Source organism: Enhydra lutris, unplaced genomic scaffold (assembly GCF_002288905.1).
Source record: "Enhydra lutris kenyoni isolate GAN:26980312 unplaced genomic scaffold, ASM228890v2 scaffoldscaffold3, whole genome shotgun sequence".
In the NCBI taxonomy this organism is placed as follows: Eukaryota; Metazoa; Chordata; class Mammalia; order Carnivora; family Mustelidae; genus Enhydra; species Enhydra lutris.
This window is the reverse complement of record NW_019154087.1, coordinates 31,924,469-32,068,647: the sequence shown is the minus strand read 5'-3', so window position 1 is coordinate 32,068,647 and position 144,179 is coordinate 31,924,469. Positions and strand designations below refer to the sequence as shown.

General features: G+C 36.4%; 1 protein-coding gene across 1 annotated transcript; it reads right to left on the bottom strand.

The window, feature by feature from the left end:
• Positions 1–29,040: 29,040 nt before the first annotated feature.
• LOC111152751 (protein Asterix-like) lies at positions 29,041–129,727 on the bottom strand. Its single transcript, XM_022511354.1, has 2 exons — positions 129,695–129,727; positions 29,041–29,609 (listed from the first exon to the last, which is right to left on the bottom strand). Exons 1-2 carry the CDS (start codon positions 129,725–129,727, stop codon positions 29,340–29,342), a joined length of 303 nt encoding a protein of 100 aa, XP_022367062.1. The 3' UTR covers positions 29,041–29,339.
• Between the last annotated feature and the right edge of the window lie 14,452 nt (positions 129,728–144,179).

The following is a 144,179-nucleotide window of genomic DNA, read 5'->3' as shown; positions in this document are numbered from 1 at the left end:
TCACACTATCAATGATGTCACCCTAATTCTTCAATTTTTAATCCCATTTTTTATTCCTAACCCTATTTCTTATTTTCATTATTTAAAAAATGCTGAGGATAGTCATAGGTACAGTTTTAGACCTTAACTTTAAATACCCGTTTGTGTGTCAAAATAACTTCTATTTTCTAAAAGAGTGTCATTAAATTAAATATCTGTAGCAAAATAATAACAAAAAAAAAAAAAAAAAAAGAGCTTTCATCCTACATTTTGAGGAACTTTCTGACTAGACCTGGTCAGAAAAATATTTCCCCCTAGGCTTATGCATACTGCCTCTAGGATTATGCAATATACTTATATTTTTAAAAATGAAAATGTTATTAACAAATTAATATGAGCCATATTTTACTATTATTGCATATATTGTCTATATAAATAAGCCTCTCTTCAGAGTTTTTTCTAGTCATCAAATTTCAGATGTCTTTCTGTTTTCAGTCAGCATACTCATGCCTGAAAGTACTTCAAAAGACATGAAGTTTAACAGAAGTGAATAAATTATTAACATAAGATGCTCAAGGAAAAGGATACTGTATGTGTGCTGGGCACACTCCATCCAGTCTGGTCTTCATCGAGTCAGTCCCAGGAATATACAATTAACTTTCTACTTGACATCACAGGAAACAATTTTTCTGAGTTCTCTCACTCCTATTAATTAGATCTTGGATGAGGTCAGATTTTTAACTTTTTGTTAAGATTATGTACTGGAATGATAAGAGGAAATTAATAGTGTGGATGTGGATTCTCTGACAGATAATGTGCTTTGTATTTTTGTTTGTTTCTACCCCAGGCAACATCTCATTAATCCTTCTCAATAATCTGGCATATACAGTATGTTAGGTCATGTTTGAATATAAGGAAATTGAGTCTCAGGAAGCTTAAAAACTTAAGAAACTTTCTCATGGCTACATAACTAGAAAATAGTAGTGCTTGGGATTTATATCCATGGCCAGCAATTCTAAGAACAATACCCTTTCCATGATACTCTCCTGTTATGATTTAAGTCAATAAGACATACTACACATCATTTTCTGTTTAAAAGGAGTAAGAAGAAAGAGGGTTTTAAAATCTCTAAATTGGGCACCTGAGTAGCTCAGTTGGTTAAATGTCTGCCTTTAGCTCTGGTCATGATCCCAGGTTCCTGAAATAGAGCCCTGCATCAGGCTCCTTGCTCACTGGGGAGTCTGCTTCTCCCTCTCCCTTTGCCTGTGCCCGTGCTTCTGCTCTCTTTCTCTCAAATAAATAAATAAATTGTTTTTTAAAAATGGTTTTTAAATAAAATAAAATGCTCTGAATTAGAGGTCAAACAATACATATCAATTCTGCAAAACATATGATCTAAAATTTCCGAACTATATTTAGTGTAAAAATATATTCACCAAGTTGCCCTTTTAATAAGTAAAATATATTTTATTATATTTATACTTAATCAGATTTTCTCCTACTTTTGTTTATTTTTTTTTAATTTATTTATTTATTTGACACAGAAAGAGAGAGAGTACAAACAGGGGGAGCAGCAGGCAGAGGGAGAGGGAGAAGCAGACTCCCTGCAGAGCAGAGAGCTGGATGTGGGACTCCATCCCAGGACGCTGGGATCATGACCTGAGCCAAAGGCAAACACTTAACTGATTGAGCCAGCCAGGCACCCCTTCTTCTACTTTTAATGTACTCTGAATAAATACCCCATAATTTTCATAATGTTTAGAACATTAGAAGTTGAAAATCCTTTAAATATACTTATAATTCTTAATCGTTAAACTTACATAAAACTACCTTTTTCACAGAAAATTTTTTGTAAATAGAATAACTCTTTTGATTTTAAATCATCCAACCAAAGTAGAGGAAAGAATTATTTTCTTAGAAGAGTTTATCCAATTCTCTTTTGTACCATTTCTCCCTGTGAATGTGTTAGTCTTCAGTCATTATTTTGTTGCTTAACATTGTTACGTCAGCCAGTTCACTGATTTTCCCATTAGGCTCATCCAAATGATAAATTCTTTCCCGATTGATTGAGCTCTCTTCTTACCAAATCTTTTAATTGATATTTTATGTCTTTTTTAGTCATTCTTAAAGAAATGTTTTATCACTTCTATGTTCCATGTTTATGGGCCCAGACCACAAGAGGTTTCCTCTGTATGATTTACCCAAAACAAAAATAAACACAATTGTCTGTCATTTGAAGCAAGAGGTTTAGGGGCTCCTGGGGGTACTGTCAGTCAAGCCTCCAACTCTTGGTTTCTGCTCAGGTCGTGATCTCAGGTTGTGAGATCAAAGCCCGTGTTTGGCTCCACACACAGTGTGGAGTCTGCTTGAGATTCTCTCTCCCTCTCCCTTTGCCAGTCCCACTCGTGCTCTCTTTCTCTAAAATAAATAAATAAATAATTTTTAAAAATAGGCGATTTATTACTTTTAATTAGAATGAACCTGGCACGGCAGAAATAGCATATACATATAACAGAATTGGTTCTAAGTTTAGGGCTGTCCTGGCGGAGTTATCAAGGAATTGCTTAACAGTCTCTTTTGCTGGGCTTCACTGTACAGTCGCTGATGATGCAGCATCCAGGCTCTAAAATAAAGTATTAAAAAATGTGAGGTGAGACACAGGTCTCTATCTCCCTTGACCTTGGGAAGGTGTGGTTAGTATTTTTATACTAACTGTTCTGTTCATATCGGGTTCAGAGCTCTTCAGAACTGAAAGTGTGCCTCTCAGAATGGCCTCCGACCACCTGTTCACTAACATTTGGGAGAGATTGAGTCAGTGACTGGGTAGATTTCCTGTAATAGGGCAACAGGAGATTGAACTGTGCACCAGAAGGCATACAAGAGAAGAGTTAAGATGGCCTCCTGACAAAGGCCTCAATGGAAACATCTTTTAAGTCCTGTTTCAGAGACTGTTCCCTCCCTTTTTCCAGCTACCAGAGTTTGGTCCATTCTGAAGGCATAGCTCCAGGTATACTTCCCAAACCTCAAATCCTTCTTTACTAACATGATTGTTGTCACCCTCCTCTGTACTTTCTTGTCCCACATTTGCCGTTTATCAGAGAAACCTGCCGCAGCATTGTTTTAGTTGTTTCTGTGTCTGATCTACTCATTGATCACTAAGGGACTCTTCTCCTGCAGTGCATGTGCAGAGAAACAACTCCATAAACCGATCTGAGGTATCAGAGCTGATGTTTGAATACAGCCAAATTCAAGGGCTGAGAGTATAATTGGATCTTGATCCATAACATCGAAGGTGTTTCCGTCTGAACTCTGAACTCTGCCTCTTCATGGGGGCTTCTGCAGTTTCTAGGGAACACCTGTGTATGTGAGTGCATTTCTTTAAGAATTATTTGACTTCAATTTTAACGATTAAACAGGTTCTCTATAAACCTTTTTTTTTTTAGTAAATTTTAGAGATGACATACCAAATGAGTGTGCTACTTCAAAGAAGTCCCCTGAGGGGATGAAATTTATTCAAATTCACTGTCTTTGCTCAGAGCATTTCTAGAATGAAACTCCTCTTAGGAATTTGCCTTCAGAATTTACTGTGGAAGAAATATGTCAACCTCATTACTTTATAGTCACAAGACATGCTTCTCTGGCCTTGAACCTCTTTTGTCTCTTCTCCTTTTTTGTATCTTGATTTTTTATGTTACATTTTATCAATTTTGTCTTATTCTCAACTGATTTTAAAAAAACAACCATTTAGAGAAGGGGTAAAGATGGTAAGCTTAGGAAAACCTCTCTAAAACATATAAAGCATAAGAGTGTTAATATTTGTGAGCCATATATAATGCATAGAACACCTTGATAAGTGCTCTACATGAATTAACTTGTTTGTTTTTCTCCTCCAAGTCACATTATGTGCATTCCATCTCCATTCCCATTTTACACAGTGAAATAAGTGAGAAGTTAAGCTAATTAAGTCTTAAGACTTAAGTCTTATAGCTAATTACGTGGTTAAACAGGGATTCAGACACTGTCAGTTTGAACTCAGGTCCTTAGCTCTGAGTAACGAGTCTGTCTAGTTTAGATGATTTCAGGACTGGGAGACTAGTCAGCTTTTCTCTTCCTTTTCATTTGTGCTCAGCCCTGTTGAGAGTACTCCAGCTTGAAGTTCCTTATCTTCTATCCTCAGACCATGCTATTCAGGAACATTTTCCACATCCGTTGTTATCAGTGATTTTCACCTTTCCCTTGGGTCATAAATTATGCAGATTCTATGCTATGCATACATGATCATTTTAGGCAGGATAGAAAGAGACAGTATATAAAATATAAAAGATAAATATACAAAATATAAAATATAAAACACAGTGTTGGCATAAAGATTGCTGGTACATAAGATTAAGTGTGTGTATGTGAGGGAGTTATAATTTTGGGTAAGTTGTCCTCTTTGGAAAAGTAACATGATATGAACTTTAAATATTTGATAAATAGAAATAAATCTTGACTGAGTACATTTATGCAACATGTAAGGAGAATATTGTATGAAATCATTTAAGTATAAAGGCAGGTCAAACCTGGAAAGACTTTATCATAAATTTCAAGAAATTTAATGTATGTATAGTGGAAGTCATTGGAGAGTCTCAAGCAGGGGATATATATAATTTGACCCATTATTAAAAAGAAAAAAAAAAAGTCAAGATACCAAGAAGATAATAGACCTTGGTGGGACATGAAAATGAAACCAGGAAGAAAGATCACTTGGAATCAATTACAAATATTAGGAAAGAGATGATAGACACTTAGAGTAATAATAGTGAAGAAGAAAAAAAATAGATAAATTCAAGATATATTTGCAAGTAGAGCCAACAGGAATTGAAGATGAATTGTGAGTGAGGGGGAAAACAAGGAGAAGAATAAAAATGACTTCTGAAATTTTGACCTGACCAGTTTTGGGGGAGAGAGTGTGACCATGGCATTTACATTCAGAATGAGAGGACATTCAGAAACAGGGTGTGGTATATTGCATCATTATGATGTACACTTGAAACTAATAAAAAATAATATGTCAATTGTACTTCAATAATTTAAAGAAAGAAGAAGAAATTGGGTGTGGAAGAAGGAGGCATCAAAAGTTCTCTCTGGAACAAGTTTGAGAAATTTACTAGACATCCAATGGAGATAACCTAGTAGGCAGGTAGATCATAAGAGATGGGACTAATACTGTGAAACTGGGAGTCAGAAACATGTCAGGTGCTCATGAAGTCATAAGACCAAAATAGAACATCAAGAAGGCAATGTATAGACAGAAATGGGCCCATGGCAAAAAAAAAAAAAAAAAAAAAAAAATGACTGGGGACTTCCAAGATTTAGAGGACAACCACAGGAAGAGAAAGAAGCCAAGAGGACAGATCGAGCAGCAAATGAGACAGGAGGAATCATGATTGTGTTACAAAAACCAAGGGAAGAGAGTATATGAAGCAGGATGTCAACCTTGCTGAATCTTTCTGACAAGTCAAATAAAATGAGAACAAAGTAGTGAATAAAATATTTGACAAAATGAAGATCACTGGTGTTCATAAGAAGACTTTTATATGAAGTCATGGAAGAAATGTCGGATACCAATGAGTAGAAGAGAGAATGCAAGGTGATGTATCAGTAATACCTCTTTTTAAGGAACTGTCACTTCCATGAAGTTGTACTATCAAAGAAGGCAGAAACATATAAAGTAGCTTGGTTGGAACATAGAATCACAGAAGCTGTCATTTGTTTTAGTGGTAAGTTTCAAACATAAAATGATCAATAGGAAGGGGAAAACATGATGATAGAGGGAAAGGGAAACATAACGGCTGGAACAAAGTTGCTGAGAACACTAGTGTTATGTAGAGTTGGAAGCAATAGAAAATTTGGCCTTAAGAGCAGGGTCAACTTTCTCACTGTAGTAGAAATGTTCTTATCATCATTATCAATGTTTTTGACATTTTCTCAGTATCATAAAGTATTTCCATTATTTTGCTAAATATTAAGCAAAGTACATACATATATAAAAAATTTAAATATAATCATAGATTTGTAAAGCATGGTCTAGTTTTAAGATGATCTCTTATGTATCTATTTAAAGGTTTTTACAATCGCTCTAAGTTTTCAAGGCTAAACAATTAAAAAATTATTCATCTTGGACAGATTTTAATAGGTAGAAATTATTATTGAAAATTGTCTGAGAAGTAGAGTTTAGAGTTACCATTGATATTTGGCGTTGGCTATTTTTTTTCCCAAAATCGAGACAATTCAAAGAAATATTTTGTAGATTCCCCTCCTTTTTTTTTTTTTTAAGAATACACATGAAGGTAGTTTCTTGAATAGGCATTTGATGGTCAGTTAATGCATTCTCTTTCTACTTAATCCAAATTTATTTACTCATTTTATTACTATGCAATCAGGAAAAAATTTTTTTGTTCAATTGCTTCCTGTAGTTGACAACATTCAAAGATGAAACACTAACATTTATATGGCATTTATACTGGCATTTATATTTATCAATGTACACTGGTCAGGTCATTGCCTAACATAGATCCTAGTATGGACTAAAAGTAAACATTTATGAATGTAAAGAACAGAGAGTAAACACACCTAAGGATTAGAGCTCTGGCCATGACTTAACACCAAGGTCAGACAATGCTTTTGATCTTAATTTATAGTTGCTACAGTGATTTTTTATAGGAAGAATAAGGAAATGCCACACAGAAAATGTTTTTGAGACAGAGTAGTTTTATATGACCTCTTTCCAAAGGTTATTCTTTTCTCATATTAAACATCTGAGGTCAGCAAGTATAGCCTCCCACATAGAAACTACAACTTTATCAAATGATTTATAGAAAAATTATGATTTTGCACAGAGAAAGAAAGGAGAAGAAAGAGAGAAGGATTAGTGTAAGGAAACAGAAAAAAATAAAAATAAAAAAGAAACACAAGGACAAGGCCAAAGTTTTTTCTATGCACTCATGGTAGACAATTTCAAATTTTATTTCAAAGAAAAAATGAGACAAAACAGAGGGAGTTAAAGACATAGCCTTATGCAAATGATCCATAAGCATAACGGGATTAATATATATATATATATATATATATAATAGATATAGATAGAGTTATATAATAAATTTCAAGACATCACATCACAAATTAAAGCAAAAATACATATAGTTCCAGGATCACTGAAAGCATGTCCTAGTCAGCCAATGGAAGGGTCAGTACTAGTTCCCAGTAAGAACAGTTTGTAAGCTGGTTAACAGAAAAACTTATAGAAGTTTCTTGAAGTTGACTCTGCATATTCCTCACTTTTATATGAATCACTTGGGAACATTTAAGTTGGAAATTATGGAGATTAGCACAACTGACACCTAAATAAGAAGAATCATATTTCTCTTACACATTCACAGGGATTGATTACAAGTATAAAGGATTAAATACTTAAATATGAGCACACTTATAAAATGCTTTGTATGCAATCCATTCATATGTTTAATTATTTATATGAAAAATTTTATACCAAGATTTAAACATTCTCAAGTTATTAATATAGACATCTATTAGAATTAGATGACAACTACAGAAACTGTGATTAATTATTCTTCCTTTTATCTTTATGATTCCCAACATGCAGCTTCAAATAGTCAAAATAACTACTGGACATCCGATAAGTCACAAATTATAGGACACCAGTAAATCAAATTTGCTGTCAAAGAAAGGTGCAGTCTCTTAATTAAGCACTCTAACTAGAAGTTAATGAAATGATTCTACATATATTCTAATAATATGGCTCTGTTGTCACAACTTGTGTATTTGGGCAACTGGGAAATATAGCTTTTATTGTAGATTTCCATGTACTTCCATGAAGCTCTGAAGAAAGTAGGAGACAAGGGATAGTGGGGTACAACCAGCAGTTTCTGCTACAAAGCCACTTACATGTTTCTATTTATGTATGACATATAGAAAAATACATAGTCAAATAGATATTACTCAGAAATAAAAGTAACATGCATATAGGCAGACAACTCACATTTGCAGCTACAAAACCATATGCATTATATGTGTTTATATGTGTGTATATATATATTTATATGTGTGTGTGTGTGTGTGTGTGTGTAATTATTGATCCCTCACTAATGTTTCCCATACTAAGTTTTTTAAAAATTTAATCCTAAAATCTATTCATGTTCCAGATGAGGAAACTGATGATTTGAAAATTTTAAGAACTTGCTAAAATCTTGCAGTTTGGCTTTGACTGACTTTAAAATTTGTGTTCTTTATTAGGATGGGTGGATGGATGATTAGATGGATGGATGGATGGATGGATGGATGGATGGATGGATGGATGGAATTTCAGTAGACTGATGATGACTGGTGATGAGGGATGCATAGATAGATAGATAGATAGATAGATGCTTAAATATATATATATATATTTTTATTTCCCAGGGTTACTTTAACAAAGTACTACAAACTATGTGGCATTAAATAACAGAAATTTATTCTCTCATAGTTCTGGAGGCTAGAAGTCCAAAATCAAAGTGTTGGTAGGGTTGGTTCCGTCTGGAGTGCTCTAAGGAAGATTTTCTTCCATGCTTTCTCTCCTGGCTTCTAGTGATTTCTGGCCATCCTTCTTGTGATTTTTGGCATTCCTGGGCTTCTAGATGCATCACTTCATCTTTGCCTTCATTGTCACAGGGAGTTGTTCCAGTGTTTCTGTCTACTCTGTGTTCAAGTTTCCCTCTTCTTATAAAGACACAACTCATTGGTTTAGGGTCCCTTCTAATCCAATATGATCTCACTTAACTTGACTAAATCTACAAAGACCCTATTTCCAAATAAGATCATATTTACAAATGCTGGGAGTTAGGACTTCAATATATCTTTTGGTGAACACAAGTAAATTTAAAATAGAAATCTATTTCAATATGCTTAGGTTGACTTTCAACAAAAATCAACACTGATTATTCATAGTGACATTCTGATCTCAATTAGTTGAGTTTCTTTCTCAAAATTCCAAAGGAAGAATAGCCTCAAGATTTGTTTACTAGAAAAATCTGAACTCAAATTTATTCGATTAAACATCCAGATTTCCCCTATTCCAGGATCCAAGAAACTGAAACTTAATCCTGTCTTATGTGGAATCACCTATAAAAGGAAGAATACTGTAACATTTGGGTAGTTGAGGAAAAAAAATCCCTTTCTATATAGATCTATTTGTAACTACTTAGCCATCTCTAATTTCAATATAAATTAATTTATACCTTTATTTTGAAAAATACTGAGTGATAAATAGATAAATAATAAACTATTAGATTGCTTAACTGTAGATCATAATTGTAAGAACAATCAATGCGGGCATTATATGACTTAAGAAAAGATCAACTTGAAAAAGTCTGGAAACAATTAGAAAATTCATTTTCTAACAATGGTATTATTATCTCAGTCTTTACATTTCAATTCAAAGCAAATTCAAACAAGTACCAATAGATTTCAAAACCCTGAAATGTAGAGGCTGGTATAATTTAAGCTAAAGTTATATTTGAGGTATCATAAGGTATGTGGTTGTTTGGACAGAGAAAGAGAAACATTACAGAATGTACTGTTGATATTCATTGTGAGGGATGAGTAGATAATGATATAATTTCTTTAAAGAAGATTTAAGCAAGATTCCTCTGTCATTTCTATGTAGGATGGAGCAGATGGAGAAGACAAGTTAGAACATGTAGGAAGCTCTTTGATTCATCTCCTAGTGAGGTGATGAAAGTGTGGATTAGGATGTTGACAATGAAAATAAAGTGAAAAGAACTTGGATAAAAGGTATATTGAAAGAAAACTCCATAGAATTTGGTGACTAACTGGATCTTAAAAAGAAGGGTTGGGATGAGTCACATATCACTTAAACTTTGGAGACTAAATGACTAGCTTGAATCAAGACTAAGAAGTGAGAGTTTTTCATTAAGTACAGTTAACTAGTCACAAGCTAGGAAGAAAAATAATTTACAATATGTTGACTTCCTATCCACTAGTACTTGGAAGAAATCAGGTGAATGTCAACTCAATGTTTTTCTTCCATCTTCAAGTATCTAAAAAAGTATCTATACAGCACACTACTATGCTCCTTCTATCACTCCTTTCAATTTTTCCTTGGTCTATACTATCCTTTGTAATGGAATTTTGGGACAAATATGATATGCCAATTGCCTCTAATAGACATTTGTGTCACAGATCCCACTGCACGTTTAAATCATATTTTTCCCAAGTTCAATGTTTTAAACTATCTAAAAGATCAATGAAGAAAGGTACCTGCAAAAGAAATTATATAACAGACAGTGATATGACATATCAAAGAAAATATACACAAAATCTGCTTTGCCTCCTGGAGCTTAATCACCAATAGAGGCTTTATGAATTTCACAATTAATTTCTCTTCATACTGCTATAATTTTTTTTTTACTTAGATAAACTGAATTTAAAAGGATGCAATGATTATGTTAATATGCCAAAGACATTGTTTTAAAAAGTCATAGATCTTATTTCAAGGGCTTTTTAATTTGTTTTCTTCTCACTGAGACATATTTGAGAATCACATGGACAATTACTAGGAAAAGTTTGGCTAGTAAATTCCTATAGTTTGCACAAAAATTGCATTTCAAACTTGATACATGAAGTAGATGCTTATTCTAAGATCATCTTAACAGGTGATGGGAAATAAAATTCATATAAAATAGATATTTTTTGGGTTATTCCATAGTTCAGGGTTCATGGTTTCAATGAGCTCTTGTAGCTCTTTGGAATTATTTTTAAAAGCTTAGGACACCTTGTTAAATTCAGTAAATGTTACAATTATCATTTATAGTTTTATAAAAATGCTGACAATAAAAATAAACAAGACTATTTTCTATAAAAGTATTATCAAATACTTATTTAGTATTTAGTATAAATTTAGTATTTTGATCAAGACTTACTTAGTTTTGGAGACCAGAGATAGATTTAAAGTAATCAAATATTAGATAGTCTTTGAGATATAGTAAAGAGATTAAATAATTATATTTACTTAGAACTTGTGCTAACCTGTGCAAACAGGTTTCATTGTGTGAAGGAAAGTTTTAGATTAAAATCTCTTCACACCACACACAATGGACCAGCACTCATAAGGTTTCATAGCACCTCAGGTTTGTCCATATTTTAAAGTAAATATTATGTAGAGTTCATTTATTTTCAATTATAAAACAGTAAGACTATTTTGTAGGGCTTTCTTATTTGGTGTCCTCTTGTATTTATCTGAATCATGGTATACACTAGCTAATTTATATACTGCTATATTTTAATACTGATAACCCAACAAAATGAACTGGAAGGAATTTAGGACTGATTATTCTTGACTTTGACAACACATCAAATGCAAGAATGCTTTCTAAGTCAATGAAGAATTGCTTGAAGCAAAAATTTAAAAAAAAAAAACTGTTAACACCTGCTTGATTATCTTGCCTAGATCCATGAATGTTTTGAAAAACAACTTACTTTTTAGTGATAACATAAATACAGTATATCAAACAAACATATAGTCATCTGGTACTATTTGATGGAAAATGATAAAGCAATCAACATATACAAATGGGGTTTGTTCACAAATAATTTTTTTCCTGATACCTATATAGTCTTTTTTGTTTTAAGATTTTCTTTACCAGATACCTATATATTCTTATTATCCAAAATCCATGTGAGTATTATAGGTATAAAAACTCTGTGTGTGTGTGTGTGTGTGTGTGTGTGTGTGTGTATGTATATATATATATATATATATATATATATATATATATATATATAATTTCTGCATATATATGTATCTATCTGTCTAGAAAGCTGCCTTGAAAGTTTAAGACCTTACCTGAAGAATGGCTTTAAGCACATTGTGAATTTCTAATGATAAAGAACAGATGGGATTGATTGCTAACTCAGTGTGAAACAGGAGGAATATGCCTGCAGATATTCAGGCCTGGTATGGAACAGCTATCCCAGCCCCAGTATCCAGGGCTTATCAGGGTGAAAGAGCCAGGCTGATGAACACAAGGCAAAGTTTATGCAAAGAAGTGAAATCAGCCTAGTAATTACTTGATTACTGAAAGGAAAATATCACTTCTGAAGGGAGATGTTTTAAATGAACTGAAAAATAGAGACATACTGGTCTCAGTAGGCTTCAATTAAAAAGTTACAGGATTTCTTTTAAAAACACTAGGAGATGCCCAGTAGTAATTTATGTTCTGGGAGGCCCTTCATACACAAAGTCAGCATCTCTTTTATTTTTAGACCCCCTAAGACTCCTAAGAAAAGAAATATGCCAGTCAAATGGCAATTCAGAATCAAACATCCACATAATTCACAGTGGGGAAAATTATTTAAATACCTAAGAATATGTCAAATAGGCTATTTGGAAATCTTACTCTGTTATACTGACTATCTGAGGAAGATAAAAGAAGAAACATGATTATGGTAAAATAATGAGGGACAGAAAGATCTTAATTATCAACTGAGGATGGATAGAAGAATGGACTCTTGACTCATTTGGTGTAACACTTTTATAACACTTCAGGTGCTTAGAAATGCATGGTGTGTATAAGCCATTATTCAGTTAATGAGATGCTAAACCACAATTTGCGTTGAAATTGTCCAGTGTTCCTTTTCATTAAAGAGATAATGACTCAGAAGATATTTAGGTGTTGCTACAAGCTGCTGTTTTCATTCCGTTTTTATTTGGCAAATTGGGTCACTTTGTATTACAAGAAGATAATCTAACTTATAATATACCCATGTTACCTGATTTTGCAACACAGAAATGATGAAATGTGATAGCCCTTTTTGCACCTGGCGTGCGATCTCAGCATAATGCCATGCTGAAGCGAGTCAGCAGACCTTTATGCAATAACCCAAATTTTGCTTTAAGGCACTTTTGTGTATATTAAACTGTGCTCTTGAAGGGAAAACATCTGCAGCAGTTCAGTATGCTAAAGTAGACAATATCACAAAGTCTGGTGGGTTAGAGCTCTTCTATTTCTCTTCTATTTGTTGGCACTGCAAACTAGCTGAGGGTGTGCTCTCTGTAGAACTCATTAGCTAGAGAGAGGAAGCACCTGGCGGTCACTGATGTGCTAGTACTAACTCCAGGAGTAATCAACTTTCTTTGGAAGCATATATCACCAAGGCTTCAGGGCAATTTTCTAAGCTGCCAGACCCCTTAATACAGGGTCTAGATCTCTCAGTCTTCTTTTCAGAACAAAGTGTGAGACTGTAATGGAGAAAAGGCAATTCATAAATGTTTTACTGGTATCGTAATTCTCATCACAGATGAAGGTATGGTGAAATCAGTCAACTCCTTGTAGGTACTGAAAACTGCTTCTCAGAAGTAAGGCAGAGGTTGGCCAATTTTTCTGGAAACAGCCAGAGAGTAAATATTTTCAGCTTTATGGGCTTAACTATTCCACTTTGCCTTTGGAGTATGAAAGCAGCCATAGACAATATCTAAATGAGTGAGTGTAACTGTGTTGCAGTAAAACTTTATTTACAAAAACAGATAGTGGGCCAGACTTGACCCAAAGGTTATGGTTTGTTGATCCCTTTTCTAAAGCCGTGTACATGCTCATGACTTGACCCAGTAACCTTATTGCTAGGTATGTATTTTTTTAAAATATTTTATTTATTTATTTGACAGAGAGAGAGATCACAAGTAGACACAGAGGCAGGAAGAGAGAGGGGGAAAGCAGGTTCCCCGCTGAGTAGGGAGCCCGATGGGGGGCTCGGTCCCAGGACCCTGAGACCATGACCTGAGCTGAAGGCAGAGGCTTAACCCACTGAGCCACCCAGGTGCCCCACTAGGTATGTATCTTAAGGAAGATATTTACAAGAATGATATTTTAGGGTAGAGTCTTTTGGGTTTTCCACAAAGAATATCATGTTATCTGCAAAGAGTGAGAATTTGACTTCTTTGCCAATTCGGATAACTTTTTATTTCTTTTTGTTGTCTGATTGTTGAGGCTAGAACTTCTAGTATTATATTGAACAACAGTGGTGAGAACAGACATCTCTGTCCTGTTCCTGACCTTAGGGAAAAAGCTCTCAGTGTTTCCCCATTGAGAATGATATTCACTGTGGGCTTTTCGCATTTAGATTTCATGATATTGAGGTATGTTCCCTATATCCCTACACTGTGGGGAGTTTTAATCAAGAGAGGATGCTGTACTTTGTCAAATGCTTTTTCAGCATCTACTGAGAGGATCATATAGTTCTTGTCCTTTCTTTTATTGATGTAGTGTATCACACTGATTGATTTATGAATTTTGAAACACTCTTGCAGCCCAGGTATAAATCCCACTTGGTCATGATGAATAATCCTTTTAATGTATTGTTGGATCCTATTGGCTAGTATTTTGGTGAGAATTTTGGCATCCATGTTCATCAGGGATATTGGTCTGTAATTTTCCTTTTTGATGGAGTCTTTGTCTGGTTTTGAGATCAAGGTAATGCTGGCTTTGTAGAAAGAGTTTGGAAGTTTTCCTTCCATTTCTATTTTTTGAAACAGTTTCAGGAGACTAGGTATTAATTCTTTCTTAAAAACGCTTGGTAGAATTCCTCTGGAAAACCAACCAGCCCTGGACTCTCGTTTATTGGGAGATTTTTGATTACTGCTTCAATTTCTTTTCTTGTTATGGATCTGCTCAGGTTTTGTATTTCTTCCTGGTTCAGTATTGGTAGTTTATATGTCTCTAGGAATGCATCCATTTCTTCCAGATTGCCTAATTTGTTGGCATATAATTCCTCATAATATGTTCTTATAATTGTTTGTATTTCTTCAGTATTGGTTGTGTTCTCTCCTCTTTCATTCATTGCTTTATTAATTTGGGTCCTTTCTCTTTTTCTGATATGTCTGGCTAGGGGTTTATCAATCTTATTAATTTTTTTAATTGATCTGTTCTTCTGTTCTTTTGGTTTCTATTTCATGGATTTCTATTCTAATTTTTATTAATTCTCTTCTTCTGGGTTTAGGCTTTATTTGCTGTTCTTTCTCCAGTTCCTTTTGGTGTAAGGTTAGGTTGGGTATTTTAGAGTTTTCTTATTTCTTGAGAAAGGCTTGCATTGTTATATAATTCCCTCTTAAGGGAATTTGCTGCATCCCAAAGGCTTTGAACAACTATGTTTTCATCTTCACTTGTTTCCAGGAATTTTTAAAATTCTTCTTTAATTTCCTGGTTGACCTATTCATTCTTTAGTAGAGTGCTCTCTAATTTCCATGTATTTGTGTCCCTTCCAATGTTTATAGCAACAATGTCCACAAAACCAAACTATGGAAAGAGGCCATATGTCCACCAAAAGATGAACAGATAAAGAATATGTGATTTTATATATATATATATGTGTGTGTGTGTGTGTGTGTGTGTGTGTGTGTGTGTGTATCCCAAAGGAATAATATGTAATTATATTATATACATAATAATAAAAATATATATTATATATAAGTGTGTGTATATATATATATATATATATATATATATATAAATATATAGTTGAACCTCAAGTTGGGCTCCCCACTGCACATGGAGTCTGTTTGGGTTTTCTGTCTCTCTCCCTCTGCCCCTAACTGACCCCCCCTCAAAAAAAAAGAAGGAAAATAAATTTTATAAAATAATTAGCACTATTCATTTTTTTAAGGATTTTTTATTATTTTTAAGTAATCTCTGTACCTAAAGTGGGGCTTCAATCCACAACCCCAAGATCAAGAGCTGCACGCTTCACCAACTGAGCCAGCTAGGTGCACCTCTGCCAACTGATTTTTTTTTTAAAGTTTCCTCCATCCTGTAGATTTCACTGCGTCACGTTGGAAGGTTGGAGTGCACCACACTTGAGTACAGGCTTTAGGGTCCAGAAGACCCGGTTTTGAATCTTGGCTCTGTCTCTGACCAACTGCAGGATCTAAGATCATTCTCAGCTTCAGTCTCCTTATCAGTAGGGTGTGGGTAATAGAAGCCCCCTTGAAGGTTCCTGTGAGGATTAAATAAGATATTGTGTAGAAAACATTGTCATGATTTTTTTTTATTTCTTTTCAAGGTACCAGAATTCATTGTTTATGTACCACACCCAGCATTCCATGTAATACATGCCCTCCTTAATACCCCCACTAGGCTCACCCAACCTCCCAACTCCTGTCCCTTCAAAACCCTTCAGGTTGTTTTTCAGGGTCCATAGTCTCTCATGGTTCATCTCCCCCTCCAATTTCCCACAACTCCCTTCTCCTCTCCATCTCCCATGTCCTCTGTGTTATTTCTTATGCTCCACAAATAAGTGAAATCTTATGATAATTGACTCTCTCTGCTTGACTTATTTCACTCAGCATAATCTCTTCCAATCCTGTCCATGTTGATACAAAAGTTGGGTATTCATCCTTTCTGATGGAAGCATAATACTCCATAGTATATATGGATCACATCTTCCTTATCCATTTGTCCATTGAAGGGCATCTTGATTCTTTCCACAGTTTGGCAAATGTGGCCATTGCTGCTATGAACATTGGGGTACAGATGGCCCTTCTTCTCACTACATCTGTATCTTTGGGGTAAATACCCAGTAGTGCAATGGCAGGGTCATAGGGAAGCTCTATTTTTAATTTCTTAAGGAATCTCCACACTGTTTCCCAAAGTGGCTCTACCAACTTGCATTCCCACCAACAGTGTAAGAGGGTTCCCCTTTCTCCACATTCTCTCCAACACACGTTGCCTGATTTCAAGCTTTACTACAAAGCTGTGATCTCCAAGACATCATGGTACTGACATAAAAACAGACACATAGACCAGTGAAACAGAGTAGAGAGCCCAGATATGGACCCTCAACTCTATGGCCAAATAATCTTTGACAAAGCAGGAAAAAATATACAGTGGAAAAAAGACAGTCTCTTCAATAAATGGTGCTGGAAAATTGGACAGCTACATGCAGAAGAATGAAACTCGACCATTCTCTTACACCATACACAAAAATAAACTCAAAATGGGTAAAAGACCTCAATGTGAGACAAGAATCCATCGGAATCATAGAGGAGAACATAGGCAGTAACCTCCTCAATATCAGCCACAGCAACTTCTTTTAAGATATGTCTCCAAAGGCAAAGGAAACTAAAGTGAAAATGAATTTTTGGGACTTCATCAAGATCAAAAGCTTCTGCACAGCAAAGGAAACAGTCAACAGAACAAAGAGGCAACCCATGGAATGGGAGAAGATATTCACAAATGACAGTACAGACAAAAGGCTGACATCCAGGATCATAAAGAACTCCTCAAACTCAACACACACAAAACAGATAATCACGTCAAAAAATGGGCAGAAGACAAGAACAGACACTTCTCCAATGAAGACATACAAATGGCTAACAGACACATGAAAAATTGTTCATCATCACTAGCCATCAGGGAGATTCAAATTAAAACCACATTGAGATACCACCTTACACCAGCTAGAATGGCCAAAATTAACAAGAGAGCACTATTCATTTTTAAAGAATAAACATGTAATTGAAAAATGTTATTACAAATTATAAAAATATAGGTTAGAAATATTAGAGTTTGAATAAAAAACTGAATAAAATCAGTTTGAGAATAGTGAAGAAAATGTATAGATATATTAGGGAAGCCCCTGGAAAAGGGGACATCAAAATTAACCTTCTGGAGAATTAATCTGATTTGGAATCATATGAAATGGAGCCAATTTTGGAGATAGATACTTGAGACTTTAGCTTACCTTGGAAAATTATTTAAAATATTTGAGATATAAAAATATTGGAGTCTGACACAGTATTGATGTGCAAATATGAAAAAATATGACTCCATTTAGATGAATGTGTTATAACAGAATATCATCCTGGGCTGGGTTTACAGGTGTAAATAAACATAATGTGAAAAAGAAAGAGGAGAAAACATATCTAAATATATAACTGAAGGAGTACAGTGAAGATCTGATTTGTCATTGTTTTTTATGTGTCCTTTGGATAGAATTTTCTAATTATCCATCTGTGTGTAAGATGGCATGAAAAATATAGTTATTGAGGATGAAAAACTCCTTAATATTTTCTAAGGAATTCAAAGCCAGAGGAAAACCAAGGAAATAAATTTCTAATAATAGGCCTAATTTGATCCTAATTTATTTGAATCAATACTACTGATTGACAATGCTAGTTTCATCCCAGCTTTCAATTCTTTTCCTGTTAGCAGATGTCGCTTTGAGCAGAGATGGCATGTAGGCACAGCTGTAGCCCTCTCTTTCTATTTTCTTCCTTCCTTCTATGTAATCTGGAACGCCTATCAGTGTTCTTCACCATTGTGTACTTTTTTTCCTTTCGATGCATAATTTCTCCATAAATAACTTGCTAATTTCATGTTCTTGTCTATGATATGGTGGCATGTCAAAGAGGCTTTTTAATCTGTAAACAAATTATGTCTATTGCTTTACCCCTGTCAAGAACTCATTGACTCTCTTGCTTGATGAAAGTTAATTGGTTTGTTAAGCCTGACACTCATCTTTCTTTTTATCAATCCATACTAAATTTTTTACATACCATTCTATACTCGCTTAAGTGTTCTTATGTTGTTTTTCACAATCATTTAATGCAATATATTTCTCCTCACTACAGTTACTGTTCTCCTTTCAGGGCCTTAATGTCTACTGAGTTCTGTCCATTAGAAGAAAATACTTGGCTGAATTTTGCTCAATTTAATATTTATATTGTATTTTAACAAATGAATTTGTGTATGTTCTGAGTTTGTTAACTTAAAATTTGTTAAGTGGAGCACACAGTTTCACAGTTCAACAAGACAGCACAAGAGAAATTGAAATAGAATCTATCACTCATAGATCCTGGTGAAGGTACATGGCATACCTCAAGGGGCCACATGGAGAGGTCAAGGCAGAATGCAGACAGAAAGTCATAGGATCTAGGACACATTCCTTTGAGTCCATGGGTACAGGACTTTGGGGTTCTTGGCTAAAGCCAGATTGGTCAATTCAATTTAAAGAAGCAGGACTTTGATAAGTTCCCTGAGGGTCTTATCTAAGCACAAGGGGAAGACCTTACGGGTGACAAGACTGTCAATCACAGCTGGGGAAATAATATCAAGAACCTACATATCCTTGTGACTCTGGTGGCTGTTATCTAGGGTATATGCTGCCTGAAGGACTAGAGTTATTTTAAGGTCCAGGCTGGCCAGTTGGCCAAACAAAATGGATGTTAGGGAGCAATACCATGGAGTATCTTAGTTAAACTCTTGACAGCCCCAGTAGAAAAAATGTGACTCAAGACAGTGGTCTCTGTCAATATCTAATCACAAATAAATAAAGTTCACTTGAAATTAAAAGTACAATAAGTATTTATACCTCTCTGTGATGAAAGAAAAATAAGACAGGAAGTTTCGAGAAAAGCCAATTTTAAATTTTATCTCCCCATAAGTCACATAATATCATATTAAATCATGCTCTTTGACAGTGGCATCCATTCAACAACAGCTCTGTGAGCATGTTCCTGCAGTGATCAATTAAAGGGAAGATGTGACTTCTAGCTATATATTCTCTTAGATATTTTAAATACTAAAATTATACTTTCCAGACACTATAATTGTTATTAGACTCTCTTTTAACTTAGTGAAATAGGATGCAATATACCATTAATTCAAAAACATGACATTATTAAGTGATCAAATGTTGAGAAGCTGTATTAAGCTTTCTATCTAGTGTGAATTATATCTATAAAATGATATTGTGGTCATTTAGAACCAGCAAGCAGACATAAATAGCATAGAACAAGCAATAAATTATGGCTGAAATGGGTAATTCTGAACAATGAAGTAAAGTGGAACAATAAAATATGTACTTAATGATTGACAGGAAATCAATGAAGAATAGACTTGGCCATTTGGCAGTATACTGAAGAATTATAAATTTTAGTCGAAATAGTACAATGTTAATTTTATTCATTCCACACATCATCTGCAATTTATTTAATCAAATTGATTCAGCATCTATTTCATACAAAACACTGTGGTAGTTATTGGGCAGGAGAAATAACATTTTCTCCACTTTTAGGGAAAGCCAGGAATGTACACACATAATACGCAGGTATTGACAAAGAGCGCTGAATATGATCTAAGAATATATTTGAAACATGCCTGTGGGAGGCTCCTGGGTGACTCATTCGGTTAAACATCTGACTGCTGATTTGGGCTCCGGTCATGATATCAGGGTTGTGCAATCGAGCCCCACGTTTCCATGCTGGTTGTGGAGCCTGCTTAAGATTTGTCTCTCTCTCCCTCTGCACCTTCTCTCTCTAAAGAAAAAAAGGGTATGTTTAGTCTCAAGATATCAAAATAGAGCAAAGACATTGTAATTTGAAGGATTTTTTAAATTTTAAGTACAGTATACTTAACATACAGAATTATATTAATTTTGAGTGTACAATATAGTAATTCAACAATTCTATATGTTACCCAGTGCTCATCTCAGTATGTACGCTCCTAATCCCATTCATCTATATCACCCATTCCCCACCAACCTCCACTCCAGCAACCATTAGTTTGTTCTCTATAGTTAAAAAACTGTTTTAGGGTTTGTCTGTCTTCTTTTTTTTCCTTTGTGGGTTTTATTTCTTAAATTACACATATGAGTGAAATCATATGGTATTTGCTTTTAAAATCTATTCCAGCAAGAGAATTTCAGGCAGAGTATCTTCCCAAATCTGGAGCCAAAACACTATCAGATTTGTATTAGTAACTTTTTTTGAATTAGTAGCTTTTTAGTAATTACTGAATGTTAAACTATTGGTTAGAGCCCCAAATTCTGTCATGGATATTTCAAATGACATTTTAACACAAAAACTAACAAAACAAGCAAACAATATCCATAAAAATTAATCCAGAGAAAATAGGTGATGTTTTCAAATGAGAAAGCAAAAGAAAACAACATATACACATATGGTCTTAGTATTTCCTTATTTTAAGAACGCAGTCATAGACACAAGAATAAGGAAATAATGACAAACATCATGCATAACACATTTTAGTATTCTGGTATGCATTGTCATAAATTATATTGAGAAAAATCAAAGAGAATAAAGCAGTGTTTGTACTTTTGATGCCAGAACATTATCAATATTTTAATAAGCCTTAGAATAATTTTGTTAGAATAGTATATGATACTCACATGATAATCTGAGAATGACTGCTATCCATACAGTTCTCATTTATTCACACAAAAAAACATTTTTAGCGTATATTATATACCAGAAACTTTGCTGGGTATTGGGGGTACATTGGTCTGTAGTATTATTAATTTCATGGGAGAATAACAGAAGATGACGAAAATAAATGATGGAATTTGGAACCAGAATGGTGGCTTGGAATGAAAAGAAATTGGAGGGGCTCCTGGGTGGCTCATTGGGTTAAGCTCTGCCTTCAGCTCAGGTCATGAACTCAGGGTCCTGGGATTGAGCCCTGCATTGGGCTCTCTGCTCAGCAGGGAGCCTGCTTCCCCCGCTCTCGTATATATATATCAAAGTAGGCATACAAATAGCCTGATGAAGTTCTGGAATCTTTCCCATCCCAAAGTGAGCCAACCATAGTTCTGAAAAAAATATTTATTCTAACTAAAAGTAAACTTGTGAGAGTAGTGCAGCTCTTTAGAGAACAAACATACCCCAAACTGAGGAAATTAGGATTGGTCTGATTCTGACAGATATTGGGGAGGGGTGGACAACAGTTATTTTGTTGATTTATCTCCCAAATCCCCTTACAAATTCTAAAAACGTTTGTAACAGCATTGTTTCAACAGGTCTTCTAGTGATGTCTTTTAGACCCACCCATGAGCAGTTTGGTGGGAGAGGTTTGGCCTGAGGAGCTACTGAATTGCCTGAATTGATACCATTTAAGGAGTATTACTGAGTATGGATGTACTGATCAAAGTAAGGACTTCTGTTAGAGCATCATAAAGGTGTAAAAACATTATCCAGTCTTTCCTCCTGAAGTTAGTCTATACTGTTGGCAAACCCCCTTTGTGCATCTACCATCTACCTGTTTAAATGTGAAAGACAAAGAGGAAATACAAGAGAAATGACTGATTACTTAACGTAAGATATACACCAGTGAAAACACACTATTGTAAAAGCAACAATAAAAATCTATCCAGATAAAACTGGAGTCAGGTTAAGTGCTCTTCCTAAATTGAATATTACCTGTTCTCAATGACAAGTCTGGAGGTCAGTGGTGACAATGTATCTAAAAGGGAAATTACCCAATATTGACATCCTACGCCAGAAACCATAAAACTTACGGTCAACAGTCTGGTCAGTTTTCACTCTCAGCGGGGCAATTATTGAGAGTAAAAGATAAACCACTGGGATGTAATCCTGTGTGTGGAATTAGTCTGTGGGTTAGTTTCCTCCCACCCTCACCCCTGGACTGACCATGTAGTGCTGAAAGTCTCTGGGTCATATGTACACTCAGACCATCCCACCATCTCAAAATCAGTGCACACACTGTGGCATACTTTTCTGTCTTCTGGTCCTACAACTGCTTCTTGTGGGTGACAGCAAGTAAGTAACAGGACAAGCTGCCTAGAACACTTTAGTTCTCAAAGTCTACAAACTGGCAAGAGGTGGGTAAGGGTTAGGGCTTCCTCCAAGTTGCAGTAAAGGATTACTAGCACAGATGAATCAATGTGAATATGCCTATATGTTTTAATAACCATGTTGTTCTAACCAAAATCAGCAAGAACAACTCTTTAATTCGTAAATAGCATCCCAGAAATTCTCAAATAAGCATATTCAAATTTACATATTAATGAAACATCAAAAAAGTATTCTTTCTTTAGCCTTATTTATTTGTTTATTTATCCCATTCCTGAGCTTATTCTAGAATGATTTGTTGCCACATCTTAAGGTGGTCTCTATCACTTCTCTATCTCTGCCTCTGTCTCTCTCTCAATGTAGTCCATACCAGTTCTTTCATAGTCTCAAAGTGTTACCTAATTCTGTGTCAAAATTATGCTTGCATAGTTTGCATGTCTTTATATAATAATATAATAACTGCACGTTTTTAGGATATGGAGAATGCTGTAGACTGCCTTTCTCTTGCCTACATGCTGTATCCTTGGTGAAACTCTCGTACAGTTTGGTGTACAACTTTGGTACTAGTGTGTACAAAATGTTCTGCAATCAAAAATCACACACACAGAAACTGTTGATTACTTTCCAGTATATCTCACACTCAACAGTTGGTGTTAAACTAATCTCTGTTTTTCCAGTGTCAATGTATTATGTCCTGGTTTTAGTTTCAAAGTTTTCCTCAGATTACTAAATGTACATTTTCTAGTATACTAATATATTTTCTTGTGAATTTTACTCTTTATTTTGTCTAACCAAACAGCAGCTAACTCCAGCCATGGTCCTTCTCTTAAAAAAAAAAAAAAAGAAAGAAAAAAGAACAAATCTTAAAATTTTTTAATTTTCCCCAAAATAATGTTACAAATTTATTTTCTTGGAAGGAGTTTGGACATATTTGAAGATTTCTGAGGCTCTTATAAGTAGTAGTTTCTAAGATGTTATCATTATTTGGATTCATTAAATACATATGAGTACATTCAAAATCAAGTTACTTTCATAACAATTTTAACTAGCTGTATTGGGAAACTTTTCAACCAGTTGCACTGGTGTCTCACAGAAATCCTATGTGATGGGGCGCCTGGGTGGCTCAGTTGGTTAAGCAACTGCCTTCGGCTCAGGTCATGATCCTGGGGTCCTGGAATCGAGCCCCATGTAGGGCTCCTTACTCAGCAGGGAGCCCGCTTCTCCCTCTCCCTCTGTTTGCTGCTCTGCCTGCTTGTGCTCTCTCTCTCTCTCTCTCTCTCTCTCTGTCAAATAAATAAATAAAATTTAAAAAAAAAATCCTAGTGATGAAAATGAGGTTCTAAATAAACAAATAAATAAATAATAAAAATAAAGCCCTAAATAAAACATAATCAGTTCTTTCAAGTGAACATCCATTTTTTAAAAAATAAACTTTTTGTCATAGAACAGTTTTAGATTTATAGAAAAATCGCAATGATAATACAGAGTTTCCATATACCCCACACTGCTTCTAGTATTATTAATATATTACAGTAGTATGCTATATTTGTTACAATTAATGAACCCATACTGTGACATTATTAATAAAAATCCATACTCTGGATATCTAATTTTTACCTAATATCTGTTTTTTGGTTCCAGAATCCCATTTACTTCTCAAGTGTCCTCGGGCTTTTCTTGGCTATGACAGATCATCTTTATTTTTTACTAACATCCAAATGTACAGGTGTATTTAGTCACAGCTAACATTAAACCCTTTCAAAAACTGAATAGCTCGTGAACAATATTTCGTCGATTGTAGCCCGACAATATAAACTGACAACTTCAGGGAAGATCAGAGGATGCTTTTCTTAGGAACCTGAGGTATAAAGAAGGTATGCAATTTGCCCAAGGCACACCCTGAGTGACAGAGAGGAGATTTGCGTTTATGTAAGTCTGAATCCAAACACATGCTTTTCCTCTATATTAATCAGCTTTTACAGTGACGATAAAATGATCTCACTATAACTTGTAATACTTCAGTTCAAAGTTGTAAATGCGTGGATAGCTTCTGTCGATCATTCCCTCTTCCCAGAGGTCGTCTATTCCTTCACATGCTTTGTAGGACACCACTCCTCGGTTTTCCTCTTGGCTCACTAGCAACTCTTTCTGTCTTCCAAACTTTTTGTTCTCGGAAGGTCCCAGGCTTTAGTACCTTGACTTATTCATATTAAACACTCATTCCTTTGGGGGACTGCCTGCCATCTTTTGGCTTTAAAATGATTTGTGGACTAATGGCAACACATTTATATATACATTTTGGAGCTCTGCCCTGAACTCCGGACTTCTAGACTCAAGTGCATACTTAGTATCTCTAGTTGGATGTCCCATAGACAGCTCACATTCAACATGTCTCAAGTTGAACTCCTAACTCTGTCCCCAGCCTCGACAAAATTACTCCATTTTAGTCTTCGTCATATTAATGGCAATTCTGTCTCACAGTTGTTTAGACTCAGGTGCTTAGAATCCTCTTATTTTTCTCTGTACCTCACATCTAAATTATTAGAAAATTGGTTTGGCTCTACCTTCAGACATTTCCAGAATTAGGCCATACCTAAGCATCTCTGCTGCTACAGCTCGCTCCACGGCTAAATGGCTAAAAAACTGGTGACCTAGGGCTATATTTATAATATGACCTAACTTGCAATTTGAAAATGAGAAGAGTTTTGTAACTGACAGGCCCAGGATACATGAATTGAGATTCTTAGCAATGGAGACAACCATGAACACAGCAAACAGGAAGAGGGGTAATTTAGGAGACAGAAACTATTTAAAATTAATGTTTTAATTGTTTGAAGTTGATTATGACATACTTTTTTTTTTTTTTACAGGAAAATTTATTTATTGAACAAGACATTAAAAACTGGCATCATGGAGAGGATGTTGGAATGTTTTTATGCCAGCTCAGATTTCAAAAATGAATAGAGGTGGAGGCCTAGTCAATAAGGTTTTTTTCTCAGTTATCTCAGTGGGCATCCTTCTGTCTACATCCCACAGTAGCTACCACAAGCCATCATTGAGAGATACTTCTTGATGTTTCTCTTCAGGGTCTCATGCAGTGATCACCTTCTCTTCTTCTGGAGGCTTGAAGCTTTGTGATATATGGTCAGTTATCACTTGAATGCCTTCATCTGGATTAAAACCCTGATGATACTGATTACCGGGTAACCTCAAGGTTATGTCAAGCTCAAGGATTCTAACTCTGACTATCCAACTATACCCCAACTTTAAATGGAAAATTATAAAATGTTTTAGTAGAAGGGAATGCAGAATGTTATTGAGCAGAGGATTAATCATTAGAAAGGCAGTGCTCAAAAGGAAGTTAAAGAGGGAGAAGAATTATGGGCAAGGCAAGTTTTAAAAACCCAGGCCTTAAAGGTTTCTGTCACTTAAGCTTAGTGCCTATAAAGTTAGAGATAATTTCTTAGGGAGACAAACCATAAGTGACTCTTAATCTCACAAAACAAACTGAGGGTTAATGGGGGGAGGGGGGTTGGGGGGGTGATTATTACATACTTTTAGATTATCAGCTAGGATTTCGTTTACATGTCCATATAAAATATTACAACTCACATGTTTTCCTTAAACTCAGCAAAATGTAGAAGGTGTCCTGACTTAGAGCAAGTCCGCACCATTCAGGGGTTTAAATAAGTGATTTTTCTAATGTAGAAATGACCCCCTTTAACCCTAGCTAGTGATAACATAGATTTGGGGTCAGAGGAATAAATGTCTTACAGAGAGAAGGGTGATACCTGTCAAGCAGAAATTGTAACAACAAGTAGTTTAACATGGCACTGGTAGCAAAACAGAAATATCTTGGCCCAAGTCAATGGTTATCATTTCGTTCAGCACGGGAAGCCACTAGAATGGTGGCTGAGGTTACTGAAGTTGTGAGGCCTCATCTGGTTAGTTCTGCAAGAGAACATTAATAGGACCCAAGGAGATTAGTCAGCCATAATTGGTCCCTGCTTAAAAGAAGGACTTAAAGATGCTGGAGCCTCTATGATTCCACTGATGCGTGCTCATGTTTAATTGTTCTTTTAATGCTTCTGAAGAGGGGTGTTGGGAAAACCCATGTTATGTTAGTACTGACATTTGTATCAGCATCTCACTTTTTCTGTTGTGTCTTTGAAGAAATCACAAAAACTGTAAAGCCAATTATGTGTTTCCCTATCTCTAAACAAGACCAGCTGAATCATTTCAGACAGAATGTAAATATATTCTAAAAAGAATCCTAAGTAAGCGATTCCATCCTGGACAACCATGACATCATATAATAGAAACTTAATAAATATTGAATGATTCATAACCAACAAACTTCAACATCAGGAAATGTTTCCTCATTGCTATCTTAGTCTCTCCTATGTTATTTTCTCATATTATGATCTCAGTAAATGTAGAGAATAGCTAGCCATCAATCTCTGCATAATATCTGTTCTGTACATGAAGACTATTATTAAATTTCCTTCATGATCCTCAAACCTTCTTAGCCTTCTCTTCTGTAAGCTAAATAATTCATTTCCCTTTTTATTTTAGTCTTGTCTGAGTTTCTTGCATCAGTCAGGAGGAGGAGTCACAGGGGATTTTAAACCCAATATTCCTTAAGTATGTTAAGAGTAATGAGAAAACGGCATGATAACCAACAGAAATTTTCAAAGAAATTGCCAACATCTGAATAAAAATGTTATAATTCAAGTTTTCTGCAAGACACGGAAGGAAAGAGGCTCAATGAGGGAGAATAAATGGTTTGTGCTTAGTCTATATTCTTTAAATACATATGCCCCAGTTCCACAGTTCCTCAGCACTCCTAAAATCTTAGGTTCCTCTTTAATACTTGCTAATGGGTACACTCTATAAAATGACAAATGCTTTGGAATCTTCTTTGTATAAACAATTCTTCCCTGAAGACTAGAGAGAAGAAAAAATAGTTCATAAATTCCTGATGGCCTCAGAGAAGAGAAATCTTGAATTCCATTCAGAGAAGTTAAATATAAAGAATGCAAGCTCTTTATCAGTCTGACATTCACATTCAAAGGAGCAAGACATGTAAATTATTTACTTATGAAAAAAAGTTCTGCTACTGAATTTTGCCCAACATTCCAGTCTCTTATAATACAAGAGAAGGACATCCTGAGCTGGTTTGTGTCATGATGCAATGGTTTCAAGGGAAGTTAATTGTCTTTTCCTCCAAGGGACTGAGAAGAAACCGCTGACATGGCTGAGCTAGTTCCAGAGTGGATACGGAAGCCTGGACAGCTACAACTTCATCTCTGTTTTCATGAAAGAGTAGTACCATCACATGAGAATATCACTAATCAGTCCTCAGATGCTAAGGCGTTCACCTGTCATGGGATTACTCCTAAATATGTTATTTGGATCAAATGTAATAGAGATAGCAATCTCATATCCCTTTCAGACAAAAAGATAAAACTTGGAAAGTTTACCCAGGAGACCTGTCATCATTACAATGAAATACAAATAATAAAACTCAGTCATTTGCCTTAACTGAAATCCACTGTTAGCCTTTATTTACCATGGCGACTAAAAACAAGGCATTGCCACAAACAAAGTGGCCGTTTAAAAAATGAGAAATACACGTTGAAGTCAACAGTTTCTTAAAATCTGGAGAGGACCTTTCCCTGTGTTGGGTAGGAGGGCCTGTGTCTGCTTGGGCAGGCATATGAAAACAGCAGAGCCATCCTGTGGGAGTCTGTATATGGGACGACCTGTTATCATTCTACATCATCTTATTCATATATTTGGATAGTGGATAGTATCACAGTTCCTTGAGGCATGCGAGTAGCATGAAAGCACGTCCAGGTGGCCGACTTGGAGGTGCTGGACTGCTGGAAGGACACATGGAAGCTGTGCGGACCCGGATAGTCGGTGTTGGAGGGGATAGTCGGTGTTGGAGGGGATGGCCGGGGACGGAGAGAGGGCATCGAAGGTGGAGCTGGGCTGCGCGTACAGCGATGGCGCCGTGACGCTGTTCTGCGCGTGGTCTGTGTTGTAGGGGCTGGTGGACGAGGAGCTGTTCTGGATCTGCTGGTCCATGCTGTTCAGGAGCCCCAGGTTCGTGTACTGTGGCCACATGGGGTCACTGAGGTCTGAGTCCTGCATGCGGATACAGTCCATGCTAATCTCAATCTTGTTTCTTGTACCACTTTCTGATGGCTCATCCACAAAGTTCAAGTCAATGGGCTGAACAGAACATATGGGCTGTTCCAGAAAATCCCAGATATGCTGGAAGACCTCTGGACTGAGGAATTCATTTGTCTGTGTGCTCTGTGACATAGTGGATCGGTAATAACTTTCTTTCCAAGAGAAATGAGCTGGGGTTTCTACAAAAAAAAGTTTCTACTTTTTTTTTTTTTTTTCAGAATGCAAAACTTTATTATTAACTGGTTTCAACAAAAGAAACGAGTGGATACACGTAGAAACATGGACAGCATCTCCCCCAACAGCAGGCAGGATGGGGAAGCAGGCAGGTGGGGGAGGCCTAGGGAATTCTCCTCTGCCCAGCAGAAGTGGAATCCCAGGGAAAGGGTCAGGTTCCCTCCATCCAGCCTCATTCAGAGAAGCCCAGGACAGCAGCTGAGGGCAGGGGCGGAACAGCCAGGGGCCAGGCCTGGGGGAAGGTGTACAGAGTAGTCCTTGGCTGACATCACCAGGGGGGCGTCATGGGCTGAGGGTTCTGCAGATATGACATCACCACGGCAGAGATGGACAGCATGAAGCTACTCATCATCTGTTTAGTGTCCTCAGAGCTCCGGGAGTTGGCAAAGCTGATGAAGGAGCAGTAGACAGCGACCCAAGCGCACCACTTCAGCTTGAGCATGAGGCCGCACATGCTGAAGATCATGCCGATCAGGTTCATGTAGTCCGGCGTCGGGTCGTCCAAGGCCGGGTTACACTCGCTCGGCGGAGTGTATCTCTTTGGAGATAGAGCCAAACAAAACCCATTGACTCAAATGGTCTGTATGCATCTCAATTTTAATTTTTGTCTTTGTTTGCAGTCTGACTTCAAGAGTGATACTCAATCAAGGTTTTGAGGAAATTTTGCAATATTGTTATTAGAGAGACACTGAATGGATAACTGGTTTTCTGCAAAGCATGTTTTCCCTAAGGACTACACTCACGCTAGTTAATCAACTGGCAAACAAGACACCTAGGGTTATCTCTTTACCGCCCTATTTGCCCCATCAATAATGTACAGACTGTCATTAAGAAGTCATTTCTCCCTTCTGGGCTGAATTTTGAGAGGTGCATCATGTGGGAAAAAAATAGGAGTTATTAGTGTGAAAACTATGGGTCACAATGTAATCTCAGATACATGCTGTGCTATTCCGCAGACAGTCCATCAAGATATGTTCCAAGGCATGCACCAGCGCATATAAAAATATATAGGCTGAGACCACCAAACTCATTTCATTAGGACCTTCCAAGGTTAACATTATAATCATGCTTCAGGGCATAAACCAATCACCAGCTGAGCTCCGAAAGACATTTTTACTTCTGTGGGAAGACTGTCCCCAGTGGGTTAGTTGCAGTACAAGAACATTTTACCTTTTGCAAATATTTCTGTAGCCATACCAAAATGTCTCTCTTATCTTTTTTTTTTAATCTTACAAATTAAAGCTCAAATCATCAAGCAATACTGGCTTTAAATAATTCCAACCTGAGGGGCACCTGGGTGGCTCAGTGGGTTAAAGCCTCTGCCTTCGGCTCAGGTCATGGTCCCAGTGTCCTGGGATCAAGCCCCACATCGGGCTCTGTGCTCTGCGGGGAGCCTGCTTCCACCTCTCTCTCTATCTGTCTGTCTCTCTGCCTACTTGTGATCTCTGTCTGTCAAATAAATAAATAAAATCTTAAAAATAAATAAATAAATAAAAAATAAAAAAATAATTCCAACCTGAGGCTTTTTTCTTTTTCTTTTTTTTTGGTTATTGTTTCCTACATTTCCAGTTAGTAATGTATATTTTGTTGGTGTATTTGTTTTATTTGCTAATAAATTTACATGAGAACTATGTTATAGGATTCATTATAAGCATCTCATATTGGAAAGTTTCTTTACGAACACCACAAGTACTATCAGTAGTTATATTAGAATGTGACAGATAAAATAAGATTTTATTTATTTATTTGAGAGAGAGAGAGCATGAGTAGAGGTTGGGGAGAGGAAGAAGGAGAGGCAGACTCCCCGCTGATCAGGGAGCTCAACCTGAGGCTCAATCCTAGGACCCTAGGATCATGATCTGAGTCTAAGGCAGATGCTTAACCGACTAAGCCACACAGGTGTCCCTAGAATGTAATGGTTTCTATTGCCCAGAATGGTGTCTGATGTTTAGCACCAAAGGCTGGATACTGCTTTAGGGTGGTAGATCTCTGATGATTCTGGTCACTCACCTGTTCAACAGCGTAAAAGACACACGTGTGATCCCCATCATTAGTTCCTGCTTATGGCACCTTGCACAGCGGTGTGTGCATTGAAGTCCTTCTTGTAGTAATACCCTCCAAATATTCAGCTCCCATTCATTACAGAAGTATTCCCAAGAAGGGAGGTGAGGGAACAAGAGTTTTGGCTCCACATACAGTAAGACAGTAGAGAGAAGGGATTTGAACATTAGCATGCCCTGCTGGTGCTCTTTTAATAGGATTTGCCTAGAATTTCCTGCTCATCACTTGTTCCTGTTGATAGGTGTCTTCTTTCTTCTCAGTCTAGAACATAGAAATTATTAGATACATTCAGAAAAAGTTAATGACTCTTCACCAGTGATTTCTGATCTGCCAGTAATGCTATCACTGAGAAGTCATAGCCCTTACATTTGCTTTTTAACTATGTAGGAGATGTTATATACCTCCACAGAACCTGCTTTTGTGTTTCACCAGCTTGAAAAATCACCTAGAGCCCTGTAGTTAATGACATCAGCAGAGTCTATCTGCTGAGGCAGTAAAGCTTTGACCCAGATCGCCTGGATTCAAAACCCACCTTCACCACTTAATTAGACAATTAGTTAACTTTTCTTTGCTTCAGTTCCCATCCCCCCACCTGCCACATTTGGGGGTCAAGCATGAGATCAGTGTAAGGATTACATGAGTTCATTCAGAACCGTTCCTGGCATATACTAGATACTCAATAAGAATTTATTGAATAAATCCATGTAAAGTGCCTATAGTAAATAGCTCATTTATTTTTCTACCTTTTTTTTATCATTATATTAGTAATCTTGGCCTTATTTGGAGATAGAGCCGAACAAAAGTTACCACTCTGATTGACAAATCCTGTCTTGGGCAGTACACATCAGGCATCCTAGAATTTCAGAGCAGGAAGGTTCCTTTAGGGGGAGAATGTCAAATTGCCTAAAACTAATTTACTTAAAATCAATTGGTATAATAATCAATTTGCCTAAGGACACATTCATCTAAAATGTTCATTTATCAAATATACAACTTTTCATTTGTTCTAAAATATTGTTCTCTTAGAGGCATTTCCATAAACTCTCATAGTAACTATTTTGCCTACTATTGAGGGTTTCCAAGACATTTCACCTAAGACAAAGTTTTAAAATAGGTTAAAAAAAATACACAAGACCTCAAAAGTGCTTAGAGTAGCATCTTTGTATATATGAAATGCTAATCTATGACGGATTTTTATTAGGAATATGATTATTAGGCTAATGGGTGCTTTGGAGGCTTAGACATTAGAAGAATTGGTTTTAGGTGAACAGACCACAGATCCCTTAAAGGGTCGGGGTGTGAGAGCAGCAGCCGCAGTTTGTGCTCCTGTCATTTTGGTGACTTCTCTCTGTGACTCGACTCAGCTCTGTCTTGACCTGCTGCCAGATCTAGCCTGACAGTTTTCAACTTTAGATCCATGACAAATTTCCAGATCTAGAGCCTGCTTGCCCACCTTGGTTGACCCTATGACAAAGTAGCAAATCTATATCCACACAGACTTGACATGGCTACAGAAATCCATTTTGCCCTTCTATGAACTCACAATGGTATACATAATTTAATAGAACAGCTTTTCATTTTACTTGTTTTGATAATATATATGTTACAGTACCTATCTCCTCTGATAATAGGTATTTTTATCATCTGTTCTCCTTAAAAATAGGAAAAGGTAGTTAGAAGGCAGAGGTATGCAGAGCATGCCTAAGAAAGGCGTGTATGAAAGACTATTCCAAAAGTATGGGGGATACATATAGTTTCCACAAAAAGGAATCCTGAGATGTGTGTGAACTCACGGTACCTCTTCTAGTGTGTTGGTTAACACACTAACCCCTACTTTGAAATCAGTTTTACTTTCATTGATTCCAGCTCTTATGGGGAAAACTCAGTTCTCTGCCATTGCTACTTCATAAAATTCTTCTCCAACTGTACAAGTACTACAAAAAGCAAGGAATTGATGCTTTAATGAGAATTAATACATTTTTTTCTGAACTCCACATGTAAAGTAGAACATGCAAGGTGCCCAGAGCTTGTTGAAAGTTCTGTCTGCCTGTTTCATGATGTGAGTGTGTCCGTCATGTCATGTAGTCACGAGTAGTGTGGAAAGTGACATCTGCCAGCCAGTAATGGTGGTCATACCTCACTGCTGCTCCAACTGCTCACAGTCCGGTTCAGCCTGCCACCCTGAGCTCCAGCCAGCTGTCAGGACTGTCACAGCTGCCATCTTATTTACTGCCATAAGCTTTCTTGGCATGGTAGACCTAGACACTGCTGAGATGGCGCCTGTCATTGGCTGTAAAAGGCACAGAGACGAAAGACTCCAAGGAACCCCGGGAAGGTGCAACATGTTCAAACCACCTGACAGTGGAACCAGTCAGCACTGAGGTCTCGGAGGTTGTTCTTTGTTGACTGATAAGATAGGACAAGGCAGTAGGCCTTCCAGAACTCCTATTCAGAGCTGTTTTAATTGAATGTGTCACTGACAAGGGACAATCACTTGGGCTGTGGCATCTATTCCAAATGAAACAATTGTTTTAAAGTAATTGGTTGACAGGAAGCCTGGCAGCCACTGAAGTTAAGGGACATGCATTGCTACACGAGGAGACAGAAAACGTGCTCCCTATAATGGCCACACATAAGATTTTAAACCTTTCCCTTTCCCTCTTATGGAAGAGTCCTTTCAAGACTCTGTTTGAAGAAATGTGGAACAATTTTAGGGACGGCACTTTGCTTCCCATGTTTTTTACACACGTAAGAGACTCATTCTCAGCTTGTTTTAATTATGTATCTAGTCACAACAATTTGTAGTGGATTTAATTGGAAAAAAAGTGCAGAGGGTTAGTTTGTCTCTGAATTTCTTTGCAGATCTTATTGTTAGCACCTCCTGATATAAGACTGCAATTTGCAGATTAGGACAGAAGGTCGATTACACCAGCCAGTTAGCATAGATTGAGCCACATTTCCCCAGTAGATACACCGTTTCTTAGGAGAACAGCTCAGTCAGCAAGAGCCAAAAGCATCTAAGCTAGTGCTGTCTATCCATTTAACACATGTATGCAACCACAGAATATATAGCACATTAGAAAGAGAAGAGATTAGGAGCATCTGCCTTTGGCTCAAATGATGATCCGAGGGCCCTGGTATCGAGTCCCACATCGGGCTTTCTGTGCAGTGGGGAATCTGCTTCTCCCTCTTCCTATGCCCTCCCATCCTGCTCATGCTTGCTTCTTCTCGTGCTCTCTCTCTCAAATAAATAAATAAATTCTTAAAAAAAAGAAAGAGAAGAAATTATATACTCTAACCCACAATCATATTATATACTCACAATCATACCATACACTCTGGACAAGATTGTGCCCCATTATAATGATAAAGAGAGCCAACATTATTATATTGTACAAAATATTTCACATATCTCATTTGACCCTTACACTATCTGAAGTAGGAATTATTTTTAGCTATTTTATATATAGGGGGACGAAGCCCATTTATATGGCCATGTATGAGGGATTAATACGAGGCAGTGTTTTTTATTCCAAACTCCACTTATATGACCATGTAGGTGGGATTAATATGAAAGCAATATTTTTTACTCAGTCATAATTTTTCTAACAATACAATGGATGACTCCATCTCTAACCCTCTTCTATTTTTCTATATTCAGTATGTTCTCCCTGTGAAATCATATGTAGCCTAAAATTTTAAGTAAAATATGAAAATAAGGAAAAAGAGGGAATCACCCTTTCTCTAATACCTTCTTTTGTGAACTGGAGTTTCCACAATGAGTCGCCAACCACATAAAGCCACTAGGGTGGTGAAGCATGCATGTTCTCAGTGATATTCCACAGACTTGAACCACAGCTCTTGACACCTATAGCTATATGAACTTGGGAAATTTACCTGCTTCTTTATGTCTCAGTTTCTTCATCTCAAAAAGAGGATTCATTCCTTCATTCATTCTTATATTCATTCCGCAGGTTTTATGCACTTATAGTATGTGGCACACTGTCCCCAGGCCCCAGGAATATACCAGGGAACAGGCCAGGGAAGATAGTTAACAAATAAATAATAGATATATTCATTTGGTAGCAATGGCTATAATGAAGAAGGAGAAAGTAGATTAGAGGACAGAAAGTGATGGTAGAACAGGGAAAAGGGTGCTATTTTACATAGAACAATCAGGGAAGGCATCTTTGTTCAAAGAACTGTCTGTGGGAGGGAATCCTGTGAAGAGAACTCCAGGCGGAGGTAAGAACAAGTCTACAAGCCTAAAGCAGAAGCATGTATATGTGTATTCATGGAAGAGCAAAGAGGTATGTCAAAAGCAGAAGGAGACAAGTGGAGGAAATGGGTAGGTTAAGGAGGTAACCAGTGGTCACTCAGGTAAGGTATGATGGCCTTTATAAAGACTTCTGATTTCATGATTTAGGTCTAAGTGTGATGGGAATCAGTGGGTGCCTCTGAGGCATGGGGAATGTCATTCTGACAGCTGTAGGAAGAATAGACTGTAGGGAAACAAGGGAAGAAAAAAAAAACAGGAAGTAGTTTCAAGTAATCCTGGAGAGAGAAGATCACACCTGGAACAAGGGCTATTGCCAGGGAGGTGGTGAGGAGAGATTGGATTCCTCACTGATGGTGGAAGGGAAAGATTAAACCAGTGTGATGGCAGTGTGATGGCATCTGGCCTGAGCTATTGGGGAATAGGTGGCCCCAGTCACTCAGCTGCGACACATTAGGGGCAAACAAGTTTTAGGGGAATTAAGAGTACCTACCTCATTGTGAAAATGAAAGCATTCAGTATAAAGCCTGTCCATAATAAAGCTTCAGTGAATATCAGGTATTGTTGTGATTATTACCATCATCATCATTATTATTACTAATTAACCAAGTCCTATTAATATTTCCTAAATAGCTCTCAGATACATACTTTCCTGTCTGTGCTCACTGTTTTACCTTGGTTTAAGCCCTCATTTTCTGGTAGTTAGATTCTTGTAAGAGCCACCTGAGTTTCCTGCCTCTACACTGGACTATGTACTATATTTAATCTGTTTTCTTTGTGTCAGGCAGAATGGTCTTTGGAATATGTAAATCTGACCATATTTCTTCCTAGCTTAAACACATCAGTGGCTCTCTATGGCAAAAGAAAGAAGCTGTGACTCCTTAATGATCTGGTCCCTGATTACTTCTTAGCACTGTCCTGTTTTTTTTCAATATCTGGTGATATCAAAATGTTTGTGGTTCCCGAACATTATAAGTGTTGGGTACCTTTGGCCATGTCATTTATCTTGCCTGGAACACCCTTTTAGTCTCAACGTATCTTGCAAAAATTCTTCTTTTTAAAGCATTTTGAAGCATTTTATAAATGCTTCCCAAGAGAGGTTCCTTCACACTGTCCCATGTCGTTAAATAGTTCTGTCATGACAGATAACATACATACAGACAGAGGACTTTAACAGGTATGTGTATGTTTATCCCTCCTACACAGTTGTAAAATCCTTGATGGTAAGGATAGGTCTTCTCTACCTTTGAGTGAATATATATGTACAGTACTGACAAATATATATCCACCCAGATTTTTGTAACCTAGTCCAAATGGTTTGTGAAAATAGGGTTTCTCTTTATCACTCCTGGGTTTTAGATGCCAGAGATCGAGAGTGGAGCATAACTGTACCTTCTGTGCTCTATGGCCTTAAGACAGGTTTTAGGGTTTTACCAGATTTCTTCAGTCTATTATGAATTTTCCAATAACATGGTGGCTATTAACATTAGTGATTTGTGCTAAATTTGAAAACAACTATATAAGTGACTGTGAAAATAAGACATTTTCCTTTGCCTCAGTTACCATTGCATTTTATCATGCCTTTTTGATACCTAATGTATTTGTCCTTCTATCTCATTACTCTTTCAAACTATTCATAGCAAACTAGACTCTTTGTAGAGATTTCAAGATCATTTTTGCCTTGGATCTTTTACATTTCTGCTATTTTGAATATTCTTTCCTGTTTTCTGAGACTATAGGACTACCATATGCAATTTATGAGTCACCTCTGAGGTCTGTTCATTCACTCTGATTTGAATTGATAACTCCTTTCCCTGAGGTTATAACATTATCTGTACAATTTCTACTGGATTCTAAATTTGCATGGTTTCATGTTATTTTTATAAATTTCATTTATGCATTTTTTTCTTTAAATAGCTTTTAATATCCTCATTTGAAAATACTGTCACATATCCCTTTTGTGTCTCTCAAAGCCCATGGTACAGTTCTGACCTCAGTACAGGTGTTCAATAATAGATGTTCGAGTGAAAAGAAAAACGTTTAAATGTGATGATCAAACCCATAATTACAATCACTCCAAGCTTACATTAGTGGACTAGTGCATGATTTCAAGTGGAATGTCTTTTCAAGGCTCTCAAGGCAAAAGGTAATAAATACTTTATTTGCTTTCACCTACAACCATATCTAGGAAAATGAACTAAATTAAAACTTGATCATCAGTAGTCTTTATTTTAGAGTCAAAATAGGGGATTCTACTTGGAAAAGAAAAGCAAAACTCATTTCTTCTTCAATTTTATAAGAATAATAAACTATAGGTGATGTGTATTACCGTGAGGGAATGAGGAAGCAGTTTTATTAGATATTCCAATTTACTCTTTCAAGAAACATGGACCCCACCTGAAAAGAGTTGGCTAAAATTTTATTTAAGTAGTACAAGTGCCAACATCTTGATGGCCAAACCAAGTGGACCTGAAGGCTAGGGACCTTAGCACAAACTATACCACCTTTGTTCTCTGGGAATTACCAGAGAAACAAATAATTAGGGTTAAGAACTTTCAAGGATCCAGTGAAATCAATTTTGTCATCATAAATCCAGTATATTATTTAACTGTGTTCCATCTTTGTTTTCCACTATTGAAACAAATTTTCAGAGGGAGATTTGAAAGTATTTCCAGTTGACACATATTAAAACATGAAATAAGGGAACATACCCCTTTTATAGTACACAGTGTAAGAACAGTTTCCACTGCCCATGTAATAGCTAGTGTACAGGTTTCTCATTAGACAGTTTCACCCTGGCTGAACAGACCCACCCTCCATTACTTCTTTGTCAAAGAAATTTTAAAAATGAAAGCCCAGGACAGAGGTCATTTTAAATGGATTAAAACAGTCACAGTTGTTCCAAGCAACTAGGGAAGACATGTAGCAAATTTTATTCCCCTTCATGTTATTTTTTCTTGAGATAACTATTGCAAGTGGTCAGCCTGTCATGACAGAGTCCAATTAAAATTATATATCATTGTAAGTTTTCTTCTTTCTGATGTCAATAATGGAGATCCTTCAGATAGCCCTTTGATATCCACTCCTGGGCATTTTAATTTCCTGACAAATCTATCATCTGAAATTTGCCACCAGGAGTAGTCAATCTCTGAGCAGTGATAAAACAACACAAATCCTGGTACTTCTCATAGCACTGGAACAAAGAGACAATCTGTACAGATATTACTGTGGCACTGACTTCTTATAACCTTACCTATGTCTGTGTATCAGAGGACTATAGGAATGAAATTCAGCCATGGATTTGATAAACTTATGAAGGAATGTATGAATATATGATATCTAGACCAATATTTCCATATCTTCAGGATCTCCCTGATCTCTCAAATTCTCATTATGTTGTTATAAATCTCTTATACATATTTTGACTATGTAAATAATAAAATGTTTATTCACTGACACAGAAAAGCATAATTTCCTACAGATTATATTGAGAATGAGTGGAGAGATTTTGAAGTGGAAAAATTACTAACAGAGGTCAAAATCACAAATTTTGAGAGTTAAGAATTTACTGTCTTTGCAATAAGTATGTATCCAATTAAACAAAATTTAATATTTTCCCTTGGAATAAATAGAAATACTTGGGATCCGATGGTAACAGCAGTTTTGTTCATTTTGTTTTGTTTTGTTTGAACTGTTAACAACTTGCTACTTAACAAATCAAAATGGAGGTCAGCATATTAATCTAATTTATTAGAAAAATTAAACCGGATTAGTAGCAGTAGTGACTTCAAAATATTTGGGGCAACTATTTAGTTTGTTTCTCAATAGTGATAAGCTGCCGTGGAACATATTATTTGGTATAAGGGATGGCTTGAATGTGGGAACTGCTAGGACGTTGGCAACACGGAGTATTGTGCATGGTATATGTTATGGGTAGAATTATGTCACCTCAATCTTTCACCTCAAGATTCATATGTTGAAGTCCTAACACCCAAGACCTCAAAATGTGACTATATTTGGAGAAAGGGCCTTTAAAAGGTAATTAAGTCAAAATGAAATCTTTGAAGTAGCCCTAAACCAACCTGAGTGGTGTCCTAATATAGAATTAGGATACAAAGAGACACCAGTGATATGCACACAAAGAAAAGACCATGTGAGGATGCAGTGAGAAGGTGGCCATCTACAAGCCAAGGAGAGAGGACTTAGAATAAACCAAACCCGCCAACATCTTGATCTTGGATTTCTAGACTTCAGAACTATAAGAAAATAAATATTGTTTAAACTACTCATTCTGCAGTATTTCTTTATGGCACCCGGAGTAAACTAATACACTAGGGAAGGCCAAGACTCATCAGAAATCAATGCAATGGCATCCAGAATGGAACTGAAAAAGTAATGCTTTCTGTAGAAGTTTCCCCTACCCCATGTATTTCCCAAGTAAGAGCACAAGAGAGCAAGTTCTCATTTGGAGCCCTATGTCCAAGAAACATAGCTTCCACAATGGTACATACCAAGAATTCCAAACCATGTAGCAATAAATGTGGATTAGGAAATAAATCAATTCTGAAATAAGGCCAGGTGGTATTCTGTCAGGCAATTTGTACATACAGACAAGAACTTCTGATATGGGCAAAAGGTAAACTAAGCAGGATTTAGATCTAGAGTAGGAGGATTGACAGAAATTAGTGAAGTACCAGGGGCCTTTGGCACTGGTTGAAGGTTAGAGCAAGGCACCATCCTTGATTACCAGAGAGAGTAGAATGGAGAACAGCAGGCCCCAGTCTTATATGAAGATAGAAAATGCTGGGGGGCTTTGGGGGGACTCAGGTGTTAAGAGTCTGCCTTCGGCTCAGGTCATGATCTCAAGGTCCTGGGATGGAGCTCTGCGTCGGGCTCCCCGCTTGGCAAGAAGCCTGCTTCTCCCTTTCCCACTCCCCCTGCTTGTGTTCCCTCTCTTGCTGTGTCTCTCTCTGTCAAATAAATAAATAAAATCTTTTAAAAAATAGAAAATGCTATAAACTAGAAGCTGAATGAACATTAGCTTCTTCCACTTTACTGTCTATTCTCCTTGTTAGTACAGCAGATTTTTTTTTTTTTTTAAGCTGGGGACGTTAACTAGGTCACTATGTGACTGACTTTTCCACTTTTTTTTTCTTTTTTAAATTATGTTCTATTAGCCAGCATATAGTACATCATTAGTTTTTGATGTAGCGTTCAACGATTCATGGATTGCGTATAAGACCCATTGGTCATCACAATACATCCCTCCTTAATACCTATCACCTAGGTTGCCCTATCCTTCCATCCCCTTCCTCTATGTAACCCTCAGTTTGTTTCTCAGAGTCCAGAGTCTCTCGTGATTTGTCTCCCTCTCTGATTTCTTCCCGTTCAGTTTTCCCTCCCTTCCCCTATGGTCCTTGTGCTATTCCTTATATTCCACATACGAGTGCAGCAGGGCAGATCTTTTATCTAGATGTCTATAGACCAGACATGGAGACATTGAAGCATTGATAGTGGGGTAAAGTGGGCTCATGAAGGTGTATAGATTTATGTGAGAATCTGTTAAACAGGGCTCAGTCAGAAGATTCAAAATGTAGGGAAACGACTTAATCAGTTTAATCATTTATTCTTTCAGACACTCATCTAAATGCCAACATGTATGGAGAAACCACAATGCTGAGGCTTTTTTCTGCCACAACTGATTGAATAATTGATGTTGAAGATGGAGGTAGTGGGAGGATAGTTTAGAAAGGGAAGCTATTCCTAAAGGTAGAATTCAAATGTAGTGAGCTATACAAGAAGATGAAAAGGAAAGTTGTGGATTACATTCATTTAGGTAATCTACAAATCAACAAATACTTGTTGCTCTTTTATAATGTACCTAGTTTTACACAGGTTTCAACAGAGAATTTACAAAAAAAACAAAAAAAAACAAAACAAAAAAAACTAATGCATAATCTCAAATTTTAAGGAAAGATTATCTTAGCAGAAAAACACATTTACATGAAAGTATAAACTATGTGGTTTAATGGAAATGAGGAGTATGAACAGTCTTATAGATGACCAGGGCACAGAAATGCTCATGTGGATTGGGATTTTAATTGTGCTTTGTAAACAAGGTATGTAAATGGGAATTGGCACCAAAGAAAAATAAAGCATTGAAGCCAGACATTCTGAGCAAAGGTTTTGAATTAAGAGATTAGTGCAGCATATTTTTTTAAAAAAACAGAAAACAGACCTTATCAGAGGGAGATGATTAGTTGAAGAGCAAAGAGAATTTGTACCTATTGGTTTTTCCAGGAAGGAGATTCTGAAAGGGAGAGTGGGAAGAAAATGTATTTGGGAGTGCTCTCAGGATCTACAGGTGTGGCCGGAAAGAGAAACAAATAGGACTGAACAAAGAGACAAATTGGGCTCTGAGGCTATCTCAGCAAAGGTCTCAAATGACCCAAGGGGAGATTCGGAAACTGAGATAACCCTTCAAAGTTGCAGCAAGGGAACTGAGGCTTTATACTCTTATACTGACCTGTCAATTGAATACATACTCCCCCCAGGAAGGGATGTGATGTTGGACAAACCAGAGCTCTCCAGCTGAGCACAACTGCCAGAGGGGAGGGTAATCAGCTGGCAGGTGGGAGATTCCATCTTTGAGTCCTGGAAGGAGCCATGGGCAACATCTCAGTGTCTGCTCCGGTCCTCATGCCTCTCAGATTTGGTTCTTTGTATATGTTCTAAGAGCAGATCTTCTAGGACTCCAGTTTTATTGGGACAACTGCCCTAAACTCCTGATCGTCCTTGATTGCTTTTGATTATTTAGCTTGAGCCATACTCTTATTGGCTACCATCTGTCTTGCTCCTAAGGGAGACATATTCTTTCAGTCATCTCCATAATTCTGTGTCATGCCATTCATTTACTCCCTTCTATGCTATGACCTTGCCACTAATTACAATAACTGCATCTACCTAGTTTCTGTTGGTTAAGTCTCCCCATCTATCTTTTATTGCTTTGGGCTCCTAATATCTCCATTGCTCTCAGAGAATGCAGTTCTGTAACACCATATCCTACCATTTACTTTGGCTTAACAGAGAACAGGCATAACTGAACTTCTTTGTGATACTGATTCCCTTATCACCAACATATTCCTTATTGCTCTGATAGAAAGAACCCTCTGGGTGGTCCCAAGATAGTCATTGGTGGTATTTCAGACCTTACATAGTATAATCATTCTAGCATGCCCTCTTTGCTGAGGCTTTAAATCTCTTCTCTGCTATACCAATTTTGGCATTTCCACCACCCTTCATGTTGTTTATTTTTTGTTGATTTTTTTCAGCACTTAAGATCTATTCTAGAAATGTGTTGCTGAGACCCTTGTTAGGGTGTTAAAACCCACATTCCATGGCAGTGCACCCATATTGATAATTTATCCCACGTTATGATCTTTCCCGCCATTGATATTTCACTTTTAGAATCCAATCCCATTAGTACATCACCTTCTAGTTCCTACTGATATATGTTGCCTAAGTTCTATATATCCTTGTAAGTGTAGTTCTTTTTCTCCATTGACAGGCACAACACTTCTCTAGTCAGGTTATGTGAGGACATGCCCCTAATTATTATCCCGGTGTCTAGGAATGGAAATAGGGGAAATTCAGAGGGGATAATGGTATTATGTTTTCTTATAGGTACAGGCTTCTGCATCATCTTTAAGCCAGAGAAAGCAATAGCCCTTAATAAGGAATGAGCCACCATCACAGACTGAAAGAGTTCGGCAATGTTTGTTGATTCCATATTTGAGTGCCTTGACACTGGCATCCCATTTGATGATTCTGGGCCCTGACCTTTGGAAAGCAGACATGACTAGGTTTAGCATGTAACTCTTTTAGTAGTTTATGATTAAATTCTAGACCCAGTCTGCAGATTTTTCTGTCCTCAAGCCTGAAAAAGTGAGAGTCTCTTTATATTCTAACAAAGACTCCTGACTTCACTTATAGTTTTAATTACCAGTTAATTCTCCCAGCCTTTCATTATCCTTTTCCAAAGTATCAATTGAACTTAGTAACACACATCTGAATCCATTAGCCTTATAATTACTATTTCCACATTGTTTTCAAACACCTAGTACACTGGCCCTATTAATGCAATCTCTTCTATCATCCCAGTTCACCACCAGTGAAAGTTTTAAGGATTATATCTGATACTTTATACCAGCCACTATGTGCTCCATCTACCACCAATGATGGAGTCCCCAGCACCAGAAAGCTGGAGGACAGTAAGCTCCAAAATGCCATCTTAACATTCGCTTTCTCACACCTTTCTTAAGACTGCTCATGGAACCAATTGCTGCAGATTGGGTTCTTCCAGAAGCAGAGTCTGAGGTGGAGAAGAACATGCAGAAAACTTGTTAGGGAGTGCTTTTTAGACTCACAAGGGAAAAAGAAGAAGGACTGAGCAAGGGAAAAGTTATATTATACACACCACAAAAGATTCTGCTGATCCCTCAGGGAACTCTGAAGCTGGAATAACTCCTCAGATTTAAAACGCTTGTGGTAAGAGGGTCAGACCTTCAAACTCAAATATCAGTCATGGAGTGTAGTCTGCTTCTGAAGAAGGAAACTGATCTGGGTTGTAGAAACTCCCTCTATCAGAAGGCAATTTCTGGAGAGGTTATGATGAGGGCTTTAAGCCAGCACCACTCCTAGTAGCTGGAAAAAAATGTGTCTTTCAGTCCTAAAGAGGTATCTGGGCAATGTATCACAACATCCACTACTGAGGAAATCTGAAAAAAATGAATATTTTATATATTCATTTTATATAAAGTTCCTTTCATTTCCCTATATTTATTTTGTACAATGACAAAATTTGTTCAGTGCTACCAAATCTGAGCTATCACATAAAAGAACATAGAATTTAGTAACATTGTGAGAACACAAGCCCATTAAAATTGATTCCTTAGCAATATAGTACAGGTTATATAAAATCAAGAGTTCACTCAGCAAATTTGTTAACATGTATAATAAACTCATAATTACATAGATTGCCATGAAAATAATAAAAAATAGTAAAGGGGTTGCAATAACCAAGGTGAGAGTTGGTTAGAGCTCAAAAATATAAAAATATTTTAGAGCAATATAGGAAGGGATCAAAGAAAATTTGTATATAGTAGAATAGCTCACAGTTGCATATTGTACCACACAGAAGTTTCAAAGAGAAAAAAAGCTGTAGGTTATTTAAAAAAAAAAAAAAAGATTGTTATCCTGCAGTAGAATACCACTTCTAATCTATCACAAGAATCATGTTGAAATGTTTGTTACAAACACAGATTTCCGGTCCTATTCCAAACCCACCAGATTATCTTAAATTGGATGACCCCAAAAGAAAACCCTGAGAAAAGTGTTTGAGTACAAATAACATATTTGGAAGGGGATCCCAGGAAGCAATGGTAAGGGAGTAGGGAAATGAAACATGGAAGGAGAGGAAGCCAAGAAGTTGTGATCATTGAGCAGATTACAGTGAGGATAGCTGTAGCTCGATATTATTGGAAAATTCTGGGGCTATGTAAATAGTTACAAATAGTTATTCCACCAAGAGGCAAGGAATTTCAAACCTCTGAGAGTCATTGGGGCTGAGATCTAGTTCTAGGAGCATTAGTACTTCATCACTTCTTGTCTGTCTTGTATGATCAAGAAAGAGACCCCAAGAAGAGAGTTGCAAGTGCTTATGTGGATGTGCCAGAATAGTGCATCCAGAGTAGATATAGTTGGGACATGGGCAATCTCTGCTAAAGAGACTTTTCAGAAGAGAAACATGGAATTAATATTTATAATATGACTCCTAAGTAGTTCATATGATCAAATAAGTTTATATAGCACTGCTCTATTACATACTAATGGAAAGCTATGCATATGTTAGATATGGCTAGTATAAAGATATTACTTCCATTGGAAAGTAGGTAGTCTCAAGGTTGGAAGGACCAACTGATAATGAGGGAACACAACCAACCAGTCAAAGGAATTTAATAGCCACCTAATCAGAAAGCAGTTAGATGATGGATTTCCAGGTAATCTTAGTATAAAAGGAATTTGGGGAGCCCTGCTATTTAAAAAGATGCTTTTGTTATTTGCTCATGTGAATTTAAAAAGATATATTAAAATTGATAACAAGTTTTTAGCCCCTATCTACTAGCCATTTAATTTCTTGGGAATTTTTCAATATACTTTAAATAGAAAGATACTTTAAGGCAAAAATAAATTGAAGGTTGTCTGAAGTAATAAAGTTAGGTTCCTCCAGATATAGACTGTATCCTCCTTCAGTATTCATGATGAGTAGCCATAATATGGGAGATCACAGTGATACTCTTTAAGCTTTAGAGTGGGCTCATCAACAATGGGACTGTTTGCTGCCCCAAATATAACCGTGTTCAGTCTAAGACCTGAATTGTTACTGTGCTACTCTTAATGATATGTATTGGAAACCAAGTTTGAAACAAAAGAAATATAAGAAGACATTAGATTGTGCATTTTACAGGCTAAAAAAAAATCAAAGAATCATTCATATTCAGTTTTCTAGCTGTGTTTTCTTAGGGTATTTTAAACAGTTCAGTTTTCATTTTGAGGCTCATAATGATATGTTGGAAGTGGTGAACAGGAAATAAACCATGATTGGCCTTAACAGCCAGAGAAAAGGATTTAGATTTTACTCTAAATGCATTTTTTTCCTAAGCTATTGAATTATTTTAAACAAAGGATTACAGACCATTGTTTTTAGAGAGATCACTCTCAGGAATTAGAGGCAAGCAAGGATAAATAGTTCGGAGAGTACTGTAGTGATCCAGACAATAAAGAGAAAGGATTTAGACTGGAGGGTGGAATTTGATGAAACAGAATGGGCAGATTTGAGATAAATATTTTGGATGAATTGCTAGATCTAACTGCTGAACCGCATGTAGGACCATAAATACTTTGATATTTGGAGAATATGAACAATATCTGCCACACTATTATACAAGAATGGAGACAAAGTAAAGATATTTTCCAATTAACAAACAGTGAGTGTTAGCTATCATCAGATTTAGTGAGGATGTTCTAAAAGCTCTACCTTAGGGCACCTGGTTGGCTCAGTCAGTTAAGTTTCTGCTTTCAGCTCAGGTCATGATCCCCAGATCCTGGGATCAAGTCCCACATTGAGCTCCCTGCTCTGCAGGGAGCGTGCGTCTCCCTCTGCTTCTGCCTCTCACTCTCTCTGTCTCTCTGTTTCTCATGAATAAATAAATAAAATATAAAAATAAAAAATAAAATCTCCATGTTAGGAAAATGAATATTAAGCCTCAAAAGCTGGACCAAGATACAGCAAGGAATAATGACAAATACTTTTGCTAGCATATGGTAAACTTTTACTGTATGAAATAATAACAAAATGATATCTGTAGAGGTTTTTAAATGATAGAATTAAAATGCAGAAAAATAATGACATGAAAATGCCAAGAGGTGAACAGGGTTAGAGCATTCTAAATTCCTGTGCTATTTGAGAGGAGGTTTGAGATGTGGATTCATTTCAGACTTTGTTATATATGCAAACTAAAAATGTGAGCATACACTAAAAAATAGAAAAAGAATACATAACTTCCAATCCAAAGGAAAAAAAATCATTAAATTAAAGAAAAAAAGCTGATAGCAAGGAAGATGGGGAGAAAAAACATGGATATAGCTGGGTATAAAGAAATCACAAAATAAAATGCCAGATGGAAGTGGGGGAGGAGGAATGGGCAAAATGGGTGAAAAGGAGTGGGAGATACAGGCTTCCACTTACGGAATGAATAAGTCACAAGAATAAAAGGCAGAGCATAGGGAATATAGTTAATGGTATTGTAATAGTGTTGTATGGTGACAGAGGGTAGCTATACTTCTCGTGTGCATAGTATAACATATAGAGAAGTTAAATCACTATGCTGCACACCTGAAACTAATCTAACATTGTGTGTCAACTATACTCAAATTTAAAATACTAATAGTATAATAAATACAAATACCTTTATAATCACAGTAAGTGTAAGTGGGTTAAATTTACCACTTAAGGGGGGGCCTGGGTGGCTCAGCCAATTAGGCATCTGCCTTCGGCGAGAGTCATGATCCCGCAGTCCCAGGATCAAACCCCATATTGGGCTTCCTGCTCAGCAGAGATCCTGCTTCTCCTGCTGCCCCTCACCCCACTCATGCTCTCTCTCTCTCTTCCCCCATCTCTCTCTCTCTCTCAAAACAAATATTAAAAAATAAATAAATGAATGAATGAACAAATAAATAAATTTACCATTTGAAATTCAAAAATTGACATTTTTTGCACAATCCAGCTAAATTCTTTTTTAAAATAAATACATACCTATAGCAAAATGACAAAAATAGTTTAAGAAATCAAATGGATAAAATACACTAGGCATATGCTATTCAGGATGTAGCTGGTGTAGCTATATATAAACATCAAATAAATGATACTCTAAGATATAAAAATTATTAGAAATACAATGTTTTGGCGGGGGGTACCTGGGTGGCTCAGTCAGTTAAATGTCTGCCTTTGGCTCAGGTCATGCTCTCAATTGGGCTCTCAGGTCAAGCCCCATGTTGTGCTCCCTGTTCAGTGGAGTCTGCTTCTCCCTCTCCCACGGCCCCTATCCCCTGATCATGCGCTCTCCCTCCTTCTAAATCTCAAATAAATTTTAAAAATGTTAAAAAAACACAGTGCTTTTGACATACTAAATATTGATTGAACTGCCATATGTAATAAATAATAATTCTAAATATCCATGTATCTAATATGAATTGACTCACCATGTATTATATATGTAAATTCAAAACACCATGTGTTATATATATATAATATCACTCCAAAATACAGGAAAAAATTAATAGGATTATTAGAAATCAACATAGAAATTAATGCAATACATGAAAAATAGTGAAGAATTTGTGGTTTTGATTCTTGATGTTAAATTCTTATTTCTATTTCTAGTTATCTATTGTGCAAAAAATCACCTTGAATCTTAGCAACTTTAAGCAACAACGTTTATTTTTCTCTTGAATCTGCTATTTGAGCAGACTCAGTAGGGACACTTCCTTGTCCCTGCTCTACCTAGCCTCATGTGAAGTGGCTCAAAGGCTGGAGATCACCTAAAGGCTTGACAGCTGATGTTGCCACTCAACTGACACCATAGCTGGGGTATTTGTCAAAACACCTATTTATGGCCACTAAATATGGCCTAACATTCTTCATGGCATGGTTGTTGGGTTTCAATGGTGAACATTCAGAGGGACCGCTGGGATGGGGTGAGGGCCAGGAAGTAGCTATATCACCTTTTATGACCTGGCCTTGAAAGTTATACAGCATCACTTCCATGCCAAGACAGTCATAAAGACCTGCCTAAATTTAAGTGGAAGGCAAACAGACTCTACCTCTTGATTAAGTGGCTAGGTTCTAGAAGAGAATATCGAACTGGACATTTTGCTGTGCCCTCTTTTTAAAAAATGCAATATGCCGTACTCTTTTACTAGAAAAACGAGGGAAAAGAAGCATCTTATCAATTTGACAAATAATTACTTAAACTTAACTACTGTGCCTACTTATCTTACTTTAAAATAAGTATCTTGGATAACCAGAGGATTCATTGCCATCTTTACCCTTTTCTCTTTTAAAATGTAAATCAATTTTTGAACTATAAGACTTGTTAGACCACCTAAACTTATTATCTAAAGTAATTACCTATTATCAGAAGCAGTACTTTCTTCATTGATAGATAGAAGTTGAAAAATTGCAATTGGAATAGGAAACAAATGAGGCCTGTTTTATAATTGCTTTGCATTGTGTTTGCTTCATCTGTTAAAAACCCCAGACCAGTAAACAACTTGGGTCAGCTTTTAAGATACTCTACAAAACACTTACACATTTGAAGTTCAATGAGGGAATAAGTTTTTACTTATTTTCAAATCCACATTTTTCTTAGTAAATGGGGAAAAATGGCAATATACAATCATACTGAGATTTTATTAACAATGAGCCAAAAAACCTAATTTTTTGATTCTTCATTCTTTTTACCTTGTTTACCTTTCTCCAAGGGATAACATCAGTGGGTGATGACCTCCATATTTTTATTCATTTTCGGTCATAATCCCGATGATAACAGCACAGTATTGACATTTGTGTTTCCTCCATAGCATCCACTGGGATGTACTCCAATTGTGGTATACTCATATGGAGTACTCAATGTACTCAATGTACTCCATATGAGTGTAAAAATTATCACAATTATTTACTGAAAAATTGTACTGGAAAATGTCACATAAAAAATAGGGCACAGAAGATTGGAACAGCATAATTAACAAGTTTTCACTAAAGTGTACTTATCTGTTTTCTCTAATGATTTAGAAATATATTGAAAGAAGATAGAAGACATGAAAACTAGTATTAGGCCATACAGTAATAAACCATTATCATTTAATACATGTCTTCTACTAGAATTTTCTTAAGTGCTTCATAGTTTTTGTTGCTATTGTAAGTAACTTTAATATAAATTTTATTATATAGCCATTTTTGGTATGTAAGAATGTGCATCTATAGACTAATTTACATTAAGGGAATTTACTGAACTCTTATTACTTCTGAGAATATATCTGTGGCTTCTCTCTGAGTTCAGTGTACAAAAGGACTATGTGGACTTCTGGAAGAGGAAAGTGGGGATGTAAATAAGGATTGTTGGAACCAATTCTGACATTTTTGGTGGAGGGCGGGCACTCTGTTCTGGAGTTCTTGTGCGCAATGCTTTGTTTGGTGGTGCAGTTTCCAAGCCATCTCCCTGGCCCTCACCTGCATTACTCAAAGCATGGCCTCAGCTGAAGGCGCACTATTCTAAATGCATTCAGTAGGATAACATTAAGGGCTATAAATAGCTCTTATAAAGCAAAGACTCGCTACATGGAAAACCTCGTTTAGAGAGGAAAAAATCAATTATTACTCATTTAGGTAATTGCCATTAATAAATTGCTTTTTAATCCACTCACTCCTCAATTTAATAGGTGCAAATACTTCACTGACATATTTATTTAGTATTTTTCTGTGGTTGCTCATATTTACTATCATAAATATCGATGGCATTTTATGCACGGATTATATTGAATATTCCCAAATAAGCAAAGCCTGTAGTTAAATATTCTGTCCTGGTATACTGATTCCTCAAGTAGTATTAAAAAATATCAGTGGACTAGGGTGCCTGAGTGGCTCAGTGGGTTAAGCCTCTGCCTTCGGCTCAGGTCATGATCTCAGCATCCTGGGATCAAGTCCCGCATCAGGCCCTCTGTTCAGTGGAGAGCCTGCTTCCCCCGCTCTCTCTGCCTGCCTCTCTGCCTACTTGTGATTTCTCTCTCTGTGTGTCAAATAAATAAATAAAATTTAAAAAATATATCAGTGGACTATATGACCATTTATTTTGCCAGATTTGAGAGATATTTCAAAGGCACCCTGTTTCTATCTGAAAATATAGTTTCCAGTGGTAAGGACCTAAAATCCTACAAGAAATCAAAATAGTTATTGTTAAATTGTTGAAGGTCAAATGATTCAGGAATATCATGATCATATATTATCTGAAATTGCCCATACTTTAGTCCACCCTATTATTGTCATAAATAAATAAGGTTACCCTGAAATCAAGTTCATAAAACACCTCCTAAACAGAAGTAGCACAAAAATCTTTAGTCAAACAGGTCCGGCCTTTGATTTACAATATAACGGGGTCCTAGGTTATGTTAACACCTTTTGGTTATGAATATCTTGTGTGGAATTAGATGTTTCTGATTATGAGGCAAAGACCTTGTGGAAATGAGATATGAAATATGGACAAACATGGTGAAGGATGTGAAGTCACTGGGAACACAATCATAAATGGAAAGGTTGGGGTAGAAAATGTGTGCAAGAATGATACAAGGAAATACACTCATACTCATGTTGTCTGAGAACAGATTCAATATGAACTCTAAACAAAATAAAATGTAGTCTGAATATAGTACTCATCAATATTCTTTTAAGCAGTTGAATACATTTTCTATGTGTCAATAGAGATCTTCTTATTAACATGTATAATAATATTTCAAAAATTCACCTATAAGTATAACACTTGACGTCCAAAAAGAGATATGTAATAAGATTTTGGAAGTCATGAGAGGCCTGAATTCCAGACACAAGTCTAGGGTGTAGAGAAGGAAAATGTATTTCTTTATTAGATGGGTAAATACTAGTTAGTTAAATATACTCAAATAAATACATGGGTCTGGGCCTTATCATTCTTCTTTAAAAGAATGACACTCATCAATTTTACCTAGTTCTCAGGAAGACTGTTAAGTTGGTGATTTGGGATGTTTTGAGAGGAAATCATACATTCATTCATTCATCAGGGCCTTCTTGAATGCTTATAATACACCACTACTCAGAATAAGAAGGATAAAATTTTGGTTTTCATAAAGTTCACATTCTAATAAGGGTGAACAGATAAATAAATATGTAATATGCCAGATGACAACAAGGGTTAAACACACACACACACACACATACACACACACATTAAATCAGTGTGGTAGTATGGTCTGGAGTTCTGTTCTACCAAAAGTGGTCAAGAAGTCATCTCTAAAAGGAGCCATCTGAGTAGGGGTGAGAAGAAGACAAGCTAGTGACTGAGTTGGTTACCTTGGGAGAGAGTAATCCAGGCAAAGCAACATACCACGACAAGTGTTCCAAGACTTAAAGCAAGAAAAGCATATGCGGACAGCAAAGAGGGTAGCATGGCTGAGAAAAGTGAGTGAAGAGAAAAGGAAAGAGAGATAATGTTTTCCAGAACTCAGAGGCTCTTACTGAGTCACACTGAAAGCCACAGGAGATTCTTAGGAGAGTAACATGGTTTTATTTAAGTGTTAGCAGGATCATTCGGGATGCTGTAGGGAGGAATAATCTGGCGTAAATTTGGCATGGGTGGGATTGAGGAACCTGTCCTATTTTGATAACCTAGGTGAATGATCAGGGTGACTTTGAATAGGATGGTGATGGTGAAAGTGATGAATTAGAGAGCCAACAGGATTTGTTGATTGATTGAATATGGTATATAAAGGAGTCAAAGACGCCTCCAAAGTTATCATTACATTTTTTTTTAAAGAGTACAAAAAAATTAAAAATAGTTAAATGTACACCTTTGTTTCTTCCCCCTCATGGTTGGGGTCAGTGGTTCTCAAACTTGGGTGTGTAGCAGAATCATCTAGCAAGCTACCAGAGAGTGCAGAGGCCAGCACACTGATGCAGAATAGCACCTGAGCATCTGTATTTTACCAGGTTTCCCAGGTGCTTGTAACACATGCTTGAGTTTAAGAGCCACTGGTTTAGGTAAAGAAAATCTTTTCAGGATATTTACTAACAGCTGAAGTCCTTTTTCAACAAAAGCCAAAAAATAAGTTAGAAATTTACTTATTTTCGTTCTGTGACTAGGGACTGTTTTGTCTGTTTGTTTTAAAGATTTTGTTTTTTTGAGAGAGAGAGAGCATGAGAAGAGAGAGGGAGAAGCAGCCCTATCCACTTCCCACAACCCTCACGCCAAGCAGGGAGCCTGACGCAGGACTCAATCCCAGGACTCTGGGATCAGGACCTGAGCTGAAGGCAGATGCTTAACCCACTGAGCCATCCAGGTACTCCCCTCCCTTTTTTTAAAAAAAAATATAAGTTATTTAGCATGAACTGAGTAGAAAATGAATCTCATTAAATTAATCATAGATTCTTTTTCTCTGTGACATTTCTTTTTCTGCTTAGATTTAATTCCCAAATGGAATAACTTCTCCCATTTCCCTATTGTGCTTGAAAACTGCATGTATTCTTGGTGCCTGTTGCCCATAACCAGGCAGGTGAGTGTGTAATTTTTTTAGTGTTTCCATACATGAAGGAATATTTGCTGGCACAATGAAACATGGTACTAATCATTTCTGCTTTGCTACACTCACCCTTTTGCTCTTGGAGCTTTAAATTTCCCATTGTGTCCTCATTCTTCCAACAGAGGAAATTGTGCCACCCACAGGGGTCATGCTGTGTTTTCAAATCCTAGAGGTAATGCAACAATGGTCATTCCTGGAAATGGGGAAACCCAGAGAGAAAAAACCAGTTCTTGTGTCTGGGTCATACCAGCTGCTGCTGGCTTAAGAGAGAAGCACAAAACACCCAGGCACGTGGGGACGTCTGATTTGTACCCATTCCTTTTCACACAGCAGGCAGCCTCTGTGTGGCTGAGAGGGCACCTGATGAGAAACAGTGGAGTGATGGGGAGTTCAGGAGAGAGAATGAAACGTGGGGATAAAATATTGGACAAAAATGCAAATGAAGTAAAGGTAATGGCGGGCATTACCAGGCTCCGTTGCTTTCAATAACACACATGCTTTCAAGAAGATGAATTTCTAGGACAAGAGATGCGCAGATACAACCTAATTGACAGAACTGTTATGGACAACTGATTCTATTATCTTCAATAATAGGCTGAATCAGAGAATCTGTACAAACACAGCCATACCTTGTTATAATATTCAAAAGAGAGAAATGTATAGAAAAAAACCTGAATTTAACTTTTTCGTATTCTTTCACATAAATATCAAAAGATGCAAAGTTTCAAAGTGACCCCAACTATAAACCTGAAAAATAGAATCCATGTGATAGTAAATAATTTAGTTAACATCATTGACACTTGAAGGAAAAATCAAAAGCAAAATCCTCTCAATCTGATAGCTTCTTTCACTCATTAAACTTCCAAACAAAACCGCTTCCTGAAAATTCATGCATCACCCACATATATGGAATTATCTGAAAGCACATAATTCTAAAAAATGATTACAATGGATTTCCATAAACTGCTGCAACATACAGTATTTTACTAGATCTTAATCTATTGATAGGTAATTGTAACTTTTTATTTGAATTTGTTGGCTCAGTTATACCAAAAATATTTTTTCCTTCATTTTAAAACCAATTTTCTGACATAAAATTTTTTCTCACTTTTAAACCACAGAAATATATATTAGGAGATTTTTTGCAAAGATATTTCTAAAGCTGTAAATACCTATTTTAATTCTTTTCTGTATTTATTATTTTGGAAGCAAGCAAAATATGAGAAATATCATTGAATAATATCTGCATTTTAGTTTCCTTACCTGTTAAGTCCTGTTCTACAAGATTTGTAGGAACATCATGAAGCTCATTAAAATTCTTAGGAGGATTACCAACTTTTTTAAAAATTGAGTTAGACATCACAGATATTTAGACACATGCTGTAGTTGGAAGTCCCCAGATATAGAACTGGCCTTACCTGTTCCCAGGGATATTGGCAAATCAAAACTTTAGTAAAACAGATTTTTGTTGTCTTTTAAATGAGAAAGCACATTTAAGACTATAAAGAGCTTACAGAGAGTACAAGTTCGGGCATAATTAAAAATATCCCTCTGTGTCACAACTGTAGGCTGAGGATCACAGGCAGTCTCTGGCTCTGGGGAGCAACCATTAAACAATTTAAGTGTATTTTTATAAGATCAAGTAAAGCTTACCCAGTTTTCTAAATTCCATGTTCAATTAGGCAGAACTTTATAATAGAAAAAACTTACTTGAGCTACTGGCTCAATAAATTGTTTCTTCATTTAGCAAATGTTTATTAAATTATAATTCAAAGCACTTCTTTCTAAAGAAGGAGGTCATAAATCTGGGGGGTCACATTCCTTTGAGAAGCAAGTGAAAACCAAGAACTCTCCTTGCCCCGCTCCTGTCCATACACACAAAATTGTATGTAAAACATCAAGAAGTCTTCCAGCCATCTGAAATCCAGATGAAGAATGCCTCAGCACCAAGGGGAGTAAGGTTAATTCATTTAACACCCACTTATTGAGCACTTGCTTTTTCCTAAGAAATGTCCTACGTACTAAAGATACACAGGGAAATAGGTCCCGATCCTAGAAGGCAACATACATATTTTGGGCAAAACATTACCTCACTGAATCACACAAATGACTTCACTTGGCTTCACAGAAGTGAATAGGAAGTAATTATAATGATTACAGTTTTGAATATGGTAACAGAATTGAAAATATTCAGCTGAAGGAAACAATGAGCTTTTTCTTTCCCCTTCCTTTTTCTTTTCTTTCTGCTTTTTGCTGCCATAAAATGTAGGTTATCATGAAATCTAAATTTTGCTTTTAAAAAAGTATGTTATGGCTTACAGTTGGGTTAATAAGCATTTTTAAGTGCCTACAATATGAAAGCACTACACTAGATACTGTAAAGATACAAATTTAAATATTTTAGAACCATTTTTTATTTCCATCCATTTCTATGCTTTCATAATCATGTGTTCTCTTTCACTGAGCACTTGCCTCTGAAAAATGGTATTTTAACACTTGACTGTCTCTTTAGCAAAAGTCATCTTATTAAAATGATAGAACAAACTATATATCCTGCTGAGCATGATATTGTGTGAGCAAATAGAGAAAAGGAATAAAGATTTGCTTAACATTGATGAATGTAAGGAAAAATAAACAAAATGTCAAAAGATAAAGGATAAATGCCAGAAATGTATACATACACATATACATACACATATGTAGGCAGAAACATATGTATGTGTATGTGTTCTAGGCAGTAACGTCCTGAACAAAGAATGTGACAGTGATATTCAGAGAAGGAGGTGTAACAGGAAGTATAACCATCCCTCCATTTGTACTTTATATTTTCTTATTTGAGATCCAATTCACTGGGTCACTGGAGGGGAGGTGAGTGGACTGTGGTAAGAAATATAAATAGGCAAAATAATGGAGAAGGATCCCCTTAGAGGCCCTCTGGGAGGGTGAAGCGGGTGTGCTTTTAGCGAGGGAGAGGGATCCAATGCCACACTTCTATTTCTGCAACTATTCTTCACCTGAGAAGTAAAGCAAGAAATGCAAATAATAATCATCATAAAAAAAGGAAAGGACAGCAGAATAACAAATAACCACACACAGTCACTTCAGACCTATTTTGAAACAACAGAATACACTTTAAAAAGCAGTAAAAACAATAAAAATCCAGTCATTGTGAAAAAGGAGAGCCTTCCCTGCAATAAAGGCAGTCAATAAAGAAGCTCTCTCATTTAAACATCAAATGCACATTGTTTTGCAACACCTGTTATTCAGCCATAATAGCTTTCTTAACCTGTCAAAGCGTTTAAGCTGAGGAAAAGAAATGGGCCTCCAGCTGTGCAGTTCTGTGGAGAAAGCCTGTGCGAAGCGATATTAGTTTAATGAAATGTGTACAGATTGTAATTGTGGTAATAAGAGGGCAATTCCCTGAGGTGCCATAGGAAGGCGGTGAGCGCAGCCAGGCAGAAAACAGAAGCTTGCAGGCTGAGGGAGAAAATGCAGTCTGCTCTGGAGAGAGGGCAGGGAGTGAGGCAGAAAGACTAGGAAAGAGGAATCCTGCGAATGTGTTTTCCTCAGACTCACTCCAAGAAAGAAACCAGGTCTACAAGGGGTTAAAACCCTCTCCTCGAAGCACAGCTGACCCAGAGCTAATCTGAATCAGTGTTAACTCTGTGCTGCAGTTGCTGGGGAACACAGGGGAGATGGCTCTTAGTCTGTGACAAGATGACAATGACCCTTCTGAAACTCATATTCAGGATGAAAGACAATGAATAATCAAAAATAAGTGAGGTGTAAAGGGAGTGATACAAAAGAAGAGACCAAAATACATTGGAAATCAAATAAGCGTTGCCTTATTTTTGTGTTTATCTAGACATCATCCTAGGATTTACTCTGAAAAGATCATACTTTAAGAGTATTCCTGAGAGAAGGAGCCACTTCTATCCATTACTTGATAGACAATCAATTTGTCATTATTTTAAACTTCCTGAATAATTTAAAAGCCTGAAGGTGAAGCATGTATAGCAGGTCTCCACAGACCAGCATTATATTTCTAGTTCTTTTTCTAAGTAGCTGTGTGCCTTTGGGCAAGTCATAGAACCTCTCTGGACCCCCGTTTCATTATCTGTAAATCTGAGGAAGTCAGTTTAAGTAATTACTCTGCATGATGCCTGTCAGTGTTCCCTTATTACCTAATAACATCAGGGTTCACATTAATCTTGACCCTTCTTTCTCCTCAAGGCCCATGTCCTATCGACATGGCTGTAGAGTTTTGGATGATTATACCTAAATCCTAGTGTTCCTCATCTACCTGATGTGATTCAATTCCTCTTCAACTTTACGTGTGGTTTTCCTCTCTCAAAGTTTTATTCAACTGGCTCAATTCTGTTTGTTCTATAAGATGAGGCTAAAGGTGCTCTTCGTATGTACTCTTGTCTAGGCTGGAATATTTCCTCCATTGCCCCCCACACCTTTGCTAAGGTACACTTTCTCTTTCTTCAGTTAGTAGTTCAGATGTTGCTTCTTTCAGAAAGCCTTCCCTGAGTGCCTAAGTCTAGGCAAAACATTTATCCCAAATGTTCCAATAGCTTCTACTACCCACATCACAATGTCAATCTATATTGTAATTGCATCGTCCCTAATGTCAATTAGATTCAAACTTCCTGACACAACGTTTCTAGATTTATGTTCATTTTGTTTATGATAGTATTGTTAGAAACTTGTAAAATTCCTTGTATCTGGTAGACTCGCAGTGACTACGTCTTTAATGAATGAATGGCTAGAGTGCTTAGGAGAAGCTTAACCTGCACATCCTGGCAGGACAAAGGAGCCATTATTTGTGCTGCCACCACACGTTCCCTATGAGTTAAAAATTCTCTCTGTCCACCTCACTCATCAGATTATTAACTTTCTTCATGGCAGGAAGGCTACTACCTTGCATGATGTCTTGACTACAGAAGTGTTCGATAAATACACATTGAAACATACGTTTACTGCTTTAGAATTCTATACAGATTATGTGATAAGCCATTTCCCAAAAGTTTTTTACCCCTAAGGGATTTTTTTAATAATTTGAATTATATTGATTAGGAAATTACATATCTAATTGCCCAGTACATGGTTTATTTTAGAGAGCATATATATAAAATTTAAAGGAGGAAAACTAAAAACAAAAAACAAATAAAGCTCTAGAGTTGAACAATTATCCAGCTTACTCTTATAGTCCATAGAGGGACTATAGGAGATTATAATTTCTTTCCTCAAAATACGTGGAGACTGATGAGTCCTCAAAAGTTTTGGTAACCACTTATGAATATAAAATGATTAAATTACATTAAACTTTTTTTTGAGGGGGGGGGAAATCCACAGTTGTTTAGGGGCAGATACCTTGAAGTTTTAACCTAAGAAAAAAGAGATCCAAGAAAAGCACATGACAAATTCAACTCATATTTGCATTGTTTGGAATTTGATACCAGAACAGATTTTTAAAACCTCCTTAAGAATTCACAATTACTTGGGGACTGAGTATATCCTCTTTTCTACCTCCATGTAATTGCTGGGATTGAAGTCAGATATTTAGTTAACTACTCAGAAACCCCGGGGTGCTAAGAAGCATTACCTGTTACTACGAATTAATACATGTAGCATTATAGTTTGCGCAGCATTTTCATAAACAGTTGCGCACTTAATGTATGCAAAACACTTACTACCTTATTACCTAAAAGTTGTACCTAAGGATATGGTTAGTGCTTCCTAAATGGTAAGTTTTCTGTAGTTCATCTTCAACAATTCTTACAAAGAGGACTGATATTTTAATTCATGGTTTACAGATAGGAAATCTGGCTCAAAAGTTCAGGTGACTTGCATGAGCTTACCCACAAGGAATTGACAGATTATAATTCATATCTAGATGATACAGTAGCAAATTGTGTAATGTTATTATTACTCTTATAATCACCTACTCCATAACACATGAAAGAAGCCTAAACTATCATGGGAAGAGACAGTATTAGAAGTCCAAAAATTGGCATCTTACTAGTGACTCTACGTATTGAAAATATCATTTACTTTTACTAATTATTGATTTTAATTTCTTTTTCAAAATTATGCATTGGTTTCACTCACATGAGAACTATGTTCATCTGTGATATTTATATTTTCATCACAGGTGTTATCTCTTAGGTAATTAAGATACCATTTGAAGGGATACGCTATGTGTGAGGCCCTGCAAAGCTAGGAGCTTTACTGTCATCTTCTCATTTCATCCTGCCCTTAACCTTAGGTGGTAAATAATATTATTCCTCATTTATTAGATGAGGAAATTGAGGTTTAGGTTGCTAATTGATTTGCCAGGTATGCACAATTAATGAATTAATTTAGGATTCTGAGCCAAATCTATTTAAGTTGTCATCACCACACCACAATACCTTGGGGAAATGAAGAAACAAGTTAAACACAGCTTTTTTTTTTTTTTTTTTTTTTTTTTTTGGTAGAATTATTTTTTAGAAATTCTCAGGTCTTTACTATACTAATGCACCAAGCCTCTCTAGTTGAGGGTGTAAAATACATTATTACTCATATTTCTTTGACAATGAAACTATTTTTTTTCCAGAACATCTTGTGAAAATAATATCTAAGTCCATATACTTTAGGAATTAGATGATTCCTAAGAAAATGTCCAATTCTAATATCCTGTAGTTTTAATCCTAACTTTACTAATTGGATCTCTCTTCTCTTTCCTATCTAAATCTGTTTTTTAACCATGAGCAGTCTCAATTTCCTCCACGTGAAATAATATCACATAAATACAGGGAGTTGTGTGAAGGCGTCAGTAAGTGCCAACAATAAAATAACATTAAAAAAAGCACCTATTTCTAAAATGTAGTAAGTACCATGTACATTTAAGTAATATCATAATAGATTGTATCATCAGTTGGAAAACCTAACTTAAATGTATTTTTTAAATAATGTTCAAAGAAATCAAAGAATTTAGCAAGTGTCCCATGAGATGAAACCTGAGCTGGGTTAGTGGGAGAATTCTAATATCTATCTCAAACTAAACAAGATCTCTGAACCCAACTTTATAATCTTTGTTTACTCTCACCTACTCTTAACTTTTTCTGAGATAAAATTTCAAGCCAAATAAAATCCAAATTGCCAAGCAAGCTCAACTTTTCATCTCTAATTTGTGTTACTTTTAATAACGGGTTGGAGGGTTTCTGAGACTTTCCCCAGCTGAGACCTCATATTGTGAGGTGACACTATCTCCTTTTATGGTCTGTACTCTTCTCTGATCCATGATGTCATGTGGAGCATCATGACGGATAGAAGCTGACACGCTCTGTCACGGAGCCAGGTGCACCAGCTGGGAAGCCTATTGAGCAACAAGCTTCGGCAAGGGGCAACTTGGAGATTAAAAACTTGGCTTTTTTTTTTTTTTTTTTTTTTTCCTGAGGACCAGTTGACTTGAATACAGGGAACCTTTTTAAATCTAAGCCAATTAAATGTTTTAGAACTGAGTCTATGTCCGCTTTTAAATATAACAAGATTCTAGGACAACCCTACATATATACCTTCTGCTTGTTCCTTTTAAGACAAAAGTTAAAAGTCACCTTTTTTCTCTCTTAATATTAAAACAAACAAACAAAACTATTAACAGGTATATTCTTAATCCAACTGGTGTATTGGACTGGTATATTCTTAATCCAACTATATTTGGATTATCTGATTTTAGCAAGTTTCTTAAAACAGAGTACAAATATTTTCTTTCCACTGAATTCCAGTTGAATATTTTAAGGGAAACGGTGATTTTTGTCACTGACTTATGGAGTAACTTGTATTTTGTATGGGGGGATGAGGGCAAGAGGTTCTCACATGGCTACCAGCATTGGCTCACTTCTTTTAGGGAGTATCTGGTAATGTTGCCATGGGAAAAACTCTGCCTCTGGATAAAGCTGCCATGACTAAATTTCTACTATGTTGACATTATTAAGATATGCTTCCCTTTTAAAAAGAAAACCTTACCTTTGTCAACATTGGGAGAGATGAGTCTGAATTTTGGCTGTTCCGTCAACTCATCTGTTCCAGTAACCCTATAATCAGCACTAAAGTAAGACTCCCCAGGTGTAAGGCTTCTGCAGGCATTAGAGTAGTACACGCTGCCCCAGCATTAAGGAGCTGAACTTCTCCACATGCTTTTTCTTACTCCTTATCATCTTCTTCCATTCAACATCTGAACTTTAAGAAGTTACTTCTTCTCTTAGCTTATCTCTCTCAATTAGAAAAAAACCAATTAACTTTAGGTTAATATAAATGAGTTTTGCTGATATATTATGCTTCCATAGATATTTGGACCATTCCCCTAGTCATGGAAAAAAATTTCTGGTACCTTATTAAAAGGAAGATAAACTTCTTTGAATATAGTGAAGGTGGAAAATTTAATGGCTTGAGGAAAGAAAGTCCCCTAGAATTTCCGTACAGAAGTACAATTCTGACCAGGATTTTATTAGAGAAGAATTTAGTCCTTGTTCTATGTATTAATTCAACCTAACCTCTACTTGTTCAAATGTTTCCCAGTTTAAAAGGTTTAGTGTTTCATAGTTTCTGAATGAGTTCTATTCCCGCTATCATTTTTGCTGTCAATAAATGTCACCAAGGTGAGAATTATTTCTTTCCTATTCCAGTTTTTAGCTTTAGCAAAAAACTTAAGAGAAATGTATGAGCTACTTCTATTAAAAGGCCTTATTCATTGAGTCTTCTATATGTGGTTCCATGGGCAACCAGAAGTTCTGCACTGTTTTGTTCAAACTGCTCAAGTTTGAATATCTATTCATACTACTCTGAAATTGATACAGTCATAGATTTTCCAGGTCTTTCTACCCCATGTCATGAGGGAAATAATCAGAACAGCTTCCTTTTCTCTTTTCTGCACTTTATTATGTGTTTGAAGTTTGAAAAAAAAATACAGATCAATGGTTTTCCTTTAAAATATGACATAACTATTTCTTGCCCAGAGAGTAGAGATCATAGATTTTCCTAGGTTACCGGTTGTGATACACATGAAGTTGCCTTTAATGAGTGAATTTGAGGCCACTAACTCTTCTACTTTTTGTAGGAGTAATTCACTTCCTGTCTTTACATATATCCCTGCTCACACTTCAAAATACTGTATGTGTTTCCTTTTAAGCATAGTACACAAAACCAAGGGCAATAGTAGCTTTATTCACCTAGAAGCCAGGACAATATTTCAAAAGCTGAAAATAGAAGGATTTTTAAAAGATTTATTAGAAGACATGAATCATTAACTCTGGCTTTGCCAAAGAGGCTCATCAAACATGGGACAATATTGGATATTTGTTATTATCATCATTAGAGATTTTGCATGTTGATTTTAATTTATTTTGGTCATCTGGCTAATAGCAATACTCCAGCACTATTTTTGTATGCTCACACTCAAATTTGTCAATCATTACTACTAGAACATGAATTTATAGGGTACCAAGACTTTGGTTTGGCAAATCTGAGTCATTCTTTCTGGTATCAGGAATATGACATCTTTGACCTAGGTGAACACATATCCAAAGGAAAAAGTATTTTCTAATGGTAGCTTATAGTTTCCACTGTTACTACTGTCTTCACCAGCATGGCAGAATTTTAATAAACACAGTTGAAGTAAATGGCTTTTTAGCTGTTTTAATCCAGACAGGCCAGGAGAGTTCACAGGCACCATGGAACTCAGGAGAAAGTGAATCATTTTCTCTTCTTTGAAATAAAATCACAAAATATGAAATACAGAGTTTAAGAGTACAAACTCTGAAGTCAGCTAGGCTGCCAGTTATTAGCTGTTACTTAACTTCCATGATCCTCAATTCTCCTCTCTCTAGTGGGGATAACAAAGTGTAGTTAGGGATGACTCATATAACATAAACTGGCACATAATAAATTCTCAATAAACTATTGATACTAAGCACTATTTTCTTAACATTTGCCAAGAGCGTAGAAGAGTTCCTCCAAGTACTACTGAAATTGGGTAATAGTTCTAGACTCTTAGCCTAAAGCTAATCATTCAATAGCACAATAACAAATGGACATTCAAAGCATGCCTTTAACCTTTTGGTTTGTTTGTTTGTTTGTTTGTTTGTTTTCGAAGTAAAAAGCGGCGTTTAAAGCTTCCCTTTTACCCATTTCCTGCACCAGGACTGAGCTTCACTTCAGGTGTGGTTACTGAACAGTAGCCAAATTGAGACTGTCCAGTGATTTTACAGCATCCTCTACTTCTTGCAAATAATGGTGGTTATGTCAAGCAGGAAGATCCTGTAGCAATTCCAATGAGGATTCCTACCACATGGAAGAGGGCAGAGATCATAATGCCAACCCCTAGAAGTAGGAACCCACAGAATCAGCTCACTGCATCTTCATGGGTTCAGAGTAACTCAACACATAATGTACTGGCTGAAACAAGCCTTTACTCACAGAAAAAAGAGAGATGCAGCAAAATCAGCATTGTAGTATGTTCTGCCTCCCATGTCTAGCAAGCCTCTTCCAAGAGCCAACACAGGGCAGCAGACAGCAACATCCATCTTGTGCTGCAGATGAAGACCCCTTTATCTTGGAGGGTGAGGCAGATTTACTGGTGGGGCTGCCCGAGTGTCATAAGACACAATATGTAAGCAATACAAGAAAGTTCACTGTGTACCCAGAACATGGGGATGTGTCCTCCTAATAACACAGAAGAATCCGGGGGCCAAGTGACAATTTAGCACCCATCTTCCCTATAGGAGAATGGTCCAAGCCCAGGACAGATTGAGACATCTCAGAGAGGGGTAGCAGGTTGAGCAATGACTGCTTACTCAACAGTTTGTTGTTTGTTGGTGTTGTTGTTTGTTAAAAAACAACAAAAATGGTGATGGAAAGACTGGAGTTCTGTGACTTAGCAGCGAAAGCCCTTGTATTAAATTACCAGGCCTTTGAACTAATATGTCTCCTAAATGGGCAATTCCTATCATCAAATTTTATTTTCTTTCTTTACGATTGTATTTCACCCATCACTAATTTTCTATTTCTCTTGGTTCTCATTAACTGCTTTCTTTATATCTTTTTGTTTATCAGTCCTTTGAGAAAATGTGCTCTGCAATGTGTTTTAAACAGTAACAAGTTCGTATTTATTTACTCACCACACAGTCATTAAGAAAGCATCTAGTATGTGCAAAAAATGTGCTAAGGATAGACAAGTACACAAGGATAAACAAGATAAATTTACTGTCCCCAAAGATCTCACATTGAGTAGAAAAAATAAAAATAGTACTCACAGCAAAGAATAACATAAGGCACATTGTGATTAGTTCCATCAAGTTACCACCTCATTGGCTTATGATAACTGATTTCACAGTGTCCAATCTTGCATTGCTTTATTGTATACCTCATCCTGGAGTCATATGAGTCTTTAAAACACACACACACACACACAAAACAGATCATTGCTTTACCTCAGAATCCTTCAATTACTGCCTTTTTTTGTCAAGGAAAACTTCAAACGCCATAGGTTGACATTCAGTGCTTTTCATGATTCAGTCTTGATTTAGATCTCAGTCGGCCATCTTGTCCTTCTCTCTCCCAACCCCCACCCCACTTTCTGTTTACTTATCTCTACCAGAGAAACAGGGTGCTCGGGGTCACTCTATCCTTAGCACCTGTCAGTACCTGCATCATTGAAGCCATATTCAGCTGATACATATTTTCATTAAAGGGAAAAATTATGTGTCTTTTCATATTGAATTTAAAGTACTCATACCTATATATGCAACAGATAACTGGAAATACTGGATTAATGCTTGATATAGAAACTGGGGCCCATCATGTAGAGTTATCAGCAGACCCTTTAAAGCAGAGCAATAAACGGGAAACCAAAAGAGTTTAAACAGAGCTAGACATTGAGTTAAGCACACACACATTTCTTCGTTCTAGAACTTGAAAAAGACTCTAATGCACTATGGTGAATCATCAAGAAGAGAGTATAATCTAGTATTTTCCGCATTTATTGGCAAAAGAGCTTTTTTCTCACTGACCATCATTGCCTTATAAACATTTTGAAATAGAGAGAGAGAGAAAGGAAACAAGAAGTGACCAGAAAGGTAGAAAGAGAACCAAGCAAATTCTCTTGAAAATAAAAGGATCAGTTTTAAGAATAAAGTGTGCTTAATAAATTGAGTGATGTTGGAAGACCAAGAAGGATTTGTCTGGCATAAGGATGTCCAGCAAAATAAATGTAACAAAATACTTACATGATGGGGTAGAGTTGAAGAAAACGAGAAAGGATCATGAGTAAGAGATGCAGGCACAAAACAACAGAGTCTCACAGAGGGCAGAAGTGAGCCTCAAATACAGCCATCCTGAATTTTCCTAATGATATTAATGAGGAGCAGCCAACATTTTCAACTTCCAGCTCCATGAACCATACCAAACGGGGCCAAGAACTTTGCAGTCTTAATTCATGCATTAGGCATAGCCCAAAATAGAATTTGGATGATGGTTGTGCCTGTTGGAATCATATAATTGATGGACTGTAGTCCCCAAATTGAGCTTATTTATTTATTTTTGACAGCCTAATTCATTAGAACAGGCACATTGACTGTTTAACATTCCAGAATCATTTGCTAAAGGACAAATAACAAATCTGACCCCAGAGAGAGACTACTGACTGCCAGTATACCAGTGCTTATTTTATATTCGCTATCCACACACCCCACTTCTATTCCATTGTATTTGTCATTTCTCTGTTTCACTTGACTTTTTCCCTTTAGAATCAGGCTTTCGGAGAGTTTCATTTTCTGTTTATTTTCCACCTTCTTTTTTTTCTCCTTTCTCTCTGACCAACAAATGCTATGTAGCAGACAGACTCATTCATCTCTAGAACCTTATCTAGGGGAGCATATGTTTCTTTTCTTTGAGGTCAGATTAACTATTCCTTATATGTAACAAAGAAGAAATATGCATTGGCAGCAAATTCAGCTATGGTAAACCATCGTTTCTGTCCACTATGTTAAGCCAATTTAACATGCTTAAACATGCCTTTTGTCATCGACAACAAAAGCAAAAGGCAGCTGAACTCTGGTTAATAAATCATTTTCTGAGGCAGAAAGACTGCCTGGGAAATATGATGCCAGACATATAAGACGATTCTCTAAAGACTTTTAGCCAAGAGTTCACCCAATTTTCTTATGATTAAAACTGTTTTAACAAAAGACATTTGAAAGAACATGAGGAATAACTAAATTTAAAAGCCAACTCACTAAATAGTTGAGACAGACTTTATATTTGTAGAAGAGTTTATTGAATAAATTATTACTCCATAGTGTAGAATTATGGGAATATACTACAGAGATATTTCGTGAGGATATGAATTCCAAGAAATGTTAACTTGTGTATTTCTAAAAAAAAAAAAATTTGCAAGACTTCAAGCATTCCCTATTTGAGCTTGCATTTTTACTAAATTAAATAAAATGTATTCATTCTATTTCACATATTAACAGAGTATATAGTAATAAGGTGAATTGATGGCAGTAAGGTGGCCCAAGCTCTCACCAAGGAGACGTTTGTGGCCACTGCCTCCCAGCTCTAAGAGCTCATTGTAAAGCACGTACCATAAAAGAGAAAGTACCACAATGCACACGTGCATGCACACGCGCACACACACACACACACACACACAAAACACACAAACAAAAGATGCATATTCACTAGAAATGGCCATCTATTATTTGATCACACACACAGGGAGATATTGTATGACTATTTAACAAGCAAAAACTTGCCAAATATCAGGTTTTGTAATTATCACTGCCAAATATTTGAGATGATAGTATAAACAGAACTAACTACTCATGCTCCTGTATTTTTATTACACTATTAAAAAAATTGTGTGGTATTATATATTCCTTCATGTTAGATAGAACATGTTTTCATTTTACATAGGACATTTTCTGGTCAGATGATACATTTAGAAATATATCTTCAGGTGATCTGGGATGAATTTTTCTGGTCCAGGTTTCATCTCCTCCTCCCATCCAGCTGGTATATGACTTTTAGAGATTGGTCATGCTTCCAAACTGAGCAAACTCAGAGCAAAGGGGAGTAAAAGCTTTTGAACACACAGGTGCCATTGTGTGCAGAATCCCCTGTTGCCATTCTGGCTGATGAATGTAGGGGAGTGACAAGCAACCCTGGCCAGATAATACAGTAATCTCCCATCTCTGAAAATGACATTATTTCCCAATAGATAACTAACATAGCAAAATACCATTATCCATATGGACACAGAGTAAAACTGGGTTGAATGGCTTTTAAGGTGATACAGCAAGCTGTGCTTTGAAAAGAACCATGTTGAGACAAGTAGCAAATCTCTAACTAGTATATCTCTTGCTACTGTCTTTCTAATGACATGCTATATTTGTATAAATGCTTTAGCCTTAAATAATTAGGTCCTCAAGTTAGCTAAATGCCTTCATAATAACCGTGACCTTTTTGTACCAGTTACTTGCAGAATGCCAAACATTCATTATCTGTCCTTTGTATGAGAACACTGAAAGGATAGAGCAAATTACTTAGCATGCCCTTTTAATTGTATATTTATTAGATTTATGTAATGGAAAGAGCCCTCCTATGAGACAACTTTGAAGTTTAAGGCTAGTTCTACTCCATACAATTAATTCCCCCCCCCACTATCTTTGTAAACATATAATGTTTATTGAACACATACTATTCTACAAGCATTATTCTAAATGCATTATTCATTTAATGTTCACAATAAACTCATGAAATATTATTATTATCACCATCTTACAGATGGAGAAAACTGGGAGAAAAATGTTGTTTACCAGATATTGTGCAGTGGAAAAGAGACACACACAAGACTTGCACCCTGATATTCTTGGTGTTCTTAACCATTTTAATGTATTGCCTCTCTTAAAACTTTGCAATAGCTCACTTCTTAGGATTTTTATTGCAAAAATTGTTGTGAGTAATGTTGTTGAAGAGTTTTGTCTTGTGAAAAGTACATGAAAATGGGAGTGATTTATTCATTCATTCATCCTTCTTTCATTGACTGCTTCATTCTACTAAACAATGAAAGCATCAAAGTCCATGAAATGCTTTATTGTTTCTTTTTTTAATGGGTAGAATGCTACTTTCTTTTTTTAAATTTAAATTCAATTATCCAACATAACATACATCATTAGTTCTTGTGTAGTGTTCATGCTATATTGTTTCAGATGCTAGACTAACTTCTTACTTCCTATCTAGTAACAAAGGGTCAATAACATTGATTGCAACCTGTTCATTTTTAAATGATCTTTGCTAATCCAAAAGTAGTTTTACATTTGTCAGCTCTCTTCTGATAATTTTATGCTTCAAATATGTATCAATAAGATGCTCACTTTAAATTGTGCTTTAATTTAAAAGCACCTGCCTCAGTTTCTCCCAACTTCCTCATAAAGCTTGGAAAAGCAACTTCCTTCATTAATGTAAATACCCTAGAGAAAATAATTGCAACTTAATGTCAACTGCGTGTGATACCCTGTGTAAGTAAGTGCAGTTTACTCCAGGAATGCACAGATGGTTTAATATCAGAATATAGAGCAATGCAACTAATCACATTATTCAGTTTGTTTTTTAAAGTAATATAGTAGTATTCATAGGCAGTAGAAAGGCAGTTTTCAAATCTTTACCATTTATTCCTGCTCCACACAGCAGCCAGATACACCCTTTTAAAACATAAAGCTTATTATAGTATTCCCTTATTCAAAATTCTCCAATGGCTTTACACAAGCGGAACAAATTTCAAAATTCTTACAGTGTCCTGAAAGGTTTTATATGATCTGGCCCTAAATCATCCCCCTGATTTCATCTCTTAGCCACTTTTCATCTTATTCTTTTCCATCTGCTTCTAAGAACCAACACACATACACCCACCTCAGGGACCTTTATAATCAATTTTTCTGCTAAAAACACTTTTCATTAAATTTTCATGTCATTTTGCTTCCTCTCTCACTTCATTCAAATTTTGCTCAAGTAACACTCTTAAGTCAAACCTTTCTGTGGGAAATGGTTTTCTTTCTTTGTACCCATATCAAGGTACTTCCAATCTTGTTTTATTTTCTTTATAACATGTATCCGTGGGAAATCATACTTTATGTTTATGTATTATTTATCAGTCTGCCTCAGTAGAACAGTGCATGGCATATGCTAGATGTCCAATAAATGTTAGCTGAATGAAGTGGTGAATTCAAACTCCATATGCCCATGATGAATATAACAATGTGTTCTTATCATCATCAAGAACAACTGACTCAAATCAACAGCTTACATCATATTTAAAGTAAAATTTCATTCACATGTAAAACACTACATAGTGTACATGACTTTATGCTGAAGAAGAAAAAGATCACAATACATATTTATAGAAGAAAAGACTTGTAGAAATTACACCTACAGTGGAATTCCTAAAATGGACTGCTCTAAGAAGCAGAGCAGTCCAGGGTTTTTTGTTTATTTTTATTAATTTTTTTCTATGTGTGTTTTCCATAGTACTTACAATGAACTCCTGTTTGTTTTCTATATCTATGTGGTTGGTGATGTGGCATATCTGTGTGACAGAGACTCACTGGACTTGTTGGTTAGTGCAGAGATATGCTGTTCACTTGATCAGTGTTATGGACTGAATTTTTGTGCCCACTTCTCAAATACATTGAAACCCTAATTCTTAGTGTGGCTGTATTTGGAGATGGGCCTTCTAAGGAAGGAAGTAACTAAGGTTAAATGAGGTCACAAGGGTGGGACTCTGATCCAACTGGATTAGTGTTCTCATAAGAAGAGATACTAAAGAACTCACTCCGTTTTCTCACACATGCGTCAAAGAAAGGGTATGTGAGTGCATGGCAATATGGTGACCACTTACAAGCCAGAAGAAGAGGACTTACAATGAAACCTGCCTTGCTAGCACCTTGGTCTTAGACTTCTACTCTTCAGACTGTGAGAAAATAAATTTCTTTTGTTTAAGTCACCCAGTCCATGGTACCTTGTTATGGCAACCTGAGCAGACTAAGACAGTTGGTAAAATAAACAGAAGAAGCAATCAAATCATGATCAAATTGTCCACTGTCAAGTTATGTGTTGAACCTAAGGACAAGAGCCATATAAAACTTTAAACTTTCTATAATGTTTAAATTCAGAAAATGCAAGTAAGCTTTATATTAACTCAGCTGCTACATAATAAGTACATGTATTTGTATACTACAAGATTTCTTACAGGTAAATAATAAAAGAGTATGTTTTAAGATAAACAAGTCAGCATTTGATGGATACATACAACTCCTCTGGACCCAGCCACTTCAAAAATCCATTCAAAAGGAGTGTTAAAATATTGTTGCTTAAAGATGTTCAATGCTTAAAGATACAATGACAGTGGCTAAATAAAGTAATAACTTAAGGTATATTCTTACAGTGGAAGTATACAAATAGTAAATATCACATTTTAAAGAGTAATCATATAAAAATCACTCAACATAAAACTAAGTGAAAATAACATGAAAAATAATATATTACATGATTTAATTTTCCAAAATAAATTCTATACTGTAGAAATAGATTCAAAAGAAACAGCGCAGTAGTAATCTTTTAGGTGAAGGATGTGTTAATAATTTATATAATTCTTCTCTTCTGTATACTTCTTATAATTTCAAAAACTCCTGCAATTAGTATCGTCAGACAAAACAGCTATAAATTTATTTTTTTTGAAGGACAACCTTGCTTATTATAAACCTGAATACTTTTGAGACTTATCAAAGACTTGAGATTTTGTAAGTGAAAATGACACTTAAAAAAAAGAATATATAGGGAATATCTATGTTACTATATTTGGGAAGCACAGAGGTAATGCCAAAAGATAAAAGGGGAAAAGGTGATACATTTCACTATCCAAAAAAATGCACAATTTTCGTTTTCCATAAGAACATGGGAATTATCTGTAATCCCCTTCCACCAATTTAGGACCAATTTTAACTTCCAATTATTTATCAAAGAGAACTTTTTCCCCCATCTTTAGTTTCCTTCCCACCTGCATTCCCCTTCTTCTAACACAGTTTCTATGCTGAAGTCAGAATCATTTTTTTTAAAACATGATTTTATCTCCACCCCCACCTCTAATCTCAAATTTTCAGTGGTTTTCCAATGACGTGAAACACAAACAAGCCTTTTTCTGAGCCTGCATGATCAAAACCTTCCTGCTTCCCTTTATGAAGCATTCTTTTTCCCAATCCAATCATAGTGACCCATTTCAATTGCTCAGAAAACAACACACCCTCCAACCACAGAGATTTGAAAATACTCTTGTTCACTTGAATTCTTCCAATTCTGGTTCAAGGGTTACTTCACCAAAACTTTCTATGGCTGATCAGTAGTAGGTTGTTTTCCCACACTAGAAGCCCTTACAACTTATAGGTCTTTCTTTCAGGACTGTTAGTTCGTAACAATGCATTTGTTTTAATAACTACATTATAATTAAGTTTCTTCTCTCATCTCTAAGCTCCATGAAGTCAAGAACATTACCTGTTTTCACTTACTATGTTACTCCTCCCACCTCAAGCCCAGCAAATTGTCTAGCATATAGTAGTGATTAATAAATACTTATTGCATAAATATTTTCAGAATATTTTAAAAATCTGCAAATCAAGAATAGAAACATTAAAATATTCATTGGATAAGAGAGAAAAGACATAAGAAGCAAAATTAACTGATATATGTATAAAAATGTAGCCCTTCAGATCAGACTTATAAAAGATATAACATAACTGAAATAATTTTAAAAAACTTTAACATCTTGATGTCAACAGTGGCATCTTGAGATAACACTGTTGTAGATCTTTTTATTTTCTTTGATTTTTTAATTTGCTTTGATTTTTAATGTTTTCATATGATTATAAGTACCCATTAATGTTGTATTATTTTATTTATTTATTTTAGAAAGAGAGCATGTTCAAGTAAGCAGGGTGAGAGGCAGAGGGAAACGGAGAGAAATCCTCAAGTAGACTCCATGATGAGCACTGAGCCCAATGTGGGGCTCTATCCCAGGACCCCGAGCTCATGACCTGAGTGAGAATCAAGAGTCAGCCACTTAGCTGACTGAGCCATCCAGGTGCCCCGATGTTATATTATTTTAAAAGAAACAGTTACTTTTGACTATAAGTTAAATAAAATGATTTAAACTAACTTTATAAGGATATTAATCATCTCACATAAGAAGCAATTTAGAAGTCAGTAAGGTTCCTAGGCTGACATTTTCAGTAGCTCAGTGCTATCATCAAGAACACAAGTAAAAACTTGTGTTATCCTCTCTGTTATCCTTTAATCTGTCAACTTCTCCTTGATTTGGGCTTTCAATGTCCTATTTGTTGATATATCAAGTGAATGATCTTGTGAAAGAGCTGAAGAAACCTCTTCCCCATATGGACCATAATTGGGCAGACTTAGTTCCTTATGCCCAGTTCTGAATGAGTAATGTCACCAGGGCAATTCCAATGCCTAAAGTGGCAGGGCAATGTCACTAATGGCAATGCCATTAATGAATCAGGTTCTGGTGTCCAGATCAGCTTTCTCTCAGTCATATGGTGGAGAAGTGAATACATGAACAAAAATAGAATGTTGTAATGGAAAAGAAAGAGGTGAGAGATAGGTACTAGAGAGGCAACTGAAACTGTATCTCTCCCTTTATCAACACATATTAGAATTCATAAAAAGAAAAAAAAGACAGAAAGATTGATGAGAGGAAGAGAAAGAAAGAAGAAAGAAAGAAAGAAAGAAAGGAGGGAAAAGGAAGAAAAAAGGTAAAATATGGTAAAATATCTAATCAGGCAGAGTAATGAGTGCCTTATACATATTTTGACTTCATAATTTACATATTAAAACACAAATTTTATCCCCATCTAATGGTAAATATCAACTTTATGTCTTAGATCAACAAATTCATTCTAGGTAAACAATAAAAATAATATTTTCAAGTACTACAGATCTTCTCTGTATGCTACACATTTAATTCAGCCTATGCAAATCTACAGAAATATTAAAGTGGAATATTGAAATGAGCATCCATTTGGTTCAACAACATGGTACAAATAAACTAATTAAATGGACAAACCTACTTTCACAGCTGTACATGATAAAATTGACACTTCTGCAAACATTATAAGCTTGTGTCCACTTGTCCCTAATTCACAAAGGACAGATATTCTGACTTTACAAAATTAATAAAAGAGACAAATGGTAGTATTTATAGTGTATTCACAGTGCAGCTACACACTAAAACCTCAGGAATTAATCCTGCAGAGAACACCAGAAGTCCAGTGTACTTCAGTATTCTAGTGTACTATGCAGTTATAAATTTCTTCTATACTTAATAATATTGAGTCCTAAAAAAATAAAAATTAAAAAATTTTTAAAAATTAAAAAAAAATTGAGTCCTGAACATATAAATTGTGTTGAAAGACATGCACAAAAATCTATTTTTATAACATTTGCACAGTTGTTTGTAGATTATTTGTGCAATGTAATAGCTCTAAGTTCTTTCTGTCACTGAGAAACTTGACTATTAATATGAATATTTGTCACCTTTTCCACTTGTATATTTGGATCAAGTGAAGGAGTACTGTTTTCAAAGACAGCTTTGATTCTAGCGAGATCATTGCATCTTGGGTTTTCTTACAACTCATGTGAAAGAAAAAAAAGCAAATATTAATTTTGCCCCTGTCCTCAGGAGTTTCTCCCTGTAAGCTCAGATTTTCACCAGATTTCTCAAGGAGACTATTACAGCAGTCCCCTACATTTAGATCCAATCTCAAAGCATCTAACTCTCTAGGTCTTTCGAGCAACAGATATATTCTGACTCTGTTTCTACTTCATACTTTAGCATTAAGTAGGGAAAAAAAAAGAGTGAATGCTTTCATTTATGAGGGCACCTAATGCAAAGGAATTTTACTTCTTTAGGTATCACTAAAGGGTGCTATTTCCTTGTTCACTCTAATCAGATTATAAAGGTAGTGAGCCATTCCATAGTGCCTCTTCTTATACTTAGTTACTTACATGAAGGGCTTCTCTCAATTTGGTTGCATGAGGAATGAAACAACAACAAATTTAAGGATTGGTCTGTTATTTTTCAATGAACTGATTTTCATCTTATGTCCCAAAGGTATAAATATATACAGAAAACTACAACTATTATATCCATACTCTCCACATAATTTTAATAAATCCAGACAAGAAAAAAGAATAAATAGTTCCTGTCAAGTTCTAGGAAATCACCTTAGTGTATAGTAATAAATATTTTCAGAAATATTCTAGTTAAAGGAGTTAATATAGTATACAACATATCTTTAGGCATAAAGTTAATCTCAGTGAACTAACTACATTTCTTTCCCTCATATGGTTTCAGGTCTTTTCCAATAGTTCCTGTTGTCCTTATGGAGTCATAAGGCAAAAAACGTTATTCAACAACACAATTAAGAGTAGAAATGTGAAATGAATTGAGCCAAACAATATTAATGGATGCCTAATTTAAAGTAAGCAGTATTTCTCACAAAAGAGGATTTTATGGATCATAACAAGGAGCTTAAGATATGATGTTCCTTTCAAGGAATTGAATAGATACGTCACTGTGAGAAGACAAGGCAGTTATAAAAGAAGCATATGAATAGCAATGTTTGTCAGTCTTTGATTACATGCAAAATAACTGATTCCAAGTGTAGATGTTATAGAAAGTCAAAGAGAATACTATCAATGTGAGAAGAATTGGAAAGCTTTTCTTAATGAGGCAGAATTATTTAAGACTAACATCTGTGATACAGAATATAAGGTTCCTACCACCCTTTTCCCTTTGCTCCTCAGTAGCATTACACAAATTCTTAGAACACATAACCACCCAAAATAAAAGAATACATCTCCCAGCCTCCACTTCAGCAAGATGTAGTCATGTGACTAGATTCTTGCCAATCAGATATAAGATGATGTTGAAGATTATAGAACTCCCATGAAGTTTGCTTAATAAAGACATAATTTTTCTGGAAGAGACTCCATTTTTGCCTTTTGTTTTCTCCCTCTTTGGGCCTGAAATTCAAATATGATGATATTATGATTGTGTCATCATCCTAGGAGCAGAAAGTTAGAATCAAAGGATTCTTTTGTTGGGTGCCTGGGTGGCTCAGTGGGTTAAGCCTCTGCCTTTGACTCAGGTCATGATCTCAGGGTCCTGGGATCGAGTCCTGCATCGGGTTCTCTGCTCAGCAGGGAGCCTGCTTCCCCCTCTCTCTCTGCCTGCCTCTCTGCCTAGTTGTGATCTCTCTCAAATAAATAAATAAAATCTTTAAAAAAAAAAAAAAAGGATTCTTTTGTATTGGAAGAAGTAAAGTCCCAGCTTGTTTGCATTACTGTCATTTTTTAAACTATGCAACCAAATCTAAAACAACTAATATAATAGGGAAAGCAGGTGTCCCTGCCTAGGGCACAAATAAGAAGTTTTCTTTGTATTGGCTGCCTTGAAGAACATATTAAAGAGACCATATCTGCTCTCAGGGAGTCTACCCTAAAGAAGAGTAATATGCTGAGCAAAAATATTGCTTCCTCTCTTGATATCTTTTCCTAAATTGATCTTGAAGGTGCAATAACTTGTATTGACTTCAGTTTTTTTTGAATGACAAGCTAGAGACCAATTTCACATATGTCAGTTTTGCTCTGAAGCAGAGATTACGTGGTCTTAAAGAATTTTCATCATTATGTACTTTGTCCCAAGCATGTTCCCAAAAAGTCAACAAATACTTTTGCATTAGATTTTACTTAATAAAAGAGATATATAGAAAATAGAAACATATAGGGAGAAAATTCACATATTCAAAACATTTAACCAATGAAATAGCAAAACATTCTTTTTGAAGATTAATAAGGCAAAGCTTATTTTAAAACAAAACAATTAGAATAATCTTCCAGCCCCTTAGGTAGAGAATTTTAACAAACAAGAAAATTTAGTAATTCTCAGGATTAGCTTATTTTATTTTTTTAAAATTTGCTTCTTGCAATACATGTTCCTTAAATGTTTAAGAGCCAGAATTACCAAAATATATATGTGGAATATTTTACACTATCTTCACAGTAAGCTTAAGTTCAAATACTATGCATAACTTCAACAATTGCCAAAAGTGTTTTCCTGTTTTGTTTTGCCTTCATTCTGTAATATATTTATATTATATAAATATATATATAATAAGTACATGTTTACAAAATCTTCTGTGATAAAAAGGAATAAAAAATAACTGTACATTTATAAATACAAAATAGGCATGGAACATCACACACTCCACAAATGGCAGAATCACAAAGTTTAAAGGCACTGATAAAACCAGAAAAACAATATAATAAATTGGCAACATGGTTTATCTGCCTTAAGTTTTATAAATTCCTTTCTACATATCTGCATATCATCTTGTAATCCTTTCCAAATCATTTGCCTTCTTGCCTAGAATAAAGCTTCAGTTCAAAATTAACACAGACCCCTTACTTTGGTTTAATTTGGATATTTTCATTCTTAAGGAGCCAGACACTTTATACAAACAGTTAAGAATCCTGTTTGGCAAACAGTTGGCAGAGGGGATCCCTCCCCCTAGAGTTTTGAGTATGAGGGTCTATCAATGTCAAATCTAATTGCTCTCAGTGTTTTCCACGATTGATGAAGCCAACAAGTCCGTAACATATCTCATCATTATAGCTTTCTCACTGTGGGGCTGATTGGTGCACCTGCCGGTGATGACCAAGGGCCAGTGAGATTTGTTGTTGTTTTTTTGTCTCTCTTCTGCTCTTACAGAGTAGAGTGACTTCCTGTCCTGAACATTGATTCACCTATCATTTAAATGAAACATGGATTCATTACAAAATTCATAAATGAGCCAATATAACTAATTTTAAACACAATATAGGCAAAAGAAAAACTGATCTTCTTTGTGTATGAACTGTAAGATAGACATAGACTTAAACTATAAAATGGGCATATGATTAAACAATAAAATGGGAATAACTACAAACTAAACATAAACTTTAAGACAGGCATTGACTTAGATCAACAGCCCATCATGGAGAGGTAGTTGAAAAATACACACTGAGAAAAATTACACCTCTAATGGCTGCAGAATCCAATGGTCATCCATTACAGTCTTAGAAGTTCATGAAGATGATTTTTGCAACGTAAAAAAAAAAGATAGTTACTAAGCTCATTCTGTGTTCCTGGTGCTAAGCTAGTTCAGATATGACAAACCCTTTGAAAGGAAAATATGTGAGAGGAGCTCAATGGTGTGAGCTAATGGGAACAGCTAGAGATGTCATTTACTCTTAGTAGAGAAATAATTGCCTATCAGAACAATATCTTAGAATGCTCAGTAAGTCATAATATGCTTAAACACAAGCACAAATATGTGTGTATGTGTCTGTATGTGTGTGTAGTGTGTAGAAAACTACAAAATTAGCATTCTATCTTAAGACCTGGCAGCACATAATTAATGATATCAGAAACCTGATTTATTAGTCTCAAATATCTGCAAATATCATGCTTTACAATAAATATAAAATAAAACAAATTAGTAGACAGCCCAAAATACATTTTCAGCATACAAATTCACTTGAAAAAAATAAAATTCAAGGTGAAGTAATCTTACAATTTTTTTTTTTGGCTTCCAATCTTTATTTTAACATCAACAATTAATCAGCAGAACTTATCATGGTCAATTGGCTTTCCATCCCAATGGCCATTCTATAGGATGGCCGTATGTTTCCTCTTAGAGACTGTGCCAGTTTCACTGTGGAGCAGATGGCAAGTCAACTGGGTTCAGGTGGGTAGTCTAGATAATGCCATAGTAAGTGACATCTTCCAGCAGGAATCAATTTCATTGGATACTGGTGCCACCTTGACACATCATAAGGCTATGTGCTGCTTTCCATCAGACCTGTTGCCACATCACATAAATATAGAGAATCTTGGGCAGTCATTGAGATATCTGAACAGTGCACTCCTGGAGATCTATTACAAAAACACCCAGCTTCCAGGTGAATTTTGGCCCTTTAAATCTTCAAACAGAGGAGTGTGGTTTTAGTCCACGTTCGGAAAGAATGACTGGTTTAACAGATTAGAACGCACCTTCTCTGTAGTATCAAACATACAATCCACAAATTTTTGTCTGGTTGAAAAAAAAAAAAACAAAATAGTGATATTATATTTCCTTTATCCCCTGCAATATAGTTGCCTAGAATAATTGAAAAACAGCAGTTTCACAGGAAAGTAATAAGAATACTAATAATATGTAAAATCCCTCATCATTGTTATATTCTTACTAAATGAAAATATCTGACACCCTATTTAGCCTAAACCCAGGTTAAATCTGGCATGATTTTGTACATCCTTAGCATGAGCTTGGAGCAGAAATCATTTCCTCTCCTTCTTTCCTGGAGCTCTGACTTCTATTTGACTTTAGCTCAGCACTTCCATTTTTAAACCAGAACATGAACCCTCACTGGTATTCAATTCTCTGAATTGAAATAATGTCTCAGCTAACGAGCAGCTTCCAGTAGGGATCATGTAACTGGCAGAGCCATGGCAGAAACAACACTGTGCTCTGCCAACATTCCTATTTCCTCTGCCCCGGGTAGCTTTATTGTTGTGCATGTTTATGAGCATGAATCTTCTTGTCTAAAGATTACAATACAAAGGAAGCAGATCTCTGCCTCTGAAATGAGGACTAAAGCTTTAGAATGTGGTGCTTTTGATAGCAAGAATTGTAGCTGGGCAATTTACTTCTTAGAGCAATAGTTCCCACCTTTTTGCCAGATTGTAATCAGTTTTAAGACAGTCTCTATTTCACCAGCTGGAAGAAATATGCAGATTGCCTTTCAAAAGCATCTTTTAAAATTAGCTCAATGCCTATTTCATTATTTTTGAAGGAAATAAGCAAGAGTTTCCCTATTTTCTATGCTTCATCTTTTTGATAGATCATTAAGAAATTATTGTGAATTGGGGTTTTATTATCTTCAGTCCAGCATCCCTAAGTTCATATCACAAATATTCAACATTTTTTCAAAAAAGAACGAAGCATTTTCGGTTGGCATCTTTGTCTGCGGGTTTAGCTTTAAAATTCTCCTCACATATGCCTGCTTTCCATGAGGAGCAGCCAAAATATTTTGTTCAAAGCTCAGTTCTATAGAGCATTGCCTGGTGGCTAGGGCTGATGATAAGAAATGATGATAAGCAAACTTTCAGTGGCTCTGTGTCTAACCCAGGATTGCTCAGTGAACTCGGGCAACATGGGCCATATCCCACTCAGATTTGTCTGTCTGCATGCACAAGGCAGACAAAGTATCCACCCCCTTAAGAAAGATGGTTATTTGGTTTATGAGTCAACTGAAATACCTCTACCTTAACTTCTACCCTCAATCAAGATTTATTTCTTTGCTCCTTTTTTTTTTTTTTTTTTTTGGTCTAAGGGGAAGTTAAAAAGACTACTCAAGGCAGAGAGGTACAGACACGGTATATAGACACCATGCTAGGTACCCTGTCTACATGGCCTTATTTCATTCCCACAACAACCATTTGAAGTAGGCATTATTAGCTCGGTTTTACAGTTCAGAGAGCAGAGGCCCAGGGGAGTTCAGTTAACTCTTCAAGACTCATAACTTACAAGTGAGAGCCACGAGTTGAGATTTAAACCCAGGTCTACATGACTTCAGAACCCAGACTTTTTTCCACTATCAATGATGGTAAAGCAGTTTTTCCTCTGTTTATGCCAACTCCAATTGACTGGCAGTGGTTTTCTGGAAATTTGTCCTTAGAAAGATTCTGAGGTCAAGTTAAGGCCTAGGAGAGAAAGGTACTGGTGTCTATTAGTCTTCCCCGGGAAAGTTGGGGAGGCAGGAGCTTTGTCACAGGTGCTGTGTACTTGACATGAAACCATTTGGTCTCCCAGTACCAGGCCTGTTCTTTGATTTACAAGTTGGTAAACAGGTTTTTGTATGTCTTCATGTTGCCACTCAGAGTTGAAGTGACATCATGGTGGGACTGCTCTGATGTTTTCTTTGAAAACAGAAGTCTGTTGCAATGAGATGGATAGTTAAGGAACAATTTGAACATGATGCACATTTCACGTTTGCTTATGTCCAACTTCATTTGTGAGAAAACCTGCATTACAGCCAAAAACCGCACCGTTCTGAACCAAGACGCATGGGAATATACAAAATGGTCACATGCGCACACGTCAAACCACATCAAATATTTACCAATTATCTCAGCTGTGTTGTGAGCCACACCTTTCCATAGCTGGCCTTATACCTCTCTGGCAGATTTCAAAGCCCTCTCCCTTCACCACAGCACTAACCCTCAGGCTATGATTCTGAGGCCCCCTCCCAAGTAAACGTCATGGTTTCTGTCAAAGTAAAGTTTTATAATGAATCATTTATCTATTTTCTAACTACTTAGAAAGTGTACAACTATGTTACCATTTTTATCCACTTCGCATCTTTTTCTAATTGTCATTGAAGTGTTTAAGTGTTTGTACCTCTATCCCCATTTCCCCCCTAAGTTTGCCATCGTGATTGTATGTGACAGGTTGGCTAAACCACTCTACGACATTGCTGCCTTGGCATCCGTTTTATGTGTCTGAGTGGCCTGTGGGGGCGTTGAACTGACACCCGTCCCTCCTGCAAGCTCATGTCCTAGGTAACAACCCACAAGGTCTCTCTCTCTCTCTCTCTCTCTCTCTCTGTCTCTCTCACACACACACAAACATAAGTTTTTAATATAACTTTTCCAACTGCCCCTGTGATAAGCACTCTCCCCACCTCTTCCAGGGCCTTCCTCTTGTGCACCCCTTAGGTAAGATCCCATCAAAATTTACTAAAACCCCACTCTTTTTGCTTTGAATTGACCAATCTGGCCTTAGCCCAGAATCCCAAAGCCTTCTGCCCACAGACCCGGTAAAGGCATGTGCATGTGCCCCCAGATCCTGCCACTCTCTCTGCCTGCAGCCTGTCTTGACTTCCCCAAGTGGCCTCTCAAGGTGTGCTGTGAAACCTCTTCTAGGACCTGTGAATAATCGACTTCTCAATTCCAGTTCCTCTGTGCTCTTTTGTTGAACGACAGCTCACCCCGATACCTCTGGGCTCTTCTTAACAAAAGTTATTTTAACAAAGTCACAACAGAGTGAATTTGTAGAGTGATTTTTAGGAACACAGATGCCTCATTATAGCAGCACTTACTGTACCTGAAATAGTCAGATTAGACTTTGATAAACAGGCATTAAAAAAAAATACACCTGGAAAGAATCTAATTGATTCAGTGGCAAACCAGAGGTAGGGCTGCAGGAACACTCACCCCTGCGGACAGTCAACGCAGGGATGAAGATCGCTCTGCTTTTTCTTATCATCATGCTCCAGTAATCCTAAACGATGTTAGTGGTAAATTACTCCTCTATGAAAAGAACTTTTGATGGTCTAAATTTAAACAGTTGCAGCAGTTACTGTTGCATTTCAATAATGTACAAAGAAGTTTAACATTAGCACATTTTTATGGCATAAACTTTAATGAATATTGTTTTCTACATTAAAGTTATTTCCGGCAACTTCCAATATGCAATTGGTCTGGACCCATGTGGGCTCAACTATAGAAATTAATGTCAAGAATAAATTCAGAGCAGTGCAGAATTTTTCAAGCTCAGTTTTGGGGCAGTTTTTTTTCTCTAACACCTGTGAAAAACCCTGTGTTTAATAAATTAGATTAGGAATAACAATATTCTTGTGTTTAATTGCTTAGAAATACATGAGTAGAACACAATGATTATAAAGACCAAGAAAACAAAAAACAAAACAAAACAAAACAAAAAAAAAACCGGAACTTCAGTTCCTTCAATTCTGTCAGCCCATGTGAGTATTTGGAGGGGTGTGTGTGTGTGTGTGTGTGTGTGTGTGTGTGTGTGTGTGTGTTTAAAATGTAAAAGTGAAACAGAGGGCAAACCAGAAGACATAATACTTTTGATTAGCATGTTAGGCAAAATAATGATTCTTACCCACCTAAACTGTCCCTGAATCCGTGAATATGTTGCCTTACTCAGCAGAAAGGAATTGCAGAGGTGATAAAACTAAGAATGCTGGGATGGATGGTAAGATCATGGTGGGCGATCATGGTGGCCTCAATGTGATCACAACGGTCGGTGTAAGTGAAAGAGGGAGGCAGGAGAGTGAGAAGGGATGAAACAGAGAAGGAGAGGTTGGACTGATGTGACTGTTGGATTGAAGAAGGAAGAGAGGCAACCTTTAGAAACAGGAAAAGATACATAGAAGAGAGTCTCCTCTTGAGCCTTCAAAAGGAACATAATCCTTGCCAGCAGCTTGATTTTAGTCCCACAACACCCATTTCATACCTCTGGCCTGCAGAATTGTACAGCCGTAAATTTGCGTTGTTTCAACTCTGAGTTTGTGGTACTTTGTTACAGTAGTTATGGAGACTAATGCAATTGGTTAAGAACAATTTCAGTGCACATGTAAAATAATATTTTAGATTTACTTATTTATTTTAGAGAGAGAGAGCAGGGGGTAGGAACAGAGGGAGAGGGAGAGAGAGAATCTCAAGCAGACTCCCCGCTGATCACAGATTCCCAACATGGGACTGGATCCCACAACCCTGAGCTCATGACCTGAGCAGAAACCAAGAGCTGGGGACTAAACTGACGGAGCCACCCAGGCACCCCATGTGAAATATTTTAATAAATTTTCGTAGCTTTAAAATTGAAAGTAATTCTCTGTTTAAATAGTTTAATTAATAAAGAATAATCAACAAAGTCATATTAGTTATTACATAATTATTACTCAAAATAATTTTGTCACAGATAAGAGGGGGATGTTACCAAAAAAAAAAAAAAAAAAGATGTCACGTAGGCCTGGTATATCTCAGGATCAGTGCTAGCATTCACGGATTCTGTTGGCTCTTCCCCATCCCATCACATTTATGTGGTGCCTGGTCTGATTTAATTTCAACCTTTATAACCCTAACTGACTGACTAAACAGTTGTTTAAAAATTCGTATCAATGTGTTTATACATCAGGAAAAAGGGCAGTTGCTTCGACGACATGAATTGTCACTGTTATTTCTCTGAGGGCAGAGACCATACTTTATTCATCCTTCCTCCCAGCATCTAACCCAGTGTCTAGCATATAAAAGAACAATCAAGAGTTGACTAATAAATGAACGATACAAAGAGGTCTGTATTTTGAATGTCCCTACTTCTCAGATATCTCCTCAGATATGATTCCTACCTATTAATATTCTGCTTCAAAGCCACATGTTTACCAGAATTTTATGAGGTGCCCTCTGCCCAGAACTAAGTTGTTTTCTTCCCTAAATTCTCACAGCCTGTTTATAGCACTGTGGAGCTCTTGTGGAGTGTTTATAGCACTGTGGAGCCTGCCACACAGTAAGTCTAATTATATATGATTTTCTTTCCTCTGCTAAGTTACAAGCTTTTCATGGTTAAGGATATAGAGTATATATATTACTGTGGTCACCGGAGAACTTATAGAATAATTTTTATATGTTACATGATCATAAATCATTGTTCAATTTACGTTGAAGACACCGGCTCATCATTACCTATTTCATTTCTATCAATTCATGTTTGTAAAGGTATGAGAATGTCAAACATCTTCACATACACTTTAAAACCCGTACATGTAAGATCATACCTTTACCTCATCACCTTTTACTTATTTTATACTATAATGCATCAAATGAAGAAATTTCCTGCAGGAAACTGATTCTTCGAGATTTCAATATATATTACATGCCCTTGTTCGTGACCCTGGCTATAAAAGAGTTATTTTTTTCCTTTCCCTTATCAAAACTGAACAGCTTAAATGAGTCTCTTTGATGTAAATGCATTTTCATACATTTTCAAAACATTTTCCTTCCTCCTTTTTAATTCTCTCTATCCTCACCTTACCCCTATGCACATTCTATTACTGCATGTCAGATCCTTATTTTCTCCAGCTAAGTGACCTATTGAGATATATGGGGACTAAATGGTAATGACTTTAATAAAAGATTTGATGTGAAACTGCCTTTGCACTTTAAGAGTATGTCTCCCACAGCCCTTCCTGGACATTAAAGTAATCTGGGCATCAACCTTATGTCCCCATGTACAAAGAAGGCAGACAGCTGGAATTCCAGACAAATTGTCTGCATCATCCGCCCCCTGCTTTCAAGACACCCCAAGCTCAGAGCCAGTGACACTGCTATCTCTGGTGCCACTAACATAATTACACCAAAGTAATTTTTCCAGAGGCTGATGCAGAAACATCAACAGAACAACTGTCACAAAGAATGGTATCCAGCTCGACTCTCTAACATTTCTATCACAAAGAATCCATGTGCAGGATCTTGGATAAAACAAGCCCAGAATGTTTCACTCATAAGTGCTAGCTTTTAGGGAACAGTAAAGGAGTCTTTAAAGCAACATGAAAAGAATATATTAGAAAAATGGATTTGACTGGAGGATACGGATGAGAAGAAAAAGTTTTCTCTAAGATGAAGCTACTCTCTGAAGAAAGAAAATTAGTCTCAGTGAATCACAGAGAACAGATCACTAACAAATATAAAACCTATACATTGTATCTTGTCACAAAATGTGTTTTGAAGGGGTGCCCAGGTGGCTCAGTGGGTTAAGCCTCTGCCTTCAGGTCAGGTCATGATCTCAGGGTCCTAGGATCGAGCCCCACATCAGGCTCTCTGCTGAGTGGGGAGCCTGCTTCCTCCTCTCCCTCTGCCTGCCTCTCTGCCTACTCATAATCTCTTTCTCTCTGTCAAATAAATAAATAAAATCTTAAAAATAAAAATAAATTTTAAAAAATGTATTACACCCGGTGGTTAAGGGTATGGTGTTACAGATTATAAGGATTCACATATTTCAGATGGCATTTGTAGATTTTCTAACAAAACGTGAGAAATAAGATATGGTGAGACTTGAATTGTCTAGACAGAAAACACCCCCATATCTCTCTCCAGTGATCAGAGTACGAAAGGAAGGAGTAAGTTTTAGAGATAATGAAAGAAAGGATGCTTTTAAAATATAGACTGTATGCTGGAGCCAGCTCATACCAATTTGTGAGTATTAAGGAAATTATGTCACTATAAGGAATTTGGTTAAACAATTGGTAGCTTGAAATTGTCCTCAGTGTAGGTGTTTAAAAACATGGGAATTATTTATAAATAATTATTTAGTACACATTAATTTATGAAGCAGTATTTAGCCTAGTGTGGGTTATTTTATGTACTTCTTTTGTAGTTGTGCTCACATTGTTGCATGAGCCTGTTTTATCTCTTCAGCTAGTTTCTAAGTCCTCATAGTCAAGAACTATATTTTCTTCTTCCTGTCTCTGTCTAAAAGACCAGAGTGCACTACTAGCTGTAAAATTACAATGAATACTTGGGATGCTTGGGTGGCTCAGTGAGTTAAGCCTCTGCCTTTGGCTCAGGTCATGATCTCAGGGTCCTGGGATGGAGCCCCTCATCAGGCTCTCTGCTCAGCAGGGAGCCTGCTTCCCCCTCTCTCTCTGCCTGTTTCTCTGCCTACTTGTAATCTCTCTCTCCTGTCAAATAAATAAATAAAATCTTTTAAAAAAATTACAATGAATGCTTAAGTGTTATCATGTAATTAGTTACAGGTTTTTGAAAACTAGTTACTAATATTCTCAGGAGGAAAACAAATAGAATTGGGATGCCTGGGTGGCTCAGTTGGTTAAGCGCTGCCTTCGGCCCGGGTCATGATCCCAGCATCCTAGGATCGAGTCCCACATCCGGCTCCTTGCTCAGCAGGGGGCCTGCTTCTCCCTCTGCCTCTGTCTGCCATTCTGTCTGCCTATGCCCTCTCTCCCTCTCTCTCTCTCTGACAAATAAATAAATAAAATCTTTTTAAAAAGAAAACAAATAGAAGTTTTGTGCCCCTTTACTTGAAGCAAGCACTTAGTTTCAAAAGCAATAATATTAAGAAAAATGTGCTTTATTCTTATATTAGATATAATCATAAAAACATACCCTCTTGGTACTTAGCATCCTTCATTTTACTAGGCTGTACCCTTGAAACAAGGCTGATAGTTTGTCCTTTTTATAATGCTCTATGCCAATCACCAAGGATGCTGTTTTGCAGTATTTATTAGTAAATGTTTCTTGAATGACATATTAGCTCTCTTAATAGTCACAGCAAGAGCAAAAGATCAAATGTCCAAATTTCTAAGTTTACAGGAGCCAGTTTTTGTGTTCTCAATTTTAGTTTCTAGTTGCTTACTATTAGATTAGAAAAATGGCAATGATATTTGTATTATAGTTTTGTATTTAACAAGCTCTCTTTTTAGCTTTAGTAACTTGTTGGTTCTGTTGGGCTTTCTTTTATATAGCCATATCATCTGAAAATAAGAAATATTTTTAAGTTCATAAAAATATATATTGATCATATAAATAAACACAAATATGGATCTCCAAACTGGTATTGTCCAGGTGCAGTGATAAAAGATACTTTATTGCTTCTGATCTTGAAAAAGTTCTCTAGTCTGGTGTTTTGCTTACCATGCTTTAGTAAATACTCTTTATCAGGTGAAATGTCCCTTTAGTTCATGATTTTCTGATCCTTACTATTATAAAATTGACTTTGAGCTTTACCAGCTATTGAGCTAATCATATGATTTTAATAATTTGGGCTATTTATGTCTCAAATTACATTAATACATTTTCTGATAATGAACCATATGCATTTCAGAATTAAATCCTACTTGCTTATACTATATCAATTTCTAATATAATGTTGTGGTCATTTTTCTAATAATTCACTTAGAAGTTAACTGGTTGTAATTGGAGAAAGTCCTATAATTTTGTTTTCTTACATAGACTGATCAGACTTCATCATCTTCCTACTCAGTGCCAAACCCTCCATCTTCTTTGCTAATAAAACTCCAGTTTGTTCAATGCAGTGATCGTCCTAGCAGTTTAAGGATCTTGATTAATCTAAGTCAGCAGTTTTGAAACCTTTTTTCTCAAGCCTTATTACACTTTCAAAAGTTTTAAGGACACCAATGAGCTTTTATTTATGTGGGTTAAATTGATTGAAGAACACTTGAGAAAAAAATGAGAGCAAAAGAGGTCAATAACATCTTAGTATTGTTATGAAAACAGTGTTGACCTTTCAGATCCCCTAAAAGGGGTACGTTCTCAGATCATACTTTGAGGACTGCTGATCAGAGTAAATCAAAATAGTCATGTTCTTCAGGTCTCTAATCTCTTTCTGGGTTGCTGTGCCCCATGATTGGATTCTAGCCAATAATACTGAAGCAGAAGTCACCTGAGGAGGTTCCCTGAAGAACTTTATTTGAGTGACAAAGAGGAGGAAGGTCCCTGGTTCTCCCTTTATTCCTTTTCATTGACCTGATGGGGATTATGATACATGGTGTTGGCAACTGAACCATTTAAATTCCTCCAGCTACATATAATGATTCTAATTTTTCTACATCCTTACCAACACTTACAATTTTCTGCCTTTTTTATTATAACCATGCTAGTGCCTGTGAAGTGGTATCCTGTGATTTCATTTGCATTTTCCTGATGTCTAATCATGTCGAGCATTCTTAAAGTATTTTAGAGCCATTTATATATCTTCTTTGGAAAAAAGTGTCCATTTAGATCCTTTACCCACTTTTAAATTTTGTCATTTGTCTTTGGTTATTGAGTTTTAAGAGTGTGTGTGTGTGTGTGTGTGTGTGTGTGTGTGTGTGTGTGTATTCGGTCACACATATGATTTAATAAACAGATATACTTATTACAGAAAATTCCTCTCATGTTGTAGGTTGTCATTTCACTTTTTTGGTGCTGTACTTTAACATGATAAAATGAATAAACATTTATTGGCTAAATGAATTAACTCTTACATCTATCTAATTATTTCTTTTTTTATATTGAATTAATGCCCTTGAGGTCCATTCATGGTACAAATGGCAAGATGACCTTCTTTCTCATGGCTGAATAATATTTCTGTGTGTGTGTGTTTATGTATGTGTATATACATTTGTAACTTACTTTCTGCCAGACACTTGGGTTTTTTCCATATCTTAGCTCTCATGAATAATGCTGAAATAAGCATGGGAGTGCAGACATCTTTTCAATATCCTGTTTTCATTTCCAGCAGCCATGCAAGATCACTCAGTAATAGGACTTCTGGATCATATAGTAGTTCTATATTTTGGGGGGTTTTGTTTGTTTTTTTTAGGAACTCCATACTGTTTTCCATAGTGGCTGTACCAACGTACATTCTACTAAAACTGCACAAGTGTTCCTTTTTCTCCACAACCTCATCCAAACTTATTATCTCTTGTCTTCTTGATGATAGCTATTCTAACAGGTGTGAGGTACTATCTCATTATAATCTTCGTTTGCATTCCCTGATGCTTAGTGATGTTGAACACCTTTTCATGGGCCCATTAGCCATTTGTGTCCTCTTAGGGAAAAAAAAAAAAAGTCTGTCCAGTCTCTATGCCCATTTTTAATAGGATTGTTTCTTTGTTATTGAGTTGTATTTCTTCATTTCGTTCTAATTATTTCTTCATTTCAATTAATACATTCTTCATGTATAAAGTACTACTTTTTCATGGACTTATATTCCTCTGCATATATCAGCTACTGACTGATTATTAGTCATATAAGGGAGGAACCAATCATGGCATGGAGATTTTTGCCCCTGTGGTGATTCAGGGTGTCACTACACTACTCGGGGCCCATCTCAGGGAAGCGAGTTTCTACCATTACAATTTGCTCAACCATCTCTGACCTCTTTCTTCCCACATGCCACCATCCCAAGGTTACCCATCTCAAGCAAAAATTCTCACCCCTTGATCAACATGATGTTCTTCTAGATTTTATTTTAGTTAAGTTTAAAATCAGTATCACAGCTCTTCTTTGTATTGATATTTTCCAGTATATCTTTTTGGTCTCTGGCATTATTCTTTGCCCTGATCTACTTCTCTCACCTAAAATCACTTAAATGAAGAGTGGGAGAAGAAAATATTTCAGAACTCCCCCACTTATTTGATAAAGATACTGTGTGCTCTTCACCTCAGCTGTACTCCCACATCATACTGAGGTTACCCTGTCACCTCTGGCTCATTCTGCTGTGGTACCACCGTTTTTCAGTCCCACAATAACGCAGGTGCAGACAATTATCTCTCCCTCCCCAGTCCATCATTAAATAGGGAAGAAAGAAATGCACAACTATAAAGCTCTCACCCAGTCTGAGGCACCTATTTTTGCTCTGACCTGAACTCTCAGTGTCCACATTACAGATGTGACCCCAAAAGTCCTCTTTACCCAGAACTTCCTTATCATGTGTCTTAGGTTATTGAATCCTTAGTGTCATTCTTTTTTCCATTTCTGGTTTTCAGTTTAAGGGGTAAGCCAGCAGTCATGCTAGGTTATCTTGTCAGGAATCAGAAGCATTTTTTTGTTGTTAATTATTTGTAACTAGAAATTCCCTCATATTTATGATTCTAACTCTGTGTCACTGAGTATCCTTGCCACTTTCCCTAGAGGCTTAATAACATTTAACTAAGATCTAGGAATAACCTTTAAAATACTGTTTATAAAGATGTCACCAGGGATTCACTGAACACTTGCAACTTAAATACATTTACTAATAATATAAGAAAGTGAACATGGAAAGAAAGGGCTTGAGAACAAAGTGTAGAGAGAACAATCTTTTTCAAAGACACAGTGTGGACAAAATTCTAACTAAAGGTAATATTTTGGGGACAAAGAAAAATTGGAGAAGTAAGGACAATAGGGCATAAGAGAATTTTAGACAGGTTGCCCTTTCAAAATGTCCTTCAAATATTAAATTTTCCCACCTTGTTTATGTAGAGTTCTAGCTCTGTTACTGCATTTAGACCAAAACTAGATGATTTTGTCATCTAAAAAAAATGAAGCTTATTTCTAATTTTTGTTTTATAGCTGTTTTAAGAAATCTGCAGTCTGTAAAACAAAAAGTTTCGTTTGCAGAATAGCCATTTTCTTGGTCTAGTTATAAGTAGTATCTTAAGAGTTTATTCTTTCTAATAGGTTTTTTAATTTGAAAAAGATGCAAAGTCTTCGGAAAACTCAATCCATCTCAGAGAGGTTTTTTCCCCCCATTTCTTTCCATGGCATAAAATGTGCTTGTCAAAGAATCTTGATGTGACTAATATTGAAATAACAGGGACAGTTCTGTAGAGTTATTTATGGGCTGTGTTCAACAAGAAAGGAGAAGGATCTGCCAGTTAGAATTTCAGGCTGTCTCCAACTACAGTAGATGATAGATGAATTTCAGAGTTGTAATTGCATATTGATAAAACTGACTTAGAAACATTCTGGGGTCTACAAACCAGTTAAATCTCCCCCTCGGTACAGAGGTTACTTGCTATTTCTATACCTCTCTAACAAGGCAGAATGATTGCTGTTCATTGTAAAACCTGCATGTGTGAGGTATTTATCTTTGGAATCCCTCACACATTCTGTATTATTTTTCAGCTGTCATAAAGTGAACAGAGAATCTAAAGTAAATTATAATCTGAATGGATTAAAAATGGAAAGTATTAGGATATTCTACTAAGCCACAATTTTTGTCTTTTAGTCAAATGACTCAAACTTCTTAAGTCTAGTTAACATAGAACCAAATCTTTACATTGTCAAAAACCATGAAATTATAAAAACATAAAAATGTCAAATAATCTACACGTTAAATTCAAAACAGTTCTCATTCTTTATCGTTCCAAATCTAAGCACCAATGTAAGATAGTAATGATGGTTTGTTAGCTATTTGTTCATAAACTCAACACATCTTTATTGAGCCAGACATTCTTCCATGTTCTAAAGATTTGCAGTGTACAACACAGAAAGTCACTTTGTCAGGGAGCTTACATTTGATTGGGAGGGAAGGACAATTAGCAAGTAAATAAATAATGGGATAAATTCAGATTACGATCTTAACTATGAAGAGCAGAAAACAAAAAAAGTGATATATTGGTGTGGGTATCATTAGATAAGGTGCTCTAGGAAAGAACTCTCTAAAATTGAGATATTACAGCTAAAATTTTAATGATAAGAAGGAGTCAAGCATGTGAAGATCTGAGGGAAAAACATTCTAGGCAGTATAAAAGACCAGAACAAAAGAGAAGGAAATCAAATAAAGCAAACGATTAAATAAAAACTTGAAACTTGATTGAATTCAGTAAGTATCTTAATTAACAGAACGCTGTCAGGTCATGACTACATGTATTTGTTTGGCTGCAGTAATCTGTGTATGTCCATGGCCCAGGCATAATTACCTATAGCTCCCCGTTTCACTCTTAAAATGTTCTGGTTTCAAGAAGAAATGATGTGGTCACTCTGACTATAAATCTGAGATCATTGTAACTATTTTTAGGGTAACTTTAGAAATTTTGAATATTAATTTTACTGGATTTATTGTACTTAGAACTGAGAAAACTGCTTTCACTCATCACAGTATATTTTCTTAAGAGAATTCTTTGAGATGAGAGCAATCCATTTTATCTTTTCCTATGATCCTCATACTGTTCTCTAACTATGTACTTTAAAGCTCCGAAAAACAAAAATAAAACTAAATACAAAAAACAAATTTGAAAAGATGCTGCCTATTTCTTTCATTGTCTTTATTTTCCTGTTGGTCTTTGTAATGTACTTGGAAAGTGAGACTATGGAAATAAAAGTGATTGAATTGACTTTCACCGTGTTCCTTCATGTGTTCTCATCCATGGGTTTATTTTCCAATTTTCTTCAATCTATAAACAGGAAAATCCTTCGTGATCTGAAGCCAGTTTGAAGGCTGATATCTCCAGATGCCCCAGGACTGGACAAGGAGACCAAGAGTTTGTTTTTTGTTTTTTTGTTTTTTAAGATTATTTATTTATTTATTTGACAGAGAGAGAGATCACAAGTAGGCAGAGAGGGAGGCAGAGAGAGAGGGGGAAGCAGGCTCCCTGCTGAACAAAGAGCCCGATGTGGGGCTGGATCCCAGGACCCTAAGATCATGACCTGAACCGAAGGAAGAGGCTTAACCCATTGAGCTACCCAGGGACCCCGAGGCCAAGAGTTTAAAAAGTAGAATATTTGTCAGCATAAATGTGCCAAAGGGGCATTCTTTCAATTTTCAAGCTCTTTTAACCTTTTTTTTTTTTTAAGAAAAGCACTTAATAGAGATAGAGATAATGGATAGACATATATTTTAAAGCATTGTTATATAGTTATAATACATATGTAAAATATTATGTGACATATATATATAAAATACTACACTTTAAGAGGAACATGAACATACTGGAAAAAAATTTACTTGCACAGAGTTTTTAAAATATAGGATTTGAAATAGTAAAAATACAGCAGATCGTATACTGGAAATATAATTATCTAAAGTTCATCCTTTAAATTGTTCAGCATCTCCTATATGTAAAAGATATAATATATAAGATATATATAAGATATAAAATATAATATATAATATAATATAATATAATAAAATAATAATATATAAGGTATAGTAAGAGATACTAAGCTATCATGCTTAGTAAGTTCAATACTATTCCCACAAGAGCTTACGTATTAAGAAATTAAGAAGGCCTTCCATAGGCAATTAAAACTGTCTTCAACTATATGAAAGGCTACTTAGAGGAGAGGGATTAGATTGATCATGTATTGTCTTGGAAGGGAAAATAAGGATCAAGAGACCTAGGCCAAAACTTCTAAGAGTGGGTAGCAAAGATAAGCTTGCATTTCATTTTCAGTATCAAAGATTTGAAAAAGTTAATATTCTCACAGTTGAGTGTTATCTAATTCTTATTTCCAGAATTAAGTTCTTTATTCCCACTAATAAACATCTGGCACTAGCCATAAATATTAGGTTGTGGGTGTTACAGAAGTAATATTTTTATGATCAGTTTAATATAAGCTTCTTACTATAAATTTATTTACTTTCTTGAAAACAAAACACTGAAATAATCATCACCTACAATTGTCATATCGTCCACGTTAAAAGTGTCAGTTTTTAAAGTGTCAAAGTTACAACAGGAATGAAACATGTCAAAGAAGGGACAGGAGGGACCCTGAGTGTTCCTGGATGCAACACTTTCTAATGGCCATTGTTTCTCAACCAGGATGGTTCCGTTTATTGGGGTTTTTGATATGATTCAATGATTACTTATTTATCTAAATTAAATTCTAAATCACTTATTACATTTCTGGAAAAATAGAATTACTGAGCTATTCATGCTTGCTTAAACAAAATATTGTTAAATTCTTAATCATGCCCAAACCTAGCACATTTCTTGTCATTATAACAAAATAAAAAGAAAACAATCAGTAGGAAAAAAAATTCTACTTCCTGAACAGGTCACTAAAAAATGCAGATGTGACTGTAGGACCCAAAAAGATCTTTCCAAAGTCAGAATGCTATTTGGACACTGAGGAGTCTAGCTCCAGGCCCAAATCCTGTGTTACCTTAAACTCTCAGGCTCTACAGCAAGAAACTCATTATAAGGTTTTGCCCAATAGTCTGCACAAGGGAGGGGATGGGGGAATGATTCAGCCCCACCATCTCCATGGCTCAGTTGCCCTCACACTCTCATGTGTTTCTGCATTTCTCACCCAGGCCCCTCATTTGGAGGCCTCCATATTGGGAGTCTCAGCTGAGTCACTTTAACCCACTTTGACTCAGCACTTTCCCACTTCTAACTTCTCTCCCTTCCCCCACCCACAGGTCCATAAAAGATAGGAGTTTTTGTCAGGGGCTCTTCATCAGTGAGATGATTCCTCCCATTTTTGTTGCATCCCCCTGACACTCCCCCTATGCTGTTCTAGGGAGAAAAACGGAACACCAGGGGGCTGGTAGTGGTGCCTGCTTTCTTGCCTTTTGTTTGCACCATCATCCTAAGTGAAAAAAGGCTTGGTTGTTACTTTCACTTTGTCTCACTGTCCAAACTGACCACACTGACACCTGATGGCATGGCAAACACTAAGTGGTTTTTGGATACTAAGTCTACCTTGAAAATTGTGCACAGAAAAAAGACAGCCAGCATCCCTTCTGCAAAAATCATAAGGGGAATTATAACACTGCCATCATGGCACATGTTATTTGGTGCTATGACTGGAAATTAGCAAATAGGAAACATCATAGGAGAACTGTAGTACAATCCAGATCTTCTCAGAAGCATCTATTAGCCAATCAGCATAATAAAATGCAAATATCTTTATAATCAATTAAGGAAATACTTCTGATCTTCTTAAGCCCTGCTCAGATCCTACAATCTACTCTCTTCCCCACCAATTCTCATGACATTTCTACCCACAGGTGTAGATAATCTATCCTTCTCATGTTATTTTATTATATTTTCTTCAGATTTCAAGCATCACATCTGCTTTGCTATTACTTTCCTTAGAACAGAGTTATTTGGGGGTGCCTGGGTGGCTCAATGGGTTAAGCCGCTGCCTTCGGCTCAGATCATGATCTCAGGGTCCTGGGAAATCTCTGCTCAGCAGGGAGCCTGCTTCCCTCTCTCTCTCTGCCTGCCTGTCTGTCTACTTGTGATCTCTCTCTGTCAAATAAATAAATAAAATCTTTAAAAAAAAAAAAAAAGAACAGAGTTATTTGTGCATGCCTCTGTCTCCCTCCATATATTGTTAACTCCTAGCATACCACCTTGCATCCATTATCAACCCAAACCATTTTAATTAGCACTGTCTTGTAATAAGTGTTCAGAATACATTTGTTAAGTTGAATTATTCATTTGCATTTGAAAATCATAAGAGAAATTCATCCCTATATAGCTTTAAAAGATAAGCCTTATCCAGGAAATTCTGATAGAATTTCCAGTTAAGACCACTTTTTTAATTATACTTTTTATTTTGAGATAGTTTTACTTTGAGGTACCTTCACATACAATTGCAAGAAATAATACAGAGGTATATTATGTACACTTTATCCAGTGTCCCTCAGTGGTACCACTTGCAAAACTAGGGTTCAACACCCCAACCAAGATCTCAAGATCGATACAATCAAGGTACAAAACAGTGTGGTCACCAGGATTTTTCTTGTTACTCTTCTATGTTCACACCCACTACCCTCCCACCTCCACTATCTCCTATCCCCTGACAACCAGTATTTTAAGAATGTTGTATAAAAGAAAGTATGCCTTTGGGTTTGTATGTAACCTGTGGCTTTGCTTTTAAGTCAACATACTTCTCTGGATATATATCCATGTTAATTCTAGTAGTTTGTTCCTTTTTATTGCTGAGTAGAATTTTATACCACGGTATTTTTAACCATTCATCTATTGAACGACATCTGTATTATTCCCATTTTACATTCCCACCAGCAGTGTATAAGACATCCAGTTTCTCCATATCCTTGCCAGAATTTGGTGTCATTGATATTTATTTTTAATTTTAGCAATTTTGTTAGGTGTTAGTGTTAACTCATTGTGCTTTTTTAACTCTCATTTCCCTTCCCTAATGGCAAATGACGTCAAACATCTTTTCATGTACTTATTTGCCACTTGTGTATCCTCATTGACAAAATATCTCATCATGTCTTTTGCCCATTTTCTAATGGAATTGTTTGTTTTTGTTTGTTTGTTACTGTTAAAATTTGAAAGTTCCTTACATATTCTAGATAATAGTCCTTTGTTAAATATATAATTTGCAAATGTTTTCTCACAGTCTTCCCAGTCTGTAGCAGGTCCTTTTATTGTGTTAGCAAGATCTTCTGAAGAGCAAGAGTCTTTAGTTTTGAAGCCCAATTTATCATTTTTTCCTATTATGGATTGTGCTTTTGAAGCCTAGTCTAAGATTTTTTTTGTCTAGCCTTAGATCCTAAAAATTTTCTTCAATTTGCTCATGTTTTATAGTTTTATGTTTTAAAGTTAAGTCCGTGATACATTTTTGAGTTAATTTTTTGCATAAGGTATGAGATGTTGGTCAAGATTTACTTATTTATTTATTTATTTAACCTATGAATGTCCAGTTGTTCCAGTACCATGTTTTAAAATCCCATCTTTTTCTCCACTGAGTGGGTTTTTCATCATTGTCAAAATTCAGTTGGTCATATTTGCATGGGCCTATTCCCATCTTTTCTGTTCTTTTCCATTGATGTATGTGTCCATTCTTCTGCCCATATAATGCAGTCTTGATTACTATAGCTCTATGAAAGTCTTGAAATTGGGTAGAGTGATTCTTCCTTCCTTATTTTTCTTTTTCAAAATTTCTTTATTCTAGAATCAGAAGATGACGGTGACACAGGAAGACCCTAGGCTTGTCTTGTCCCATGAACACAACTAAATAACTATTAAATCATCCTAAATACACCAGAAGTCAAACTGAAGACCCACAGAACAAACTCCGCAACTACAGAGAGACAGGGAAACACACTGAAGAAGATACAAAGTATGGAGATGTGATCTAAAGGGTAGATGGATAGTGGGGGCTGTGGAGGGGAGGGATCTGTGCTTTCAGAGTAGGGTGAGAGAAAGAGGAACACTCAGGGGAACACACAAGGAGAGCCTGTCTCCAAAGACATTGGCTTGGAAAATGACAGGGGCTGAATTTCATGAGTTCTTGCAAACAGAAGGGCTTAAAGCCTAGAGTTTTAAAGGTCACCAGGCTTGGTTGGGATGGAGCCATGGGGGCAATGACCTGCTCCTGGAGAGAAGGCAGGCAAACAACCTGGGAGCAGAGAGTGTGGAAATAGCAATCTAAAGAATGCCTGGAGCACATGTTTGCTCTTCTCAAGGGAGTCCCTAAGAGGCAGTATTCAAGGGGAAGCGTCCCCAGGAACAAAGGAACTGCCCAGCTCCATTTACTTTCTCCAGGCTACAACATAGACATGGAGCTACTGAGGGAAGTAGCTAGGCATGGACACTGGCTGCCTAACTTGCTTACACCAAGCCTACCCCCCACTGTGTTCTGGCAGTCTGTCCTTCTCAGTCAAGCTTGCCTCACTCCCAGGACAGCAGGACCCTCCCCAAGAACACCAGCACATACCCTGCCCACACCACATCTCCTGGCCACACCTGTTCTGCAGGGCTCAGTTCTGGTGGAGTTGGTATCAGGACTCACTTCACAAGGAGACCAGAGTACACCTAGTTAAAACTCAACACATTCAGGCCAGGAACCAAACACTGTCCACAGCAGGCAAGGAGAGCCTCTGAAGATGACTGGCCTGAAGGATAGAGCAGCCAAAACATAACAGCAGAGCTTGCACAGCAAACACCAGAGACACTCCCTGAACTTCCAGTCCCTAGATATTATATTGCCTCTTTTTCACTAGGCCATTATTTCAAGAGAATGAGACATAACTAGCTTTTCTAACACACAGCAGAAGGCAGATATTTAAACAAAAAGCCAAGAGGGGGCATTTGTCCCAAATGAAAGAACAAGAAAGGCCATGGCCAGGGATCTAAGCAAAACAGATATAAGTAACATGCCTGATGGAGAACTTTTTATTTATTTTTAAAGATTTATTTATTTCAGAGACAGAGAGAGACATTATGAGCAGGGGGAGGGGCAGAGGGAGAAAAACTCAAGCAGACTCCACAGTGAGCATGGACCTGGACATGGGGCTCCATCTCAGGACCCTGAGATCATGACCTGAGTTGAAATTAAGAGTCAGATGCTTAACTGACTGAGCTAACCAGGCACCCCGATGGAGAATTTAAAGTAATGATCATAAGAATATTCACTAGGTTTGAGAAAAGAGTAAAACACTAGTAAGACACTAGGTAAGAGACCCTTACCACAGAGGTAAAAGAGTTAAAAAAGAATGAGTCAGGGATGAAGAATGTAATAAATGAGTTTGGAAGCAGGTTTGATGCAATGAACAGCAGGCTGGAGAAGCAGAGGAACAAATTAGTGATCTAGAAGACAAAATAATGGAAAATAATGAAGCTGAACAAAAGAGGAAGAATTATGCAACATGAGAATAAATTTAGGGAGCTCAGTAACTCTATCAAACAAAGAAACATTCATATTATAGGAGTCCCAGCAGAAGAGAGAAAAGAGAACAAAAAATTTATTTTAAGAAATAATAGCAGAAAACTTCCTTAATCTCAGGAAGAAAACAAACATCCAGATTTAGGAGGCACAGAGAATTCCTATCAAAATCAACAGAAGCAGGCCAACAGTAAGACATATCGTAATTAAATATGCAAAATATAATGATAAAGAAAAAAATCTTAAAAGCAAGAAGAGAAAGGAATCGTTAACTTACAAGGGAAAACTCATAACGGTAGCTGGAGACTTCTCAACAGAAAATTGTCCAGCCCTGGGCACCTGGGTGGCTCAGTTGGTTAGGTGACTGCCTTCAGCTCAGGTCGTGATCCTGGAGTCCTGGGATTAAATCCCACATCAGGCTACTTGCTTGGCAGGGAGTCTGCTTCTCCCTCTGACTCTCCCTTCCTCTCATGCCTCTCTCTCTCTCATCCTTTCTCTCTCTCCCAAATGGATAAATAAAATCTTTAAAAAAAGAAAAAAGAAAGAAAGAAATTTGTCAAGCCAGGAGGGAGTAGCATGATATATTCAAAGTACTAAATGGGAAAAATTTGCAGGCAAGAATATTCTATCTAGCAAAGCTATCATTCAGAATAAGAGAGATAAAGAATTTCCCAGACAAACAAAACATAAAGAAGTTCATGACTACTAAACCAGCCCTGCAAGAAATATTAAAGGGTACTCTGAGCACAAAAGAGAGATAAAAAGTGACAAAGAAAAGAAAGGATCAGAGAAAAGCTCCAGAAACAATGACCAAACAAATAATAAAATGGCACTAAATACATATCCATCAATAATTACATTGAATGTAAACGGACTAAATATATCAATCAAAGCAATAGGATGTCAGCATAGATAGACAAACAAGACCCATCTAAAGGCTGCCTATAAGAGACTCATTTTAGACTTAAAGCCTCCTGAAGATTAAAAGTGAGGGGACAGAGAAACATTTTTCATGCAAATGGATGTCAAAAGAAAGCTAGAGCAGCAATATTTCTATAAGAAAAACAAGACTTCAAAATAAATACTAAAAAAGAAACAAAGAACACTGTATAATCATAAAGGGTACAACCCAACAAGATATAACAATTGTAAATATTTGCACACCCAACATGGGAGCACCCAAATACATAAAATGGTTAATAACAAAAATAAAGAAAATAAATGATAAAAACATAGTAATAGCAGGGGACTTGAAAAGCTTACAGCAATGGACAAATCATTGAAACAGAAAATCAGTAAGGAAACAAAGCTTTGAATGACACACTGGACCAGATGGATTTAACAGGTATATTCAGAACATTTCATCCTAAAACAGCAGAATACACATTCTTTACAATTCTCCAGAATAGAGCACATACAAGGTCACAAATCAGGCCTCTACAAGTATAAAACACTCAAAGCCATACTATGCACCTTTTCTGACCACTGCACTATGAAACCAGAAGTCAACCACAAGACAGAAATTTGGAAGGACAACAAATACATGAAGATTAAAAAACAGTCTACTAAATAATGAATGGGTCAACCAGAAAATCAAAGAAAATATATGGAAAAAAGTGGAAATGAAAACACAATGATCCAAAACCTTTGGGATATAGCAAGAGTGATCCTAAGAGGGAAGTATACAGCCTACCTTAAGAATCAAGAAAAATCTCATATGTACAACCTAGCCCTACACCTAAAGGAGCTAGAAAAATAATACACAAAGCCTGAAGCCATAAGAAGGAAGGAAATAACAAAGATTAGAGCAGAAATAAATCATTTAGAAATTAAACAACAACAATAGAACAGATAAATAAAATCAGGAGCTGGTTCTTTGAAAAAATAAAATTGATAAACCTCTAGCCAGATTTATCAAAAAGAAAACACAAAGACCCCAAATAAATAAAATCATAAATGAGAGCAGAGAAACAACAACAAACAGAAATACAAACAATTATAAGAGAATATTATGAAAATAACTACATGACAACAAATTGGACAACCTAGAAGAAACGGACACATTTCTAGAAACATAGAAACTACCAAAACTGAAACAGGAAGAAATAGAAAATTTGAACTGACCAATAACCAGCAAAGAAAAAGAATCACTAACCAAAAACCTCCCAAAAAACCAAAACGTCCAGGGCCAGATGGCTTCACTAGCAAATTCTAGCACACATTTAAAGAGGAGTTAATACCACTATTTCCAACCACTATTTCCAAACTATTCTAGAAAAATAGAAAAGGAAGAAAAACTTCCAAAATCATTCATGAGGCCGGCATTATCCTGACACCAAAACCAGATAAAGACTTCACTAAAATTGACCTACAGGCCAATATCCCTGATGAACATGGATGCAAAAATTCTCAATAAAATACTAGCAAAGAGAATCCAACAATACATTAAAAGAATCATTCACCAAGATCAAATGAGTTTTACTCCAATGTTGCAAGGGTGATTCAGTATTCACAAATCAATCATTATGATACACCACTTTAATAATAGAAAGAATAAGAACCATTTGATCATTTCAATAGATGTTGAATAAGCATTTGACAAAGTAAAATATCCACTCATGATAAAGTAGGTTTAGAGGGAACATACCTGAACATAATAAAGGCCATCTATGAAAAACCCACAGCTAATATCATCCTTAATGGGGGAAAACTGAGAGTTTTTCCCCATGGTCAGGAACAAGACAGGGATGTCCACTCTCAGCATTACTTAACATAGTACTAGAAGTACTAGCTACAGCCATCAGATAACACAAAGAAATAAAAGGCATCTAGATCGGCAAGGAAAAAGTCAAACTTTCACCCTTTGGAGACAACATGATAGTCTATGCAGAAAACCCAAATGATTCCACCAAAAAATGGATAGAACTGATAAAGAAACTCAACGAAGTCTCAGGATACAAAATCAATATACAGAAATCTGTTGCATTTCTATATATCAATAATGAAGCAACAGAAAGAGAAATTAAGGAATCAATCCCATTTACAATTACTCTAAAAACAGTAACACACCTAGAAATAAACCTAACCAAAGAAATGAAAGACCTGTACTCTGAAAACTATGAAGCTCTGATCAACAGAACTGAAAAGAACAAAAAGAAATGGAAAAACATTCTATGTTCATGGATTGGAAGAAAAAATATTGTCAAAATATCTACACTACCCAAAGTAACCTACATATTCGATGAAATCTCTATCAAAATGCCACTAGCATTTTTCACAGAACTAGAACAAATGATCCTAAACTTTGTTTGGAACTACAAAAGACTCTAAAGAGCCAAAGAAACCTTGAAAAGGAAAAGGCAAAGCTGGAGGCATCATAATTTTGGATTTTGAATTATATTATAAAGCTCTGGTGATCAAGACAATATGGCACTGACACAAAAATAGAACCATGGATCAATAGAACTGAATCGAAAACCCAGAAAGGAACCCAGAACTATATGGTCAATAATCTTCAAACAAAGCAGGAAAGAATATCCAATGGAAAAAGGACAGTCTCTTCAACAAATGTGTTGGGAATACTGGACAGGAACATGCAAAAGAATGAAACCAGATCACTTTCTTACACCATACACAAAAATAAATTCAAAATGGTTTAAAGACTTAAATGTGAGGCCTGAAACTATCAAAGTCCTAGAGGAGAACATAGGCAGCAATCTATTTGACATCAGCCATAAACTTCCTTCTAGGTATGTCTCCAGAGGCAAAAGAAATAAAAGCAAAAATAAACTATTGGGGGGGCCTGGGTGACTCAGTTGGTTAGGCAACTGCCTTCAGCTCAGGTCATGATTCTGGAGTCCTGGGATCGAGTCCCACATCGGGCTCCCTGCTCAGCAGGGAGTCTGCTTCTCCCACTGACCTCTCTCCTCTCATGCTCTCTCTCATGCTCTCTCTCTCTCAAATAATTAAATAAAATCTTTTTAAAAAAATAAATAAATAAACTATTGGGTCTCCATCAAAATAAAAACCTTCTGCACAGCAAAGGGAACAATCAACAAAACTAGAAGGCAGACTTCAGAATGGGAGGAGATATTTACAAATGACATATCTGATAAAGGGTTAGTTTCCAAAATATAAAAAGAAGTTATAGAACTCAACACTCCCCCCAAAATAATCCAATTAAAAAATGGGCAGAACACATGAATAGACATTTTTCCCTAAGAAGACATATGTGGCCAGGAGACACATAAAAAGATGCTCAACATCACTCATCATCAGAGAAAAACAAATCAAAACTACAATGAGATATCACTGCAAACCTGTCAGAGTGGCTAAAACAAGAAAACATAAGAAACAATTGTTGGCAAGGATGTGGGAAAAAAGGAACACTCTTGCACCATGGTGGGAATGCAGTCTGGTGCAACGACTGTGGAAAGCAGTATGAAGAATCCTCAAAAAGTTAAAACAGAACTACCTTATGACCCAGCAATTGCCCTAATAAGTATTTACCTCAAAGATACAAATGTACTGATCTGAAGGGGCATCTGCTCTTCAATGTTTATAGCACCAATGTCCACAATAGCCAAACTATGGAAGGAACCCAGATGTCCATCGACAGATGAATGAATAAAGAAGCTGAGGTATAGTGCTCACTTCAGCAGCACACATACTAAAATTAGAATGATGTAGAGAAGATAAACATGGCCCCTACACAAGGATGACATGCAAATCCATGAAGTGTTTCATATTCGTATGGTTTTACTCACATGTGGAATATAAGAAATGTGCAGAGGGCCACAAGGGAATGGAGGAAAAACTGAATGGGAAGAAATCAGAGTGAGATAACCATGAGAGAGACTCTTAACCCTGGGAAACAAACTGAGGGCTGCTGAAGCGGGGGGTTTGGTGATGGGATGGGGTAACGGGGTGATGTGTATTAAAGAGGGCACGTGATGTGATGAGCACTGGGTGTTATACACAACTGATGCATCATTGAACACTACACCTGAAACTAATGATGTCTTATATGTTGGCTAATTGAATTTTAAAAAAAGAAGTGATACACACAATGGCATATTACTCAACCTTAAAAAAAGAACAACATCTTGCCATTTTGCAATGATGTAGATGGAGCTAGAGAGGATAACGTTACGGAAATAAGTCAGAGAATGACACATACCATACAATTTCACTCATATGTGGACTTTAAGAAACAAAAGGGATGAGAGAAAGGGGGAAAAAAAAAAGAATAGAGAGGCAAACCAAGAAACATATTCTTAACTACGGACAACAAACTGATGGACACCAGAAGGGAGGTGGGCAGTGGGATGGGTTAAATAGGTGATGGGGATTAAGGAGGGCACTTGCTGTGATGAGCACTGGGTACTGTAGGAAGTGTTGCATCAGTATATTGTACACTTGAAACTAATATTACACTGTTATGTTAACTAACTGGAATTTAATAACAACTTTAAGAAAAGGGAATGAATCAAAGGTAGGAGTATATAAAGACAATAGCCTACAATACGTTGCTAAATTTGGGTTGAAATTTTAGACTACTATAGGTAAAAAAAACCATTTGTCAGTGATCTTTTGATAATTCCTAAAATGAAATCTAAGTATGACTTGTTTTAAATGAAATCTAGATATTATTTGACTTGAACTGAGTTCTCTTTCAAAAACAACATTTTTTAAAAAGTGGCAATGAAATTGAAAAGATGAGCAAAGATTGCTTTCATAGCAACATTTAGAATTTCTTGTAAAAATCATCTTTATTTCCTATAAATATGGAAATTTAAATAAAATGTCAACTTCAAAAAACTTGCTTTATTCTAGTTCTTTGTATGCTATAAATTTTAGAATGATATTGTCAATATCTACAAAAAAAAAAAAAAAGAAAGAAAGAAAGAAAACAACAACCTTGCTGGAATTTTGATAGGAATTACATTAAAATTTCCAATCCACAAACAAACAAAATGTCTCTACTTTCTTAGTTTTTGTTTGTTTTTTTTTTCCTTTCATCAGCCTTATATAGTTTTCCACCTACAAGTCCTTTTTGTTAGATAAACACCTAAGTACATAATTTGGGGGGTGAGTGTCAATGGAATTATACTATAATTTGAGGGACGCCGTGCTCACTTCTAATATGTGGAAGTATGACTGATATTTATCTTATTTCCTATAACCTGTTGAACACCCTCATTATTTCTAGGAGTTTTTGGAGGTTCCTTATTTCCTATGCAGACAATCATGTCTTCTGAAAATAGGGACAGTTGTATTCCTCTCAGTTCTGTATTGTTTTGATTTTGCTTTTTTTACTTTCTTATGCTAGCTAGAATATCCAACATTATGTTGAATTAGTGTGGTGAGAGTGGACATCCTTGCTTTCTTCCTGATCTTAGAAGAAAGGATTCAGTTCTGTACCATTAAGTATAAAGTTAGCCATGCTAAGTTCGTTTCCTTGTTGTTTTTTAGATGGTTATCATCAAGTTGAGGAAGTTTCTCTATATAGTTACTTTTCTGACAGTTTTATCAGGAATTGGCATTGCATTTTTTTCTAATTATTTTTCTGTATTAATGGATCATACAACTTTTCTTCTTTCTCCTTAATATGGTAGATGATATTTGATTTTTACATTTGAGTCATCATTGCATCTCTAGAATAAACCTTGCTCGGTCAAGATGTAGAATTCTTTTTACATATTGCTGAAACCTACTTGCAAATATTTTTAAGGATTTTTGCGTTGATTTTCATGAAGAATATTGGTCTGTAGTTTTCTTTTTTATATTGTCATCTGGTTTTGGTATCAAGGTAATACTAGCTTCATAAAATGAATTCCTTTCTATTTTTTTAGAAAAGACTGTACAAAATTGGTGTTATTATCTCTTTAAACTCTGGTAGGATTTTCCAGTGAAACCATCTGGGCGTGAAGATTTCTATTTAGGTTATTTTAAAGTAATGAATTGTGTTTTCTTATTGGTTAGAGCTACACAGCTTTAGCTCTGTCACACAAATTTTAATATGCTGTATTTTTATTTTCAGTTCCATGTATTTTTTGAGTCAACTCCTTTGATTCATGAATTATTAACAAGTATGTTTAGTTTCCAAATGTTCAGGGACTTTTCTATTATCTCTCCATTGCTCATTTCTGGTTTGATTCCACTGTGGTCAGAGAACACCTTCTGTATAATCCAGTTCTTTTAACTGATGAAGTTTGTTTCTAGGTGACTGGTATCTAATGCTCCAAGTCTGGGGTACAAGAGATAAAAAGAAAACCAGAGACAGACACCACTGTGTTCTTCCTTAGGTCCTGAGTCCCTAGCCAGTCCACCTTCTTCCAGAAGAGGAAGGCAAAGCCTTGTTTTATCAAGGCATTTGGCTAGCTATTTGATTGTGGTAGTGGTGGAAATGGTGGCTGTTAGCATATGGCCAAAGTAAAATATGTGAGTGTGTGTTTGTGTTGGATCATACCACTTAATAAATTCCTACATAAATCTATATGTATGAATAAAGAACTCATAGGAAAGTAATCAAACAATAGCATATTTTGAGAAAATATAATTAAAGAGAAATTTTCAGGATAGATGAAGAACTAGAAGTATGTGACTGAAAAAAATCAAAAACAGAAATGCAGATAAATATTACTAGCATTAAAAAAATTTTTCTACAAAGGAAGCATATGGAGTTAAAAGAACATAATCATGTATATAGAGTGTTTATTATTGTAAGGGCCTATTTAGCCAGAACGCCTCCACCTCGGTTGAACAGCCATTTTGTTGTTTATGCAGTAAAACTTAAACTGACCCTGCCCCCCCACTCCCCGTGGAACTTACTTAAAAGCAAGTCTGGGAAACCATTAAAATATGGTCAACCAGTCCCTGATAACAGAGCCTAAATGCCGGGATGAGTCAGGTCAGGTGGAGACATCCAATCAGTGAAGTATGCACATTGTCTCCCTAGCTACCAAGGAGTGTGGGCCCCGCCTTTTGGGCACCTTTTGGGAGCCAGTTCTGACCAAGGAGATAGACTAGTTCAAATAGCTACTATGGGGTGAATTGTAATTCACTTGGCCTAGCATGACTGCATGTGTGACCTAGCATGACTGCAGCTTTCTCTGTGTGTTGCAATCTCATTGGCCACCTGTGTGTGGCCAGGCTCAACCACATGGCCTTTGCTCTATAAAAGTTAGTCTGTGAGCCTGGGGGTGGTGGCCCTCTCTGTAAGAGGTGGCCCCGAATGGTCGGTTTGGTTCTCAATGCTTGGCACGAAATAAAGCTTTGCTTGACTTTCACTTTGTATCAGTCTCACTCCTTTGATTACGGACCTAACATTTATAAATATTTATGAGGAGGTCAGTAAGATTTGAACACACAGAAGAGGAAGCATACATAGGTAATTATTAAACTTTGTAACTAACAATTTAAACAGAAATTAAACAATAATTTTCTAGATGAAGTCTTTGAATATTTATTGTCTCACATGTTTACTACACACTAGATATCTGATTGGAACTTAAATTAGGCACATTTGATAGGAAGAAATTTTACAGCAATGATACAGTAACTTCCTTTAAGACAAGAAATAGCCATCCGGGTTCCTGCTACCAAGAAACACATTGCCAATATGGCGGTAAACAAGCTTATATATTTGCTCCAGCACCTACATGATCATTTACAAGTAAAGAACATGACTATGCCCTTTCATATAAACTTCATATTCATTGTGAAGTAAGCTAAAGGGTAGTGAAGTTCTATATCCCCTTTCCGCAAGATCTCTCAGCCTCCCCCGAGGTCAGCAAACTTTCTCTGAAACGCCAGATAAAGCAAAATATCTCAGGCTTTGTAGGCCACAGGATCTCTTTTGCAACAATCTGACATTGCATTTGTCAGGAAGGAAAAACTTTCCTCAACCCTCTTAAATTTGTACTTCGGGCGGCAAATTAAACTGACAAAAGACCGATTAGCAAGAGAAAAGACAAGGTTAATTCTTGTTAGTTCACAGGACAGCTCACAGAAAATGTGGCTGAAAGATGAGGTTAGAATTTGGGGCCTCTATACTATCTTAATGTGGGAAAAGGTGGAGGAGAAAGAATACTTATGGGAAAACAAATCACTCAGGAAAGGTAAATGGACCCTTAGGAAAATAGGTAGGAGATATGATAGTTTTGTAACAATTTCTTTTTAGGCAATTTCTTATCCCAGTACTGACTTCTCATCTCCTTGATAGGAGTCATCTTCCCTGGTTATGAAATTCTGGGGAAGGGAGTTATAACAGTTGAATTCTTTGGGGAGGTTTTGCTTTTAGGCAGGTAAGGGGAGTTCAAACAAAGCCTTTTTGCATCTTTTAACTCTCAAATGTCTTCAGCTCAAAATAATCCTTATGTCACAGTAGTGTATTCTAGAGCCCTTCACAGTGTTATTGTGAAAGCAGTCATAGACAATATATAAATGAACGGGGAAGGCCATGTTCCAATATATCTTTACTTGCAAAAACAGGCATCAGCAAGGGGGTTGGGGAGTACGGTTTGCAGAGCCCCATTGTAGATTTTCTCTATAATTTCAGATACACACATTAAATATAGACAATAAAGTAGTTAACTTCAGTTAGTAATAGGTCAAAGATTAATTTTGTTAACAGTGAAGGTGACTTAATTTCCTTTCATAGTTTGTCAAGAGGCTCCAATATTGTATTTCCACAGTATTTATAATGCTGTTTTTGAAAAAGGGAACAACAATGGCATAAAATGTTTAGAGAATTGGGTAATAATTGTCTATGTGAAAAAAAACGTGACTTTGAAAACAAACATAGCTCAGATTTCTGGCTCTGCCAGTTGTAGGTCCAGGGGAAATGATGTCTGCAAGCCTTAGTTTCTTCATTTATAAAAGAGAAAGAACAATACACATTTCATAGGGTTATTGTGAATATTAAACCAAAAATACATAAAAGGGGTTAGCAGACTCCCTAGTATGGAGTAACATCCAAATAACTCATGGCCAAGTTACTGTTTATAGCTTATTCTTCATTACTAAAGAGAAGTTTTATTGGACAATGAAGAAATGAGCATTTGGATTATGCTATTTATCCCTGTAATAGATTTGATATCTGCACCTTGAACCATTCAGTTTAATAATGATGATCATTACCACTTAAAAACAAATGTGGTCTATATTTTATAACCAAGAACATCCCATAGTATTTTGTTCAGCATTCTGAACAAAAAACTTGTCCTCAAGCCTACTAGGTACTTAAGATGAAAGAAAGTACTGGACTAGTACTAATGAAATAGGCACAAGCGGCAGTCTCAAAATCGACCATTTGAAAGGTGAAGAGTCTAAATCATTTATCACCATAAGGTCGGAGCGCAGAACCTGCGCCCTTTTTTGGGGACTTCCTAGTGGTATGTAGGGTGACTAGTAACTGAATAAGAGTAATGCATTAAATTACAATAGGATGAGGTAAACCATTAAGCATAGCAGAACCTGATGACATCACAGTCTCAAAATCTCCTCTAAAAGTCAGAAATGCTTTATTCATCCTTATCTCTCATCAGGGGGCATTGACACACTAATGACACCTGGGTTTCTTTCAAAGCAGTGGATTTTGGACAGGATTAGAAGTTGGCTTGGTTTTTGTTGTTGTTGTTGTCGTTGTTGTTGTTGTTGTTGTTTTTCCCTTTCAGTGGTTCACAGTCCCAATTAGGAGCAAAATTAGCCACTATCAGGGGATGGATGATTCTTTCCACAGAAGACTTCTTCCCAGTAAATTTGAATTGCAAATGTCAAAACCCCTAAAGAAAATGAAGGCAAAATAAATAAAGAGTGAAGTTTTTTTAAAGAGCAGCAGTAATTCATTATCAAGCAATTAGCCTTGCCATAAGCTCCCATTTCTCAGTTTAGAATATTTTGGTCAATATTGGCAATATAATTATGATAAAGGTTGAAGACACCGAGCAGCACTCAAATGTTAACCATTTACAAATAATTTGTCTTTAATGACAGACAGGAGAGCATCTAATTACACTCAGCATTTCGAGAACGGCTGACTATTTGCCAAACAGCACTCCATTTGATTGCCTTTCAAGTGCAGCCCTGGGTAGTTAAAGGGAAAATAGGATTTTTGGCTCCTGGTAATTAACTTCCTTCCCCCACCACTGTTCCATCCTGAGGCCCTAATGAAGGCCCTTTGAAGTCTTCATTACCAATGGGTATTTGTCAAGGCCAAAATAATAATGCACAGACCTAAGTCCTTCAAATAACAGTTTCCTTTATCATTCCTTTGTAAAATCTTTGAAATGACTAATGATGGCCTGAAAGGTGCAAAGGGCAAGACTCATGGCCTGAAATGAGGCAAGTCATCTGGAGGGTGGGGACAGGACACCCAAAGAAAGGAAAGTAATTCTGAACTGAAGGAGGAGAAAGAGGGATTATTTGAGATCTAGATTGTTTTCAACAAAGGCTCATTCTTCAAAGCTTTGTGAAAGAGTCTAAAGGGGAAAAAATATGAAAGTATGAAAAGTAAAGATAACTGAAAAAAATTAAAGATATTTTCAAATACAAACATGATCATAGGAATTCATTATTGACTGAATGGGCCCATATTTAGGAATATTTGGTTTGAAATAGGAATAAGAGTGAAATCAGTCACAGATTTGGTTTGCTTCATTTGTCTCAGAGATCATTAGATCTATTTCCAGCACTTCTTTTTCTCCTGAGAGTCCAGCATTTATAGAATCTATTTGAAGATAACTCAGAAGTGTATTTCATGGGCTCTTGATAGGCTATCTTAACCACGTGCCAATGTGCCATGGATTTTCTCAAAACCCCTTCCTTTATTAATTAAGGTACATGAAGAGACTCTGAATCACTGACTTGCCAGGCTTAGACTTTTCTGCCCAGCTTCTACAGTATTCTATTCAACGCAAGTTTCTTAGAGCTGTTAATGAGCTTTCTAATTTTGACACATACTGGGGTCTCATATATGCTTATGTCTTTTTCAGAACATTCCAAATAGAAGAGAACCAGCATTGCTGAAATAACTCTCCTTCTGTGACATTATCATTTTCTCTCTTTAACCTATGAGCTTTTGTGTGGATGAAGGATAATTTAAGTCAGTTAGCACCCTCTTGGTTTCAATTCCTAACAAGCAGCCTAGACTTCAGCTTCACCATTCCCTTCTTCACCACAATGTAATAGCATATATATGGCTATATACATATCTACACATAGAGAACCATATATAAATGGCTGGTTCTTTCATTCCGTTTTGCTTAAAACAAAAGAAATTTATTCTCTCACAGTTCTCGAGGTTCAGAGTCCAAAACCAAGCTGTTGACAGTGCCATAGGCCCTTCAACCCCCTAGAGGACAATCTGTGTTTGTATCTTTCAGTTTCCAGTGGTCCCAGTTGTTCCTCGGCTTGTTACAGCACAGTTTTTAATCTTTGCCTCTGTCTTGGTGGCCATCTTCCCTCCGTGTCTGTGTCTCCTCTCTGTATAAGGATACTTGTCATATTAGATTAAGGGGTCCACCATACTCCAGCATGATCTCACTTTAACTAGTTACTTCTATAAGAACCCTATTTCCAAATAAAATTACATTCTGAGGAACTAAGAGTCAGGACATCAACATATTATTTTGTGGGACATGATTCCACCCCATAGCACTAGAGAAAAAAAAACCTCATGTATTTCCTGCCATAGAGATTGTTCCTTTATTCATTTCACAGATATTTTTTCAGCAATTCTTTTTTTTTGTTACATGCAGTGCTAGGTTCGGGCAATAAAAATGAATTAGACTAGTTCTTATCTGAAAGGAAATACAGAAACAAACAATTAAAAGTATGTTTAAATGCAATACTGGTGCTATGACCAGAGTGCCATGGAAGCAAAAATTAGTGTGTGATTAATTCTGCCTGTGAGACCAGGCCAGCAATTACAAAGATGATTTTTTTGAAGTTAATATTAATGGAAATATAAGAGCTAAGCAGGCAGAAAGATCAGCGGAAGGATTCCAGCTAGGAGTCCACTCAGTACACGTATATTGAGCACCTGCTGTGTGCTAAACAGACGAGTTGGGTGTTGGCATACAGACATAATTTGTGTTTGTTTCTGGGGATAGAGACATTAAATGCTCCTGTCTTGACAAAATATTAATTTAGTAAGGAAGACAGAAAAGTAAACAAAATCTTAATAGTATGTGATAGGCCTATGATGGGGCTATAAAGGAGTAGAGGAAAAGAAATAATTAGGTTTGAACACCATGTTAAATGACTTGGCAATATCATGAAAACTATTCTATAGGAAGTCACATGATTAGACATTTTGCTAAAACAAAACAAAACAAAACAAACAAACAAAAAAGACTCCTATCCAGCTTTCCATTGCAGAATGAAGGATACTTCAGACAGTGAGATAGTGCAGTGTCGTTCTTGTTTTTATTTCATTTTTAAATTCATATTTTCATATGGCCATACCCATTTGCCCTTTGCTAGGTACTGCTTGGATGTTGTGTTTTTTATTAGCATCCATCTGTGAGCTACCCACGGTCTAACACAAACAGATAGTAAGGAAGGAATAAGTAAGGAAGGAATAAGGAATAAGAGCCAAATCTCTGTCTTTCTCTTGGAAGTCAAGCTATGAACAAATGGAGAGGGAAAGAAAATACCAAATCTATACGTCTTTGGTAATATGAGCTTGAATTTAAAGTTTTTCTGAGCATTATTAAAAATGTAATCTCCTTTTGAATCACTGGCTTCTGTGGTAAGAAAGGATTTGAGAAGAATCTTCATTAACCAGACTCCAGAGTTTGTACTAAACATATTTTCTCATGATTACCTTTGTTTTAAGGGTATTTCAGAAATCACAATTTTATATAAATAGACATGTGAAAATTATAAGGAATTAATTTATTTATCTACATGAGGATACATGTTATGACTTTACCTTTTTAAATGCACATGCATGAAGTTCTGTCATACATTGATCTCTGGAATTCACCTAAAGAAAAATGACAGAGAGAACTGCTAAAATTGGTAAGCATAAGAATAAAGCCCTATTTTCAAGGAAAAATTTTTCTCCACCCACTTAGTTAATTCTTGGAGACCTGTGAATGAAACTGACAGAAGCAGATTAGGAAGAGAAAAAAAAAAAAACTGATTTTAATGCATAAAGAACATAAGGGACTTCACCAAGAAATGCGACTCAGTGTGCTGGTTGGAATTTAGGAATCATAGACTAAAGGGATAAGGAGAAGAAAAATAAATTCTTAGAAGGGGTGTATAGAGAAAGACACTTAAGGGAAAACAAATAACTTTTTGGTAAAATAAATAAGCCCTCAGGAGAACAGATGGGCAAGATGATAGTTTTGTGACAAGGTCTTTTCTCTGTGCTGCTGACTTCTTTTTTTGTTTCTGATGATAATAATCTGTCTTTCCTGGTTACTCTCTGGGAGGGGATTTATGACAATTGAGTTCTTTTGGGAGGCTCTGCTTTTAGGCAGATAAGAGATTTCAGAAATTCAAATGCCTTCAGCTTAAAATAATTGTTATGCCACCGTGGCATATTTGAGATCCCTTCAGGAGAACAGAAAGAAGGGTACAGGGTCTTGACAAAAAAGTGAAGACAATGGGATCCTCACTCTATTCTAAGTACCCTAAGGCTAAGAATAATAATCTAATTGTCCCATGCTTCCACTTTGTAAGTGGGTGGCTACCACACCCAATGTAGTGTTTACATTTCCGCAGGTTTCACCTCCAAGTTTTAACTCCAGGAATAATGAGCCAGCCGCTTTTGTTCTTGTCCCTCTTGTCCTTTATTACTCTTTGCTTTTTACAGGGAAGAATAATAAATAGCTTAAATTAGCCAAAACCCGCTCTGTCCCAGTTATATTCTAACTAGATTTGCAGTTTAAAAAAAAAAAAAAAGTCCACTCCTGATAGTTCTGATAGTTAAAGAATTTTAATTAGGACTTTGACGACCGAATGCAGTCCAGCCCTGAATGTGCTGAGTAACTGAGGGGAAGCAGGAGCATCCAGAGTGTGGGCAGTGAGCCTGGGGATATTGTCAGGGATGGTAGGGGACACAAAGAACCCACCTGGAGAGGGCTGCCAGTGCTTCCAGTACTTGGAGGAGAAGGAATTTTCAGAGAGTGGTGATAGAGACAGCTCCGGGTCTGAGGTGGGGCAGGGTAAGGGTGCCTATGCACTTCGACCATTACATTCTCTCCTCACAGGCTGATTATGACGCCACTACTACCCAACATTCTCTGAAATTGTCTGTACTAAACATATGTGATGCAAAATGTAACCTGAAGGTTTTTTTATTTTTCTGTAAAGATACTAAAAGCTTATTTCTCTCTCTTCTGTGGACCAATGCCGTCTTGCTCTCTATAGTTCCATCATAAATTCTGTGGCTATAGCTTCTATTCTTTTCAATTTTTTTTACTCACTTTTATATACAGATGAGAGATTTTAAAGGCACTTTCATTTCCTGAATATAAAAACTGAAGTGTAACTGAAATCCCGAGAAGAGCAAACTATGTCTGTCACACCCCATTACCTTCTACATTGTTTGTGATTACTGGGCTTGAACCTAACAAAAGGCTTCATTAGAAACCAAGGGCAAGATCCCACCTTTTTGAAAGAATCTATTAAACAAAACAAAACCCATGAGATTTGGGTGGAAAAAAAAAGAAAGAAAGAAGTAGCTGACCCATTTTTAGCATGCTAAAATAAACCACCAGCACCATCTATCAGGAGATTTCAAACAATGGCAGTAGCATGCACGTAATCCAGATGGAAAGGTGATCTGAGTTAAAACTGTCAGTATGCTCACAGTCTTCAGTTAATTCATTAATTGGTGTCCAGTTCAAACTCAAATCACACTTGTTGTATGCAAAATATAGAAAATGTAATGTGCAGTGTGCACATATGTGTATATGCATTTACGTGTGAATACATCCACACTCTGGAAAGTGGGGCAAACACAAGTTCAAACATGATTAAGGTGAGTCTAAAAAACACACATTTTTTAAAATTTTATTTCTTTTCAGTGTTCCAAGATTCATTGTTTATGCACTACACCCAGTGCTCCATGCAATACGTGCCCTCCGTAATACCCACCACCAGGCTCACCCAACCCCCACACGACTCCCCTCCAAAACCCTCAGTTTGTTTCTCAGAGTCCCCAGTGTCTCATGGTTTGTCTCCCCCTCCGATTTCCCCCAACTCACTTCTCTCCATCTCCCAATGTCCTCCATATTATTCCCTATGCTCCACAAGTAAGTGAAACCATATGATAATTGATTCTATCTGCTTGACTTATTTCACTCAGCATACTGTCCTCCAGTCCCATCCATGTTGATACAAACGTTGGGTATTCATCCTTTCTGATGAAGGCGTAATACTCCATTGTATATATGGACCATATCTTCTTTATCCATTTGTCAGTTGAAGGGCATCTTGATTCTTTCCACAGTTTGGCAACTATGGCCATTGCTGCTATGAATATTGAGGTTCAGATGGCCCTTCTTTTCACTACCTCTGTATCTTTGGGGTAAATACCTAGTAGTGCAATTGCAGGGTTATAAGGAAGCTCTATTTTTAATTTCTTAAGGAATCTCCACACTGTTTTCCAAAATGGCTGCACCAACTTGCATTCCCACCAACAGTGTAAGAGAGTTCCCCTTTCTCTACATCCTCTCCAACACATGTTGTTTCCTGTCTTGTTACTTTTTGTCATTCTAACTGGTGTAAGGTGGTATCTCAATGTGGTTTTGATTTGAATCTCACTGATGGCTAGTGATGATGAACATTTTTTCATGTGTCTATTAGCCATTTGTATGTCTTCATTAGAGAAGTGTCTGTTCATGTCTTCTGCCCATTTTTTGACATGATTATCTGTTTTGTGTGTGTTGAGTTTGAGGAGTCCTTTATAGATCTTGGATATCAGCCCTTTGTCTATAGTGTCATTTGCAAATATCTTCTCCCATTCCCTGGGTTGCCTCTTTGTTTTGTTGACTGTTTCCTTTGCTGTGCAGAAGCTTTTGATCTTGATAAAGTCCCAAAATTTCATTTTTGCTTTTGTTTCCTTTTCCTTTGGAGACATATCTTGAAAGAAGTTGCTGTGGCCGATGTTGAAGAGGTTACTGCCTATGTTCTCCTCTAGGATTTTGATAGATTCCTGCCTCACATTGAGGTCTTTTATCCATTTTGAGTTTATCTTTGTGTATGGTGTGAGAGAATGGTCTAGTTTCATTCTTCTACACATAGCTGTCCAATTTTTCCAGCACCATTTACTGAAGAGACTGTCTTTTTCCCACTGTATATTTTTCCCTGCTTTGTCCCTTAAAGATTTTTTTTTATTTGACATTTTTAAATAATTTTTTTTCCCTTAAAGATTTTTTTTTTTTAATTTATTTGACATTTCCCTGCTTTGTCAAAGATTATATTACCACAGAGTTGAGGGTCCATTCTGGCCTCTCTACTCTGTTCCACTGGTCTATGTAATAAACACACATTTTAAGGATTTTTCACATTCTAAATATGGGCTCTCGGGCTCCTAATGACAACAAAAGAAAGTTGAGTGGTTATAAGATTCATAGTGGCCCAGAACCTAAAAATATGTCAATTGAAGTATTATCTCTATTTGGAACAAATAATAAATACCCTCATAGAGCCCATGACTAATCAGAGTTGTGCTCTGGTTGTATTGTCCAACATATCCAGCAAGTTTCTATGACTACTATTGAAATAGGAAAGTGGAGACTTAAAAGTTAAGAACTACTTAAGGTAAGCATGGATATCCTCCTGTTATCACAAGTCCTAAAAGCCTGATGTTACAGTCTTCATTGGAGTTCTTTTCAGAAAATCAGGCTTTGTTGGGGTGCCTGGGTGGCTCAGTCATTTAAGTGTCTGCCTTCAGCTCAGGTCCTGATCCCAGGGTCCTGGGATCGAGCCCCACATTAGGCTGCTTCCTGTTCAGCAAAGAGCCTGCTTCTCCTTCTCCCTCTCTTTGTATTTTCTCTCTCTCTGTCAAATAAGTAAATAAATTCTTTAAAAAAAATCAGACTTGCAATAAGAGAGTATATAACACATAAATATAATTATTTAACTTGAAATCTAGATCAAAAATAAGAAGAATGGGGCATTTTTGCTTGTTTTTTAGAAGTAAAACTTTCTAGCATTATTGTTAATCTATTTCCTTTCTCAGCTATCTCCTCTAAATGTCTACTTTCTATTTATCTGATCAAGAAGACAAAGCATGAGTGACTTTATAAAAATGTTTCTTGGCCCAGTTCCTTATGCTATCCTGGACCATATAATGTTTTGAAGGTATTATTTTAGGAGACAAGAAATACGTGAAAACTCTGAAATCCCAAGCCAAACCATCTTATTTCCTCTGTATATGAATCTCCTCTTGTCCTAAATTTCCCTAGCATTGGGAGAAGAGGCACAAATCAGGACTACAATCCAAGGAATATTATTGGTGTAAATATCCTTAGCTGCTGTAACATCTACTGTAGAGGCTGGTTAGAATCAGCACTGTTAGTTTTGGAGAAAGATCAAAGTATACTCTTTATTGTCTCGCTTTGGGTCTATATTAAAAGTGAGATATTTATTCAGCAATTTTCCATCTAGTGACACAATAGAAATCATGATGGGTGATGGACAGGTGGATGATTGAGTTGTTTTTGAGATAAGAACTGCTTAGCGGAAGAGTTATGGACCAAAGCAGCCAATAAAACCATCTACAAAGAATAATGGACAGTGATGACAGAGCTATAAGCACAGCAGGAAACATTTTTAGCTCCCTTTCCTGTCATGGGGGTGCATTTTCCTCTGCATTAACAAGGATTGGGTCAACACCTGCAATATAATGCATTTTAAATCTCAAATGTGAGCTCACCCTGCTCAAGAGAAAAAAATATTCTATCCGATTCCTCCTTCAACTTTGTGGAACCCTTATGATTGTGTAACTAGCCAACAAACACAGGCAGCTGAGCATCACAAGAAGAAAATAAGTTGAATTATGACAAATTCTTAGCATCTGGTAATCCCAACGTTTTACCTATAGAGATTAAATGATATCATTGAAAAGATAGAACTTGACTTCTCCCTCAATGGCAAATAAAGGGAAAGTGCGGAGTGAGCATATTTTATTCCTGTCACTTCGTTTCAGTTTCCATCAACTTATTTCCAAGAGATTATTGATGAGAAGTGGAGAAGAGTGGTGGGAGTAAGAGAAGTCCTGACTTGAACTTAAGCTGCTGGTACTCTGGGACATAACTGAGAAATCTGAAGAGTAAGAGAAGCTTAATTTTATGAGAGACTAAAAATTTCCTGGAAAATACTCAGGCTTAGAGACACTAACCAACCCATACTCTTTGGAAGACAAGAGCAAAGAAAGTCTGTCATTAAGATTGGTCCAGTGGATATGTAGCAAAGGGAAGTGACCCATAAATAATAACAAAAATTTGACTTTTGTACGAACTTGGTAAGTCACAGGCAAACCAGAGGGGGACATAAGAATTCCCTAGACTGGTTGGTTTTATGTGTTACATCTTCAAACAGGTATAAAACATTTTTGTATTCCGTGCATATTTAAAGAAGTCAAGGAGAAATTGCTTTTCTCTTTAATATTGCTTAAAAAACAGATTCACTTACTATTTCATTTCCATTGTCTGAATCAGACCTGGTGTCCTGCAAATAGTTTGCAAACCATTTCACTTTTATTTGGTACTTGATCTTCTTTAGCCCTCTTGTGAGTTTCTAAAACTTCATGAGAGGCACAGTAAGTTCTTGACAAAGATACTAAAAGAAGATAATCAGTCTTAGTAAATAGCACCATGCTATGTACTATTATTTTCAGGTTTTCAGTTAACTGTGATCACTGACTTTCAACTAACCAAAGTATGTGACCTTGCAAAAAGAATTGGCAAAAAAAATAACTATGTTAATGAGGAGCTGGTGCTGTTGTTGATATATTGTGGTACCATTTGGTTTATTTTTACCAACCTCTAATTGGGACCCAGTCCATTTCACAAGGAGTAAACATCACAGTGTGCCAGTAATGTTTTATTTTTATTACATATGGGTAGCAGAGCTATACCCTGGCTGAACCATTCTTTTCTCTGTTTCTTCACAGAAAAAATTAGCAATGCTTGATACCTTCTATCTTTCTCAGAGAGAAACCTTCTCAGAGAGACCAACTGGTCTCCAACTTTCCATTAGAGCAATACATAATTTAAGGGGTATCCTATTTCATTTTTCCCATGTTTATGTGAATTTCTTCCTTCAGCCTCTCTGTCCTTCCCTTAGTCCCTCCTCTCCATGGGAAAAGGATTGATGGATATGATTGATAATGAGGAAGATCTGATGCCTACTGGCTCCTGTTCTTCAGTTTGTGGGAAAGCAGTCCATACCCTAGGGGCCTTACTATCTCTGTCCCTGCTATTAGGGCTTGGTGGAGATGAGACTATGATTTCCCCTTGCAGCTTATCTGCATCAACAGCCTGCATACCTGCATTCCTAAAAAGAGTTTTCCAAGATCAGAATTCAGGCAATTGCTATATGGAGATCTGTGTAGAGTCATAAAACCAAGTTTTCTAATCTACCTCCATGGATTATAAAGCTAATATTTTAGCCTATATTTATCAAACTCCTATGTCTGTATTTCAACTGGCTCTAAACTTTGAGGGGAAGGAGGAATATGTACTATATTGGCCTTCCTGAAACCCTCAACTCATAGATCTACCACCTCCGAAGGTCTAGGGCATTGTTCCCAGAGAAGACAATGGACCCCGCAGATTTCCAGGATCCCACACAGGCAACCCAGGGCAGGAGAAAAAGCAGGAAATTGTAGATGGCATTTGGCCTCTGATTGAGAGTATTTATCAGAATATGAGATATTCTTTGGAAGCTCACTCAGAATAGGAAGTGAGAAGGATTTCCGAGGAGATGCAGTGAGCTTGGAATTACTTGTGGTGAACTATGGAATCAAAACATGTGAATCATTATTATATATGGGATCTCAGGCTAGTGAAATCTGGGGAAAGTTAGACCACCTGCATGTAGATCTTACGGTTTTAAGCAACTTATTTGTCCAAAGCACTTTTTTTGGTTTATGTCATTTACTTATTAGAATATGTTAGTGAGATAGGCAGGATAAGCATGCTGTTTGTATTTCACGTGTGGGAAATGGAGGTGCGGAAGGCTAGACATGATGCTATGTCATATAGCTAGCAAAGAGTAGAGAAGGATCAGAAAATATATGTTTTCTAACTTCCAGGCTGACTTTGTAATACATCACTAAGTATTCCTTAAGTCTACAAATTCTCCACAAAAATGTTGGTACAGAATTTTGCAGGACTACCAAGTTATTTAGATGTAACTGGATTCAAAATTAGAAAAATACTTTAGAGCTTGGCGAATGTGATGTGCTCCCAGTGATCCCTGACTCTTGGTATTCACACCTGTGTATAGTCATTTCCCTTTGAGTATGAACAGGACCTGTGACTTGCTTCTAGCCAATAGAATCTGGCAAAGATGATGGATGTTACTTCTGTCATTAGGTTAGTAGGATTGTAGTTTCCATCTGCCAGAAGAGTCTCATTTTAGCTCTGTCTCTTCTGGCTTTGATGAAAAAATTGCCATATGAGCATGGCAAGGAACAGAGAGAGACCTCCAGCCAACAGCCAGCAAGGAACTGGGTCCTCACAACAATATGAACTTGGAGGTGGAGCCTTCTTTAGTCAGGCTGCAGTGAGACCCCATCCCTCATGGATACTTTGGTTACAGCCTTACAAGACCCTAAAGCAGGGGTCTCAGCTAAGCTGTGCCCTGATTCCAGACCATGGAAACTGTTAGGTAATAAGTACGTGTTACTTTAAGCTGCTAAGTTTGTGGTAATTTATTAAGTGGCAGTAGATAACTAAATTGATTTTCAGTAAAACAACAGGAATCCTCTTGCAGGTATAAGCTCCAAAGAGCCTAATAATTACATTTCTTGTCACCAGCCTGGTTCATAGGTTACCCTCACTTGTGCCAGCTAATATAATAACCATTGTGCCTGGTAATCTTGTGCAGCAGACATAATCATCTTACTGGGATATCTCTTACCTCCCTGGCAGAATTTAAAGCTCAGTTGTCTACCGCCAGGCACTGCAAGGCCAAAATCATTTATTACAGAGCATTTAAGAATATTTCTGTATTAACAAGTCCTTGTCACATAAACATTAATGGCAAGCATAACTCAGTCTCAAGGTACCTTATGGAACATTTATCCTGAATTGCTTTACCAAGGCCTGGAAACAGGTGATCAAAATTCTCCTCTGACGATGTATGCAGCCCGAGACTACTGTGACAGAAGGAGGAAGGGAGAGAAAGAAAGAAAAAAAGAAGAAGATATCAACCTCCTTACATTGTTCCGAGGCAGCTTTCTATCTGAGTGTCAATTTTTATTAAATATCTTTCATTCCTGTTTTTCCCCATGCAAGTATTGGAAATGAGAAAGAAATTGGTTTAATAATTTTCTGAAAAAATCAGCTAAATTCCAATGTTGTTTGATCACATCCAGTTACAAAAATGTCAAGTGCATTTCCATTTAGAGTGCTTGCTTAAACAGCCGTGCAAATGGGGAACACCCGAAAATCAGCATATATCACGAGAGAGTTTTGAATTTTTTTTCAGTACACACTTGCATTAATCCACTCTGTTACTCCTGAAAATAATGCATTTTTCCAGCACATCATTCCTTAAATGAGGGTGATCCATCACCACCAGAGATTCACCAGTGAGGCACATTAATAAAAGCGGACAGATTCAGTGTGTTTTCTTTGGGAAGGTTTGCTTCTAGTGAGTACAATGTTTGGTTGCTTATGCTGAAAATCCAACCCAGATGTTTCTACAACTCCTGTTTTCTTTACTAGGACATTTCCCTAGATAATAGTCTATTATAATTCTCATTCTACTCTTCATTAAGGAGTTTTCATCTCAAAGTATTTCATGTGCTATAAGGGAATGGGATTTTTCTCCCCTCTTCTGAAAACTGGTGGATTAAAAAATGCTATAGTGACTAAACTAGACATCTTACTCTGATTAACTCAGGACTATAGTGTGATTAAAACATACACATATGCATACATACATTCAAATACCCATTTGAACAGTAATCAGTGAGGTTCAGACATGGGGAATCCAGGCAAATTTTACATTTTTATCACATATTTTTCAAAACTTAAATATTTCTTGACCACTTGTTTCCCGCAAATGAGTAATAATGGGGTGTATGGGAGAACTGAGTATTTACATTTTGGTATTTAATTAGATTAAGAATTAGCTAAGCAGTATTTTATTGAATGAAATTATATGGTATTTCTCTCCTAACCAACCCACCCCTTTTTTATTTCATTCCACAATATGTATACGTTAAGCACCACTACTGACTTTGTGCAGTTTAATCTCTAATTCCTGCTACTATATTTTAGAATATGGACCTTCTACAGGGTGGGTGAATTTTTTGGCATAACTACATTTTAGCTTTAGTGAGAAGACTTCATTTTCTTGTGTTCATTTTGACAATTCCACACCTACACTATTTAATGACTGAATGGAATATCTGTCCTTGAAATGTTGCATAAAATATTTAATAATTTCAATAATACTGAGAATAAAAATTTTCTTAATCTATAAATTATCAAATATTCACTGCTAAACTATATGTGTATAAAATCTAGAGTAATATAAAAACATAATGATGAGATTTATGGAAACCCCCTAGAGTGGATCATCTTTATTTGATGTTATTCTCAGTAAACAGGTTTGAGGAAATTCAATCAAGTAAAAATAATTGATAAAGTGTGTGCTGATTAATCATAGCAACATACTTATGCAATAGATCCATGGGGCCATACATTATTTGAAATATAATTTTCAAAAAATCATCAGTAGAAACTGTGCTGAGTATCTAATTGCATGAAGTTGCCAAGAAATGGGAAGGGTTTTAAAAGAGAAGAGAATGACCACAGACCAAGATTTAATATCAGGAAGAGTCATATGTCCCTATAAAAAGAAAAGTTGGCCTAAAGAGAAAAATGGTACATTTGAATCAGTTGAAACTGGAATTTTGAGTCAAACACTGAGTATGAAAGAAGAACATGGTATGAAATAAAAGATCAGAAATAGATAAATTTTCATGTTGGATTTTTTTTTCCTTGCAATTTTCTGAGGTTGGCGGAGAATTTCATAGTGTTCCAGAGCATAAGATCAAATTAGTAGTATTCATTTTTAATCACCAACTGCAGTTAGTATATAGAAAGTTACAAGTGAGTGGCACTCAACCCAAACTACTAGAACAATCTGGGTAAACAACAAAATGGAGTTTCAAAAAAAAAATCAGAGAATCAAATATTGCAAAGAAGCTAAAATGAACAAAAATCCCACAAGTTATGAACACTTGGGAAGATGCTTTTACCACTACCAGGAATGAGAAGAGGAGGAATCTTCCCGAGATAAGGGCCAGGCATGTAGAAACCTGGCCAACTTCTAATGAACTTGCACAGCACTTTGTAGTCCAGTATAAGGATGAAAATCACACGACACCTTAACCAGAGTCTGTACCCACTCACCCTGTCTTTCTCCAAGTATTCACTGTGATGGGGTACACTGAAGCCTGGGGAAAGAGCAAGGAAGTTGAGATAGATACCCCTAAGGCAGTGGAATTTTTCCAAGGGCAAAGTAACTATCCACCAAAAGCTAGATCTAGGGAGGGAGAGTGATGAAAGAAATCCATAGAGGTCCTTTGAAATTTTGCTAACTACACTGCAGCTGTATGCCAAAGGCTGGGGATAGGGCAGGAGAAGTCCTTCTGAGAATCTCTGGCCTTCACCAAGTGTCCTACAGCTCAGCTCTAAACTCTCAGGGCTGGGCTGCAGAACGGAGATTTCCCAGGGAGCAGGCCCAGAGAACAAAGAGAACACCTAAATGACCCAGAAAGCCAGAAGCTGGGTGTGAGTTAGAGATTACCAGACTCTTACTATTGCTCAGATCTCAAACCTTGCTAGAAGAAACCATTTTAAGTCAGTGCTTTAAAGTACTTTAAGTCATGGGGCACCTGGGTGGTTCAGTGAGTTAAGCTTTCAGCTCTTGGTTTTGGCTCAGGTCATAACTCAGGATCATGAACTCAGGGTCCTAAGATTGAGTCCCCCACCTCCCCATCTCTGTTGGGCCCCATGTTCAGCTTGGAGTCTGCTTAAGACTCTGTCTCCCTCTGTCCTTCCCCCAGTAAAATAAATAAATAAATCTCTAAAAAATATGTAAAGTACTTTAAGTTAGGGATGAACTGAATTTAACTAAAGGTGCACAAAAACTCAATTGAGAGTCAAACATGGATTAGGCTAACTTAGCCCACAAAACTAATGCTTCACATAAAAGGGGCAGCCTTTTTATGGATATAAATATTATTTACTTTGGTCTGTTATGTATAAAGTCTGTCATAAACAACAACAACAACAACAATAACAATAATAATAATGAAATACACAAGAAAATAAACAATGTAACCATAGGTGTTGAGAGAAAATAAACAAAGGAAACAGAACTAGAATTGGTCTCAGTGCTGGAATTATCATAGACTTTAAAATAAGGAGGAGGATTTCCAGAGAAAAGATAGTGGAAAAGTGGGGGATCCTATTTCAACCGGTCCCCTGAATTGAGCTGGATATATACCAGACCATTCTGAACACCCACGAAATCAGCCTATGTTTTAAGAAGATAAATCTGGATCTTTACAAACAGATTACATCAACAGTTGGTCTGAAACTAAAACAGGAAGCCATGATTCTGTGGGCAGATGTCAGAAGATAAATGGAATGGGGAGGGAGCCTCTGGGATCCTGCACCACTGGAGTGCAGAAGCCTCCCATCCTGGGGACAGAGCACAGACTCGCAGACCAGTAGTGGCAAGAAAAGGACTTTAGGGCAGCCCTCCAGACTGAAACCTGGAACTGCAGGTGTGTGCGTGATCTGGAAGTGGCTGGCAGTTTTAGAAGCACAAAGAGCAGAGATGTGCCTGGAGCTGGAAGCAAGGGCTGAGAGTGTTGCTGTGGGGTGCACAACCCAGGACACTGGTTTTTAGCAGCAGACAGAAACGGAGACGGTATAGCCTGGAATGGTCATTGGAGAGCAGACTGTGATCCTTCTGTTGTGAAACAGAGATTTGGATATGGTCGCTTTTGCTCTGACTCTTGGAAGAGATGCGGAAAGCCACCAGGGAAAGCCACCAGAGAACAAAAGTCCCCCTAAAACGGTTTTCATTGAGCCCATCCCCCCCACAGGTGGCAGAACAACTCTGCTCAAACAGGATTGCCTAAGTAACAGTATGGCAGGCCCTTCCCCCAGAAGACAGTCTGGAAGAACAAGAAGCTGACAACCCTAAGTTCCCTATAAAACAGGTGCATCTTACTTTGGTTGTGGTCAATAATCTGGACTCTGTACATTCCCTCAACCACCTCTCACCAGAATGACTAGGAGGGGGAACCCCCAACACAGGAAAAATTCAGAGACTGTGACCTCTGCCACAGAACTAATGAATATGGATATAAACAAGATGTCAGAAATAGACTTCAGGGTAACAGTTATGTAGCAACGGGCGTGACAAATCAACCAGGAAACGTAAGGGTAAGAGGATGGTGAAAAGAAATTAAGAGACAAAGAGATGGGGGCAGGAGGGACACTGAGGATGATGTCCAACAGTGCCAATTTTATTCCACATCTTACAAGCATTTATAAGGCAGATCACAATAGGAGGAGTGATACATCAGTACCTAGTCAGATGACCGCAAGTTTCTATAACAAGTTTACATTAACTACAAGCAAACCTCGNACCGCAAGTTTCTATAACAAGTTTACATTAACTACAAGCAAACCTCGTGATGCCAGGTAGTCTCAGCTAAAGCCATTAGCAAGACAATCAACCAGGGAGTGGGTTATGGGAGGTACAGGAACAGCAAGGACCAACTAAGAACTCATGACCCTGACCACATTGTTCCCTTCTGTAGGGAGAGTGTGTGGGAAGTCACGTGGGCGAGCGCACGACACATAGCACAGACCCTTTCTCAATGTTACTCAACTTTCCCGTCCTTAACCTTGTCAAGGTGTCCGGAATTTGAAGGAGACACAAGTCAGGGCCTGGTTTGATCCTCGACTCCAACCATGCCGTAGCCTCCAACATCTCCCGCTTCTTTTTTATATAAATCAAGCATATGAATTTGTGCCTGAGTATGCAGTCATTGTTGTCCTGTACGAAACAAGGAAACTCCCCATCCTAAAATCAATATAGCCAAAACAATGAATATAATGATAAAAATCCAAAAGGAATATTTCATTATATTTCCAGGATTAAACCCGTGCAACCCATCCAAAATCTGAGATACTATAGTAGCAGGATTTTGTACATCTAGTTGTGAATGTCCTGTATTAGCAATTTCCTTTTGCAACTCTGCAAGATCTAGACTTACATTACTATGAAACCATATTCCTTGCAAATGATGTTTAACGGCATCCCAAGAATAGTTCAAGGCTTTCAAGGGAGTGACACAAATATGTTGAAATCCTCCATGACATACTAAAGACATTTGAGTTCTTAACACCGATAATTGCCCTCCCAAAATTCTACTGCTTCTTCCAATCCTTCTAACCGGCTTAAATTTTTTGGTCTAGGGGCGCCTGGGTGGCTCAGTGGGTTAAGCCTCTGCCTTCAGCTCAGGTCATGATCCCAGGGTCCTGGGATCGAGCCCCATATCGGGCTCTCTGCTCGGCAGGGAGCCTGCTTCCTCCCTCTCTCTCTGCCTGCCTCTCTGCCTACTTGTGATCTTTGTCTGTCAAGTGAATAAATAAAATCTTAAAAAAAAAAAAAAATTTTTTTTGGTCTATATGCTCCTGAGTAGCCAAGGCATGAGAGATATTTTGGGCTAGAGAATTCACATGTGCGGCAGTTTGTACAGATTGCAAAAGAGCTATAGTAGAAACAGTAGTCGTAGCAATTAGAGAAATTAATACAGTTATCCCGGCAATAAGTAACCCTATGAATCACTTAACTCTATTCACCTGTGCCTGTAATTCCAACGCTAACTGATACCCATAATTAGCATACCAGGGATCCTCCAATTCCACTAGGAGGAGCATATATGAAGGTTGCATAGTTACAAACACTATCATGGGACCTGTGCCTGATGAAGGCAGGGACACAGGTAGACAATTTGTTAACACACAATGGTCACAGTAGATATTATACAATAGATGTCCCCCTAGGAAAGAGGTGAGAACTTTTGATCCCGAGACCACTACCAGTAAAAAAGGTCTAGGAACACAGGCCCACAAAGTCAGATTAAAGTCTTTTGTGGCAGTATAACCATTTCTGGCCACTTGCACTCCGATTGGTCCCAGGGCAGCAACCAGTTTCCAGAATTCTGCATGAAACATCCCTCCAGCTGTAAGGGAAGAGACGTCTTTTTCTCCGTCTATTCTGGCCGTTCAACGTGAGGTGAGCCATCCTCTGTTTGAGACACAAGGATTCAGCACCAGCTCTCTGGCATCCAGCGTGGGGTGTCCTCATCCTGTGGAAAAACACAAACAAAACCTCCCTCTGCGGAGGACAGGATCAGGACCCTTCCAAGTGCCCATCAGGGGGTCTTTCCACCTAGCATAAGGAAGAGGAGAAAAATCTGGATGCCAAAAGCGTTCAGCTGCTGTGTGACCTATATCGTCGACATTCAAAAATTTTTTAAATATAAAGAGTTAAAATTAAATGCATGCATATGAGGAGAGTATATCACTGTTCCTTGTAGTATCTCCCCCTCTTTTAATTTTTTGAGATATTATTTAAGGGTAGCATTAGCTCTTTTGACAATGGCTTGTCCTTGTGAATTATAGGGGATGTCCATTGAATGTTCTGATTTGTTTGCAAATAAGTATTTTTACATTTTTGTAAGTCACAGATATCTTAAGAAAAACAAATCCCTAGTCTGGAAGAGCAAACATTAGAGAAGAAGCAATGTTTAAAATAAGACAAAACATTAAGAGACACAACATTACAACTTCCTTCAGTTAATCTAGTCCCATATTACTAATTCTGTTTTACTCCGAATGCAGCTTTTACTTCTGGAAATTTTTACCCATTTCAGTTCCAGGATTTTTAACTTTTCATATACCTGTATTTGTTCTGAAAGTTTTTACATGAATCTCCTTTAAGACAAAACTTATTTCATATGAGAATAAAACAAAACATAGAAACTGGGTTTTCTCTGGGCAGGCAAAGAGAAAACCATTTACATTTTCTTTTTAACAGTAGATTAATTAATCCAGGAAAACTTTGTACTTGAGTGGATCATCAATATAGATTTGCCATGACACAGGGCTTTAGTCTTTCTTAAATATTATGCCTTATTTGAACAGAAACATTTTACAGGAAAAGATTCATTAGTCTTTTTTCTCCTCTTGTGAATAAATCCACCAAAACTGATCTAATACGGTCAAATTTTTAACATATTTCATTGTTTCCTTTTAAACCTATAAACCAAGGTAAATAAAAGTCACTTCCCCCAAGCCTTCTATGACTTACTATATACCCTCAAGTTTATTTCCTTTCATGTTCTGGTGTAACCAGACATTTTCACTTTAAGACACAACTACTCATTCTTTTAGGCCCTCCTTTTTGTGTGTACAATTAATCTTAGTCTGTCCTGACCGATACCTAAAATTCCTTTATTGAAGATATCCCCTCACGAACCTTCTACAACTTGCTTTTGCATTCAGGTTTTGTCCCAAGCCATTTCTTCCAAATAACCATCTCATTTAGGACAAAATTACCTTCTCTTACCCTCAACAAAATGTATTCCCATTCCTTAAATCTTTCTTACATATCTCCTACTTTCTTACATACAGGGTTGCTTTCTCATTTCCATCAGCCTTTCTATACCAGTGTCTTCTTTTTTCTTCCTAAGACAGTGAGTTTTCTGGTTTCCCTCCCATCGTAAATGATGTCGCAGACAAAGGGAGGGGGATCTTTCAGATGCTGTCCTGTTCGCGTCCCTCGCGGGAACTTAGGAGCGCCTTAGCTAAGGTCTGTCCGTATAAACCCCAGACCAGGCTACTCCATGGAGTAGATGACCGTTATGCCATATGACGCCCTGAGAGACTCAGGATGCAGCCCACTCAGACTCCATAGCTGAAGTGGTGGAGCCATACAGACACATTCACACAGTCAGGCACTCTTCAGATTCAAACAGGTTGGACACCCTCCCCTTTGGGTATCCCTGGATAATGGGAGGTGATCAGTCTCCCCTTCCATTCTTTATGAATGGGTCTAGCTCAGACAGTGGCCCCAGGGCTATTACAACAGAATTCAGTTAAGCACAAAAGATATTTACTAACAGATTTCAAAAGCACAAACCTAGTTCCAGTGACTGCTCTAGCATTTTATCCCATTTGATTTAAAGTTTCAGGTTAGCAAAGACTTTGAAAGCTACTTTAACAATTACCCATTAAAACTTTGAGACAGACAATTAGCCATCAGTTTAGTCATCTCTTTGCTAACAGATTTTAACCCAACAGATTTTAACAGATTTTAACAAATAACACGAGCTTATTGACTTTAAGTAAAAACTTTGAAGTTTCACATTTACTACTGTTAACTCAAAAGACATGTTTACCCTAATTAACCCAACAAACTTAACTTAGTTCAAATACTGATTTACGTTCCACTTGGTTCCACTCCGTTTCGAATGTTTACCTGAGACACGGTGGGAAGATCTGGAGTGGGGGGTGTTAGGTCCAGGGGGCTCTCTTCTTGTTAGAATTATAAGAAGCTATAGAGGTTAACTCTATAGAAGGTTGTGGATCTAAAGCCTCTCAAATATCTTCCCAAACTTTCACGGTTCCTTCAGGGCAAGCACATGGTCCTCTAATTCTCAACTGATTTTTAATCTCTTGCCCTACTTTCTGCCAAATTTGTAAATTTACCGTTCCTCCTTTAGGGAACCAAGGACAAAGATCAGACACCACACCAAAAAAATTGCTGTAAGGCCTTCTTTGAGTGCTTAGACCCCTTCTGCTTTAAAAGGGCCTGCAATGCCGTAACAAAAAGATCCTGTTGCACAGAATCAGACCGCCCCGTATTATTTTACTCCTGCAGTCGCCCGTCAGCCTGGGCTCCTCTTACCAAAATCTTGATAATCACTTACCTGTACCTGCGCGCTCCCTTGAAACGTACTCATGGTCCCTGTTCGGGTGCCACTTGTCACGGCCGGCTCGACAAATCGGCCAGGAAACGTGAGGGTAAGAGGATGGTGAAAAGAAATTAAGAGACAAAGAGATGGGGGCAGGAGGGACACTGAGGATGATGTCCAACAGTGCCAATTTTATTCCACATCTTACAAGCATTTATAAGGCAGATCACAATAGGAGGAGTAATACATCAGTACCAAGTCAGATAACCGCAAGTTTCTATAACAAGTTTACATTAACTACAAGCAAACCTCGTGATGCCAGGTAGTCTCAGCTAAAGCCATTAGCAAGACAATCAACCAAGGGAGTGGTATGGGAGGTACAGGAACAGCAAGGACCAACTAAGAACTCATGACCCTGACCACATTGTTCCCTTCTGTAGGGAGAGTGTGTGGGAAGTCACGTAGGCAAGCGCACGACACATAGCACAGACCCTTTCTCAGTGTTACTCAACTTTCCTGTCCTTAACCTTGTCAAGGTGTCTGGAATTTGAAGGAGACACAAGTCAGGGCCTGGTTTGATCCTCGACTCCAACCATGCCGTAGCCTCCAACACAGTTATGCAGGCAATAGCTAGGATGGAGAAAAGCATCAATGGTAACATAGATTCTCTAAGGACAGAAATGAGAGCTGATCTAGCAGAACTTAAAAATGCTATCAGTGAGATCCAATCTAATCTAGATACTCTAACAGCTAGGATAAATGAGGCAGAAGAATGAATTAGTGATCTAGAAGACAAACTGATAGAAAAGAAGGAACAGGAGGAGGCCTGGAACAAACAGCTTTAAATCCATGAAGACAGAATTAAAGAAATAAATGATGCCATGAAATGTTCCAATGTCAGAATTATTGGGATCCCTGAGGGGGTAGAGAGAGAAAGAGGACTAGAAGATACAGTTGAGCAAATCATAACTCTGGGGAGTGAAACAGGCATTTGTGTCCTAGAGGCAGGGAGGACCCTTCCCAAGATCAAGGAGGACAGACCAATGCCCTGGCATGTAATGGTAAAGCTCAAAAATCTTAAAACCAGAGAAACCATCTTAAGGTCAGGTAGGGGGAAGAGATTCCTTATGTACGAGTGAGGAACATCAGAATAATGTCAGACCTGTCTACAGAGACCTGGCAAGCCAGAAAGGGCTGGCAAGACATATTCAGGGAAGTAAATGAGAAGAACATGCTGCCAAGAACACTTTATCCAACAAGGCTGTCATTCAGAATGGATGGCGAGATAAAGTGCTTCCAGGACCAGCAGAAACTGAAAGAATATGTGACCACTAAACTGGCCCTGCAAGAAATACTAAGGGGGGTTCTATAAAAGGAGAAAGACCCAAGGAGTGATATAGAACAGAAATTTACAGAGACAAGCTACAGAAACAATGACTTCACAGGCAACATGATGACAATAAAATCGTATTTTTCAATAATTACTCTCAACATGAATGGCCTAAATGCTCCCATAAAATGGCACAGGGTTGTAGATTGGATAAAAATACAGGACCCACCCATATGCTGTCTACAAGAGACTCATTTTGAACCTAAAGTTATATCCAGACTGAAAGTAAAGGGATGGAGAATTATCTTTCATGCCAACGGACCACAAAAGAAAGCTCAGGTAGCAATTCTTATATCTGACCAATTAGATTTTATGCTAAAGACTGTAGTCAGAGATACAGAAGGACACTATATCATACTTAAAGGGTCTACCTACCAAGAAGATCTAACAATTGTAAATATCTATGGTCCCAACATTGGAGCAGCCAACTGCATAAGTTAACTGTTAACCAAAATAAAGAGACATACTGATAATAATATGCTAATTGTAGGAGACTCTAACACTCACTCTCAGCAATAGACAGATCATCTAAGCAGAATATCTACAAAGAAACAAGAGCTTGGAATGACATACTGGACCAGGTGGACCTCAGATATATACAGAATATTCCACCCTAAAACAACAGAATACTCATTCTTCTTGAGCACCACATGGAACTTTCTCCAGAACAGACCACATACTGGGTCATAAATCAGGTCTCAACCGATACCAAAAGATTGAGATTATTCCTTGCATATTCTCAGACCACAATGCTTTAAAACTGAACTCAATCACAAGAAAATGTTTGGAAGAAATTGAAACACTTGGAAGCTAATGACCATCCTGCTCAAGAATGTTTGGGTCAACCAGGAAATCAAAAAGGAACTTAAACAATTCATGGAAACCAATGAGAACAAATACACATTGGTCCAAAACCTATGGGATACAGCAAAGGCAGTCCTAAGGGGAAAATACATAGCCATCCAAGCCTCACTCAAAAAAAATAGAAGAATCCAGAATACACAAACTCTTTTTACACCTTAAAGAACTGGGGAATCAACAACAAATTAAGCCTACCCCATGTATGAGATGGGAAATAATTAAGATTAGAGCAGAGATCAATGAATTAGAAACCAGATATACAGTAGTACACATCAATGAAACTAGAAGCTGGTTTTTTGAAAGAATTAATAAGATTGATAAACTGCTGGCCAGACTTATCCAAAAGAAAAGAGAAAGGACTCAAATTAATAAAATTATGAATGAAAATTATCAAGGAAATAGAAACAATTATCAGAGATTATTATCAACCACTATATGCCAATAAATGAAGCAACCTGGAAGAAATGGACGTATTCCTAGAAACCTATAAGCTACAAAGACTTAAACAGGAAGAAATTGACAACCTGAATATACCAATAACCAGCAAGGAGATTGAAGGAGTGATCAAAAACCTCCCAAAAAACAAGAGTCCAGGACCTGATGGATTCCCTGGGGAATCCTACCAAACATTCAAAGAAGAAATAATACCTATTCTTCTGAAGCTGTTTCAAAAAATAGAAATAGAAGGAAAACTTCTAGACTCATTCTATGAGGCCAGCTTACCTTGATCCCCAAACCAGGCAAAGACCCCATCAAAAAGGAGAATTTCAGACAAATATCCCTGATGAATATGGATGCCAAAATTATCAACAAGATCTTAGCTAATAGGATCTAACAGTACATTAAAAGGATTATCCACCATGACCAACTGGGATTTATCAAGCTGGTCCAACATTCACCATTCAAACAATGTGATAGAACATATTAATAAGAGGAGAGAGAAGAACCATATGGTTCTCTCAATTGACTCAGAAAAAGCATTTGACAAAATATAGCATCTTTTCCTGATTAAAACTCTTCAGAGTATAGGGATAGAGGGAACATTCTTCAATTCCATAAAATCCATCTACGAAAAATCCACAGTGAATATCATTCTCAATGGGGAAAATCTGAGAGCCACGACAAGGACGCTCATTCTCACCACTATTGTTCAACATAGTACTAGAAGTCCTAGCAACAGCAATCAGACAGCAAAAAGAAATAAAACGTTTTCAAATTAGTAAAGAAGAGGTAAAACTCTCTCATTTCACAGATGACATGATACTTAAACCCAAAAGTCTCTACCTCTAAATTACTAGAACTCATACAGCAATTCAATAATGTGGCAGGATACAAAATCAATGCACAGAAATCAGTTTCTTTCTTATACACTAACAACAAAACTGTAGAAAGGGAAATTAGAGAATCGATTCCATTTATAATAACACCAAAAACCATAAGGTACCTTGGAATAAACCTAACCAAAGAGGTAAAGGATCTATACTTGAGGAACTATAGAACACTCACAAATGAAGTTGAAAAAGACACAAAAAAATGGGAAAACATTCCATGCTCATGGATCAGAAGAATAAATATTGTTAAAATGTCTATGCTGCCCAGAACAATCTATACTTTCAACACCATCCCAATCAAAATACCAACAGTATTTTTCAAAGTGCTGGAACAAATAATCCTAAAATTTGTATGGAACCAGAAAAGACCCTGAGTTGCCAAGGAAGCGTTGAAAAAGAAAAACAAAGCTGGGGCATTACGTTGCCTGATTTCAAGCTTTATTACAAAGCTGTGATCACCAAGACAGCATGGTACTGGCACAAAAACAGACATATAGACCAAAGAAACAGAATAGAGAGCCCAGATATGGATCCTCAGCTCTATGGTCAAGTAATCAACAAAGCAGGAAAAAGTATCCAGTGGAAAAAAGACATTCTCTTGAATAAATGGTGCTGGGAAAATTGGACAGCTATATATCTAAGAATGAAATTCGACCATTCTCTCACACCATACACAAAAATAAACTCAAAATGGATGAAAGACCTCAATGTGAGAAAGAAATCCATTAAAATCCTAGAGGAGATTGTAGGCACTAACCTCTTTGACATCAGCCACAGTAACTTCATTCAAGACATATCTCCAAAGGCAAGGGAAACAAAAAGAAAAATGAACTTTTGGTACTTCTTCAAGATAAAAATTTCTCCACAGCAAAGGAAATAGCAAAACAAAGAGGCAACATACAGAATGGGAGAAGATATTTGCAAACAACACTGTAGACAAAAGGCTGATATCCAAGATCTATAAGGAACTTCTCAAACTCAACACCCAGAAAATAAATAATCAAGTCAAAAAATGGGCAGAAGACATGAAGAGGCACTTCTCCAAAGAAGACATAAAAATGGCTGACACATGAAAAAATGTTCATCATCTTTAGCCATCAGGGAGATTCAAATCAAAACCACATTGAGATACCACTTTATACCTGTTAGAATGCCAAAAATTGACAAGGCAATAATCAACAAATATTGGAGAGGTGTGGAGAAAGGAGAACCCTCTTACACTGTTGGTTGGAATGCACGTTGGGACAGCTACTTTGGAAAACAGTGTGGAGTTTCCTCAAAGAATTAAAAATAGAGCTACACTATGACCCGGGAATTGCACTACTGGCTATTTACCCCAAACATACAGATGTAGTGAAAAGAAGGGCCATATGCACCCCAATGTTTATAGCAGCAATGTCCACAATAACCAAATTGTGGAAAGAGCTGGGATGCCTTTCAACAGATGAATGGATAAAGAAAATGCGGTCCATATATAAATAGAATATTACTCAGACATCAGAAAGGATGAATACACAACTTTTCATTCATGGATGGGACTGGAGGAAATTATGCTAAGTGAAATAATTCAATAAGAGAAAGTCAATTATTATATAGTTTCATTTATTTGTGGTACATAAGGAATAGCGTGGAGCACATTAGGAGGAAATGAAAAGCGGGGAGGAATTGGAGGGGGAGATGAACCATGAGAAGCTATGGACTCTGAGAAACAAACTGAGGGTTTAGAGGCAGGGGGGTAGAGGGGACAGGTTAGCCCAGCGATGGGTATTAAGGAGGGCACAGATTGCATGGAGGACTGGGTGTTATATGCAAACAGTGCATCATGGAACACTATATCAAAAACTAATGATGTATTGTATGGTGACTAACATAACATAGTAAGTAATAAAATAATAATATAAATGAAATGAAATGAAATAATAAAATAAATAAAAAGCTAGGAGAAATACACCTAGTCAAAAATGTCTAGTCAAAAATGTGGACAATATGCATATATAGATAAGGAATTTTAGCAGAGAGGTGGATACTCTAAAATGAAGAAAATGAAAAATTTGATATCAGATTTTTTTCCCTATAAGCTTAACAGAAGACTAAACACAGCAGAGGAATCAGTGTATTTGAAGACCTACTAAATTATTCAATGTGTAACCCAAAGAAGGAAAAAAGATATAGAACACCTGAAATCTGTGAAACAATAGCAAGCAGTGTAATTTATGTGTAATTGAGGTCCCAAAAGAGGAGAAAAGAGAAAATGGGCCAGAAGAACTATTTGAAGACATCATGGCTGAGATTTTTTTTCCTGATTGATAAACTATATCAACTGATAGCCTGAAGAAGTGCAACAACATCCAACCAATATAAATGCAAAGAAAGCTATCACTGGTTTCAACACAGCCAAACTGATGAAAACTAAATATAACAAAACAGCTAAAGAAAAAACAATTACTACATAGAGATGTATTGGTAGCTGATTTATCAAAAACAATGAAGACATAATACAATTGAATGACATCTTCAATGTGCTGAGAGAAAATATAAAAATGAACTGCCAAAGTGGAATTTCGTGTTGAGGGAAGTTATTCTTCAAAAATAAAAACAAAAGAAAGAATTTTCCAGAACAACAGAAACTAGACAAATTTATCACTAGTAGATCTATATTTGATGGAATGCTAATATTCTCCAGGAATTAATACCATATGGAAGTCAGTTATGCAGAAACCAATAAGGGGACTAGATAGGGTAAAAATATGGGTAGATATAAAATATCTTTTACTTTATTTATATACATACACATACAAATTTATCTGTAAATGTTTTAAAAAGAATAACTTATTAAAGCAATATATTATTAGCACATATAGAAGATATATTACAATAAGAACATGGAATTATATTGTACCTTTTTAAAATTTTTTAATTTTTTAATAAACATATAATGTATTTTTAGCCCCAGGGGTACAGGTCTGTGAATCGCCAAGTTTACACACTTCACAGCGCTCACCATAGCACATACCCTCCCCAATGTCCATAACCCCACCACCCTCTCCCTACCCACCTCCCCCTGGTCCCCCTCAGTTTGTTTTGTGACATTAAGGGTGTCTTATGGTTTGTCTCCCTCCCAATCCCATCTTGTTTCATTTATTCTTTTCCTACCCCCCAAACCACCCCCGCCATTGCAGCTCCATTTCCTCATATCAGGGAGATCATATTGTACCTTTTTTAACATTGTTAATGACATAATATAAATAAGAACAAGTATGCAGCGGCACCTGGGTGGCTCAGTCGTTAAGAGTCTGTCTTCTGCGCAGGTCATGAGGTCCTGGGATTGAGCCCCGCATAGGACTCCCTGCTCTGTGGGAAGCTGGCTTCTCCCTCTCCCACTCTCCCTGTTTGTGTTCCCTCTCTTGCTGTGTATCTCTGTCAAATAAACAAATAAAATCTTTTTTAAAAATAAAAAAACTAAATTAAAAAAGAACAAATATGCAGATGATAGACAAACTCAACCACAACATATTCCATTAAAATGACTAATCACTTCATATAAAAGGCAGAGGTTGTTAAACTAGATTTTTAAAACCAGGATTTGATTATATGTTATTTCCAAGAAACATAGTTTAAATATTAACAAAGGTGCTGAAAATAAAAGCACGGAAATATATACCATGTGAACATTAAGCATGGAGCTATACTAACACTGAGTATATTTCAAGATAATGGTCTTTACTAGAAATAAAGCATTTCATAATGATAAAAGAGTGAATTCATTTAGAACACTTAACAATTTTAAATTTTAAGTATGTAAGAACAAAGCATTCAGGTACATGAAGGACAACTTAAAAACTAAAATAGCAAATAAACACAATTCATATATATTTAGGCATTTCAAGAACATATTCTCAGGAACTGAAAGGGACAAAAATATCAGCATCATTATAGAAGATTTGAACAATCACATCAACAGAATTAGCTTGACTAATATTTGTAGAACACTATACCTAGCAGCTATAAATACACCTTTTTTGTGTGTGAAAGTACATGTAATATTCACTAATAAGGAAAAGATGGTGGAGGCATAAAACGAGTCTCAGTAAATTTCAGAAGATCAAAATAATATAGACTCGTGTTTCTGACTATAACATTATTTAGAAACTAACAATGAGATATCAGGAACATCAGAAAATATTTGGAAATAAAAATACCTTTTAAATGGTCTGTTATAAAGATGGAGAGCTGGGTCAGTAGGGAAAACTTTCAGATGCTATCAGGAAACAAGATGGTGAGTACATAGCTTATGGTTGAGTGGACTTCCTTTCAGAGCATAATTAGATGATTAGTCCTTCTACTGTGATATAGAAATGTTCTTTTGTGTTTCATGATCACTGAGAGCTAATTCCCACTCTTTGGAGCCTTGATCAACTCCATCATTCATTTCTGTCTGAAATATCTGGAATATTCTTCTACAATTTCTCCCCAAGTCCCTGTTTTATTCTTCATCCTCAGTAAAAAACAGTGTTTATAGCATTACCAGAATAGTTCAGGAGTCAGAGGTAATAAATACATGTAGTTTCCCCAGGAGTCCACAATGTTAAAGTTATTCCAACAAAAAGTTTATGGGGAAGACTACGTTCCAGGAATGAACATTATCAATGTGGTCAACTCATAACCACAGTTGTTATTTAAATAATGAAATATGGCATAATGAAAAAATAAGTTCTCTTATATTAATTAAACATTTTATAATCAAGCAAGAAAAACAAATGTAAAGAAAGGAATACTATGCAAAATAAAACATAAAAGCCATTATCATTGTTCAATAAGTAAGTGTAGCTGCATGAAACAAGTGTGCAAAAAGACACTTCACAAATATTTTCTGTTAAATTACTAGTAAGTATTGGGCCTATTTTGCATATGTAATTAAATTTTTGTCCTTTATTTGGAAGATGTGTTTGCTCTTCAGATTGTTTCTATAATCAATATTACTTTGCTGTTCTTTTTAATAAAAGTAATGCATAGATATTATTAAATATATCATAAATAGTAATGTTTAAGCTGAAGAAATGTACAAAGGAAAAAATGAAGTTGCTCCTTAAATCACCCTAGAGATCATCACTATTTGTGAGTAAATACCCAGCCAGACTTGCTTACATATGTAAAAATTGGAGATATATATATATATATATATGCATTTATAAAGCATTTATTAAATGTGCATATAATTAGAAATATATATACATACATATTGCCCTGTAATCTGATTTATTCATATAACTAACTAGGCAATGAAGCTATATTTCATAATGCACTATGGATAATAAAATCCAGGCTTTAAAATAGCTATATGCCAAACATCTTTCTCAGTACTTGACATAAATGAACTCATTTTATCTTTATAGCAACCAGAATGTTAAATACAATAATTGTCCTCATTTACAGTTGAGAAAAATGAAGTGCAAAGAAGTTAAGAATTTGTCTAATGTTACATCACTAAGAAGTAGAATAACAGAGGATTCTTCCCCTTTAACAGTTTCCCAGTAGACCAAAGTATGGATGCACCTTGGTTCATTTAATTAATTCCATATAGATTAACATTTAAGCTACTTCTATTATAGTTTTAATTCTTATACATATATTTTTGTATTGTTATCCAATCATTTCCGTAGGATAATTTCCTAGAATAAATAGACTAGCTGGACCCCAGATTAGAGAGAGAAAGAGGAATGTACATATGTATATGTATGCATGTATCTAAAAAGTAGAAGAAATTTTTTTTTTTTAATTATTGGTAACAGTATGTATGGAGAAATCTATACTTAAATAGTAAATTTCATATATATAGATATATTATACATATGTGTATATATATTCTTTCAAATAGGTTTTATATACACATATACCCTATATATAATGTAAGTATTATGTGTATGTATCTTGCGTATATTTCTCACATATGTACATATGTATGTATACATATGAAATTTATATATAACTATATAACATATATTTCATGTATTTAAATATATTTATTAATTAGATTTTATATTTGTTATTACATTTTGTTTAAATATATTATATTTCTATATGATTTTAGTTATATCTAGATATTATAATTATAGATAACATAAATATATATTTCATCTATATGCATATATACATGTATGTATATGTATGTATAAATTCATATATATGAAATTTCCCATCAAAGTGTATATTTCTTCACACATAACCCTTACCAATAATCTTTACAAAACAAGCAAATTGTGGTTCTTTTATTGTAAGTGATATTATGCATCTTTTCCTAAAATTTATTAGATATCTGGGCTTGTTTTTTGTTTTTCAAGAAGGTTTGATCCTGAGTTTACGTCTGCTCTGGGGGATCTTTGTTCCACATTTGTGGTTGGAGCTGGGTAGCTATGCTTCTAGTCTAGTCAGTGCTCTCAAAAAGTAAGCATATGTTCCCTATAACTCATCTATAGTTAAAATAAAAGTGCTTGAGCATTGGCCTCTGTGGGAAGAACACCTGCCTGGAATTGCAAGGCAAAGAGAAGCAAAAGCCCCCACGTGTGATTTGCCTGTCTCAATTTGTAATGTAAAGTTCGTTAATAAGAGCCAGCTGTCTCTTACAGACCCAGAGAGTTCTTGCTCAGAACGTGTTTACTAAAAGACCCTCTCAAAGTGACAACCAACTGGGCAAGTATCCTCAAGCTGTTTTTTAGATGAGAGAAAAGAAGGAAAATGGGGTTAAAGATACATTTTATGGAACTCCTGCTAAACAACTTCAGGAAGGCTTTCAATAAATTTAAGGTGGTACTTGATAAAGGCAAAACTTAAATCTATTTAGAAATTGCTTTCAAGAGCTCATGAAAAGAGCTGTTTTTATGACCTTTAATAATTCATTTTTCCCTTCATTTGGACCACTTCATTAAAGCAACTTCTAACCAGGTAATGATGCAGATCTCTTTGCTTGTTCAAAATATATACCAATTATCTATTTTTCGGTTTCATACAGAAGTGTTAAAGATCATTATTTCTGTGTCTAAAAATGAATGCCTTGAAATTATTTCTTCATACTAAAATGTTACTCTTACCAGTGTGTGTGTGTGTGTGTGTGTGTGTATGTTAAAGCACTTTAGATAAAAAAAAAATAACATATGTTTTATCTGGAAAAACTTGGGAGGCCAATAGAGAATTTTATTATTCATGAAAGGAAAATTGTGGAAGAGAAATTCAGCAAGTTGTTTAATGTATGGATTATAATTTGGTAAATCCTGAAAAACAGAACCTAGTTGGAAGAGGTCCTTTGGAAAGAATTCATGTGTTAACCTTGTCAACCTGAGCGCATTTTACTTATTTGGAAGTCAAAAATTTTGAACAGTCTAAGGATTTCCAGCCTATGGAAATTTTGCAGAATCCTGTGGACATATTGAGTTGAATAAGATCCAAATGCAAAGCAAAATGTATTGTAATAGACTTGTTGCCTTATATTTATAGATTTCTTGCAAATCAGTAATGAGGAAAATAGTGGTCCCAAGAAAAGAATAGTGAGCAAAAAATATAAGTAGGGAATATATTTATAAAATGCCAGTAGCCAGGACATGAAATTCTAAAATGTTCCTTTTTTCAGTAGGAAAGGTTGAATGATATAGTGTAGAGTGCACCAGCTCATGAGTGAAAAGGATTTGGATTCTAGTTTTGCAATCTATGGTTAGATCCTTAAGGCATTCTTAATCTCAGTGTCTTTATTTGTAAAAGGAAAATAGTGTGACTACTTAGCTCATAGTGCTCTGTGAGAATTAATAAAGAGAATACATTGGTGGCCAATAATGAGATGGCTTTCTTCATTTATTATTTAGTCAAAGAATTAAGTGATACTGTTTGATGTTTTCATGAGCTTGAGAAATAAACATACCACATTATACGTAGAAGTATACTGAATCATCTTGTCACACTGGAAGGAAACCTGGCATTATGAATCAACAAGGGAAGTAATCCTCTATGTACAGACCACAATAAACAAATAAAAAAGTCATAAATATGTGTGCAGGATTGTTTGCTAAAAATTTGCTAATTATACCAAAAAATAATTCTAAATATACAACATTCAGGGATATATCTCTTATATGTATATAATGGACTATAACATAGTCATTAAAAACAATCTGGTGGGGCGCCTGGGTGGCTCAGTGACCCTGCCTTCGGCTCAGGTCATGATCTCAGGGTCCTGGGATCGAGGCCCGCATCGGGCTCTCTGCTCAGCGGGGAGCCTGCTTCCTCCTCTCTCTACCTACTTGTGATCTCTCTCTCTCTCTTTGTCAAATAAATAAATAAAATCTTTAAAAAAAACAATCTGGTGGATTAAAAATAATATGGTGAATTGATATAATTACATGAAAAGATATTTATACTATATATTACCCAATAAAACAAAAAGACTGGACTGATCCACATAAAGTAGTCCCATTTTCTAAGAATTTAAAAAATGTATACATTTTTAGAGTATGAAGAATATGTTATGAAAATTTTGTCAGTTATTTCTATATAATGAAATTTAAATTGATTTATTATTTTATTACATTTTCTAATTGTTTAATAATCAATGCATTTTATTTATATATTTTTTGAATAGTATAAGAAGTACAGATGGAAGAGACATATTATGTACTTCCTGATTACAGTAACACACTTAGCCATGTAAAGTGGTATATATTAATGCCTGTTTTCATGGATCACATAATTCCTAGAATTATGTGGTAATTGAAATGAAACAGTAAATGAAAACTTACTGAACTACTATTTCTTAATAAGTTCTTAAGTTCTATTCTGCTGGCCCTTGTAGGGTGAGCTATTGCAAAGATGGAGATTTTTTTTTTTTTTTTTTTTTTTTAATCTGAGCTTCTGTCTTAAGTCTACTTTTCCCCTTGTCAAAAAAATCTGGGCATTTCTTGTATTTTGAAGTGCTGAATAATACATTGGTCAAGTTGGAAAGAATAATTTTGCTAAGGTTTTCTAACCTTTCTAACCTTCCTAACTCATTTTTTACTCAAAAAGGGTATCTATCAATGCTGTTACTCTTCCATTTATTGATCCAAGAAATATTTATGGACTATCTACTGTGTGCAAGGTATAGACTTGGAGTGGAAGCCTACGTGTAAAAAATGGCTAGCAGTGTCAGTTGATATCTCAAACAAAACTGTTACTAAGTCTTAACCTACTAATGAAAGAAAGAAAGGCTAGTTGCATTCTTTTTCTCCCCAGTCAGTGCTAAAAGTTAATATGCCAGAAGCAACTCAAAGAAAAAAGTAATAATTTCATCCAAGGATTGATATAGCTCTACACTCATTTAATTTTTTTTTCTTTTTCTATGTTGGCCTTTATTTCCAACTGGTAAATTTTTGACTACTAGATTTGCTTTGAATATTATTAAAAAGGTTATGATGATAGCATTCCATTACTCGTATACAGAGCAGAGAGAAAGAAGATAGGGCAAGTAAGGTTGGAACTACCCTAGTATTTGATGAATCCTAGATGAAACACTTTACAAACATCAGAATCCCTTTCTAAGCAGTTTAACTATAATTTCAATAACACAAGAAAATACCATCCTCTGTAATCATGACTGGCTGAGCCAGAATTCGTGAATTCAATGACACTGACTTTTCTTAGTGAATTTACTGCTTTCTTTATAAAATGCAGATTGTGAAGAGAAATGAACAACCCCAGGAGGCTCAATTCAAGTTTCTTGAATTAATTCATTTAAATTCAACAAATGTTTATGGAACACCCACTGGGTGTCAGATTTTGGTGCTGGAGTAATTGATTCATAATGGTTTGGATAGTTATTAATTAATAGCATTTGCAATACTTTCATTATTATATGTGTGATTGGGTGGGGTTCTGAGATAATGAACGTATTAAAATCCTATAAATTTCTAAAGGAAGAATACAGAAGGATAAACAAATGTTATTTTCTGTACTTATAACTGTCATTTCTTTGTAACAACCTATTTGCTTAGGAAATTGTGCTTTAAAACAAATATAGAACATTCATACTTGATAAGAAATGCAAATGAAAATCAAGTTTGCAAATTATTTTGAGATTTTACAAAAATCTTGACAACTCAACATCTGCTCCTAGAAAGTTACTGAGACATGCTAATAAATAAAAAAGGACAAAGTTATACATAAAATCATGAGGCTAAAGGAGACTTCAAGATGAGTGTCTTTATTTTTTGTCCTCTCAGTAAAATAATATTAAATCCTTTATAGATTTGGCTAGCCTATTCATGCAAAACTCCTGAAGAAAAGGGTGTGTGTGGGTGTGTGTGTGTGTGTGTTTTAAGCTGTGGCAGGAGATTATTCAGTAAGGTAAGATTTATTGAATTTTGTAGCAAGCCACTTCGTATCTCTTCATATGGTCAAAACTCATTAAGCCTACTATTTAGCTGCCAATTTCTGTTTTTAATTACTGAATTTCCTTTACATTTCTCACAGATTATTCTGAAATATTTCACATTCCTACGCCTCTGTTCAATAGCCTCTAAAATCTACTCTTAAAATTCTTCCATAATTCTTTTAATATGAAGGATATCTAAGCATCTAGAACTTATGCAGCATGTATATAGTCTTAGCAGATAAACTCTTAGAGGAGAAGCAAGGAAGGTAGGAATCCAAAATTTTTGTTTTATACCTAGTTTTGACACACCAGTGGTTTATGTGATTCTGAATCCTAATCACTGGTGAAGAATACAGGATGCTTGAATAGTTCAGATCTGGGACATGAAATTGGACTTCTGTTAAGTGAGGTATCCATGGGTGGTGAAAAGCAAGAAAAGTAATTCTGAAAGGAGTTTCTCGGAGAGAACCATTGACAACTTTGCCTGCTTACTCCATTCCCTGAAGCTGAGTGGATTAATAAACAGGT

Coding starts and splice junctions, on each gene's coding strand:
- LOC111152751 (XM_022511354.1), bottom strand. CDS start 129,727: ATGAGTACGTTTCAAGGGAGCGCGCAGGTACAG. Junction 29,610..129,694: donor AAGGGAGCGCGCAGGTACAG/GTAAGTGATTAT, acceptor CTATCTCCAAAG/AGATACACTCCGCCGAGCGA.